Below are 144,179 nucleotides of genomic sequence, written 5' to 3' on the forward strand. Positions count from 1 at the left end.
GAGGAGGAGGAGAAAGAAGAAAAGGAGGAGGAGAAGAAGGAGGAGGAGGAGGAGAAAGAAGAAGATGCAAGCTTCTGGATGTACACACATATATAGAGGAGGTCATAGTTATACATAGTTATATAAGAATTCCATCCATGTCAGACCTTTTCCCACCTCTTTGCCTTTGTTTTTGCACAAACTGTTCCTCCTGCTTGAAATACTCTATCTCATCACCTACACCTCCTGAAATCACTGTCAATCCATCAATAAACAGGTGTTAATAACATACTATGTACCAAGCGCTGTGTCAAGTGTTGAGGATACAAAAACAGTCAAAAGACAGTCTCTGTCCTTAAAGGAACTTACAATATAATGGGGGAGATAATAAGCAAACTAATATGCACAAACAAGCTATATACAGAATAAATAGGAAATGATTACCAGAGGGAAGGCACTGGAATTAAGGGGGGTGGGGCTTCTTGTAGAAAGGGAGATTTTAGATGGGAATTAAAGGAATCCAGGGAGGTCAATAGCCAGAGTGGGGGAGAAAGAGCATTCCAGGCATGGAGGACAGCCAGAGAAAATTCGTGAATCCAGGAGATGGATTGTCTTGTTTGTGGAACAGCCAAGAGTCCAGCTTCCTTCCAGGCTCAGCTTGTGGCAGTTCATATATGAGGCTTAAGCTGACTCTCTCCATGCCCCCAAATTATTAGAGCCATTTCCCCTGAAATGATTTTGTATTTCTGTTGTATTGCTATGTCTGTATATATTTTATTCCTTGCCCCCACCTTCATCTACCACCTCATAGGACTTAAGCTCTTTGAGGACAGGGACTTGTTCTTTTTTTATGTTTTATTCTCAGGAATAAGCAGTGCCTTATGTATAGTATGGGACATAATAAATGCTTATTAAATGAATGAAAATAAATATGACAACAGGTTTTTTGGGCGGATTGGAAGAGAAAGGTCTGGAGGCAGAGAGAAATCTAGGCATAGCCTGGAAAAGGCTGGCTATTCAGGCTCTATCCCAGACAAAGTGAAATTTGCAAATTATCATGTATAAAATGTGACAGCATCAGTGATTCACAAATTTCTAGTCCTTAGCAGTTTATCTATAGCTGAAGTTGACCAGAAAGAACTTTAAACTGCTTTGCTTAGGGAAATATGGACATTTGGCCTAAAGAAAACTCTGGACCAAAGTCTCCAAGAACCATTCCTCTACCACTACACCTGTGAGTCTCAACCTCAGGCTATGGAGAATGGAGATGAGGCTCCACAGTTTCGTATACTAAGCATATATCAGAACCTTGGTATAGCTTGAGAGACATCATGGTATTGGACAAAGGGGATTAGATTACAGTCAGAAAGACAATCATTTGAATTCTGCTTGCAACACTATGACTATGGGCAAGTCACTTAATCCCTCTGTGCCTCAGGCCTCATTTATAAATCAACAAGCATTTATTAATTATGTGCCATGCACTATGCTAAATGTTGGGAATGCAAAGAAATGCAATGATACCTGCAAGTACCTACTTTATTGGAAAGCTCAAATGCGATAATGTATATAAAATGCACTGTAAACCTTAAAAGTGCAATACAAATTTCAGCTGTTATGGATACCGCATCAGTAGATGCAAAATAGAAAATGTTGTAGCATGTATCTCTCCTAGCTTCACCTTGTACTTCAATTCAGTTCATGTATTATTGATGTTATTGAGGGAAACTATACAACTTATCAACTTCAGTTTTTACTTGCCTATAAATACCTGTCTACAAGACTAGTTTGGTGAAGTCCTGGCTTTCCTCCTCCTCCTCTTCCTCTTCTTCCTCCTCCTCTTCATTTCTTCTTCTTCTTCACTATATCTATCTATCTATCTATCTATCTATCTATCTATCTATACCTTTCTGTCTATTCTCTCACTACTTTGGCTCAAATTTAGTCATCTCTCACTTGCACTAATGAAATTTCCTCCTTGCAAGGGGTAGGGGAGGAAGGGAATTCAGAACTCAAAAATTACTTTTTAAAAACACCAAACAAGCATTAAAAATAATTTTTACATGTAAATGAGAAAAAAAGGAAAATTAAAAAATTATTTTAAAAAGTTTCCTCCTTGCTAGACTCTGCCTTCATGGCTATCCCCTGATATCTCTAGTGATATGTTTATTTCTTTAGTCTTACTTTGACTACACTACCTGTTTCCCATAAATATTTTCACTCTCTTTAGAGATTTGTAGTAGTTTTTCATTACCCTATGGATTAGGTCCAATATTCTCACCCTTACCGTTGAAAACCTTCACAGAAGTACCTCAAACTACCTCAGTCTCCTCTTTTTTATTCTCAGCCAGATTTACTTAGTGATCATTCCATTTTCTTTTCTTTTTTTCTTTCTTTTTTTTTTTTTTTTTGACTAGGCAATGGGGTTAAGTTACTTGCCCAGGGTCACACAGCTAGTGAGTGTTATGTGTCTGAGGTCACATTTGAACTCAGGTCCTCCTGACTGGTTCTCTATCCACTGCGCCACCTACCTGCATCGATTATTCCACTTTCAGGCCTGCTTCTCCGTGTCCTACACCAGCCTGAGAAGCTGGCTCTCTTCCATTATTTAAAATGCTCCTTAAATTCAACTTTACCCTAAATAATAACTAAAGAAAGGTAAGGTAACTGCCCCTCATACAACCTGACTTTATCTGACCATGAAACTCTCATGACTATCACCCCCAATGTCTGGCCTACAAATGCACTTACCCTTGGCTTATGTACAACATAAATATTTAATTGAATCTATTTATAAATTTGTTCAGTGCTTATTGTTTAGTTGCTTCTAAGTTCTCAGAATATAATCTGCAACAGTACTGTCTGTCTTCACTTATAAACCATTATAGCAGTGATTTCTAATCCTGGTTTCACAACACTGCAAAATATGAGCATTAATATCATGAAATATCAGTTCAGGACAAGAAAAAAATATGGTATATTATGGCACACAATTAAAATATTGCTTCTAGAAGGTGGGGACAGTGCCTATCTAATCTTTCTCAATTAGATGAGCAGATCAAAAGAGATCTAAATCTAATCTAAGAGATCTAATCTCTGTAGAGATCTAAAACAATGTCAGGGCCAAAGGGAATTTAAGAAATGTTTGGAAAAACTGATTATAAGATAGACTTAAAGGCTTTAGAGTTGGAGGGGACCTTAGAAATAAAATAATTTAACCTTATTTTACAGATAAAGAAACTGAGGCCCAAAGAGGGGAAGGTCATACAGATTATGATGTTGATGATACTCCACATAAGTGAGAAGAGACTCACTGACATATTGAAGTATACTTATGCTGAAGTACTACAGTAAATTTCCAACATGATATCTTGATGAGTTGTGTACCTTTTATCACTGGTGGTGATCATTTCTTTCTCTAAAATGAATGCCATAATGCTGTCATATGTCATGACTTTCCCCCATTTTGGATTCTCATATCTTCATGTGTCTTCAAAACTCTTTGCAAACTATAAATGACTATGTCCTTTACATACTCCAGATTATATTCATAAAATCTCATATTTCTAAGACTTATAGACCATTCAGACATTAATAACCTCTATTAGAAACTGCCACTGGCAGGGAAGTCACTACATTGTTGAGATAGTTTATACCATTTTTGGTATAACAATTAGAAAATTCTTCCGTATTTTGAAAACGATCCCATCACCTTATAATCTACATCACTGCTCCTAGTTCTGCTCTCTGAACCAGATTAAAATATAGTTTCTGTTTTTAATGTGTTAGTGTATTAATAATAAAAAAGAAATTTATAAATATGTGGGGTTTTCTAAGTTAATATGTGGCCCATGGGGATCTTTATGTGTGGTCTGGTGGCCCCTAGTTCTATTTGAGTTTGACATCATTGTTGTTGGCTAGAGTTGTTAAACTATCCACTGCCACTATTCATTTCAGTGTCTAGTTTGTGGTTTTTATAACCTTTGTCATGATAAATTTGCTTCTTAAAACTTTGTAACTTCAAGTGTCTTCCTGCCACAGGAGAATATAAATTAATTCATATTGCTTGCTATAGAAAATATATTAATCTACCCATTTATACATACCAGATCTGCCAGAACATGTGGTCTGCAGGCCTAGCCTCTGCGCATCCATTCACCTCCATGCCACAATTAGGACATTCACAGACACTGATTTGCCACAAAAAGAACTAAGCAGGTTCCAATGAAGTTTCATTTGAATTTTTTTTAAATCAAAAAGTACTCATATGTATTTTGATATTGAGTATTGATGTCACAGCTAGATTAGAGCATCAGGCCTGGAGTCAGAAAGACCTAAGTTCCAATCTGGCCTCAGACACTTCCTAATTGTGTGACCCTGGGCAAGTCACTTAACCTTGTTTGCCTCAGTTTTCTCAAAATGAGCTGGAAAAGGGATGATAAACTGCTCCAGTATCTTTGTCCAGAAAACTCCAAATGGGATTAGACAGGACTGAAACAATAGAACAACACTAGAATTTGAATTGACATTCATAGGTAGAATCCCAAGGGAAAAGTTATAAATATCTCCATCTAAGGGCCTTTGATGACCAGTTGAGAGAATCTTTTGTACAGGAAAAGTCTCATCTCTGACATGTATGTTTCCTTATTCTTCAGGAGCTTCCAGAGTGGGAAATGCTGGAGAAACAAGGAGGTATCTCTTACCTCAGCTTTATATCTCTCTCTCTCCCCCCTCTATCCCCCCACCCCCCACCCCCACCCCAGTTAGAATGTAAGGTCCTTGAGAGATTACTTCATTTTTGTACTTGTAGATAAAAGCTTTGTAACATTCCCCACTCAAATGTAATGGTTGGTCTTAGAAGGAAGTAGATTCAGATTCTCTTTTGCTCTAGGTTTTTAAGCAATGATTAGATGATCCTTGTATCAGGTATATTGTACTAGGGATTTTTATGCAGGTGTATGTTGGACTCGTTGAGCTCTGAAGTCCTTTCCTGCTCTAAGGTCCTGTGATCAACTAAAAGCAGTATATAAAGAATACACCCAAATTTTCACTTACTCTTCACCCGTTTCCTATTCCCTCCCACTGTCTGTTGGCCCACACATTTTACTTACTCTTAATCACATTTTCCAACCATTCACCTCCTCATTCAGGTTTCTCCTACTTATCAACTATCTACCACTTTTCCACCCTCTACCTGCCCATTTTTATCTACCCACTCCTATTATATATCCATTAACTTTCTATAGAACCGGTCTTTCCTTTTCTTCACTTCTTTTTTTAACTCACCACGCAAGTCTTTTGTTGTTTTTTTTCCCATATTACCTGTCTTGAACTTTTATATGTTCCTTTTTACCCCTTCATCTTCTTTCTTCCTTTCTTTTCTCTTCTCCTGCTTTTCTTTTCTATTCCAGCTTATTCTGCTCTTTCTCTTGATTTTTCCTCCAGTCATGGTTCTCTTTTTTGGAAGGAGAGGACTTTCTCTTTCCTTATCTCTTTTCTTCTTGTTTTTTTTTTCTCTCTCTCCTTTAAAATCTCTTTCCTAACATAATTTCCTTTAGTTTCCATGCCTCTGTCTTTGATTTGGGTTTTTTGTTTTTGTCTTTTCTTCTTTTGTTGCCTGAGGACCTATAATCTCCCCCCACCCCCCACCAATCTAGAGCAGGGATTCTAAACATATTTGGTATCAGGGAACTCTTTGACAGTTTGATGAAGTCTATATAACCCTTCTCAAAATAATGTTTTTAAATGCATAAAATAAAATACACAGGATCACAAAGGAAACCAATTATATTGAAATACAGTTATCAAGATACCTTTTTTTTTAAATGGGTCTGATGTTTAAGAGCACCTGTTATAGATGGAAGCTCTTCTCACTCAATAGAGAATATGTAGCATCAACATAGGATGGAGAGCAGAGACTATCAGTGACACAACAGAGAAGAGTAGTGCCTCTCTGTCTATCCATCCATCCATCCTTTGGCACCATTATTTAATAAGTAGGCTCATTAATTGTTCAGTGGTGGGGAAAAGCATGAAAGAGCTAGTGTGGCACAGTGGAAAGAACATTGAATTTAGAATCAGAAAACCTGGGTTCAAGTCCTGGTTCTTCTACTCATGTGACCTTGGTGAGTCACTTAATCTCACTAAATCTCAGTTTCCTCATCAGTAAAATGAAGAGATTGGACCAGATGATCTTTAAGATCTCTCCCAGCATTACATATATGATCTTATGATTAACATTAAACAAATAAAGAAAGAGGTCAGAACTCTTTATAACTTAGAAGGTGCTCTCTGAGAGTTGCCATGACCAAAAAATTATTGAAGCCTACCTGGGGATGAGATTTTCTGAATTTAACTAAGGTTGTCCTCAGATTACAGACATACTGACAACTACTGGGCTGGTACTCTAAGCCCTTTCAGTTTAGCAGGACCTGCCAGAACTTGTGTTCTGCTGCCTAAACTCTGACAATCTAGGGTCACCTCCATGCCACAAAGTGGCTTGTGAGTAGGACTTTCATGGACACTAACTTACCATAAAAAGAGCTAAGTGGGTTCCAATGCAATTTCATTTGAATTTTTTTCCTTCAAAATCAAAAAGTATACATGCATGCATGAATGTGTGTATATTGATGTCACTTACGTTGCAAATGTTTCATTTCTTTCCCAGCCCACTTCAGGGAACTTCTGGGAATTGCCCCAGTCTGGCTAGTGGCAGTCATCCAACTCTCTTAATTGAAACTCAAAATGTGTCCTACAGAGTTCCTCAGTTATCAGCTCCACTGTAAGCAGCTAATGTTATATCCCTGAGGACACCAGAAGTAAGTGTGACTGCTTCCTCTGGCAGAATCAAAGAAGTTTGGCAAAGCTGACAGAAACTGGACCCAAGTCCCTCTCACTGGTTGGGAGTGGGATGGGAGGGAGTCTTTCCATAAGAGGTTACTCTAATAATTAAGTAACAAATTAGACTGACTGACACATATCGCCACTAATTTCTGCTAGGCACAGAGATATAGCTAAGAATTCTGGCACCTGGTACAAAGGGGTAACATTGAGATCTCACTTCTGGGGCAGGGTTAGCTGTACTATTCCATTTCATTGCTCTGCAAGTGGGTTTCCTATGAGACACTTATAGTTGGATGTGGTCATATCAGAACCTGGGAAGTATGGCCCAGGCTCCCAAAGGGCAGTCAATGACCCTCTATCCCATCAAGCCCCAAGAAGCTGGAGAGGCTTTCATGGCAGTTGCCTCTCTCAGCCTGACAATGTGTAGCAAGCGATGGGCCCCAGGCTATGTATTCTGGATGATGTACATCAATTGAACCTGGGAGGGAATTGGAGCTGGGGCATATGTTGAGAAGTTTGAGATGGGTTCTGTTAGTGGCTCAGAGTAGCCATAGGGCTTAGGTAATTGAGGCAACTTCCTTTCCCTGTACTGAAGGTACATCTGACCATTATTCTTTTCCCTCTAAGGTTTCTATGATAACTCTCCTCTGCTGAGTTATTTTGGGCAGATACCTGATACTAAAGTTTTTGAGGCTTTTCTAGAACTTTTTCCTTTTATATTTTGGATGTTGGGAGTTCAGCGGCTCAAAGTAACTGATCTTAAAGAAGTCTGTGCCTTGCCTGGGATTTGTTAGAAGCCAAGGTTGTTGTTATTATTGTTGTTCAGTCATGTCTGACTCTTCCTGACCCCTTTGGTTTGTTTTTTGGTAAAGATACTGGAGTGGTTTGCCATTTCCTTATCCAGTTCATTTTACAGATGAGAAAACTGAGGCAAACAGGATTAAGTGACTTGGCGAGGGTCACACAGCCAGTAAGTGTCTGAGGCCAGATTGGAACTCAGAAAGATGAGTCTTCCTGACTTCACGCCTCGCACTCCATCTATTGCACCACGTAGCTATCTGTAAAAGTGCTTAATATGCTTCTGATAATAGTTTCCACACAGAAAATTGGCCCTCTTTCTGATGATATGTATAGGGATATAAACTTTGGAGCAGGATCTTTAGGGAAATTACCTGCAAAGATCTATAATCCTACTGCAGAAATCTCCAGCATAATATCCTTTTAGAAAGTACTATGTCTGGTATGTGGTCATAATATGGCAGCTATGTGATAGCATATACCTAGGATATATGCTTCTGGGGAGGCTGAGTTGGTGGATCACTTGAGGCAGGGAGTTGTAATTGGCAGCCACTGACTGCTGTTTGGTCTATTCTCATTTTCTGGGAGCCCATTGCCTGGATAAAGTTTTCTGCTTCTCTTCTAGCTATTTACTCTTTTTTCAATTCTTTCCTCAGGAGCTTTAATTTCATTTTTTTTTATCTATTGCTTCTTTGTTTCCAGATACTCTTGTAGTCCTTATAGAAAATAGTTTTTCTTTTTTTCTTTTGTTTGTAGTTGTTACAGATTTACTCCTTTGGGAAGGAGGATATCTAGATATAAAATAATTTTTATACTGGTCAGTATTGTCTTTAATTCACTCATGTCTCCAGCTTTGGTTTCTTAATTCGACTTTGTGCCCGGGCCAGGCTCTGCTCCCTGCTGCCCTTTTAGGTAGAGTGGTTGGCCCTGCTTGATCTTACCCTTAGTTCTTATGCCTCCCTCTGCTTCCTGGGATCTTCAGAGCCCTCTATGAAGTCTCAGGCCAGAGTGCCAGGGACCTCAGAACCCCTGGGCTCTCTTAGAGTCTGAGTGTCACTACATCTCTCTGGACACTGCTGCTTCCTAGGATCTTCTGGCCACTCTGGGCGTTTCTTAACTCCCTTTATCTTTCTCAGGATGGTTCCTCCACTCTCATCAACTCTGAACAAAGACCTTTGTTTGCTACATGTAACTTCATTGAAGGCTGGTCATGCTGGGAGGCTGGGCTTGTTTGCTTGCACTGGCACTAGCTTTACCAGTAGCTCCCTTTCCTATTTCCTGCAAGCTTCTGGCTGACTTTTTATGTGTGTAGTTCTGTGTGGGAGAAGTAATTCACTGTAGTTTCTCATTGTATTTCTTAATTGTTATTAGGTCATGTGCAAATTTCAGATTTTTACTGAAGTAGCGTTTGGGAACTGGGCAGTCTGCTTCTCTTTGGGAAGCCATCTTGTTAAAAAGTACAGAGATTTTATATACATATATATGTATATACATATATGGAGAGAGTATATAAAATAAATTTTTGTTGACAACTTTGGGTTTTTACATCACTGGAATTTCTCCCAGTATTCTTTTCCTTCTCTTTCCCCTTCCCAAAGTATCATTCCATGTAGTAAATTATATTTCTAAATAAAAAAGAAAGAAAATAAATCAGCAGACCAATCTATACATCAAAAAAGTCTGAAAATACATGTAGTATACTGCATCTGGGTCCTCTGTAAAGCAATGGGGTCATATTCTTTATAATTTTTCAACATTCACCTTGAGTTATTTTGTGATTCTTCTTTCCACTTACACTGTTGTATTCATCACATATATTGTTTTCTTGGCTTTGTCTACTTCATTCCACAACAGAGTATGTCAGTCTTTCAATGCTCCTCTGTCTTCATCATTGTCATTCTTTCCTACAACACAGTAATATTCTGTCACATTTATGTACCATGATTTGTCTAGCCATTCTGCAGTTAATGGGCATTTACTTTATTTCTAGTTCTCTGTTACCACAAAGTGTTGTAATAAATACTTTGGTGTTATATGGGGACCTTTTTCTTATCAATGACCTCCCTGAGGTAGAAATCTAGTAGTTGGATCTCTGGGTCAAAAGATATGAATATTTTAGTGACTTTATTTGCATAAGTCTAAATTGTTTCCCAAAAATGGTTATACCAGTTCCCAGATTCACCAGCAATGCATTAATGTGCATATCTTCCTACAACCTATTCCAGGTTTACTATCTTGATCTTTTGTTATCTTTTCCACTTTGCTGGGTATGAGGGGAGACCTCAGAGTTGTTTTGATCCCTATTTCTCTTTTTACTAGTGATTTGGAACATTCTTTTATATGGTTGATAATAGTTTGTGATGCTTCTTTTGAGAACTGTTTGTTCATATCCTTTATTTATCTATTGGAGAGGGATTATGTATTAATCAGACTTGTGTATGTTCAGTGACTAACACATTTTGTGTTTATTTTATAGTTACACTACCATTTTAAGTATATCGTCAAATTCAGTAGAACAACTTGACGGGATTTAGAGCTAGAAAGAATTGTAGAGGTCATTTAATAAGAAAACTGAGACCCAGACATATTAAACAACTTGTTCAAGATAGCATAGAATTGGAATCCAACTCTTTTTGCATCGAAGTCACAAGATCTTTCTTTAAAAATATCAGTAAAGTTTTTTGATGCCTTTTTTTTACATTATCACTTCTACCGAACCCCTTTCCCAATAGAACCTTTCTTTGTAATAAAGAAACTGTATGTTTTATTTGCTTATATCATCAATGTTTGGATTTTTTTTTTTGCTTGAATGTACTTATGTTAAAAAAAGGCATTTTTTTTCTTTAAGGACAGCTATGAAAGGAAAGTGGGAAGGGGGAGAGTAATAATGATGCAAAAAAAAATGAATAAAGAACACCAACGAAGCATTTAAAAAGTACCTAGAAGTGTATAAAATTAAGTTCAGAAGGGAATACAGAAAAGTAGGGAAGGGTTGTTCTACTGATCAAATTGAATAGGTCTAAAAAGTCCCAATTTCTCAATAAGGTCATTCTAAAAGGGGTATGGGGTGGGGATAATTGGCAAACAACCCCAAGAGGTACATACAGGACAAATTGTATACAGTTAGAATGAAGATCTTTTAGCCCAGGGAGGAAAAAAAAAAAGCTTGTAGCTGTGTCTGCAGGAAAGATTGTTCAAGGACAAGCCTCTCCCTTTGCTTTCTGAAAAGAGTCTTGAGTCAGATGACTCCTTTCTGGTAGAAGCAGATCCCTGATACTGAAGTTTTTGGAAGCTTTTCTATCTTTTGATCATTTACTTATTGGGAAATGGTGGACTTAAGTCTTAAGCAGACTTTCTATATCTTCAACACGTAACACAGTGCTCTTAAATATTTGTTGATGGGAGGATTTATATGACCAGATGTAAAGAAAAGATTTCAAGAATTTGAAGTGGAGTATATATACCCAATGACTACAATGATGAACAATTCCCTAAATATACAGCTAACCTCAGGTTAAATGTTATGACCAATATTGGTTCCAGAAGAGAGATGATGAAACACATCTTTCTTCTTTTCTTAGAGATGTGTGCATAACGGGAAGAAGAGGAAACTACTATGGGGGTAAGAAACTGCATATACCATCAAACCCCATTGCCATCTTTGTTGGTTTTGCTTGCCTTCCTTTCTTCTTTAACCCCTCTTCCTTCTCTTTTTTCTTCTTGAAATTCTAAGGGGCTGGATTTGGTATTAAAAACACAGGAAAGAAATAACATTTCAGGTGTAAAATTTAATATATATTTAAGCTACCATTTTAAGCATATCATCCAATTCAGTAGAATGGGACTTTAGAGATCATTTAATTAAGAAAAGTGAGACTCAGGCATATTAAACAACTTTCTCAAAATAATACAGGTTATTGACTAGCTTTTTTTCACTATTCCAACTTCAATTTTTATTTAAGCGCAATAGAAATGGGCTGTCTTTTTTAAAGACAACCTTAGACAACTGTCTGGCTGATTCTGGTATATTCCTGTCCCCAATGGAGGGGACTATGTCAACCTACAGGTTCTTCGTCGTTCAGCGCCATCCAGCCGATTGTCTTGAAGTCCTGCCACTTTGTAATAGAATTCCTGCCAGCAATGCTGGGCCACATCGCCACCTCCTGGACGTTTAAACAAATGACATACTGTCCTGAGCAGATTTGGGGAAGGGAAAAAAAAAAGGTGGTGGAGGGGGTGTGTGTCGGTGGGTGGGGGGTGGGGGGGGGAAGCAGCACTTTTGTGAAGATTCTAAAGACCTAAGCAAAGTTTGGTGCCCAGGGCTTCTTGCCCCAGTGGAAGCTTTTCTCCTGTAACACTTTTGTAGCGATGTAGCCCTCTCCAATCTACTGTTTCAGCAATATTTCTGCCCTGGAAGTCCTTCTGCTCTCAACATCAGCCCCACTCCATGGTACAGGGTAGGGAGTGCTGGATTTTGAGCTCGAGAATCTGTTTTTCAAATTCCTGGGTGACCCAGGGCAAGTCATTTAAGCTCCCTAGGTCTTAGTTTCCAAATAGAGTTGGATTAGGTGACCTGACCTGGAAGGTAATGTTATCGAGCCTTTCTTTATTTAGTGCTTCACATGCTATCTCATTTGATCCTCACAACTGCCATGGCTGGTATGTGCTACTATTATCCTCCATTTTACAGGTAAAGAAACTGAGATTGAGAGGTTAAGTGACTTGTCCATGGTCATACAACCAATGACTAAATGCAATATTTGAACTCGGGTCTTTCAGGCTCCAACTACAGCACTTACTTACCTAGTACCCCACCAGGGCTGCATCCAAAGTATCTTTCTCCTTTAAACTTACAGTCCTTTCAGGTTGTGATATTCAAGTCAAGCCAAGTCTATAAACATTTATTAAAACCACCTACTTTATAAGAGGCTCTGTTGTGAGTCCTGGGGATACAAAGAAAGGTCAAAAACAATTGTGACCTTCCTCAAGAAGGTCACATTCTAAGGGGCGGATATAACTGGCAAACAAGCTTGCTGGAGATATAAGGGATAAAAACACAAGATCTTAATGCCCAAATTATAAAACAAGCTCGTAGCTGTGCCTGCAGGGAAGATTGCTCAAGGGCGAGCCTTCCCCTCTGCGCTCAGAAAAGAGGCCTCCCTCTAGAGTCAGGTGACAGACGACTGGTTTAAAGGCGGAAGAGGGAACGGAGCGGCGGCCCGAGTAGCGCAGGTTTAGTCCTCCCTGAGTGGTGGAAGCACTGCTTTATTTGTTGCCGCTCCTCTCCGGTGGAGGGAACATGGGTCGGGGCCAGAGGCCGGCGGCGCGCCCGGCTCTGCTGCAGCTCCTGCTGCTCCCGCTGCTCCTGCCAGGATGCTCCGCAGAACCCAAGCGCTACGAACCCACCTGGGAGTCGCTGGACGCCCGCGAGCTCCCCGCTTGGTTCGATGAGGCTAAGTTCGGGATCTTCATTCACTGGGGCGTATATACCGTGCCCGGCTTCGGAAGCGAGTGGTTCTGGTGAGCGCGCCTCTGTTTCTTTTTCTTGGTCCTCTTTTGAATTCTGCTTCTCTCTCTCTCTCACTCTCCCTCCCTCCCCCTCTCTTCTTCTCTCTATCTCCCCCTCTCCCTTCTTCTCTCTCCCTCTTTCTCTCCCTCTCTCCCTCCTCTCTCTCTCTTCCTGTCTCTCTCTCCCCCCCTTCCTCTTTCTCCCTCTCTCTCCCTCTCTTTCCCTTTCTCCCCCCTTTCTCTCTCTTCCTCTCTTCTCTCTCCCCGTCACCTGTACACTTTCGCTACCTCTTGGATGCCACCCCTCTGCTGCTCATCCCTTTTACTCCTTTGTGTCCCACCTGTTCTTGCTGTAGTCCTCCTTTCATCCCAGTATACAGATAGTTAATGATGCTGTGATTTTTATTGAATGCTGTATACTAATTTTTATACTTTTTTCTCCCTAAGACTTCAAAAGCATTTTTCGAATATCATCGAATATCATCATTGGTCCTCACACAAACCCTTTGTAGGGAGCAACAGTTAGTATTAAGTGCCTACTATGTGCTAGGCACTGCAAAACTGTGGGGACACTAAAAATTTTTTTAGAGACACAAAACACCAGCCCTTGCTTTGACTAGGAGCTTACATTCTAAGAGGGGAAATAATCTCTGAGATAAGGTACTATGGTGGTGGTGGTGGGGGGTTGGGTTTGAAAGGCCTTATGCAGAAAAGTTGGATTTGATTTGATTCATGAAGGAAGCCAGGAGACTAGAAACGAAGAGACACAGTGTTCCGGGTGGGTGTGGGTGTGGGTGTGGCAGGGGAGGGGGCTTTGAAAGACCTCGTAAAGAAAAGTGGGGTTTGATCTGAGTTTTGAAGGAAGCCAGGAGACAAGAGACAGTGTTTCCAGGCTCAATATATGGGCAATGCCTTGTGTGAGGACCACTAAGTAAGCCAATGTAATCAGATTGTCCAGTAAAGATGTAAGAAGACTGGAAAAGACAGGCGATAAAGGAATTTATATGCCAGAGGATTTTATAGTATTTGATCTAGGGGATAATAGTCAGCCACTGGAATTTATTAAGTAGGGGTGTTATGTGGTTTAATTTGTGCTTTTGGAGGATCACTTTGGCCACGGAATGGAGGATGGCCTGATGGGATATCCTCTTATCCAAATAGGAAATTTGGGACAGATAAATGGAAGAATGGCTAATCTGGGACTTAAGTATTTGTCTCCCATATCAGAGATCGGTTATGGTCTTGGAAATAGATAGAGGCGGTGGTCTATCTACTGCGCCACCTAGCTGCCCCCTTTGGTACTTTTCTTGACAGAAAATTTACTTTTATGGATTTAGGGCTGGAAGAGACCTCAGAGTTAATCTTGTCATAGAATCATAGGACCGAAGTAGGAAGGGACTTTCAAGGCCATCTAGACCCAAACTTTCATTTTATATTTGAGGAAACTCAAGACTAGGTAAGGTATATGGGGGATGAGGGTGTGGGGGGGGTGGTTCTAGGGTCAGATAGATAAAGTGATTTTTCTCGATGTAGCTGCAATGTATGATTGGGTCTTCCTTTTGTGAGACATTTCTTACCGAGTTTTATAGTTACAGAGGTCTCATGATGCTTCTTCCATTTTCCAGTATCTATTTCTTTGCTACTAATCAGAGTGGAGGTGCAAGAAATAAACACTGAGATAAGGATCAATTTATTAAAAATCATTTGGTTTTATTTCTACCAGTTATCACTCCACTTAGTCAAAACTGTAATAAGTGGCATTGCCAAAAAATACCCTTAAGTAAACTTGTCTAAAGACACAAAACACATATCATTCTTAAACTCCTTTATGAAAATGGACAGGGTGGTAGGAGGTATAAGCAAAATGTTGTACTTTATGGGATAAATGGATTTTTCAAGAGAATTGGAAGGTATAAGGAGGGGCAGCATGATTCAGTGAAAAGAGCCTTGAATCTTGAGTTGGAGCACCTGAATTGTAATCTCTGCTCTGTGGGGATTCTTCCACCTTTCCTGAAGTCACTTCTCCTTTCTGGGCCACAGTGCCCTCATCTGTAAAAATGAAAGAGTTGGATTAGATGAACTCTAAGGTTCCTTAAAGCTCTAAATCTATGATTCTATGAGTTATGCTGCATATGAATAGGCAGACCATTCAGAATAAAAAGTTTTTTTTTAAGGGGGGGAAGGGTAAACAAAGAAATCTATTTTATTTGGATATTAGTCTGGATCATTAGAATATTGAAATGATATTTCTTCACTATGTAAAGGATCCATATAAACCCTCTAAGGGCAGGGATTGTTTCATTTTTGTCTTTGTTCCCTTGCACTTAGCAAAGCAACACATAGTAGGCACTTAATAAATGCTTGATTTCGTCTGTGAAGTTATCCCCTTCACCAGAGAGGCTTACAACAACTAGAAGAGGGAAAGGGGTATTTATTAAGGACCCACTGCGTGTCAGGTACTGTGCTAAGTGCTTCACAAATATTATCTCATTTGAACCTCCCACCAACTCTGGGAGGTAGATGCTGTTATTATTACCATTTTACAGATGAGGAAACTGATGCAAAAGATTAATTAAGTACCTTACCCAGGTTCACACAGCTAGTAAGTGTCTGAAGCTAGGTGTGAACTCAGATGTTCCTTATTCTAGGCTCAACTCTCTATTTAATGCACCACCTGGCTGCCTCTTAATATTGCCACAAGGACCGTGGATGGTTTTGACTCTAAAGTTGCTCTAAAAATTCAACTAAATTCAACAAGCATTTATTAAGTACGTTCTGTGGGCCGTGTTCTGGAGACCGGGGGTACAAAAACCAAAACCCAACGTCACTGCTCTTAAGGATCTTATATTCCTCACCTCGTGGCCTCTGTTCTGATGAAGAACCTTTCTGAGGTTATTGGAGCAGGCTATATCTCTGGACAGACACAAAGTCCAAGCCTCTACTCAAAGCCTTTCCAGTTTGGTAGGATTTGCTAGTGTTGGCAGAGCTTTCCACAATTCAGGGTTACCTCCTCAGGATAATCAGCAGGACTTTAGACTGGGAGAGAAAAAGGGAGATGAAAATTAGTAATTTTAATACCATCATTCAATTGTTAACCATGAGTACTAGAGGTTTTCTTTTTCTCACCTTAGGTGGTATTGGAGACAGTTAAAATTACCAGAGTTTGTAGCCTTTATGAAGGCTAACTATCCCCCTGGATTCACATATGAAGAATTTGCAGTGGAATTTAAAGGAACATTTTTTAATGCCAGCACCTGGGCAGATATCTTGGTGTCCTCGGGTGCCAAGTACGTTGTTTTAACTACCAAACATCATGAAGGTGAGTGAAATACTGAAATAAGGCATTTGTTAAGTGTCTATTATGTGCCAGAAACCGTGTTAAGTGTTGGCATACAAAGAAAGGGGCAAAAAAGCTGATAATGCCTAGGGAAGAGTATAAACCACCACCTTAAATTTTTTTTTGTTACTGTAAGCAAAATATTCACAAGAAATACTAATAAATAAATGAAGATGGGAGAAATCTGTCAGTAAAAGCTAAAATTTAAAATATTTACATTTGGATTGAAGAGGTTTCAGCTAAATAAAAACAGTGCCTTTGCTGTGTTTTTTTCTGAATCCATTTGTTTACTCATCAAGGTCTTCAAGGTCTGTTGAATTTATAAAAATCATGCAGATTTTTCCAAATTTCCTTGTATTCCTGATTTGCTGTTTTCATATTATAATGAGATTGGAGTAGGAACAAGGGTAGAGGACTCACCAGATGGGGGTGGAGGTCTCTGAAGAAATAAACCTCCAGTGGCACCTAATTTGTTCCCACTGGTACCAGAGAGTTCAGTGGCCCAGTTCCGTGTCCAATCCCACCTCTGACACCAATTAATGTCAGCTGGACGGAACTGGCCTCTCACCTGTGGGTGGCCAGAGCTGAACAAAACAGGCTAGCCAAAGATAGTCAGGAATCAAACAGAAGTTTAATTTGAAATTGGGAGAAATAGCTTTCAAGCAAGGACACCTGTGCTGAAGCCCCACCCCTTAGGGAGGGGAGATCTCTGTACTTATACCAGTGTCTATGAAGTGAGCTGTAACTGTGACAATGAGGGGGTAACAGCAACAATAAAACAAGTTTGATTCATAAAAGGGCTTTATGACCAGAAACAATTCTGGGATTTTGCTGTGACTGAGAGAGTGAGTGTAAAGGATTGTTGTTATTCGAACTCAGGGCACATCTTGCTTGCTGGGCCTTAGCTCTGGAAAACAGGATGTCTGTCTTGACAATAATGAAATAGTTTACCACTTCTCCAGCTCACTTTACAGATGAGGAAACTGAGGTAAACAGGGTTAAGTGACTTACCCAGGGTCACGTAACTAGTAAGTGTCTGAGGCCAGATTGGAACTAAGGAAGATGAGTCTTCCTGACTGCTACTTTATCTACTTAGCCATCTAACTGCCTTTAATTATTTAGTGTTGTGTAATAGTGGGCAACTAAATGGCTTAGTGGGCCTGATATCGGGAAGACCTGAGTTTGTCACTGCACTGATCACAGTTTTTAAGTCTTTCCAAGTTGTCTGCCCTTACAATGATGTTTTTATATAAATTCACCTCCTGGTTCTATGAATTTCACTCTGCTTCAGTTCATACAAGTCTTTCCATATCTCTAGCAAAATAGTTTTTCATTACACTCTTATGCCATAATTTGTTCAGTTATTCCCCAACTGATGGATAACCTTTTAGTTTCTACTTCTTTGCCTCTACAAGAAGAGCTGCTATTAATACAGGTCCTTTTCCTCTTGGATCTTTTTAGGGTATAGGCCTAGGAGTAGTATTATTGGGTCAAAGGGTAGGTATGGTTTAATAACTTTTGGAAAATAGCTCCAAATTACTTGTGAGACCAGCTGGATCGATTCACAGCTTTACCAGTAGCAGAGGTAGAATGTGTCTGATTTCCTGTAACACCCCCCAAACTTTGTCATTTTCCTTTGTCATCTTTGCTAATCTGATGGATGTGAGGCAGAACCTTAAAGCTGCTTTAATTTGTATTACTCTGATTATCAATGATTTAGAAGATATTTTCATCTCTATTAAAAGATTTCTTCCTTTGAAAACTGTGTCTATATCCTTTGATCATACATCAGTTATTCTTATAAATTTGAATCAGTTCCTTATATATCTTGGAAATGAGATCTTTATCAGAGAAACCTGCTACAATGATTTTTCACACTTAATTTTCCCTGCTAATTTTAACTGTATTGGTTTTGTGTGTTCTTTTCTTTGTCCTTACCACACTAAGTGGGGGCTTTGGGTTTATCAAACACAAGGCTACAAGGTTTGTCTGATTTTATATGCTGTGTCCCTAATCTGTTTCAGTGGTCAACCTCTATTTTTTAACATACCAAATCATTCTGATGATTACTGCTTTGTATTATAGTTTGAGATTTTGTACACTACGAGGCCCCCTAACTTCCCACTCTTTTCATTATTTCCTTTGAGATTCTTAACCTTTAGTTTCTCCATTTGAATTATTCTTTTTTTTTCCTAGTTCTTTAAAGTAATCCTTTGATAGTTTCAGTGGTATTATATTGAATCAAGTAATTTAGGTAGTATTGCCATTTTTATTATATTAGCTTGGCCTCTCTATGAGCAATGAATATTTCTCCAATTACATAGATTTATATTTCTGTAAAGAGTTTTTGGTAGCCTTTTAGACCCACCACTACTAGAGTTGCCCTTTCTCCTTTTGCTTCCTCTTTTCCCTTCCCTTCTCTCTTTTGCTTCCCCACCATTCTCCCTCCGCCAGCAAAGGCACCAGGAGTTGTCTCCTAGCTTCCAACTCCTTTCTCCAGCTAGTTCTAGAACCCATCCCAGCTGCTTAACTGTTCACCTCTGCCAGTTAGTTTGATGAGATGTCACCAATTCTTTTCCTTCTTGTGGAAGAATGATGAGGAGGAGGATCACCAAGCCTTACTGTCCATTCAACCACTGTCTTCTACCGTTCTCCAAGCCTTACCATCTGCCCTATGGATCCCCAGCACTGCCACCTGGCTTGCTGATACAACCTCAGTAACCCTGGGCTTTGCCATCTGACTCACTACCCCTTTAGGACAGCCAGCCTTTTTTATCCTCTCTATTGCTGAACTTTCTTTTGTATGTTGTCTCCCTCAGCTAAAGTGAGGTCTTTGGAAACAGACTGTCTAGCTTTTTCTATTTATTACCCCATCATTTAGCACAGTGGTTGGCACAAAGTAAGTATATAATAAATGCTTTTTCATTCATAGTCCCATCAGTGGGTTAGCTGTGTGCTGGCCAAATTGCTTACCAAAAATTTCTTTAGTCTATATCCCCACCAACAGTTGGATATGTTTCCTTGAAATGTTGCCAACAACAAATTTTATAATTTTTTTTGCTACTTTTGCCAATTCTGTGGGTGCTATCCTAAGGTTGTCTAGATTTTTCATTTCTCTGATTATGTAAAAAACTATGGTTATTTTCTCCAAAAATGGTCAGTTCATGTCATTATAATTGTAGTTATACAATTATAACTATATAACTGTAAGTGTATCATGTCTTTACAATTCTCAATGTCATTTCTTTATCTGACATAGTTACCACAAATGTTTTTCCCAATCTTTTTCTTTTCTTATTTTATCAGTGTTGCTTTTTGTCATGTAAAATCTTTTTCTGTATAAACTCGTGGTATTTGGTATGAAGTATGACTATAAACTGATCTTCACCATGTAGTTATGAGCAATTTCCTTATGAAGAAGAAAATAAAGGAAAGTCATCCATTTTGAAACTATATTTTTTCAATGGAGAAAAGAAATGAGAGACAATTATCATTTCTTTGCAAGTTAGGGAGCCAGTTTCTGCTGTTCATGTTCACACTGAACCTGAAAGTATAATGAATTCAGAAATGTTGTGCCCTCAAAAAAGAGTAGGGAGAAATAATTTCATCTTGTAACAGACATATAATGAAGATATTTTGTAGGCCATCTTTAGGAGTTCAGTAGAAGAATGTGAGTCCTATAAGGGGAAAGGATCATTTCTTTTTTCTCTTTGTAGCCCCAGCTCTATTTTAGGGGCCACAATGAATTTCATTTTCACAAGTTTCTTCTAAAGGATATTCTTTCCATAGAGATTTATTTTTAAGATGTCTTTGACTTGTGAATATTTTGATTTCCTGGTGGTGTCTGGTTACCTCCCCAAACTGTGTTGCACGTTCGCAGTGAGCTGGGTTTTTGTTTTGTTGTTGTTCATTCTTCATTCTTGAAGAGGACCAATAACATCAGAAGGTTTTGATGTTTTGACTTGTGAGTTGGATTTAAGTGAGGCAGGGCTGTGAAAAGTCATCAGCCTTACTCTCTCCTCCAGAGTCCTTGGAGTACAATGGCAAAACATAGGTCAAGACAACTGGTGATGGCCCCTGCTGAGTTTTTAGCATTTGTATCTAGTGGGCTGACAGGTGATAGATAATAGATTCTTTGGGACTCATGCTGTCATGTACAGGGGATGTAGCTGCTGAACTCTCTTAGATGGGTAAACCACAGTGCTTGATGTTATTAAGCTAAAGATCCCCATATGGTAGACATTTTGGACTGCTAAGTTGAGAGACTTTAGGTGGGATTTTATAAATATCAGTACTGCATTGAAACCTACTATAATTCTGTGATCTTCAGAACAAGAAGACATTTAAAAATTTTCCTTGTTACAAATCAAAAGTGAGGCAATCCTAGAGTCTATTTTTACTCATAAAAGTTGAAGAAAATACCGCTTTCCAAGATGCTTGATGTTCCTCTGGCACCAAAAAAGTGTCTTTCCTTTGGATCTTAATGAATATCAACAAATCTGATTCTCTCTTTAGGAGACCCAGGGAAATTTCCAAATCTTCTATATTATTATACAGAAGTTTTGGAGGAGTTTATGTTTTATGTCTCTTTATATAAAAAGACCAGGATTTAGTAGGCTCTTTTCAGGTATGAATTATTCAAAAGGGCTAGCAAAATGGCACACAAAATTGTTTTTTCATTCACTTAGTTTTATAGAAAATTAAAATCAGTAACTTCTACTGCAATGCTCATAACTACAGGGTATTACAAAATTAAATATAATGTCTGCATTTCAAAGTAGAGCATGTGATAATGCAGAATGATTGGGAAATGGTCCTCTGTTTAGTTGAGTTTTGGTTTAACTGAGGTTTACCTCAGTTTGGCTATCTAAATTACCTAAATTTGGCTTGCTAAATTTCAGAAAATTGGAATACAAGACGGTGAACCTTTCAGTGCCTCAGGCAGGACTATGGAGGGGTAGGGAGGGAAGCTGAGTGAAGTGGGATGAGGGCTCCAGCAAGTTGATCAAAATCTTTTGGTTGCTTTTGAATCTGTAAATCATTGATCTCTAAATCAGCTGCTAAGTCTGTGTTCTCCTTTCCTGGCAATAACTTAAACAGCATCATCTTCCCCTTCCAGAAATGATCCCAAGGCCGAGGATATTAAAAATAGTTCTTTATCAGGCAGTAGGGCAGCTATGTGACACAGTGGATAGCGCGCTAGGCCTGAAGTCAGGAATACTTGAGTTCAAATCTGGACTCAGACACTTACTAGCTATGTGATCCTGGGCAACTCACTCTATCTCTTTTTGCCTCAGTTTCTTCATCTGTAAAATGGGAATAATCATAGTGTTTACCTCTGAGGGTTTTTGTGAGGATCAAATGACATATTTGCAAAGTGTTCTGCAACCTTAATGAGTTATATAAGCGCCAGCTATGATGATGAGGATGATAAGTCAAAAAGCCTATATTAAATACCTACTTTGTGCCAGGCACTGTTACGTGTTGGGGACACAAAATGCAGATCCTGCTCTCCAGGACAACATGTAAACAATTGTGTACAAATAAGATCTCTCCAAGATACAGACAGGATACATTAGAGATAATCAGTAGAGGGAAGGCACTAAGATTAAGGAGTACCAGGACTTTATCTGGCACTCAAGCAGGAAGCCAGGAAGTGAGGATAAGGATTAGAAGAATTAGGCTAATGCTTTTTTGAAGGTCTCTGATAGAAGCTTGTCATTTGTTCTTTTGTATACAAATTGAGAGTAAGGGGAAAAAGAATAAAATCTAAATTAAAAAAAAAAACTTGGATTCTGTACAAATAAGAGTTACTATGAACAAGATACACATTTATTTATACCCAGTGAGAGGCAGTATGGTGTAATGGATAGTGAACATCAGGAAGAGTTTAAGTACTTCTGTTTACAGGCTCAGTAACCTTGATAGCTCAGAGCCCCAGGCAGCTTTATAAAGTGGTAAATAACCAAGAATGGCTAATCTGCTTTGGTAGAAGCAATTTCTGTTATCCTTTTGCAGAGGAAATCACAGTGATCCATACAAAAAACAAAGCAACATATACACTGCACAAGCCAGAAGTATTTATAAAGATTTTCTGTTTCCCATTCTGTTTTTCAGGTTTCAGTCTCTGGAAATCTAATAATTCATGGAACTGGAATTCTGTTGATAGGGGGCCAAGAAAGGACATTGTAAAAGAAATGGAAGTAGCCATTAGAAATAGGACCAAGATGCACTTTGGCCTGTACTACTCCCTTTTTGAATGGTTCAACCCCCTTTTCCTTGAGGATCAAGCTAATTCTTTCCAGACAAGATATTATCCACCCTCTAAATGCTGGCCTGATCTCTATGAATTAGTGAACACATACAAACCTGAGATTCTTTGGTCCGATGGTGATGGAGATGCACCAGATACCTACTGGAACAGCACTGGCTTCTTAGCCTGGCTGTATAATGACAGGTATAAAAGTTTATAGGTTTCTATAGTTACTATGAACTCTTATCATTAAATTGGTAATATTTTAAGTTCCTCAATTCCTGTTTTTTTGGTGATGAGTCAGTGTATACAATGTTTCCACATTCTTGTGTCCAAAAATCTTTGTCTTTTTTTGAACCTTTTGTCCATCACCTATCAGGAGGTTAATAACATGCTATGTTATAGCATGTTAATAACATGCTATAGGTCCACTGGAGACATAGTTGGTCACTCATTACATTGATCAGAGTTTTTAAGTCTCTCAGAGTTGTTTTCCTTTATAATATTATTGTCTTTGTATAAATGGTTCTTATGGTATTACTCATTTCAGTCTGCATCAGTTCACACTACCCAGGATTCCTTGAAATTGTCCCATTTGTCATTTCTTATAGCACAATAATATTCTACTGCGTTCTTATAATACAACTTGTTTAGTCATTTCCTAATTGTCTAAGAGGTAGTCTATGGTATATACCATCCCCCCACCTTAGTTCTTTGCTTTTTTTTTCCTCCTTTAGGATCAGAAAGTTTCTTTTGCTTACAGTGTTTTCCTCCCTTTATTGTCCACTGTTTTATCACCATCCTTCCTCCCCAGACCCATCCCTGTTTCCTTGTTCATTCTGGTGTTTCTATACCAAACTCGTGTGTGTGTGTGTGTGTGTGTGTGTGTGTGTGTGTTCAATCTTTTTTCTGTTTGGAGAGGAGTGAGGTTCACCTGAAGCACACTTCCTCCATCCCTTCTTCTATGTTTATTTAGTCTTCTCATGTACTCCACTTATGAGAAATAGTAAGCTCCATTTCCTTCTTCCCCCTTTGTATACTGCCTTTTATCCTCCCTTCTCATTTTCTTTTTCAAAGTGGTAGAACAGAAGAACCATTTTGCCCTTTAGTAGAAAGAACTCTAGATTTGGAGTCAGGAGAGTTCTGGCCTTGACACCTCCACCCCTGCAGCTATGGGCAAGTTATTTAAATCTCTGATTCAGTTTCCTTATTTATCTAGTAAGGACAAAAATAACACTGACCTCACAAGGTTATTTTGAGTGTTAAATGAAGTGATGTATGTAAAGTGCTTTGCAGACCTTAAAGCCGTATACAGATGCCAGGTATTACATGGGAACCTTTCTGTATAGTTTTGGATAGCATTAAGTAACAAAAGCTCCAAATCACTTGCCCAATGTAGATTACAACTGGAAAAAGTGAAGAGGACTGGATAAATCTGACTTACAGTCATGAGTTTCTAAACCAAAATTTCCCATGATTTTTATTGTCAAAACATGAGTTTCTAAGCCAAAATTTCTCATGATTTTTCTTGTTATTAAAATAGACTGTATTTTTCATTTTTAGCCCAGTTCGGGATACAGTTGTAACCAATGATCGCTGGGGCCTTAATAACATCTGCAAGCATGGTGGCTTCTTTACCTGCAATGACCGTTACAACCCTGGATACCTCTTGCCTCACAAGTGGGAAAACTGTTTGACAATAGACAAGGAATCTTGGAGTTACAGGAGGGATGCTAAACTCTCCGACTACCTCACAATTGAAGAAATAGTGGAGGTATGGTAAAATATACACTAACTACTGATATGGTAGTTGTGCAAGGCACTAGACACAGGAATCAGGAGGTCTGGGTTCTGGTCTTGGCTTTTTCACTAAGTGGGTTGTGGGACCATGGCCACATTGCAACCTATTTGAGTCTCAATATATTGGATTAGATGACCACTAAGGATTCTCCAAACTCTACAATTCTAGGCTTAATGTTTTCCTACAGTATAACTCAAAGTGGAAAACTGCTTTGATCCATTAATACAAAGTAACATTTAATTATGAGCATCCATTCATATTTGCTACAGTGGAAGGGCACCTAGCCTGAGAGTCATAAGAAAGATCTAGGTTCAAATCCTGACTTTGCTACTTGCTAGTAATGTGACCTTGGACAAATTATTTAACTGCTTTGAGTCTCAGTTTTCATCATTAAAAAGGGAGATACATTACTTACCTCTATGGTTCATTGTAAGGATTAATGATCTTATGTATGTAAAGCATTGTATAAACCATAAATTGCATATGGATGTGTTATTACATACTTGATGGATTACTACATACGTGTGTGTTATACAAGGAGTTTTAAAAAGGCGCACCAAATATGGAATTATTTTAAAGTAAATAATAATAAATCAACTGAGAATATTTGCAAAGTGCTCAGCACAGTGTCTGGCACATAGTAGGCACTTAAATGCTTGTTCCCTTTCCATCTCTTCTCATAACAACAACAATTAACAGTAATGCTACAATTGTACCCTTTAATCTTTTAGCAACTAATGGAAACAGTTTCATGTGGAGGAAACTTTTTGATGAATATTAGTCCCACAAAAGATGGCGTTATTCCTCCAATATTTGAAGAACGTTTGAGGCAAATAGGAACCTGGATGCAAGTCAATGGGGAATCCATTTATGGAACCAAACCTTGGCGAGCACAGAATGACACGATCACACCAAGAGTCTGGTGAGTGGTTTGATTTTTTTTTTTCCAAATACTAGATCTGGGACTTCCTTTACTGGGCCTTCGCCTGGTGAGGGACTTCCTTTACCAATGCAGATGGACACCTTCTCTGTAACTTATAACTTCAGAGGGTTGCCTAGGGCCCCAAGAAGTTAAATGACTTGCCTACAGTCAGAGGCAGGATTTGAACCCAGTTTTCCTGATTTGTGAGGCCATACTACACTATGGGTTAACTAATATAAAATACTGGGTAGAAAGGACTGCTTGACTGCTTGTGTTTGTGAGGTAAGAGAAAATGGAACACTCTTGATTCTGTATACAGGAGGGTAGAGGCCTTTCTTCAGAACAGATGTGCTTTTAAAATCACACAATAAACAACTAAGTGGGCTATAAGATTATTGCTCTTTATCCTGAAAAAAAAAGTCTTAAATATTCAAAGGAGGAGAGAGTAGGTATAGGTGAGGTCAGGTAGCATCTTCTTGGCCTCAGAAAGCACCTGGCCAATATTGATTTGAAGGACTGCCCGTGTGTAAGTGGGATTAGCTTATTCTTTTTGACCTCACAGGGATGAACAAAGGGAAATGGGTAGAGATAATATAGAGAATAATATAGAGAAAATATATTTTGAGGTAGATTAAAATCAAAGCTAACACTTTTGAGTTAAAAAACACGATTTTCAGAGAATTAAAAACATTACTTGTTTTTACTAAATTAAAAAAAATCACTGGTTTCTTTTTATTGTCTTTTCTTCAAAGTTCCAAATCACTTATGTCTCTGCATTGGGCAGTTGCCAACCTGTAGTTCTACTCATCTTAAAATAGATTACCCAATCTATTTTTTTTACCCAACTGGGTATTATTACCCAATTATTATTACCCAATCTGTATATGAGCCTGCATTAAAAGAGATAAAGAAGCACAATAGTCATATAGAATACAGTGAATTCAGAGTGCCTAAACTCAACTGGAATAACTAGAACATGAGTTGGAGCATGAGTCATTACAGTAGCCTAATGTTTAGCCTCTATTCTTATTTGTTGTGTGACTATATGTAGTTATATAGTTATGTAATATGTAGTTAGCTCTTAATTATCCATACTAAATGGAGAGGAGCCAAATAAAGAGACTATAAAATTAAAGGTAATTTTAAAATCATTTGGAATATTTTTTCCTTATTTGCATTTGAATGTAGGAATATCTGATATTCTGAACATTAATTTTTGGATAAGAATCAAGATTTACCATGGAGACTTGACTCAGGAGAAAGTGGCAAGCTTTCAATGTTCTATATTCAGCTACTCCTTTTCCTGCTACCCACTCAATGCTGCTAAAAAGTCTAAACCTAGACAAAGATACCACTAACTAATCTTTCCAGGGACAATTTTTTTTTAATTTCAAAGAGAAGTAAAAGTACAGATCTACCTTACCTAATAGCTAATTCTACGAAGATACAAATTCAAGAGAAAGCAGTATTACAAGGAATAGTGAATGTCACAGGAACAAGATAATAAATAGGAAGTATAATTCTTGGGACATGAAGATCCTACTGCTGAGTAAAGTAGAGCTCTGAACCTGGGCTAGGCTAGGTTTGTGATGGACTGAGGCTCCAGGAAAGTTCAGAGGAGGGTCTAAGGGTTGGGTGGTTGGAAGTGGGAGGAATACAGGGCAGAGCAAATAGGCTAGCTTAAAGGTGGCTTTATGCAGGGGGGACAAAGGGTCAGAAAGCAGGGACTGTTAGACTGCTATCTGGTGATTGAATTAACTGATGTGACATCACAGTGGAATTTTACATTGTTAAGGTGGGGTTTGGGCTATATTCCATTGACATTAATGTGAAATACTGTATATTGGAATCACTTAACATGGAACGGAGTTATGGCTCCAAGAGAACAGTGTGTCAGTATGGTATATATCTATGAACAGAGGAACAATTATCAGCAAGAGCTTGAGAGTAAGATTTGTGGATAAAATTCAGATAGCTAATTCTTTATTTGTTAAGACTTCAGTAAACTGTCTTTAAAAAATAGTGTTTTGATAAAATATATCTAGACCTAACTCATAACCAGGATGCAGGAATTTTTTTAGCTGCTTAAACTTTTGTTTTAATGGTCTCTTCTTTTCCTGCCTACCCTTTTCTTTTAAAAATAGGTATACATCGAAACCTAAAGAAAATCTGGTCTATGCTATGTTCCTTCAGTGGCCGTCATCAAGGATAGTGGTACTTGACCAGCCCATAGCAACTGTTGGGGCAACAGAAGTAAGAAAGAATTTCATTAATCTTTCTATTTCTGTAAATTTACTATGTGGGATTTCCTGATAAAAAATAAATATATATACAATTCCAATTTTAATTTAATGAACTAAAAGGTAGTCTTATATACAAGAGAAATGCCCAATAACTTTATAGTGATTATATATCAGCATTTATATATAAAAATACTTTTTGCCAGACACTTTATTAAGAGCTAGAGATGGGAAAAAAGGCAGAAACACAGTCCTTGCCCTTAAGGAGCAATTCTAATGGGGAAAGAAAATGTGCAAAAAAATTGTACATACACAATTTATACAATTTAAATGGAAAGTAGTCTCAGAGGGAAGGCACTAGCAGTGAGGGTTCAGGGAAGATGGGAGGAGGAGGACTGGGAAAGGCCTCTTGCAGGAAGAACTGGATCAGAGTCTTGAAGGAAGACTGGGAAGCCAGGAGGCAGAGTTGAGGGGATTGGAACTGGATAACGAGGGCAAAGGCACAGAGTCAGAGAGATGGAGTATAGTCTTCAAGGAAAAGCAAAGGCCATTGTAGCTGGGTTGTTGAATATGTGGAGGGTAGTAAAGTATAAGACTGGAAGGGTTAGAAGAAGCCAGATTGTAAAGGACTTTAAAAGCCAAACAGAAGATTTTATATTTGCTCTTGGAGATAATAGGGAGCCAGTGGCATTTGTTGAGGAGAGGAGTGACGTGATCCGATCTGCTCTTTAAGAAGATCACTTTGGCAGTTCAGGAGTGGGTTGGAAAAGGGAGAGGCTTGAGGTAGGGAGGCAAACCAGAAAGTCATTATAATAGTCTGGAAGTCAAGTAATAAAGGCTTGCACTGGAGTAGCAGCTGTGTGAGTAGTGAAATAAAGATGTATATGAGAAATGTGAAGGTTAAAGCGGTAAGACTTAGCAACAGATTGGCTTTGTTGAGTATGTGCACATAAGGATTGGGTAACTTAAGTGATCATACAAGTAAAATAATTTTTTGAAGCCTTTAAAAATTTGGGTTCAATGGTAGTCATTTCAAAGAAAACTAAAATTTTAAAACAACCATAATCATATGAATATAAAATATCCAGATACTGCTTTGCAATATAATTAACAATTAAGGTTCCTTTAAATTAGATCTTTTACTATATTTTCCAATTTGATGGGTAGGAGGTGACTACTTCAATTAATTTACATTTCTTCTTTTGAAAACTATTAGCTCATATCTTTTGACCACTTATGAGGAGTTGTTCTTGGTCATATATGTGTGTGAAAATTCCCTAGGTATCTTTGATGTAATTTTATCATATGTTAGATAGAAATTTTTTAAGGGACTCTCCATCCTTTATATGTTAGTAGCTGGGGGCTGAAGCTATTGCTCAAATCAATATAGTTGGATAATCATTTAAAGATTATTACTGTTTCCCCTGCCCCACTTAATACTATCATAAAAGGTTGCTCTGTTTGCCCTGTCTGGTTAGTAGTACACATCTCATTTAATGAACTTAGGATGCAACATTAAATTACTAATATGAGTTCACCAAGGGGACCTGGCTCCATTACCAGATACAGAGTGTCTACTTCAGGGTGGATGGGAGAATTATCATTTTCTGTTAATAAATTTGGTGTTTTTTAAAGGAAAAAATAAAAATAATGAAACTGAAAATGGATGAATAAAAGCAATGCACTTCCGGTGATTTTTTTTTTCAACTTAATTGCAGGTGAAATTACTGGGTTATGAACATCCACTTAAATGGACTTCTTTGCCAAATCACGGAATAGTGGTGAAACTTCCAGAGCTAACCGTTGATGAAATGCCATGTAAATGGGGCTGGTCTCTAGAAATGAAAAATGTAAAGTGAATGATGCACACTCATTCTCAAGTTTAAAGTTTGCCTACATTCTGCTCTTTGTGGAAGAGGAAGCTGCTACAAGTGAACGTAAGGCTTGAATCCCTTCACGTTCAGGACAAAAAGCAAAATGGAGAACCAGGAGAAGAGCCAAAGTAAACCAAAGAGTAGAAGTAATTATCTGGTTGATAAGGGTTTGTTTTAACCCTGAATTTCCCAATTAATTGCTTCAGTTTTCTAACATGCTTGGTCATCAGAGACTTGCTAGACTTGTTAGATTTGTGGGGGGGGGGGAGGGAGAGGGGAGGATTTTAAAGGGGATATTTGTTTCCTCAAATGAACTGGCAATTGATATCCTAGAAATCAAATGATTGTAATCATGTACAGGTAATTTGTTTTGCTTTTCACCATTTTTTCTTAGCTTTAATCCTTTGGACAAAGCTCATCTAGGGCTAATTTAAGGCCCAACTTCTGACTCTTCTGTTAGAAACCAAGAAGGCTATTGTTCTGATGTTGTGATCAGAAAAAGTATACTTCATTCTGACACAGGTTCATCATTAACTCAAGAAGAAAATTAAGAACTTACTACTTTTTGTTGCTGACTGGACTAAAGTGAATAGCTAGAGATAAGGCCTCATTTTGAATGTTAGATGTTTTCGATTTGCCTATTATCAATCAAATAAATCAGCTACTGGCTACTTTATAATTTGTCTATCCAGAGTTACTGTAATGAAAGAACATTATTTTGTACCTTTGTTTTGATGGAGTTATTTTTTTCCTAAATAAATTTCTGCTTTAGGCATGATAAAGACATTCTAATATAATATGCTGATATATTTTAGTTTAAGAATAAAAACGTTTTCTGGGTTTTCACAAACAACCGGTAATTATAAGACTATGTCAAAAAAAAAAAAGCACCAAGAATTAGAGTACATTTTGGGATACACTTCATAAATACTAATTTGTTCTCCCTCAAAGTCCTTCTAACAGTATTCTCCTTACAGTAAACACACTGTGAAAAAATCTATAGTACATCATACAAATGCTTTGGCAGGGAAGGGACCAGTGTTGACAGTTGTCCACTCATAAAGTGTTGCTAACTTTTTGTTTGACAGGGAATCTTCTAGGCAAAAACCTATTAGTAAGGGAAGGTACTATATTTATTTTTAGTTCTCTCTTTGTGTGGGAGTGTATAGGACAATAAAGAGCTTAAAATTTTTTTAGATGTTTACAAATGCTTGTCTTTATTGGCCAGACATTGCTTTCAGTAGATAACCCAGAGAAAACAATAGGTAAATATTAATAAAATATTATTAAATATTAACTGTTCAGTCCCTATGAAGACCTTTTAAATACTTGAAAGATAAATGCAAACTGGGAAATCATACTGAAAAACAAAATTTTATTATAATAACTAACTTCACATAGCACCTTCAGAAAAGTACAGGTAGCTTTTATATTATGCTATTGTCCAATTTTTTCCTCAAATTACCCTGAGGTACTTTGTTATCAATTTAGAAAAGACAGCCATGTTAAAGGAAACAGTCAATTAATATTTATTAAACATCTATTATATGCCAGTCACTGTGCTAAGCATTGGCTTAGCACAAAAGAATAAAAGAGTACCTGCTCTCCAGGAGCTCAGAATCTAATGGAGATGATATACAAACAATTATGTACAAACTAACTATATAAAGGATAAATGGGAAACAATCAACAGAGAGAAGGCCCTGGAATTAAGGAGAAGTCTTTTATATTTGATCCTAGACGTGATAGGGAGCCACTGGAGTTTGAGTACATGGTCAGACTTGCACTTCAGGAAGGTCACTCTGACAGCTGAGTGGAGGATGTACTAGAATGCAGAGAGACCAACGAGCAGGTTGCTACAATAGTTCCAAGTATGAGGTTGTGAGAGCCTGCAATAACATGGTAGCAGTATCAGGGGAGAGAAGGGGGATGTTACAAATGAGAGATGTTACAGAAGTAAAATGGACAGGCAACACATTGGATTTGGTGGGGAGAGAGTTAGGAGTTGAGGATGACACCTGAGCTACAGTAGGGCTAAAGCCAACAGGATCTCTACACTAAGTCTGATACTAATGTAGTGAACCCCCAGGATTGCAGGGCCACTGGTCAAGCGGCAAACTAGCATTGATGGGAAAAATGGAGCAGGTAAGTGATTCTGTGCTAATCAGTATACAACCTGGGTGGGATAGGGAGACCCACTCACACAAAATTTTTTTTTAAAAACTGTGTTTTAAAGCTAAGGATAATTAATTTCAAGCATATCCTTTGTAGTCTAGTTGTCTTCTCTATAGATGGCAACTATTTCAGGTGATTTCTGATTCAATTATCAGTCCTATGTTCTTATTGATCAAGACACACTTACTTAGTGTTTCATATTCTCTCCAGATGCTAAATTATGTACAATCTGGTTGTCCTCGATATATATCGAGAAGAAACTCACAAGTCACTATTTTATATATATTTACTTGGCTCTGCTCAAAAATAATTCTGCCTTCACTCTCATAAACCCCTGGAGTTGGGGAGAACTGGGTTTAAATCCCACTTCAGATAAGTCATGTAATCTCTCAGTTCCTCAGTTACCTTCCTGAGACTTGGAATTGCAGAACAGTTGCAAATCTGTGCTGTGTTGATAGAGGTAGCTTTCTCACGGGGAGTGCTCTGTACCAATGAAATCACAGGCCAAGACACACATAGGTATATTTGTCCTGGTCTCTCATAGTCAAGAGAAGGTCACCCTCTTCTTTAATGTTCCCTAGTTATTTTTAATTAACATTTATTTTCTCCAATTATGAAGCATTTATTTTTTTTCCCTAACATCCTGCCCCTCCAAGAAAAATAAAACCCTTGTAATAAACATAGTCAAACAAAACAAATTTCCACATTGACTATGTCCCCAATCACCTCTATCAGGAGATGGATAACATTTTTCATTATCAGGGCATGACCTCCTTTTTCTTAAATTTTATTTTTTTCAACAAACAAAAATCTCTACTTTCCACTTTCCCCCTACCTCCCCAACTGGGGGAAAAAAACCCATAATAAAACCCTTGTAACAAAGGTGTATAGACAAATTCCTGCACCAGCCATGTCAAAAAAAAGTATGTTTCAATTTATACCCTCGGTCCATCACCTCTGTTAGGAGATGGGGAGCATATTTCATCACGAATCCTCTGAAGTTGTGGCTGGTTATGGTACTGAACAGAGTTAAGTCCTCCCAGGTTGTTTGTCTTTACGATGTTGTTATTGTATAAATTGTTTTCTAGGTTCTATTCACTGTGCATCAGTTCATAACATGTCTTCCAGGGTTTCTATGAAAGTGTTCCCTTCATAATTTCTCACAGTTGAATAGTATTCCTTTCCATCACATTCATATACCATAATTTGTTCAGCCATATTTCAATTAATGGGCACCCCCTTAGTTCCCAATGCTTTGCTACCTCTAAAATGTTTCAACTTTTGTACGCGATTCCTTTTTCTTCTTTCTTTGATCTCGATATTCTGACCTACTTAGCTCTCATAGTCTCCCCTAGTTAATTTTAAGATTTTGGAGAAGAGCTTTCTCTTGAAGGCTCCTCACTCAGCTTCTGGACTAGCCTGGGCTCAGAAAATCACAGAATTTCAGAGATAGAAGGTACTTTAGTGTCCATACAGTCCATCCCACACCTGAAAAGAAATCACTTCTACAATGTACTTGAAAAGTGGTTGTATGCTTCCCTACCGTCTACAAACATGTCCATGTCTCGCCATCCTTAAACAACTTTTCACTTGATACGTCTATTCCTGCTAGCTATTGTCCTATTATCTCCTTTTGTGGCTAAACTCCTTGAGAAGGCAGTCTACAAGAGGTACTTTCCTTTTTTAACTCTTTGCAGTCTGGCTTCCAACCTCATCACTCAACTAAAACTGCTCTCTATAAAGTGACTACTGATCTTGACAAATCAAATAGTTGTTTCTCAATTATCATACTTCTTGACTTCTCTGCAGCCTTTGACAGTGTTGAATACCTTTTCTTCTTGATATTCTCTTTTATGTTTTTGTGACACTGTCATCTCCTGGTTTGTCTCCCACCTGTCTGATGGCTTCTTTGTCTCCTTTGCAGGATCTTCACCCACACTGTGCCTGGTAACTGTGGGGATCCCCAAGGCTCCATACTAGACCCTCTTCTGCCTCTATACTATTTTACTTGATGATCTCATCACCTCCCATGATTTCAATTATCATTTCTAGGAAGATAACTCTCAGATCTACCTGTTCAATCCTAACCTCTTTACTGACCTCCAGTCTCGCTTCTCCAACTGTCTTGAATGGGATGTCCTTAAGATATCTTAAAAGTGTCTATTCTGAACTCATGCTTTCCCCTAAAACCCTCCCCTCCTAACTTCCCTACTACCATTGAGGGTCTCATTTCTCCTTTAACTCTGCAACTATCTTGTTGCAGGCCTTTATCACTTCATATTTGGATGATTGCAGCAACTTCCTCATTGGTATCCCTGCCCTGAGTCTCTCATCATCTCCAATCCATCCTCCACTTAGCTGTCAAACGGACCTTCCTACAAGTGCAGGTCTGACAATATCATCTCCTTATTTAATAAACTTGAGGTTCTCTATCACCTCTGTGATCAAGTATAAATTCCCTTTTAAAATATTTAGTAACCTGGTCACTTCCAACCTTTCCAATCTTCTTACATCTTACTCCCCTGCACACCTTCTATGTTATACAGTGACCCTGGCCTCCTTGATGTTCCTCCAATAAGACAACTCCTATCTCCCAACTCTGGTGGTTTTCAATGCTTATCTCCCATGCCTTGAATACTCTCCCTCTTCATTTCAATCTTCTAACTTCTCTGACACCTTAAGGTCTCAGCTAAAGTCCCACCTTTTGAAAGAAGGCCTTCTTGTTCCTCCTTAATCCCAGTGCTTTTTCTGAGTCTACATCCAATTTACCCTATTTATAGCTTGTTTGCATGTTGTCTCTTCCATTAGACTGTGGGCTCCTTGAGAGCAGAGACTGTTTTTGCCCTTCCTTTGTATCCCACAGTGCCTGATACATAGTAGGTGCTTAATAAATGCTCAATGAAGGGCAGCGAGGTGGCGCAGTGGATAAAGCCCTGGAGTCAGGAGGACCCGAGTTCAAATCCAGCCACACACATTTGACACTTACTAGGTGTGTGGCCCTGGGCAAATCACTTAACCCTGACTGCCTCACCAAAAAGCAATCAATCAATAAATGCTCAATGACTGAATTTTCTTGAAGACCTCCACTGAGATTTCTCACTATTTCCCAAGATAGCACATTCAACTTCTAGATACCTTTAAGTGTTTGGAAGTTTTTTTTCCAACAAAAAGTCTAGATTCATTTATCTGTTTTGTGTTTCACCTGCTGCCCTCCAGACACTTGCAGATAGTGATTATGCCTCCCACCTTGAGTCTTCTACAAGCTAAACATGTCCCCATGTATTTCACCCAGTTCTCACTTGGCATGAACTTAAGTCTCTTCACTGTTCTGCATCCCCTCTTCTGGATACTCTTCAGCTTACCAATGTCCTTTCTAAAAGGGTGGTACTCAAAACTGGAAGGAAGGAAACAAGAAGTTATTAAGTACTTACTACGTGACAGACAAAAGTAAAACAGTCTCTGTCCTCAAGAAGCTTACATTTTATTAGAGGTGGGTAGGAATGATGTGTACACAGGTAAACAAAATATATAAAAATTTTATCCAAAGTAATTTTGTGGAAAAGCATTGGCAATTGGGTGGATAAGGGTAGGTCTCATGTAGGAGACAGCACTCGAGCTAAGCTTTGGAAAGATGGATTCTATGAGAAAGAGACGGGGAAATGGATTACAAGATGGGGTGACACTGGGTGCAGTAACAGAAAGAGAACATATATATGGGGAATAGTGATGATTTTTACCCAAGTCATTTGTAAGAATTTTAAATAGCACAAGGCCAAGTACTGACTTCTGGGACACTCCACTGTGCTAAAGTGCCTTGAAATGATTTATGACTATTCTAGGTCCAGCTCTTCAACCACTTCAAAAGTGAATTTCTACCTATTGCTGGTCACCTGCACTTAAGAGAACTGAAGGACATACTAATGACAACTCACAATTATAAATCACTTCAAGGTTTACAGACCTCTTTCACCAGCACAATCCAGTGAGATAAGTAGTCCAAATGATAGCACCTCTTTTTAATGGAGAAGGAAACTAAAGCTTAGAAAGGTTAAGTTTCATAGTTATGATCACACTGCTGGTAAGCTTTGGAGGCAGGATATGAACCTAACTCTCCTACTTTCAAGTCCATAGCTCCTTTCATGAGTTTGTCATTAACCAGAATAAGAATAGCTAATGCTATTAAGAGATTTCAGTTTGCATCATGTCATATAAAAAATAGCTCATTTATTTCAACTCTATCTCTAAATAAAGAATAGAACTGTAGACAGGTATGCACAATTCATTATTTGAAAAGTCTGTTCCCTGAGCAATAGCTAATAATAGCGAGCATTTATACAAGGTGTTCCAAAAATGTTGGTCAAGTTTTAAGCTATTAAAGCTTATTAATTTAATGGCTATTTAAATTATTAAAGCTTAAAACCACACTAAGACTTTTGGAAGATGCTGTATAACATTTAAAAGTTTGTAAAGCATTATACATGTTATCTCATTTATCCTCTCAACAAACTTGTGAGATAAGTTCTATTATCACCTCCATTTTATAGATGAGGAAACAGGACAAGACAAGTTAAGTGATTTTGCCCAAGAGCTTGCATAGTTATTGAGTATCTGAAGTGGTATTTGAACTCAGGTCTTTCTGATTCAAAATCCAGTAATCTGTCCTATTTTGTCACCTAGTTAGGAACAGGTATTAATCAATTTGCCAGTCAAAAGGAAGCTAAATTGAGCTTAAAAAAACCTAGCCCCCACAAACAATTTTGTTCTAGTATGAATAATATGAATAAACAGATTAGGAATGGAAAAGATTAACTCAAAACAAATCACATTTTACATTAAAATACTTTATTGCAATACAGACATTCACTGGATTCAAAAATCAATACAAAGTAAATTAATAAGAATATTTACAAACAAGTTCACAACAATTGTGTAATAACAAGAGCTGTTAGTAAACAGCATCAATACAACTTTAACCTCTAATTCAATATAATTTTCTAAGGCTTGATAGACACAGAATACCTAACATTTTGGTCAGGCATATCTGATAAATAGCTAAAATTCACTGATTTTCATATAAAGGAGAGAAGTCCTCTGCCAGTGCATTTTTTGAGGATAAGTAGTTGACCTTTTTTGAATGGTAACTTGGGAAAAAAGGCTGACCCATTCCTTTTTATTATAGCCTGCACAACTTTTTTTTTTAATTAAATAGCAAAATTTCTAGACTCCACTATTACCCAAGCCCATCACTTATTTCCCAAACAGATATTCCTTGGTATTAACATTAAAGTATACTGTATTTCACATATTATAAAAATAACTAAACTAGTTGTTTAGTAGATTTGATACTAATAGCCATGGTATACTCAACTCTTAATAAGAGCAATTTTAAAAGGATATTAATGCTGAAAGGATACAAATATGCTATTTCCACTGTGTGTACATTAAGCACACAGAAATGTCAACAACTGGTGCAGTTGGATGATTTTTTTTCAAATGAACACTTTTAACAGGCCAAATATTCTATTATATTATGAAATAATATTTTGATTAACAATTTTAATGGGAATTGCAGTAACAAATCATTGCACCATAAATACTTGATCTGTATGCAGTGTGTGTATGTGTTTTCCACTCAAGTGGACTTCATTGGGATTTATCTTGAGGAAGAGAATTACTTCTCCAGTTGCTGAGGGGTACTAAAAGCTTCATACACATTAGCAGCAAAGTCTTTCACTTGTTCCATCATCAATAGGTCCTAATAGAGATGACAACGCAGGGTTAAAATCTTACTCAATTTATATAAAGCACCAACAATTCTTAATGAAAACAAACCCAAAAAATTTAAATGAACTTTCAGTAAACTGATTTTAAAGTGACATCATGGGGTTTTGAGCTGTCTGTAAAATTTGACTTCTTAAAATATTTGAAATGATTTGAGAGCAATTTTTTAAAAAATTTAATTGCTGACACAAAGAAATGCCAGTTCTCCCTTATTTTAATGTATCTGCAATTTTTATATTGGTTTTTCCTTGTCCCTTTTTGCATCATAATAGGATAAAATACATTACTATCTTGTGATTTTTCCCTATCTCTTTGATCTTAGATTAGCTGCTATAATTCATAAGGCTTAATTTTTTAGTAAATGAGTAAAGTTTTCTGAGTTAAAAACCTCACAAAAAATTATCCCATATTAACAAAGATTATAAGTTATAATACTAAAGCCCTGATTTTATTTCCAGTAATTTATAATAACCCTTTTCAGAAATGATTTGGTATACTAACTGATAGAAATCATAGCTGAAAAAAATATATAGTATATATTAACACTCTAGAAATTACTGGGTTACTTTGGATCTGGATTTCTTAAGCTTTTTTTTTTTTGATTTGGTCATAGACTCCTTTTCAGAATGTATTTAAGTGCATAAAATAATATACATAGGTCATAAAGGAAACCAACTATATTGAAATACTATTAACAAAAAGCTAAAAAGAAAATCCATTAAGTTTTAGATCTAAGGTTGAGAAGCCTGCTTTAGAGGAATTTAATCTAGGCAGTTAGGATTTCCCTTAAAAATGAACACTAATATTAATTTTGTTAGATCATGGGTGCTATAAGTAAAGCCCTCTGAAAACAGTAAAAGTTACATATAAATGTAAATTATTATTGATCTCTCCCAATGCTAATATGAATTCCATTGACCATTATGGTACACCTAATCCAATTTGTATTCCAACGGGCATGTCCTACAGAAACACCATGAGACTCACTCCCAAATTTCACAAATTAGCCAGAATAATATGTACTGACTCAAAAGCAGCAGCCTACCCCTCAACTGTGTTTTATAGCTTTCAAAAACATATTATACTATAAGAAATACAATTTAGATACATGAATTCAGTAGTAACATCCCCAACTTACTGTACACTCTTATTTCACGGTGCCAAGAAAATGTGCTTCTTACCTGAACAAAGTGACTAGGGGTCTCACTGCAAACCGAATGGATCTGTCCATTTATTATTGGAATTATCTTAGCTAATGGTAGGCTGACGCTGGAGAGACTGTGGAAAACCACAAGGAGAATTATTTGGTGCGGTCGTCTTCCAAGACAGGAAAAAACAGAGTACAATGTTCTCATCAAAAACACTGTGCTAGGTGCTGGGGATATAAAAAAGTTATGATAGGTCCATTACCTTCAAGAAATTCCAAATGTCACTGGAGAAAAGACATGGACATAAAAGAATGAACAATGACACAAGGCAGCATACACTAAGTTTCCAATGATGAGTCAATAGACAATAGTTATTAAGAGCCTGCTCTGGGCAGGTGCTGAGGACATAAGGACAAAGAATGGCACAAACTCTGAGTGCAAAGGAGTTTATATGCTAATGGGAGTGATAAGTGCATACAAAAATACACTGTGCAGTTTTAATATAACCTACAACAAATACGGACCAAGTAATTAAATACAAAGTTGTTTGGGAAGCAGGGCACCAGCAGTTGGGGCCATCAGGAAAGGCTTCATGAGAAAGATGGTGCCTGAGCTTCATCTTAACAGAGAGAGGTGAAGGGAGTTCATTTTAGGCATAAGATACAGCTAGTGCGAAGGCCAGGAGACAGGAGAGAGAGGGTCATGTGAGAGGAATAGAGAGAAGGTTGGTTTGGCCAGATTCCAGAGTGCAAAAGGAAGACGAAATGTTCATTGAAACTGCAACAAGTCAAGAAAGGCTCTGTAGTGGAGGTCTTGAGCTATGTATTCAAAGGAGAATGTGATTTAAATAAGCAGAAAGGAAGAAGGAAGACTTTTCAAGGAAAGAGATGGGCTTGAGTCAAGAATATTTGCATATGGCATTGAACAGTTTGGCTGAAACAAAATATGGGTCTGAATAGGGGAGTAGTATCTGATAAATGGAAGAGGGAGTTGGTAGGAGGTTTCAGTACACATAAATATGCCTTGACGATCAGTTCATAGAATATATAATATACTTTATATATAGTTCATTTCTTATCTGAATTTTCATAAATATGGTCAATTTACATTTACGCAACAAACTCCCATAATGAAAAGGTGTCATTATGTTGGATTTTGGATTTTCTGAAATTATAAATAGCAGCAGAATTTTATTCTTATATTAATTTAAAAAACTTTTCTAATGCTACTTCTGATAATGATATGTATACGATATTTCTCTGATAGTATTTATTCCTCTCTAAATCAATATTTATTTAGTGTCCATTATGGTACAGGTTGTTATTCTAGGCATTGTGGAGAACATAGAAGTGTAAGACATAGTTCTTTACCTTAAAGAAGAATATAACAATGGCAAAAAACAAAATAATCTTTCTGGCAAGAAAAGATTACAATTAGATGATCTGTAGGCAAATGAATGATATAGTTAAGCTCATTTAATATGTATTTGTTGTGCCTATGATGTGTAAGGTATTGTATTGTGTGAGACCTCCAGAATATAAAGATGTAAAACAACACAATCCTTGCCCTCAATGACTTTACAATCTAATGGAGACATAAGTTATGCACGTATAGTAAGTACGAGGCAAAATATGATAAGGGCAAAGAATAGATCTATGCAAAATGCCTTAAGAAATTTTCAGGAAAGAACATTGGGTTGGGAGTGTGAGGACCTGAGTCTGAATCCCAGCTCTGCTTACTCACTACTTTTATGCACCTGGAGTTATGCGTCTTTATTTAACCTCTCTGTACTTCAACTTCCTCATTTACCAAATGAGGGGGGTGGACTAGATGATAGTTATAAAACTTATAATCCAGAATCCTGTGATCTAAGATCTTGACCTTAAGACAATCATTAACTTGTCAAAATGGGTTTATAATCTCACTACCTCCTTTACCTTCCTATTGTCTTGTAAGATCAAAGAACTTTTAAGTTGGAAGGAATCTTATAAATCTTCCAGCTCAGCCTCTTACCCAACTCAGAAATCCTAATGGTTACAAATTATGTTATGAATCTGGTTACAAGGAAAATACCTACAGTCAATGGTTTGCTATTTAGATACTAGAGTAAAATCATATTAATTAGAACTCCACTAAGTGGGAAATTGTGATTTGACAGGCCAATCTTGGTGTTTAGTTTTATGTTAAATAAAGAAAAGGTTCGTTAAGTAAAGTATGCAAATAAAATTTTGGGGGAAATAGTTAAAGTACTTAAGTTGTTTTGAAATAGCTTTAGCAGTATTTCAAAAGCAATATTTTTACGACAAAATAATTACCAGGTTAATTACAGAATCACTCAACAGCAGAGTAGGAAGGGACTTGAGTGGCAATCATGTGGTCATTCATTAAAATATCTCTATAAGGAACTCTACTAGTCCACCTTTTATTAACCTAGTTACAGTTACATATGCACTTTTTTTTAAAAACAAAAACAAAACAGCTTTTCTTTTAAAATCTCCAATAATTCAGAAAGCTTTTCTTACATTTAATTGTTAACTGGTGAGATTTTTTAAAAAAGACTATTCTTTAAGTTATACAAACACTAAATCAATGGTATTTACAGTAGTTTTTATAGCATAGTACACAATAAAAAGAATAAGTACACTATTATAGATTTAAAATGCTGGTGTTGAGAATTTTAGAAAGAAATTCTAAATTTCTTTTAGTTAATGTTCATTAGTGTCTAATGTGTACAAAATTCTATCTAAGGCAATATGTGGTTAGTAGAGAGCAAATTACTTGTTTTTGATTAATTTAAAAGCTAAAAAAAGAAAGAAAAACTATTACTTATCCTGGATAGTATAGATATAAAATATTTTTAGGATACCTTTAGCATTAGAGGGAGAATTCAAACCCAAGTCCTTTGGCTTCAGAGTCAGTGCTCTTTCCACTAACCCATACTGCTTCCCATAGAGATCACTGGAAGGTAGCTTATAAAAGATAGCTTTACTTCCTAACTACCTATTATATTACAGAAAAGCTTCTTTGGGGGAAATACTAATATTATCTTTAATCTATATAGAATCTTCTGCAAAGGAACTCTAGTCTTTGGCTTAGCAGATTTCATTTCAACTGAAGGAATACTTTAATTTTATATACTAAGGTATTTAGTATGTCTTTAAAGTACCTTAAGATGGAATAAAACTTTTCGATAATAATTTTTTTAGTGTTCAAAGCACTTACCTTATTGTGATTATTCAACACTTTTTTTTCATAATGATCTTACCTATTTATAGAGTCACTGTGATTCAGATCTTGTTCAGTAGGTCTAAAAAACTCAGCCATATTGTCCAGAAGTCGACTAAAACCTCTGTTTAAGCAGGTGTTCAAAACAGTACTAAAGTCGGGACTGCGTAAGATTAAAAAAAAAGGTTAATATTTATTTACATTATATAGAAGGAATTTTTAAAAACTTTCTCAAATATGATCATAATCAACAGCTAGCAGTATCAATTTCAAATTTATAATGACTTCTGTTAAACCCCTGCGTATTAGTACCCATAGAAATCACTGTTATTTTAATAAATGTAATTTGATTAAATTGTTTTTTATGCATCAGGCACAGAAAAAAGACTTACACATCTTTCCTTATATTATTCACTGATTTATAGAATTTAGTTTGACATCACAGTATCAGTGTTGTTTACCTCAGGAAATTCTCCTGGTCTATTAGATTCATTGTTAGATTATGGGTGAATAAAGATGTTTATATTACACAGACTACAACTAATAATAGTACTCAAGTTTGAAGAAAAACTAATAAAATAGGATATCATGAATGGTAAAAGATGCCTACTTACACTGCTTTTATTTTTGGTGTCTCTACTTAAAAGAGGGAGATAATATGGTGAAACTAGAAAGGCTTCAAAAAGTAGAGCAATTAAAGAAATAATAACTAAGACCTAGGGACAATGGTTAAGGATGGGTTTATCCAGTCTAGAGGATAAGTGGTAGTTAACTGTTTCTGTCAGTGACATTACCGTTCAACTAATCTCTCATGTTTGGAAGCTCAGTGTTATATTTGACTATTCTTTCTCTAACCTCTCTTTCATATCCAATCAGTTACCAAGTCATTTAATCTACCTCTGCTTTCATAATCTCTCTAAACTATAGCCTTCTTTATATACTCCAACTTCCACCCTAATAAAGGTCCCTATTACTACTCATCTGGACAGCCACCCAAAAGATCATCCTGCCTTCACTTGCTCATCTATCCAGTCTGTCCTTCATATCACAACAAAACCCAACTTTTTTACACAAAGATTTAGTAATTTTTTTTCTGCTCTGAATTCTCCAGTGTCTCTTTATTGCCAACTGAATAAAGTTCATACTCTTTCACCACCCAAAATTCAAAGCTTCTGTCTTATAATCCCCCTTTACTCCATGTACTCTTTTCTGTAACTAAACTATTTTCCATGTGTGCCCTATACTTTCTCACCTCCATACTTCTGTGTGCATTGTTTCTCTTGTCTAGGATGATATGAGATCTTTCTCTACTGCCAATAAGGTGGTGAAGTATTGGAAGAACTGAACCAGATAACCTATATGGCATAGTGGATGCTTGACTAAGTGTCTAGAAGACTTAGGTTTGGATTCTACTTCAGATACTCACTAGCTATATAACCTTGAGCAAATTATTTAAGCTTCTTCAATTTTAGTTTCTTTCTATGTACAAATAGGGATAACAGTACCTACTGCACTTATCTCATGAAGTTTCTAGGCAGAAAAAATGAGCTATTAGATAAAATGAGCTATTAGATAAAATGAGCTATTAGTCAGACATGCAACTGCACAGGCTGCATATGGCCCACAACACTCCTGAAAGAAGCCTAAACTAGATTAAGATGTAATTGGGAAATATTTAACAAGACAAATAAATATACAACAGAATATAGGTAATGTTGATATGTGGTTTTCTAAGTCACCATGAGGCCCCCAGGCATCCTTACATGTGGTTTAGTGGCCCTGTTTCCATTTGAGTTTGACACTGCTGCCCTAAGGCACTATATATAGATGTCACTAAGTATAATAATTATTACTTTGATAAATATGGAAATATTTCTGATAAATGAAACCAGGAGATAAAAGGAAGTTGTGATTATGTGGGGGGAGAGCTCATAGGTTGCCAGACTACTCAGAATCCTCATATTTATCTATTATGAATGTTTTTCTTACAGAAGAGTCAGAAGATGCTGGATACGACATATTGCTGCTACTGCATAAACTGTTCTCTTGGTTCTACTCACTTCATTCTGCATCAGTTCATATTGTCTTCCCAGATTTTTTTAAAATCATCTCCTTTCACAATTTCTTACACACATAGTTTTGAATCATAACCATATACCATAATTTGTTCAGTCATTCCTCAATTGATGTGAATTCTCTCAGTTTCCAATTCTTTGCTACCACAAAAAGAGTTGCCATAAATATTTTTGTACATACAGATCCTTTTCCTCCTTCGACCTCTCTGGGATATAGACCTAGTAGTGATATTTCTGGTTCAAAAGGTATGCATAGTTCAATAGCTTTTTAAGCATAATTCTGAATGGTTGGACCAGTTCACAACTTCACAAACAGTGCTTAGAGAACCTGTTTCCCACCATCCCTCTAACATCTGTCATTTTCCGTCTTTTTGCCAACCTACCCAATCCGATGAGTATGAGGTAGAACCTCAGAGTTGATTTAATATGCATTTCTCTAATTATTAGTGATTTAGAACATTGGCTATTGATAGCTTGATTTCATCTTCTGAAAACTGCCTAGGCATAACCTTTGACCATCTATCAACTGGGGAATAGCTCTCTTCTTAAAAATTTCAATTAGGTCCCTATAGATCTTAGAAATGAGACATTTGTCAGAGAAACTTGCTGCAAATCATTTTTTCCAACTTCCTGCTTCTCTTCTAATTTTAGCTGCATTGGTTTGGTCTGAGCAAACCTTTTTTTAATTTCATGTAATCCAAACTTTCCATTTTACTGCTGTATACTACTCTATCTCTTATTTGGTCATGAACTCGTCTCCAGAGATCTCACTGGTAACTTTTTCCATGTTCCTCTAATTTGCTTACAATGTTACCTTTATGTCCAAGACGTGTACTCATTTGGAGCTTATCTTGGTGTAAGATGTTGATTTACAACTAGTTTCTGCCAGGCTGTTTTACAGTTTTCTCAATAATTTTTTGTCAAATACTAAGTTCTTGGGCCAATAAGCTGGGATACTTAGATTTATCAAATATTAGGGTATGGTAATGACTTGTTTCTGCATAGTGTGAACCTAATCTTTTCCACTGACCAATCTGTCATTTCTTATCTAGTACCAAGTTATTTTTGACAGTTACAGTTTTGTTGTATACTTTGAAATTAGGTACTAATAGGCCACCTTTTTACCCTTCCAAAAAACTGATTTCCCTGATATTCTTGACATTTTATTCCTTCAGATAAATTTTGTTTCTATTTTTGCTAGTTCTATAAAGTAGTCCTTGGTAGTTTGGCATGGCACTGAATAAATAAAATAATTTAGGCAGTATTGTCATTTCTATTATATTGGCTCACTCACCCACAAATAATATACTTCCAATTATATATATCTGCCTTTATGTAGAGTGTTTTGTAATTATGTTCATAAAGTTTCTATGTGTGTCTTGGCAGGTACACCTCCAAGTATTTTATATTGTCTATAGTTATATTTTAAATAGAACTTCTCTATCTCCTCCTGCTAGATTTTATTGGTAATATACAGAAATGTGGAAGATTTCTGCAGATTTCATTTATATCCCGCAACTTTGCTGAAGTTGTTGTTTCAGTTAGTTATTTAGTTGACTCTCTAGGTCATATCATCTATATCATATCAGCTATAAAAAGTGCTAGTTTTGCTTCCTCTTTCTTATGCTTAGTCCTTTTATTTCTTTTTCTTATTGCTACAGCTAGCATTTCTAGTACATTATTGAATAGTAAATGGTAATGGACATCGTTGCTTCACTCCTGATCATACTGTAAAAGTTTCTAGATTGTTCCCATTATAGATAATGCTGTCTATTGATTTTAAATACTACTTATTTTAAGGAAAACTCCATTTATTCCTATGCTTTCTTATGTTTTTAACAAGAATGAGTGTTTTATTTTGTCAAAAGCTTTTTATTTTTTGCCTCATTGAAATAATTATGATTGTTGTGGGTTTGTTATTAATATGGGCAATTATGATTACAGTTTTCCTAATATTGAACTAGCCTCACATTCTTAGTATAAATCTAGCCTATTATAGTATATAAACTCTGAGACATACTGCTATAATCTCTTTGGTAGTATTTTATTTAAAATTGTTGCAACAATGTTCATTAGGGAAATTGGTCTAAAGCAGGGGTGGGGACTTGTGTGTGTGCATGTGTGTGGTTTGTCGTCTGTTCTAGAAGATCATGACATCAAGGAGATGATGACATGACTTGCAATGCAGCCTTGAGGCCACATGTGGCCTTCTAGATCCTTGGGTGTGGCCTTTTAACTGAGTCCAAGTTGTACAGAACAAATCCTCTTATTCAGGGGTTTTGTTCTGTGAAGTTTGGATTCAGTCAAAGGGCTGCACTTCATTTAAATTTTTTTTTTTTTTGCTAGGCAATGGAGTTAAGTGACTTGCCCAGGGTCACACAGCTAGTAAGTGTCAAGTATCTGAGGCTGGATTTGAACTCAGGTCCTCCTAACTCCAGGACCAGTGCTCTATCCACTGTGCTACCAAGCTGCCCCAAAGGGCTGCACTTGAGGACCTAGAGGGCCACAAGTTCCCCATCCCGGTCTAAAATTTTCTTTCTCCATTTTGATTCCCTGGTTTAGGTATCAAGACAATATTTATATTATAGAATTTGGTAGGACTTTAGTTATTTTTAAAACAGTTTAAATAGTATTATAACTAACTGTTCTTTAACTTTCATTTTAAATGTTCATCATCAATGTGTTGAAAGAGGACAAGCTTATAACTCTGGGTGACTTTAATGAAAAAGTAGGTAGGGACTACCAGATATGGCAGGGAGTCCTTGGGAGGAATGGAGATGAAAACAGCAACAGCAGCGGTCACTTAGTACTGAAGACCTGTGTATCTTATGACCTTCTCATCAAACACTGTCTTCTGTTTACCTAAACACAATGAAACTTTGTGAATGCACCCTTGCAGCAAACACTGGCATTTAATAGGCCATGTCACTGTAAGGAGAACAGACAGGCAGGATTTAATAGCGACAAAGGTGATGTGTGCTAGAGTGCAGGACTGATTACAGACTTATCCTCTCAAGCTAAATATCCGCATTCAACAAAAGCTGTGGCCCCCAAGACAAGATTGCCCCAAGGCCCCTACCATGTGACTTAATGTCAACAGCTTAGAGTGCCTGCTACCTTGGAGGGAAAGCTAAGCCATCAATGATTGGCAACAATGGAACAGAAAAGGAGTGGGCAACTTTCAGAGCTTTGATGTACAGCACCGCATGTACTCATCTGGGCCAGAACACTCACAAACATTAAGGCTGTTTGATGAAAATGATAGGGAAATTCGATAGCTGCTAAATAAAAAATGAAAACTCCACAGGGTTTACCAGCAGGATAGTTCATCTGTCTCTAAGAAAGTAGAATTTAACTCCATCAAAAGTCAAGTTGCAAATGAAGCTCAGAGAGATGCAGGATTCTTGGTTCAATAAAAAGGCAGATGAAATTCAGTTTTACACTCATAGTAACAATCCAAAATGCTTTTATGATGCCCTGAAGGGTATTTATGGACCAAAGACCTATGGTACATCTCAACTACTCATTGCTGATGGAGCCACATTGACTAGTGATAAGGATAAGATCCTGGAGAGATAGGCTAAACAGTTCTATAGTGTTCTGGACAGATTGTTATCTATCAATGCAGAGGCCACTAGACTGTTTAGTTAAGTTGAAATCAATAACTCTCTAGACAAATTTCCAACTGAAGAAGAGATTTTGAATACCATGAGGCTTGTCTCTGTGGCAAAGTGCCTGGTGCTGATTCTATTCCAGCTGAGATTTACAAGGTGGGGGTCCACTGCTAATACAAAAGCTGACTGAAATCTTCCTGGTTACATGGCAAGAGGAGGTTATCTTCCAGGAGATAAAGGATGCCTCCATTGTCCATCTCTATAAAGGTAAAGGAAATATATTGTCTTGTGAAAATCACAAGGGGGTCTCTTGGTCACTGCTGGCAAGACTCTTGCCAGAATCTTCCTTTATAGGAGGACTTCACCTGGATCCTTCACCTGGAAGATGGTGTCAGCATGGCTTCAAAAAGAGTTGAGGAATGGAGATGCTTGACAATTCCACAAGAAATGTCAGGGGCACACATGTACAAAAATATTTATAACAAGAAAATTGAAGGATGCCCATCAATTGGGGAATGGCTGAACAAGTTGTGGTATATGAATGAAAGGGAATACTTATTGTGCTATAAGAAATGATGAGCAGGTGGCCTTCAGAAAAACCTGGAAAGACTTATATGAGCTGATGCTGAGTGAAATGAGTAGAACCAGGAGAACATTGTACACAGTAACAGCCACAGTGTATGATGACTAACTTTGATAGACTTAGCTCTTCTCAGCAATGCAAAGACCTTAGACAACTCCAAAACACTCATGATGGAAAATGCTATCCACATCCAGAGAAAGAAATAAGGAGTCTGAATGCATATGAAAGCATACTATTTGCTCTCCTTTTCTTTTGTTGTTTTGTTTTATTGTTTCATTCTCATGGTTCCTCCATCAGTTCTAATTCTTTTTTACATCATGACTAAAGGGAAAATATGTTTAATATGAATGTATATGTAGAGCCTATAACAGATTGTATGCTGTGTTGGGGAGGGGGGAGAAAAGGGAGGGGGAGAAAATTTAAAACAAACTCTTATGGAAGTGAATGTTGAAAACTAAAAATAAATAAATTATTTAAAAAAAAAAGAATTAAAGGTATGGGACACATAATAAACCTAGTCCATAAATAAATGAGAGGCAAGAACAGGAGGTGACATTTGGAGATTGTATCTCCTTCCTTCTTAGCTGTAAAATAATAAATCTGCATCCATTATTTAAAAAAAAAAGAAATGTCAGGGGCAGAACAGAGGTTTGTTTTTCTTTCTTCTTTTTTTTTACATTTAATTTTAATTTTATTTTTTCTCAATTACATGTAAACACAAATTTTTAACATTTGTCTTTTTAAATTTTGAGTTTCAATTTTTCTCCTTCCCTCCTTGAGAAGGCAATTTGATATTGATATACATGTGCAGGGTAACATATACTATCTCCCCATGTAATAATGTAAATAGTTTAACCTTGTTTAGTTCCTTATGATTCCTCATTCATGCTTACCTTTTTTTATACTTCTCTTGTGTGGTGTTTGAATGTCATAATTTTTTCTCAGCTCTGGTCTTGTCATCAAGAAGGTTTCAAAGTCTGTTATTTCATTAAAGATCCAGTTTTCCCCCAATGGGATTATACTCAGTTTTTCTGGGTTGTTTATTCTTGGTTGTAAGCCTAAATCCTTTGCCTTTTGGAATATCATATTCCAAGCTCTCAGATCCTTCATAGTGGTGGCTACTAAATCTTATGTGATTTTGACTGTGGTTCTTGGTACTTAAATTCTTTCTGGCTGCTTGTAGTATTTTCTCCTTAACCTAGGAGCTCCGAATTTCGGCTATAATATTACTGAGTTTTCATTTTGGGGTGGTGACCAGTGGATTCTTTTAATTTCTACCTTGCCCTCTGGTTCTAAGATATCTGGACAGTTTTCTTTTATGATTTCCAAAAATATAATATCTATACTTTTTCATTCATTTCTTTCAGTTAGTCCAGTGTTTCTTAAATTATCTCTTCTTAATCTATTTTCCAGGTCAGTTGTTTTCCCTATGAGATAGTTCACATTTCCCCCATATTTTTTGGACTTTTGACTTTGTTTTGTTGGTTCTTCATATCTCATGGACTCATTAGCTTCAGTTTGGCCAATTCTGATTTTCAAGGAGACAGGAGGGTTTTGTACCTCTTCTGCCAAGCTGTTAATTTTCTTTTCATATCTTTCTTCCATAGCTCTCATTTCTTTTCCCATTTTTTCCTCTACCACTCTCATTTGGTTCTTAAAAATTGGGTCTTTTAAAAATAATTTTTGCACTTAAACAAAAACTCTTTAACTCTTCTAGGAATTTTTGTTGGAGTCTAATCTGCATTTTTTTTTTCTATGAGACTTTGCTTGCATAAATTTTCAAGTCATTATCTTCTTCTATGTTTGTGTATTAAGGTTCCCTGTTACCACAGTAACTTTATAGCTAGGTTCTTTTTTTTTTGGCTCATCCTTCCAGCCTACTTCTTGATTTTGGACTTTATGTTAGTGCTAAGCTCTGCATACTTCTGTGGGGAGCGGGGACATGTCTGGCTGAGCTTCTGTCCTTTAACTTCTGCTGCTTTCATGGCTCAGTCTGGAAGCCTATAAGTTTTGAGTGTTCCCAAACTGGTGACATAGGGAGAGGTTTGTTCACTGCCCTCCTGACCTAAGTTCTGTAGGTTCCTGACACACATTTGAGTCTGCTGGCTTCAGGGTGGTTGGGTTTCAGTAGATTGTTGCTGGACTCAGTCACTGTTAGCCCCCTGGTAGGTCCGGCAGGTTCAGAGTGACTGAACTGTTGGCTCCCCTTTGGCCTGGTACTCCTAACTGGTTATTCTACTATATAGGCTTATGTGCTGGGATAAAGATTAGTCACCAATATAAAGTCACTAGTCACCAAGATAAGGACTGAGTCACCAATCTGCTTCTGGGCTCAGAGCCACACAGTTATATTTCTAGAGCCAGTTCCCTTCCCAGTAGACAGTTGGGACCCAAGCTCATTTGCAAGTGTTCCCTTCTGCCCTTGATCTACGAACCTGAACTGGGTAATGAGCCACTGAATTCAGGGATCTCAAAACTTTCTGCCTAGTGTTTCCTGCCTTGGTGCTGACTTGATCGTTTTTCTGCATCTAGGCACTGGAATGCTTCTTGCTGTTGCTGTAGTGCTCCTGGCTAGCCTGTCATTCCAGTTTCTGCAGACCTCCCTCTTTGTCTTCTTAAGCTGCCCTGAGATGGAAAAATGACTCACTGTGACTTTTTACTAGCTTTTCCAATCAGAATTTGACCAATGTATTTTCTAGGTCATCATGGAGGAGCTGTATTGGGGGAGCTAGGCAAAAATGCTTACTTCAATAACTTAACTCTGCTTCCCTCTCCAGGTATCTCTTCATTTTAGATGTTTAACGTATCTACATTCCTATTTTCAAAGACGACCTTTGTGAGTGTGAATTACCAGGTACAATCTGCCAAGATGCACTACTGCCAAAACTAAAGATCTCAAGTTCACCAGACTCTGAGATTATGCATAAGAAAAGGAAAACAACCCCCCAAAAAATGTCCTTGAGACATATCATCTGGTAACCACAAGATGTAAAAGACATAGAAGAAGAGCACAAGCATGTTGGGTGGATACTCTGTGGAGACTATGCAAATGGACAAGAATCTCACAGGACAAGAAGATGGGTTGTGATTTGCACTGATGGAAAAAAAGCCCGAAATGTCCACTGAAATATCAAAGTTACTAGAGAATACAAATAGGTTTAAATGATAAATGATTTAGGTGGAAGAAAAATTTTCAGATACTAAGAATAATTAAGTATAAAACAAATTGGTTAATTATGTCATAGCATCTCTATGCCTGAAAACATTTAAGAATACATCTATCTCCAATGTTTAAGTGATATTATGTCTGGAGTTAGTAGACAGAGTAGTTATATATTTTTATAATTCTGGGATTCTATGATTCAATCTTGGAAATCAAGTTGAAAATCCAATTTTAATTTATGCCATTTTTGGAACATTAAAATACACAAAAAATTCAAATACGTATTTTTTAATATGCAGGCTACACATACCTTTCCAACATATCTCTTGTTTCATTAAGTAGTTTAATGGTAGTAATATCTCCTGCTGTGAGACCACAAGCCTAAAAAATAAACAGGCCATATTTTAGGTTTTAAGAAGTTAGTACAGTTATAATGGAAGCTAATCAAATTTAAGAATTCAGAATTTTTCAAACCATCAAAACAATGCTTAATGTTTAAAGAAAAACATCATTTACACACACACACTCTTGTTTAATGTATGTATATTTATAAATCATACCTAAAGGGTACACAAGTATAGCTTTAAATCTGGCTCACACCTTACAGATCTCCAATTTATTCCTTATACAAAATGGTTATACAAAGAGACTTCATGACCCTCTAATTACGAAAGTATCTTCATGTAGCCTAGCAGCTTAGCTTAATCAACATGATGCACTAGACCTTTTCAGTAGGTAATTTTGTCATCACCTACATTTTTGAACATAATAATCTATGAGACAGATGTATAGTGATAAAATCCAGAATTTGACCATCACATGGATGGATTAATCACCCTGGCAGACCTTTCTACACAATATAAACTTTGCAGCCACATTTTTTTTTCTTTTTATTAATCCTTAAAAGGGCAGCAAGAAGTAGAGGATAGAAAAGTAGGCTCAAAACAAGGAAAATCTGAGTTCAAGTTGTGCCTCTGACACATAATGGCAGTGTGATCCTGGTCAAGTCAATTAACTTCTCAGAGCTCTAGGCAACTCTCTAATATTCTAAGTCAAAAAGAAAGAGCTGATCTGAATTGATAGGAGGTGTTTTCTCACTTAGGAGTTACCTAAACCAAGGAAATCACAGTTAAAGGTCCTATCCCTACTCATCTTGCAAAACATAGACTCTGCAGTACAGGAATATAACAACAAATTATCAGGTAAACCTATGAGTGCAGGAATCAAAGTCTGACAACCTCACAACATTTACACTAGGAAATTTACACAAGAATAGGCTGAATGGGTGGTAAGATTTTCCCTATTACTCAGGAATTAAATCTGGTGCCTTACCAGTTGGAAGTATACTTTACTTTATATCCACCCATGTGTTCCACCAGTCCTTGAGGAAAGTTTTAGGGAGAGGTATGCTTTATGGGTACATGACTGGGAATGAATGGTTGAAGCAGCAGGGCCCCTCCTAGGGCTATTTGAATCATTAGTTTCATCTAGAGGAAGGACTTAAAAGCCTCCAGAATAAAAAGACCAAGTTTTGGGGAAGTAATCTCAGTTTAGGCAAAATATAAATTCCATGACTTCTTGCATTTCTGGCTTTCAAGCCTTGGCCATGGACTCAGACTGGCATAGGTTTCTTATTCATCTCAGACCAGATATCAGCACATCTTTACTCTTATGATTTTGCTTAGTCTGAGAACTACGCTTGATTTCTTCTCATCTCATGGCTCATGAAGCCTATCCTTCACTCCCCCTGGGATTTTCCTAATTAATACTGGCCTTGCCAAGAGCAGAGTCTAGCAATATCCCTTAAGAATATACCACTAGGTAGCTGCATATTGTTCCAGTTTTATGCTCAAACAACTTTTTTGATTATATAATTTGGTCTCCTAAGTGGATTTACTCAACTGGAGGGAGTGCTTCTGAAAATAATAGTAACAGTCAACATTTATATGGTATTTACTATGCACTAGGCACTGTACTAATTGCTTTGCAATTATTATCTCATTTGATCATCACAACAACCCTGAAAGGTAGATAGTTATTATTCCAATTTTCCAGTTGAGGAAACTGAGTTAGACAGAGGTTAAGTGACTTGCCCAGGTTCATACAGCTAGTAAGTGTCTAAGGCCAGATTTGAATTCAGATTTTCCTGACTCTAGGCTCAGTGCTCTCTCCACTGTATCATTTAGCTGCCCTTGACAGTCTATGTACTCAGGAAGCTTATAATCTAATGGAGGAACTTACAATTTAATGGATATTACCTCATTTGATCCTTACAACAGCTCTACAAGGTAGGTAGTTATTACTATCCCTATTTTACAATTGAAAAATTGAGGCAGAGAGAAGCTAAGCCTCAGTCATACAGCTAGTGTCCGAAGCTAGATATGAACTCAGGTTTTCCTGACATTAGGCTAAGTGCTCTAGCCACTTCACTACCTAGTTGCCTAACTAATATTGGTTAGCATGTCAGTATCACCTGCACTTTACTAATGAATTAGACTTCTGAGTGGGCTTGCTCATCAGGATGGCCTTGTGCAGACAGCTGGTATCAGTTCTTGTGCCAAGCACATCATTAATATTTTGATTAATGAAGTATTTTCTTAAGAATTTGGTTAGCATGAATTTTTTTCCCCAGAGCCTGATCATCTCTTGTAAGTCCACAAATGTGGATTATTCTATGAAGCTCTGCCATTCTCCATGCCATAGGATTATAGATCTAGAACTAGAAGTGACTGTCTAATACATATCTCTCATACCACAGTTAAGAAACATAAGCCCTGAGAATTAAATCATTTAACATGAATATTGAGCAGCAGAGGCAGGATCTGAACTCAAGTCCTGAACCTCTATGTTCACTGTTCTTTCCCACTGTATCATGCTGCCATCCTTTATTCTCTACCTTTAACTGAAAGATTTATTTCATTTTCTATTTTATCACAACATAATTTTTGTATTCCATTCAAAATATTTACAAAAGTTTGGCAACCAGGGGAAAAATGTTTTAAGACTAACTGTACTAGTGACACACTCCCAAAGTGAATATAAAGATGATGTCTTTAAAGCATCTACCCTTAGACTGATCTTTTATGCATATTTTCCCACCAAAAAAAAACACTAAGAAAGGCAATATATGATACCATCAATTAATAATCAGCTAGATTGCTAGGTGTTGCAGTGGATAGAGTGTTGAATTCAAATTAGGCAGCCCTGAATTCAAATTCCTGCCTCAGATACTTATCTTAGCTGTGTTAACCTGGGCAAGTCACAATCCCTCTCAGCCTCAGTTTTCTTATCTATAAAATGTAGCTAATAATGGTACCTATCTCACAGGATTGTTGCAAGGATTGAGATAATACATATAGCACTTTGTACAACTTTAAAGTGTAAAGTTTAAAGTGACTTGTCCAGGGTCACACAGCTAGGAAGTATCTGAGGCTGAATTTGAATTCAGATTTTTCTTACTCCAGACCCAGCACTCTATCCACTGTGCTACCACCTGCCTCTGTAGTTTCCCATAGTATAATAAATAATACATAAAAACAAGAGCTACATTATTTGAAATAAAGAAACCCTAGCGGCTTTTCCAATAAGATCAAGATAAAATAAGGATTCCCGTCACTACTCTTATTCAGTATAGTTCGAGAAATGCTAGCTATTGCAAAAAGACAAGATAAAGAAATTGAGGCAATAAGCATCGGCAAAGAAGAGAACAAAATTACTATGATTTGCACATGAATGACTTACAGCATACTATAAATTCAGCTAAAGAGGAACTGAAACAATGAACCATTCATTAAAGTAATATAAAATATAAATATGATATATATGTTATAATATAAAATAAACCCACAGAAATGATCAGCTTTTCTATATATCATTAAGAAAACGATTTTGTTGTTGAGTCATTCAGTTGTGTATGATTCTACATGACCTCATGGACTTTTGTCCATGGGGTTTTCTTGGCAAAGATACTGGAGTAGTTTGCCATTTCCTTCTCCAAACAACAACTGCTGATAGAAAAAGAAATTCCATAAAAATAATTTTAAAATATACAAAATACCTGAGAGTCAGTTTACCAAAATATACTCAGGACTCACATACACAGAGCTATAAAATATTCCTTAGAGAAATAAGGGAAGATATAAATAATTGAAGAGATTAGGTTAAGTCATGGTGTTCATGGTTAGGCCATGCCAATATAATAAAAATGCTACTTAAGTTAATTTAAAGATTTAATATCACAGTAATCAAATTACCAAAGGTACTACACAAAATTAAAAAAAAATTTCTGGAGGAATAAACATTTGAGAATTTCAAGAGAAATTATGGATAAAAAGATAGAAATGAAGAAGGCCTGGCAGTACCAGATCTCAAACTGCATTATAAAATAATAATTATCAAAATTATTTGATATTGGCTGACAAATAGAAAAGATGGAACAGATTAGGTAGAAATATTCCAGAAGTAAATGACCACAGTAGTATTATGTTCAATAAACCCAAAGATACAAACTACTAGGGCAGGAGTGGGGAACCTAAGGCCTCGAGGCCACATGTGGCCCTCTAGGTCCTCAAGTGTGGCCCTTTGACTGAATCCAAACTTCACGGAACTATTAAGGAGATTTGTTTTGTGAAGTCTGGATTCAGTCAAAGGGCCACACTTGAGGACCTAGAGGGCCACATGAGGCCTCAGGGTAAGGGCAAAAAAAAACAAGGGTAAAGTTGTCCACCAGAAATTAGGTTTAATTCAACTTATTATGCCATATAGAACAATAAACTCCAAACTGCTGTATGACTTAGATATACAAGGTCATTATCATAAGAGAAGGAAAGGCGTTATCTTCCATATTTTCCATAACTATGTCCCAAAGGAGACATATATATGTCTCATATATATGTCCCAAAGAAAAATATATAGAGAAATGATCATAGGTGATAAAAGTGGATAACTTCAATCATATAACATTCAAAAGTTTTTACACAAACAAAATCAAATCAGAATTAGAAGGAAAACAGTAAATTGGGGAAAAAAAATCTTAGTAGCAAACTTCTTTGCTAAAAGTATGGTATCCAAGATATATAGGGAATTGATGCAAATATATGAAAATAAAAGCCTTCTCCAATTGATAAATGGTCAAAAGATATGAAGGGATAGTTTCCAAATAAACTAACACAAACTATCAATAGCCATATGAAAAGTGCTCCAAATTCCTAATAACAAAAATCCATATTTAAACAACTTTGAGGCTTCACTTCACTCCTATTTGATTAGCAAAAATGATGAAGACAAACATGGAAGTTTCTGGAGGGGATGTGGGAAGATGGGTACATTAATTCAATGGTCCAACCTTTCTGAATAACAATTTTTAATTACATCCTAAAAGTCACTAAATATTCCCCCAAAACAATTTGTAACTATATTCTAAAAGTCACTAAATATGTCCCACATTGTACTTAAATATTTATACCAGTACTTTTTTTGTTGTAACAAATAACCTGAAACAAACTGGATGCTCATCAACCGAAGAAACACTAAAAACAAATGGCATATTAATATAATGGAATATTATTGCACCATATGAAATTACAAGCAAGATGAATTCAGAGAAAGTTGGAAACACTTGCATGAACTGACACAGACTGAAATGAACAGAACCAGGAGAATAATTTATATGATGCCCACAACAATGTAAAGATAAAACTCTGAATCAATCATGACTTGAGAAAACTGGAGAAAGATGCACTAGAAATGCAGTATGAGACATACGTTTTTAGACATAGCCAACGTGTCGAATTATCTTCCTTGAGAAAGGAAGGCTTCTGTTTTGGTGGGTAGGAGAGTCAGTGGGTAGTGATACAAATAGAAAAAACAAACAAAGAAAACATCAACAAAATATTTAATAAGAACACAGAAGACAAAAGAAAAATCTATAGGGGGACATAAATGGCCAATTTTAGTACTAGATTAAATTTAACATACTCTTAAAAGTAAAAATAGTATGTGCATAAGAGCATCTTACAGTCTCATGAACAATCTTATTCATCTTTATATACTGAAATGTTCATGTTTAATGATTTTGTTAAAAATTAAATATAAAACAAAAAAATAAGAGTAGAGACATAAATAAACTGACATGAATATACAGAAACCTTTTAAAGACTCATGGTTATCTAATAAATACCTAAGATGGGGTATGTGCATAAAATAGGATGGCATAGACTCTATATTTGTAAAGACACATTTAAAGAGATAGATAAAATAATGCATTATTAGTTTGACATTCATTTTTTCACAAAAAGATAATATGAATCAACTGATATTTATTAACCAATTTGACATCTCACTTTTCTTAAATGAGAATACAAAATTATTTCAATGTTAACAGCCAGTACAACTATAACCTCTACTTAAATTCTTTAAGGATTAGTATTTTCATGTTTTCCCTCCATTGATGCATATTACAAGTCTTCTACACCTTAAGTTACTAAAGCTGAGAAAAAAACTTCATCACCCTGTAGCCAACCTATTAATGAACCTCTCCAAATGTAGCTAGGAATGGCGTCTGGATAACAAGAATACAGTCTGTTGTTGGGTTCATACTGAAAACATTTCCAGCTTGATAGTCAGAATTTGTGTGCCTCTGGTATAGCTTTTGAAAACCCAAGGTTACTTACATCCCATAATGAGGCATTAAAATAGCATTTTAGTGAAAGACAACTACAGTAGTTATCGATCTACAATACTTTTAACAGTCTGCTTTCTTTCCCTTCAGAGTTTTGGTTTCCAAATTATTGAAATTTTATAGTATCATCTTTAAATGATTTTAAAAAACCTATTAAGACATTTAAGAGATTAAAAAAAGTTCGGTCAACATTTTATTTGGAAAAATAGGGTAAAAATCAGTATAGTTAAAAGGGCAATGAAACAAGCACCTGAATTGCTAACGGAGTTTCTTCATCTGGCATCATATACTGACATAGTAAAGATTTGGATCCAGTCTTATCAGTCCATGAAGAAGATGTATGCTGTTCAGTTATTTTTCTGATTTCTTTTAGTTTCTGCTCCAACTCCAAAAGGGACAAAGAATGTTTAAGGGAAACACTGGGAATAAAAAAAAAAAGGTTAAGTGGGGTAAAGCATACTAAATACTATACATTAACAAACTTTGCTTCTTGGTATTTGCTAGCTGAAAAAAAAAAAAACCCAACAACAACACAACACTTTAACAGACAGGATCCTAGCAGTCTGGCCCAGAATAGAGCAGAGATTTAGTAAAGCAATGCTGTTGGGGATTTCACAAGAGAAGTTCTATGGTAATTGATATTGCAGACATGTGAAATATTTCTGTCTGTTTGGATTATACAAAAGCTCTAGTGACACATTACCCTAAAAATAAAAAAAAAAAGTTTTGAATATACCAAAATGTTTCCCTCAATGAGTAAGGGCTTATAAGGAAGAGGAAGGATTCTCCTAAGTACTATAGGTAACAGTCGTCCAAATTACCATTTATCAAGTTGACTCTCTCATCAAAGTGATTTTAATTATTTTTTTAAATCTATCAGTGTTCTAGGAATATAAAGGATAAAAAGTGCAAATTCACTAAGCTAGTCTTACCTTCCCAAAATTTTCTGTACAGCTTGTTTAACAACAGTAATCAACTCGGTCAGACCTATGGATAAATAACAAAAACAAAAACAAAAATCATTTCTTCATTACTGCAAATAAAGTGAAATTAGTCAGTTCTCAGATAAGCTTCTTAGCATCTTACCATCTCCTAGGAGGTGCTGAATACTTGACAAGTATTGCTGCTGGACTTCAGGGGGAGCAAGAAGCGTCTATAGAAGTAAAAAATCAAGTTGAGTCAAAGTGATCCACAAGTATCCTTGCTTTCTTATTAAATTGTATTATATTTAGTAACATTTTTATACAATTTTTCTGGTCTACATGTTATAGACCCAATCCCCCAAATGGGCAAAGGGCAGTGTCATGTAACATATAATGAAACTGGAAATATAAATTTTAAAGATCATAACCTTGTACCTAAATTCATCATCTCCTGAAATACAGTCACACGGGCATGCTACCAGAATATTTTTTATGTAGTACATTAACTTACAGAGCTTTTTGAAAGAAAAGGGAGACAGGTGTCTAATTAGTGTGATAAACTTACGGTGCCATTTTTGCCAACTGCTGCATTATCCAAATATATGTATCCACCAATAATATTTAGTTGGACCCGCAGAAGGACAACAAGCATGCAAGTGCTATATACAGCAACAATACTTCTTGTGAAACCTTCAAGGGAAAAGGAAATAATTTTGGGGTTGTTAAAACTAAAATATACACATATACAACAAAACTGCTTTATCCCAGGATTTTATTCATTCACATGGTTTATTACCTTTAAAAATATACATAATATTGCCTTGCAATTATAAGAAGTACAGAAATTTGCCAGTCTAAAACTTTTCTTAACTATATAATAAAGAGATATACAGTAGTAAAATTAGGAAAGAAAAATATACGCTTTTTGTTTCTCATTTGATATAAGTGATATTCACTAGATCAAGTGGTTATTTTTTCAAAGTTACCTACTATTTAAAGAGATCCAGCTTCTTAATTAAAATAATAAACCCAAAGAGTTTTACAGTATCAGCTTAGAAACCCAAGCTAGGAAGGACTGGAAGAGTCCCTGAGAGCTGCATACTACAGCATACCAAAAACAAACAAAGAAACAAACAAAGAAACAAAAATAAACGAACCAGAAAGACTGTATTTGATTGGCTCATCAAACTACATTATAGTTTGGTATCATTTGATATGTATGAAGGGAAAGGGGTAAAAAAAAACATAGCTGCTTAAAAGAAAAAGATTTCTTAAGTATAGCAATTTAATTAATATAGTTATAGGGTTTATAATTTGTAATTTGGAAAAACAGCTCACTATTAATATCATATAAGAGCTAATTATGAAGTTACTTCTTTTCTGCTGCCCATCTTTTGGTTATTCTATTATGCATAACCACCTTCATCAGAGAGGGTATAGGGCTTGTTGAAACTAAAATCTGTCATATTTTGAAACTTTTGATTAGTTCTGTAAGAAGTTTAATGAAGGGGGCAGAAACTAATAACTATGAAATGCAGTAAGGACAGCAGGAAAACAGTAAAACTTAGGTTTAAGTTCTCTTTATGCCATTTACTAGCTGTGTGACTTATGGATAAGTTCGACCTGTCAGAAACTCAGTTTTCTCAAAATGAGAGTCACAGAATTTACACTAAAAAGTTTTATACAGATAAGAGCTATTAACATAACCTGTTATTTAGTAAGTGCTGTATTGAATATAGTTAGTTTACAGTCTAAAAACAGGAGGGGAAGAAAAGGTGAATTATTCTTTTTGTGTCAAAAGAATTTTTAAAATACACAGCACCAACTCAAATCAGATGGCAATACTCTCAATCCCTCCCCTACTCCCTCAAAAAGTTATGATATAACTCTAAGGATTTTTCATTTTTAGGTTTTGGTTATTAACCTTTTTAGAACTGTAGAAAGCAATGAAAAAAAAATCTTACTTTGGAAAGGAACTGGAAACAGAATGATAGCAGTTATTTAGCTATAACCTCTGGACCTGTGATTTCACTGGTAGAGAGAACTTCCAGATGAGGAAACTTCCTCTACCATTAGATCCATTATCTCCTCCGCAACTTTGTAGAGATTCAGAGTTTCAGAGATTTGCCTAGATCACTGAGAGGTTAGGTAACTTGCTCAGGGTCACACACCAGGACATGTCAGAGAATAGAACATACTGAGAGACAGGCTGGTACAGTGGATAGAGAGTCATCTTTGGAGCCAGGAAGACCTGGTTCATGTCCCATCTTTGATCAGTTATTTATATACATTTTAATTAAATGTATGATAGTTATTTCTGAGAATCTGTAATGCAGCTACATGGTTTCCAGGTATAGAGATAGAGCCTGGGTCGGTAATTTCACTGATACAGGGAATTCCCTGGAGAAGGAACTTCTCTCTACCAATGCAGGTCAGTATGTTCTCTACAACTTAGTCTTCGAAAGTTGATCGAAGTACTCAGATATAAAATGAGTTGCCCAAGGTGAAACAGACAGTATATGTCAGAGGCAGAACATGAACCCAGGTCTTCTGGTTCCAAGGCCAGCTATCCATTACACTATGCTGCCTTTCTCTTCTAATACCATTCAGAAATTTTCAAGCTAAAACAAAACAATTAAAAAAAGTTTTAGCATGGATGTTTATGTTGTAAAGTATACTTGAGTAAAACCACTATCTAACTTGAATAAAATGGAATTTTTATTCCCTTTAATTGTGATAGCAGAGGTATAAGGAACCCAGACACCTATTGGGGCTACTTTATGTGTTCTAGGACCATATTATATAAGAATCAACCACAAAATAAAGCACCAAAACTGACAGTAAGAATATCAACAACAAACTCTCATATTTTAGAATTATAAATATTTCAGTTACATTTTAACATACATACACAAAATATGCAAGCTTACTTATTATCTTCAGATCCTCCCATATTTCTAACTTGTTTGAAGGCCTAAGGGGGGAAAACATTGTAATACTTAAATTCAGAAAATGAGAAATTAATCTGTAGTATCTAAAAGAAAAGGTATTGTTATAAAACATGCAAATAAAATCAACATACAAATTATTAAGAAACAGACTATCTTCATCATGCAGATACTATGACATGATGTGTTCATTATGTGCATTAACAACATAAGAGCACTACAACACAGCATGTTTCTGAAATGAGTCTTTCAAATAGATGGAAAAGAGGACCTAAATCATATCATTTTGATTTTCTTGCTATAAAGAAAACCAGAAGAAGGAAATGCAGTTAAATGAAAGGATGGGTCACATTTTGTCTTGAAGAGGCAAAGAAAAGAATGGGTGGAATTGGTTTTATTGTGTATCCAGAGGCAAAAAGAAACATTACTTCACGGGATATTTGGTCATCTTGTAGTAGATTTGCAAAAAAGACCATCACGAAAATAATTGCAGCCAATGCCCTAATTTCAGCTGTTAAGGATAAAGAGATAAAGAAACTATACTATACAGGATTTGATAAAACCTACCATTTTAAATCAACATTCACGCTGATGATTTTAATGCAAAGGTGAAGATGAGGATAACATGGGGAAAAAAAAATGAGACCAGAAACTAACAGATTAAGCAGAAGCCTCACACTATTACATCACAAACTTTTTCTTCAAGAAAGGAATTTGTAGGATTTGGACATGATGAGCACTAATTATATTACCAAAAAATGAAATAGATTATATTTTAACAAATGTGAAAAGACATTATTGATGAGAAGTTATCATAAAACCATAGATGTACAGAGTTAGTAGAAGAGACCTGGGAGGTCATCTAGTACAAGCTTCTCATTTTATAGATGAGGAAATGAGTCCCTGAGACATTAAGAGATGCTCAAGGTCCCACACATAGTAAGTGGAGTTATGGAATCTGAATCCAAGTCCTCTGACTCCAAATCTACTGATTTTTCCACTGCCTCTTATCCCTAAAAAGTTGCTTATATAAAGCTTGTTAAAAAAAAAAAGAAAAAGAATAATGAGAAAAATAGGGGGTAATTTTATCCTGAGTTTTTAACAAGTAATTAGCAATGTAAAATGGGAAAGATAATACATATGACATCAACACTGATTATAATAACTACACGTAAATTTAACCTCTGTAAATCTATTGCACCTAACAAGAAGAGCAAAAGAGCCAAGAATTTGGCACTGTGATAAGGATGGAGTGCTTTACCTAGTAGATTTGCATTCTAGTCTCAGATTTCTACCAATTATACTTGTGAGGTGTGATTCTCTAAGCCTCAGTTTCTCCATCTTTGATAAGGCAGTGCTAGTCATAGCATTGCCTACCTCACAAGGCTACTGTGAAGATCAAGTGAGCTAGTCTATGTAACAGCTTTTTACTCATTGTTTTAGAAAAAAAATATTCTTTAGTTGTTTCACTTGTCCGCTCTTCACAAAAACATTTATTAAGCACTAACTGTGCGTAGGGAACCGAACTAGAGGAGGTATGAAGTTCAGCTAAGACATGACCTCACGGAGCTCACAGTTTGGTAGGAGGGAAAGACATACACATTGCTAATTACAGGAAAAAGAATTAGACTGGTGATCCTACTAGTATGGAGAGCTTTGGAATGAGCAAACTCCCTCTCTCAATGAATTTTGGCACCTTTTCTGCAACTTAATAGTGTTAGGAAGTTGCTGGGGCACTAAAATTTAAGTGACTTGTTCAGGGTAACATAAGCAACATGCATCAGAGGCAGGCCTTGAATGTGGGTCTTTTTGGCTCCAAGGACAGCTCTTAATACACTAAGCCTCACTGCCTCTCATAGATAACTGTAATACATAATGATATATAAGTGCATTGGGAAGGTGCAAAACAAGCTGCTATATGAAATCTAGATGTTTTCATGGATTGTAAGCTCAATACGAGCAAATAATGGAATAAGGCAACCAGAGAAACCAATCTAATCTTAGGTTGCATTGAGAAGAAGAATGTCCAGGCCAGAGGCTAGATATCTGGTTGTCTTGTCTGCATCTCAAATTCAGTATGTCCAAAATGGAACTAATTACCTTTCCCTCTAAAATGACCTGTTGCTCTAAACTCACCTACTACTGAGAGCACTTCCACCTTTCAAGTCATGTTCAAGGCACTCTCCCTTATCCTCAATATGCAAACAGTTCTCATTGCTTTCAGTTTCTCCTCTTTTCAATAAATTTTCCATAAAGACACCAAAATAATCTTCTGAGGGCAAAGGTCTAATTAAGCCACTCTCCTATACAAAAACCATTAGTAAAGATCATCGTAAATCTATTGCCCTAACAAGAAGACCAAAAGAGCCAAGAAATTGGCACTGTGATAAAAAAGGAGTGCTTTACTTAGTAGACTTGCATTCTAGTCTCAGATTTCTACCATTTATACTTATTGGTTCCTATTGCCTCTAGGATAAAATACGAAAATCTTAGTCTAGATTATAAGGCACTCCATACCCTCTTTCCAATATACCATTCCAGTCTTAATCATTTTAGTCCTTTTATGCACTCTGTGTTCTAGTCAAAGTGGACAATTAGCTGTTCACCATATTTCATATGCCATATGCCACATTTACATAAGTCTCCAATTTCTGAAATGCACTCTGTTCTCTTCTCTGGCCTTTTGGAATTCTTATTTTCCTTTAGGTTCAGTTCTTTCTTATCTGTACCTTTTTCTAATTCCCCTAGGTGAAAGATTTTTTTCTTTCTTTCTAAATATTCCTAGAGCATTTTGCCTAGATTTCTTCTTTCACTTTACTACTCCCAACTTTGTATTATGCTTATCTGCATATGTCTTATTAGTCCCGATAGGAGGTAGGCTCTTTGAGGGCAGGGGTTTGTATCTCCAGCACCTATAACAATACTTGGCACTTAAATGTCCAGCAACAAGCATTTAATAAACTCCTCCTATGTGTCAGGAACTTTACTAAGTACTGGAGTACAAAGAAAGGCAAGAGATAGAATCTGTTCTCCAGGAGCTTACAATCTAATGGGGTTTAGAGTCTAAATATTTGCTGTACTTAATCAGTTGTATTATTTTGAGCTGACATTTCTTTGATATTGGTGAAATTTTACTTTAAATTGAGTTGTGATATGTCTCAGATTTTTACCCTTTCCCAAAAGTAAAATTCTTCACACTTGATAGCAGACAAACCATAGTATACTAAATAGTTGTCAAATAATAATCACAAAACATACTTGATCTCGGATGCTCTTTCTTCAACCACAAGAAACCGATATTTTTATATATCTAATTACATTAGCTATAAACAGAAATGAGAATTTAGAAATTCCTAGAAATTTAGAAACTCCTAGAAATCTTTCCATAAAAAATTTTTTCAAATGACAATTATCAGAAAAATGCTAGTATCACTAAAGTACATCTCTTAGACTACTTTATTTCATGTTTTGACCTGGCAACAAACTCCAACTGTATCCATTTCACATGAAAACATGCTATATTGCACATACTTGTCACCTCTTAAAGCATTTTCAGATTGGGAAACTTCCTAGAAACAAATGAATGAATAAAACATTTACCAAGTGCTTCACCTAAGTGCTGGAGATGCAAAGAGAAAAATAAGACAGTCCTGGCTTTCAATGAGCTAGCATTCTAATGGACAAGACAACATATAGAAGGTTTGAGCTATAAGTCAGAGAAAAAAGTCCCATGGTCCTTAGGATACAGTGGCAAAGCAGATGGTAATGCCTTTTCTTTAATGCCATTTCCACTGATAGGATCACATAATTTTTGACTGTTGAACCATTTGATAATTCCAAGGGCTTCAGTAGCAAGAATTTTATTTCCAGGGTCTTCAGTAGTTGTGACTGTAGGACCTATAGGAACAGTTGCCAGGTTGCATCTCCACAGAGGGCTGCTTCTTAAGATGATGGTTGAGAATACTGGGCTAGAAGTACTGGGCTCTTGGGCTCAGGGTCATGGCCTGTCTCCACGGGGGTCTGAGGGAAGATGGTGGTGGTGGTGGTGGTGGTTTGACCACCTGGTCAAACTTGGCCTGGCACATGCTGCCTCTTCTCTCTCCCTCGGGGGCCCCTGCTGCTTCAGCTAGGCTGGTTAGCCTGCTCTGTGGGTGGTAGATGATTGGCTTAATTATACACATGACTACCTATTACCACAGAATACTGACAGCTCAACATTGTAGTATCATAGGATCATAAATTTGGAGCTGAAAGGATTAGAAAGGTGATCTAGGCCATAATTTTACAAAGGAGGAAAATGAAACCAAAAGAGGTTACATGGCAGAGCTAGGATTTGAACCTCAGTATACTGACTTCAAATCCATTGTTCCTTCCATTGTACCATACAAACTGTTTTTGTCTGTAATGGAAAGCCCAAAGACAACTTCTGTTTTTTCCTCCCAATTTAAAAAAAATATTTATTTTTTTAAACATTGTTTTCTTTTTAAATTTTGAGTTCCAAATTCTCTCCCTCCCTTCCACTCCTTCCCCCACCCTCTGAGAAAGCAAGCAATATATCAATTATACATGTGAAATAATGCAAAACATATCCATAGCAGCCATATTGCAAAAAATACCAGAAAAATGGTATTTCAATTTGCACCCAGAATTTATCAGTTCTCTCTGGAGGTAGAACATTTTTTCATCATTGCACTGATCAGTATAGCTGTCTTTCACAGTTGACCACCATTAGAACATTGCTGTTACTGTGCACAATGATTTTCCAATTTTTCTCCTCCCTTTGCATCAGGTCATATAGCTCCCACAGACAATGTTTACTGCTTTATTAAAAACTCTTTAAAAAAAAAACAAAACAAAACCAAAAAACCTTTTTCAGCTGCCTCACATTTGTCTTTGTGTTGATATTCCATTTACCCAAATGTAGTTAATGGATTCTTTCCATTTCCATGACTCTATGGTTACAGGACAGACATTATTTTTACCTCTGATCACTGTATAACGCTCCCATTTATGTGCCATCAAAAAAGTATACTCCTATGAATCTGTAATCTTATGGATATGAGTGGTTCCTCCAATGTTTCAGATAGCAGCATTCTAGGACACTCTTGTTCATATTCTTCCAGAAGGTCATTCAGGGTACCCGCCCAATATGAGGGAGGGGAAGAGCTTTCTTGTTTTCTCCTGATAGTAGAAGAATCTCAACATAGCAAATGGGTTATCTACTGTTTATCCACTGACCTCATAATGTGACTAGTCCATATTCTTCCGTGAATGTTTATTTCTTTGATGATATCCTTTAGTCTGATTCTTCTACATAGTTACTTTATGGTGATGCCTGCTCACAGCTACAATTTGCCTCTTCATTGCCCTCATAGTGATATTCATTTTTAATTCTTTGGAGACTGTAGGGTACCATGACTACAGGCCATACAACAGCAGTGGTAGAATACTAGCTTATATAGTGTGAGCTTTCTCAACATACTCACTCCTACTCTAAACTTCCTTAATGTGTTTCTACTCAAGATACATTGCTTATTTTTCTGCACTAGAAGTCTCTTTCTCCCATAGAAAAGTTTGCATGTGAGATAATTTAATCAATGAATTTGGCCCTAAAGATGTCTTCAGACAAAATATTTTCATGACCTTGCTGAACTGCTGAACCAAATGTTTGATTTCCTCAGATTTTCCCCTCTTAGGTCAGTTCAATGTAACTAAAAATAGAAGGCACTAAGGAGCCATAGGGGAAAAAAAGATCAGGCAAATATATGATTAAAATATTCAGATGAAATAAGAAACATAGCTTACATTTACATGGCACTTTGTAATTTATAACTATATGTGTGCATATATATAAATATGTATGTTATGTGCATATATAATTACAATTAATTCTTACCACAATCCTGTAAGGCATGCCTATTTTACAGATAGGTAAACAAATTGAGTGATACAACTAAGTGGCAAAGCTGGGACTAAAACCTTTGCCTTTTGGCTTTAAGTTCCGTGCTCTTTCCAGAAGAATGATTTAGATAGTAGACTGGCAGCTAAAGAATTTGGGGTTTAGAGCAATTAAGTTTAATGTTAAGATAGAGAGATTAGGAACAGATAATGAACAGGAGGACAGGCTGAGAATGGTGCTCAAGACTGTAGGATAATGCTGTGGAATGTCAATGACAAGTGTGTCTAAGTATTTGAAGATAATTTGTAGGAAATAACAAGCAAATAAAATGACTACAAGACCATTTAAATTACATTAATTAAAATAACCTTTGTGAAACTATTTTCTAATCCCAACTAAAAATTTAATTATTCTCATAAGTTTTCCCATATTAATGTATAAAGTTCTTAAGAAAACTTCATAATCCTAAATTTAAAGTATTCCTGTGTATTGGAAAGATGTTTATTTACATGAATCCATAAATTTGAGATTATGTGGATTTATTTATTAAATACATTTTTCTTGTACTTACCTGTTCTTCAGAAGAGCTGTGAGGTTCTCAGAATTTAATTGCTGCATTAAGGCATCTCGCAGAGTGGGAAGCATTGATAGCACTGTGATTCAAACAAAAATGTCAGTTAAAACACTAGAAATTATTTGAATATCTTAAGTCAACAATATGAATAGTCTCAAGCTATTCTGTAATACAACACATTTGGTAGGTATATGTTGGCAAAGAGAATGAAGGATGTAAATTCAAATTAGTGTTTCTTTTTACTCATAGTTTCTGCTTCATATTTCCATACCAATTTATGGGGAAAGGGTTTATTAAAAGACAAGAAGAAATGAACAGTTATTCATTTTTGTTAAAAGAACACTAGACTAATCAGGAGAACCAGAGTCTTAGTTTTGTTTCTATCACTGCTTCTGTGACTTTGGGTGTGACCTATCGTACATCTCTGTGTTACTTAACTCACAGGAATGCTGTAAAGATAAATGAGATTCTAAGTGAGAAAGTGCTTTGGAAATAATGCAGTAGGTGCTATGCAACATAAAGATTACTATTTCACTCACTGATACTAACAGTAACCTAAGAAACTGCAAATAAACATACAAATGGAAATAAAAATTAATTTCTGATACTAGAGTATATAATTTAAAATGACAAAATGAGGAAAAAGATGAATACAAAACAAAGTTATTAAGCATAAACCATTAATTCTACAGTGTAAAAATGGAAAATAAATATGTATTTAATTTCTTTGACTAAGTATTTCTCTATTGTCTTTTAGACAATATCAATTCTTCATAGACTATAGTGTTTCCATTAATCATAGCTATACAGCATCACTGGTAAAACTACTGATGTTAAGAAGATGGAAGCTTGGGATCACTGTCAGGTTCCACTACTAAGACTAAAGGGACATTAGAAACAGAAGGTCCAGTCAATGCTGAGAGCAAAATGCCCTTAGATTTAGCTCATTTAAAAAGAGACCATCTAAAAGAGCATAGTGGGGTAGTAGGCTGGGGCAGCCCACCAACCTCCTCACCCTGCGTTAATCCTTGGCATCTCCAAAGTTGTAGGAGTTGGATAGTGTGTCTACATTGAGGAACCTTACCAATTCCTTTTGTTTCTTTTTTTAAAAGAGTATTTTATTTTTTTCCAACTACATATAAAGACAATTTTTGACATTCATTTTTTAATAAAATTTTGAGTTTCAAATTTTTCTACCTCTCCACTCTCCCCTTCCTAAGATGGCAAACAACTTGATATAGGTTATATTTGTGCAATCATGTACAAAGGTTCCCATACTTACTTGGCCTACCACCCCCTTTAAAAAAAAATTACTCACCATCCCCCTGGGGTTAGGTTAGGTTAACTCTTATTTTTTTTTTTCAATGCTTCCCAATTACACTCGAGGTTACTACCACCCTCCTGGATCATTCTACTGCCCCCAGGGGGTGGTATCGCCCACTTTAGGAACCTATGTAACATATTTCCATATTAGTCATGTTGTGAAAGAAGAAAGAGACTAAAAGGAAAAAAACCACGAAAGAAAAAAAAAAGTGAAAACAGTATGCTTCAATCTGCATTTAGACTCCATACATTCTTTTTCTGGATGTGGAGAGAATTTTCCATCATGAGTCCTTTGGAATCATTTGCTGAGAAGAGCTAAGACAATCACAGTTGATCATCGCACAATGTTGCTGTTACTGTGTACGATGCTCCCCTGGCTCTGCTCACTTCACTTTGCATCAGTTCGTGTAAGTCGTTCTAGGTTTTTTTAAAAGTTCACTAACCACCTCTTGAATATTAAGCTCTAGAATATTCCCTCCCTAGCCAGTCTGACACACCTGTCAAAATATATAATAAGGTTAAGTCCTGAATGTTTTTTTTTTTTTTTTGCTTTATGGTGAGGCGATCAGGGTTAAGTGACTTGCCCAGGGTCACACAGCTAGTAAGTGTTAAGTGTCTGAGGCTGGATTTGAACTCAGGTCCTCCTGACTCCAAGGCCAGAGCTCTATTCACTGCACCACGTAGCTGCCCAAAGAGCAATTATTTTTTCTTTTTTCTTTTTAAGGCAATTGAGGTTAAATGACTTGCCCAGGGTAACACTGCTAGTGTCAAGTGTTTGGTCTGAGGCCGGATTTGAACTCAAGTCCTCCTGACTTCAGGGCTGGTGCTCTATCCACTGTACCACCTAGCTGCCCCCTGAATGATCTTTTTTAAAAAGATATTTGAAATGTTTTGTCATGATCTAAATGAAAAAAAAAATTGGGAATGAAAGTAACAAACAAGATTCACCACTTGGTAGGGGATAAGGAGGGGGGAGAGGATAAGGGGGAGATCTCTAGAGGGAAGAGTGAGGGAATAGGATAAAGGGGGGTATAGAAGGGTGTTTAGATTTATGGGAATGGGAGGACGGGGAAGGGATCCTTGGGGGGGGATAGGCTAAATAATAGGAGGGCAAGGTAGTGGGTAGAAGTAGAGGAGTCAGGAGGGATAGGAAATAAGAGACACACAAACGTAAAAACAAACATCAGGAGTAGAGTTTGTTAGGGAAAGTATATACACATATGTGTATATATATATACACATATGTGTATATATATATACACATACATATATACATACATATAAAGACATATGTATATATGTATGTGTATATACATATATATATATATAAAAATATATCCGCACCTAATTATAGCCTTCTATACAAAGTAAAGAACAAAGTAAAAAGTGCACAGCAGAGAACAAAAGAAAACTTACAAGGAAACAAAGAAAAGATGGACAGCTCTCATCACAAGCTGTAGTATTTATCGTATAGGCTTTCTTGAAATGAAAATTTATTGCTACATATTTTGAATTCTCTCATGTTCTGCTGTGCACATGACATTTTTTTTTCTTACTTTACATTTAAGTTTCAATATTTAAGTTTATGATATGTTTCTTTTTCTTTTCTCTATTCTGTATTTGAGTTCTGGTCTAAAATTTTAAAAAAAAAAAGATTCACCACTTAATATTGTGATGAGATTGTAGCACTCTTAGCTCAAGGGGAAGTAACTGTGGTCCAAAACAGCTAAATATGCAGGTCCAAAACATGAATTACATATTTTTTAAAAAAAAAATCACATTCACTCCAAAGCCCATTCATCTCCTTCAGTATCCCAAAGATTAAGCATATGTTTTGCTCAGCTATAAAATAAAGTCACAAACACACTACACCCCTGACATCACAAGACAGTTGACTATAAAATTAGACCACTGATGCTGGACTTTAGATTATAGGTCATCATCTTCATCAGGGAGAGCAGCTGTCTGAGCAATCTTGTTCATACTGTGTTGCCAGTGCTAGGTCCACAACAACTTCTGAAGGTTGTTTTTGACCAATCATGAACTGAGCCCCCTGATTTTACCCTCTCCTCTCTCCATTTGAGAGAGATTTTTCTGTATTATCTTACCTATGATATTGACTTATTAATGAGTTTTAACTTCTCCCCCTGAAAAATTAATTTATTTCCTCTGTCTACTCTACTCTCTTCTTGATTTTTTGTTATATCGTTCACTTTACAATTCTTTTGCTTATTGTTTCTTTCTTTGTCTTTACAATGTTACTCATACTAAGAATTTTTTTTTAAAGAAAAAATAGAATATTCACCCCTCCACCCCCATACACAGACACAACCCATTTCCTTGTCTAATCCTAGATATAATAATAAACACTTTTTTTCCTTTTTTACGTTTGGTGTCAGGTTTGCAAGATATACTATTTAGGGATACCATCCAATGTCCTTCATGCTTCAGAACATCATATTTCAATTTTCCATTTGATTTCATATAGTGTCAGAATAATACTGTGGTTATTCTTTTTCACTTGTAATTTAAATTCTTTTTCCTTGCTAACTCCAAGACTCATTTTTTGATGATATAGTTCTTGATTACAATGTTTGTTGATAATTTAAACTTTGGAGTCCCTTTCTGTTGGTTTTCTTTGGATCCTCTCAATCTGAATTTTTTCATCTGTTTCCAATTTTTCTCCACATTTTTTTGTATGATTTCTTGGAGTATGGTATTCAGGCATTCATTTTTTTTTTCTGAAAAGTCTATAATCTTAAATCACCTCTTTGCATTTATTCAAATTTGGTATTCTTTTGCACTCTTTTATATGTTTTACTGATCTTTTAAAAAACTTAATGCATTATTTTTTTTTCCTTTTACCTCTGTACTTTTGTGGTTCAGTTATATTTGTTTTCTTCCCAATTTACTCTTCTAATTTCTGTCCTTATTCCTCTCGCTACTCTTCTGAGCCATCCTGGAGGTTCTTAAGAATTGCTTGATTCTTATATTGGGGGACCTTGAAAAATTTGTTTTGGCTAATTTCATTTCAATATGGAGATTTTGAACCATTTTCCTTTGTCATAGTGATATGCTTATTCACTGGGATGGAGTTTTTCTTCGAATATCTTCTCATCACTTTTTGTCTGTCATTTGCTGTTTTTCAGTCCTATCTGACTCTTCATGACCCCATTTGGGGTTTTCTTGGCAAAGATACTACAGTGATTTGCCATTTCCTTGTCCATCTCATTTTATAGATGAGGAAACTGAGGCAAATAGGTTTAAGTGATTTGCCCAGGGTCAGAAAGCTAATAAGTGTTTGAAACCAGACTTGATACTTAGGAAGAGGAGTCTTTCTGATTCCACGCCTGGCACTCTATCCACTGTCCCACCTAGCTGCCCTAGTCTGTCATAATTATTTTTTTTCCCTATGGTATCTGCAGAAAATGTCCATGCTAACAGTTATGCCCTTTCAGAAAACCTAGTATTGACAGACCTTCCTGCCTTCTGTGTGTGGGGGTAGTTTCAACCCTTGGACTAATTACACGAGATCTGTTTCCAGTGAGGGTAGCCAGATAGGACAGGGCTTCAGGGAGATTCCAATCCCTTTATCTTTCTGCATTCCAAAATCCTTTCTATCATTGGCTTTCTTCAGTCCTTAGACTAACCCCACCAGGGGATAGTTGTAAAGGGGTTGGGGGAAGCACTCAGGAAAGAGGTGCTCCAAGAGCCTTCGCTGTTGGATCTCTTCTCATCCTTCTCTCACTCCTTCTACTGGCTACCTGTTTCTATATATTTCATGTCTTCTCCTTCTATTTTCTTATTCCTTTCTATATAGTTCCCCCTTCCTTTTTTCTTTTTTCTCAGGGTTGTACTGATTCACATGTCTCAACTCCTCTTTTAGTAATGATGTATTCCTTCAGCAATCATACTGCTTTACTGTATATGGCACTATTCAGTATGGCAGTTTCCCTGTTAATCTTTCATGACTGCAAATTTTTCTTATCTTATTTGAAATCATACTTACAACTCTTCCTTTTCTTTGGAATCACCTAAGGCATAATACATTCTGTTAAATTTCATTTTCACTATGAACATGTCTTTATAAACGTCCTCATATACAGTAAGTTGAGCAGTGTTTTCTTATCTATTTTATTGGTGTTCCTATATGACTGATAAAAGATGATAATAATCAATGTTAGAGGGATTGTAGAAAAATAGGTGAAACTAGTGCATTGCTGGGGGAGCCAAGAATGAGTAAAACATTTTGGAAAGCAATTTGGAATTATGCAAATAAGGTAACTAAAATGTCTGTACCCTTTAACTCAGATTCCATCACTAGACTTATACTTCAAGGAGGTCACGATAAGAAGAAAGTCCTCATATATACCATATATATTTGCTACCACATAAGTCCTGATACACACTTATACACACATATATTGCGATAGCAAATAACTAGAAACTAAGTAGACAGTGTACACTGGGAATGACAAAACAAATTGTAGTATATGAATGTAATGAAATATTTTATTTTGCTGTAACAACAAATAAAATGAATATGGATACATGGAAGGACTTACATGACTGATGGAGTTTTGTAAGCAAAAAAACAACATATATAATAACTATGACAATGTTACTGGAAAAAACCACCACCTTAAAACAACTGAAAGTAAATGTTTCAAAATTACAAAGAAATAAATATGGCTCCAAAAAAGATATATGAGACAATATCTTCATATCACTTCTTCGCAGAGATGGGAAGTTGACTAGTATCATGTGTTTTGATGTAGATTTTTTTTTGTTTGTATTGATCAGTTTTGCTTATTTTTTCTTTCCTTTTTTCTTTAAAAATATTTATTACATGGGATGGCTTTCTACGAGGGGGAAGGTAAGAGGTAAAGGGGAGAAATTTTGATGATGTAAAGAGACATCACTCAAAATTTATTTGTAAAAAAAAGGAAAGTAAATGCTGCAAAATGATAAAGAACAAGCATGACCCCAAAGAAATGATATGAGAAGATACCTCTCCTAACACATCTGCAGAGGTGGAGGGAAGGCCAGCTAGTGTGGAACACTGCATATATTTTCAGATTTTATTTTTGATGTATTGATCAGTTTTGCCGACTTTTGCTCTTCTTTTTCTTTTATAAAAATTCTATTATATGGGACAGTTCTCTAGGAGATATAGGAATACAGGGAAAAATTACAATGAAATTAAAAATAAAGAGGAAAAGTTATTGTGGAGGACAGTACTAAGGCCTCTCATTAAATTTCAGAAATTAAGGATTAATATTTCAAAAGTGTCCAAGGTCTCCCTTTAATCACTGACTACATTAGGTTTTGTGAGTCTCTGACTACCAACAAGTCACAACTACCAAGCAGATCTTTCCAAAGTTTTACCCACATTACCAATGTTCCTTTTGGAAAATAATTAAAAAATGTTATTTAAAATTACACTTTCACTGCTACAGAATTTCTTCTTCTTTTGCTTCATGATTACCCTAAAAAGTGAGTGGGAAATTGCTTAAGTCTGAAAAGTCATTGGCTAGAAGGGGAAACTTGGCCAATTCTCTCTCCAAATAGTTGCTTATAATAAAGGTATCTCTGACAGACTTTAGCTAATCACAAAGCTATGACTGTTTACCCTTTGCAAATAGATTAACAGAATCTATCTTAAGTAGTTAAGATGCAGACTGAGCTTAACGATTCAATTTCTAGTCAATGAAGCAAATAAATGCAAGAGCACACATCTGTAAAATAAGGATATTACACTGAGTGGCTTCTGAGGTACCCTCTAGCTATGATCTTATTTATTATTTCCTCATAGTAAGACAATTCTGACAGAATTTGTTCTTCATAAAACTGGGCTTACAACAGCCCATTATAAGGGTCCCTTTAGAGCGTTTATAAATTGATAACATTTTGTGATAATATCTTTCTAGTACTGACAGTCCCATATTGTGAACAGGTTATGTTCTTAAAGTTCATGTTACAGTCAGTTCTTTGGACTTCAACATGAACATTTCCCTAAATATGATGTTATGTAGCAGGTGTCAAAAAAGGCAATTTAACCCACATTTGAAGTACAGTACTGTACACAACTCTCCAACTTAACAGAACCTAACCACTGTGTGGAAAATGTTTTCAAAACTCCATCTTGTGATACAAAGAACCTTTGCCATCAGATTTTTTTTTTGTCTGCCAGAAGAGGAAGGACTTCACTTTGCTCATAGGTATTAAGAATGGGAACTTTCCCAGCTTCTGTTTTACATGGTGTTTGCTTGTGCTAGCTCTCAAAATCTTAGGAAAAAAACTGGTATGTTAAGAGGAAGAGAGACAGAAACTTGTAGAAGTTGGTAGACTGGAATTTTGAGTCTGGAAATGGGTCAAGGAGGAAAAAGGGAAGGAATGAGGCAAAGAACCCCTTGAGGACAAGGAAAATCAGGTTGGGGGGGGGGGCATGGCCTCCTGTCAATATCTGAGTCCCAAAACAAATACTCAGGGAGACATCTTAATCCTGTTTCTGAGTCATCCTATTTCTTCTCTTCCATTCTCACTTCTACCACCTGTTGCTTCCAACTGGGGTTTCTCTCCTTTCACATCTAAATCATGAATATTTCAGTTTCTCCTTAATTCTATGCCCCAGAAGCAAAAACAAGAGAGCAGCCTAGGCAGTGGTATTAAGAAATAGGACAACGGGCAGCTAGATGGCGCAGTGGATAGAGCACCGGCCCTGGAGTCAGGAGGACCTGAGTTCAAATTCGGCCTCAGACACATAACACTTAGTAGTTGTGTGACCCTGGGCAAGTCACTTAACCCTATTACCTAGCCCCCCCCAAAAAAATGGACAAAGGTTCATAGGGACACCTCTGGGAAGAAACTCATCTTATTGAAATTTTGTATCTTCCACATAGCCTAAGATAGTATTGTATAAACAGATGCTTAATAAATGTTTAATTGAATCCATTTATCTCTCAACCATTCATCTTTTTATTAGGTTTATCTGTCCTGGACTTAGATGAGGTGGAAAATAGGAGAGCTCTCTGATGAAGTAGGGGGAGGAAATTCCCGAGTGGTAACAGCAGGGGGAAGACTAGCTTCTGTAATCATCAGATCAACTGCTGGAGGCATTGATTATGATTAAGGAAGTCATATTCACCCACATTTCTCTAGTCATAGGTATTAAACTTATCAAACACATGTTGGGTTTCTATTCCAGGGAAGGTACTTTGCTAAACTAAAAGGTCTACAATTTTTCAAATAACAAAAAAGTTACATATTCTTACAACATTGAGCATTTATATCTTGATATTGTTTATTTTTATATTAAAATCCTGTTATCATCAAACAATATGTAGCTCTAGCATATTTTAAGGGTCCTTTGGACAGCGAGGAGGTCAAATCAGCCAATACTTAAAAGAAATTGATTCAGGCTATACACTAGGAGGTGAAAAACTGAAGCTGAAGCTTAAAGACTTTGGCTACATAACAAGAAGGCGCAACTTACTGGAAAAGATCCCGACATTGGGAAAGACTGAAGGCAAAAGGAAAAGAGGACAGCTAAGGCTGAGAGAGATAGTTGGAAACAACAAATATGAACTTGGACAGATTTTAAAAGATAACAAAGATAGAAGGGCCTGGTGTGCTATGGTCCATGGGATTACAAAGAGTCAGACACAACTTAACGGCTGAACAACAAAAAAGCATATCTTACTGAAACACTGATCTCTGAAATTACTTTAATACTTCAAAAGAACCATGATTTCATCAGTGTCAGTACACTCTCCACTAATGCAGATTACAACTCTTTTACGCCTTAGCAGAGGATCTCTATGAGATTGCCATGACCAAAAGAACTAATCAATTGATATACAATCTAATGGTCAGGAACCTCTCCCTGCTAGGCTAGTCATTTTAAATCAAAAGACATTAATATTAAGCATTAAGTGAAAGGTACAGAGTGCTAAGTATCTTTAGGGACAAGGATAAGGACTAGACCTGGGATTTCACTGGTTTAGGAAACTCTCTCCCCCAGTGTAGGTCCAGCACTTTATCAAAAATTATGTTCTTAGAGAAAAGTCTAAAACTGACAGTCCTGCCCTAACCAGATTAAAATGAAATTGGTAAATATTTAAATAAATAAAAATACAACAAAAATAATGTTAATTTATGGTTTCCTAAATCAATATGCGACCTGCAGGGACCCATTTCTATTTGAGTTTGACTTCCCAAGAGCATAGAGATTAGGTGACTTGCTCAGGGTTATACAGCCAGTTTGTGTGGTTTTGGCTTCTGTGCTACTGCTTTATTCACTACAACAACAACAACAAAACAAGAAACAAAACAAAAAAACAATCTTCAGCCTCAAAGTTTGTTTTACACACACACACACACACACACACACACAAGGTGGATATGTACATGTTTTATATATGTGTGTATTTACACACAGTTATACACATGTACACACATATAAATAATTCTATACATACAGAAATATTATTTTGTCTTACCTGTCATATTGCAAGTTCTCTGGTTACTTTCAAAATGATATTGTCGTCTTGCTTGGGCTATATATTCAGCAGCCTCCCTCTCTTGTATTTCTCTGATCTTCTTTTGTCCATATTTCCCAAGGATATATACTCCTAAAAGTTCAAAAAAGTTAAAAAAAAAAATGAACTAATTATGCTATTAGAATGTTTCTCACAATGCTAAAAAAAAAAAAAAAGGACCAAAACCTCTATTTATCCATCTATGAATCTCTATCTGTGAAAGATCAAAGATGAAATTAAATATTCTTTTTTTTGGGGGGGGGGAGATGGCAATCAGTGTTAAGTGACTTGCCCAGGGTCACATAGCTAGTAATTTTTTTATACAAAAGACAAAACCATTGTCTTGAGTTTTACTGAATTAAATAATACAAAGAACATAAAATAAGTTTATTTGCCAATAATAAGATCAATAAAATTTTAAATAAAGTACATATTATATACCTACAAAGATGAAAAAGTAACACTAATTGACCTTAAGGAGCTTACTTTCCTTGTTGGAAGGGAAAGCAATACAAAAAGAGATCAGGACTCAGTACCAGGTGGCACTAGTGCTGAGCACAGAAAGGAAGTTGTTGATCCTAAGAAACAGAAGAGTTCATTCCAGGAAGGAAGGGGTACAGCATTGGCAAAACTGTGAGACAGAATGTCATATACAAGGAATAAATAAGCCAGTTAGGTTAGATGCCATAGTTTGTGAAAGAGAGCAATGTGTGTAGCAATTTGCATTACAAGTTGGGAAAGTAGGCAGGAACCAGGTTGAGAAGAGTTTTAAATACTACACAGAGCAAATCTTAATTTGACCCTAGAGGCACCTGAAACTCTTTGAGTAAGGAAATGCTTTGGCAACTGTGGGAAGGATGGATTGGAGAGGAATGGGACTTGAGGCAGGAAAACCAATTAGAAAGCTATTACAATAGTTAAGGCTAAAGGTGTTATGGGCTTAAGCTGCAGTGCTAACCATGTGAATAGAGAGAAAGAAAAGATGAGAGATAAATTATGAAGGTAGCATCAACAAAACTTGAAGACTGAATGGATGTGAGGGAAAGGAAGAGTAGAGGATGACTCTGGGTTTGTGAACCCAAGTGAATAGAAGGATAGTGGCACCTTGAACAGAAATAAAGAAGTTAAGAACAGGGTAGAGTTTTGGAGAAAAGATAATGAGTTGTTAACGGACAGCTGATGTGGAATTAGTATTCAGGAGAAACTAGGGTTACATAAAAAATTTGGGAATCATCTGCACAGAATTTATAATTGAACCAAGAGAAGTTAATAAGATCTTAGATTACTGTATATATAAAGAGAGGAACAGAGGGCACACGACAGAGTCCTAGAAGTATATTTATAATTAGGAGGCATCAAATGGGTGACATTCTAGCAAAGGAGATTGAGTAGTAGTTTGAGAGTTAGGAGGAGAAGCAAGAGTGAGGAATGTCAGGAAAAAGTAGATAGGATAGCATTTAGGAGAAGAGAGTGGTCAACAGTTTCAAATGCTGCAGAGAGGTCAATGATGGGCACTGATAGAAGATCATCAGACTTGATAAGAAATCAATGATAACTTTGACAAGGTTTAATTTGACTGATGATGCTGGAAGCTAGGATTACAATGGGTTGGAAAAGTTACTGAGAGGAGAAGTAGAGGCAATCAGTGCAGATGACTTCTTTTTTTTCCCTCAGGAATTTGGCTATGAAAACAGATATTCAGGAGAATAATTTGAGAAGATAGTAGGGACAATTCAGAGTTTTTAAGCATGGAAAAGAATCTGGGCAGGAAGGAAGGAGCCAGTAGATAATGGAGAAATATAAGGGTTGGGAGGATTATTGTGGAATTTGCTAAAGGAAAGGGAAGGGATGGGAGCAAGAATAAAACTAGATGGGATGGTCTTGGCAAGGAGGAAGGCCCGCCTCCTCAGCAGAGACTGGAATAAAGAAAAAAAGGATGGGTTCTGAGATGAAGAATAGGGAAGAAGAGTTCCTGAATGGTTTGTTTTTTCCTCACTTTAGATTTTCTGTAAAAGTTTGAGTACTATAAATACAGAAGCTACATACAAAATGACCTAGCAATTTCTGGAGGCAGAATCATAAATTAAATTCACGTACTATATTTTCTCATAGTGGTCAATAAGCAAATAGGACGCACTGTAACCAGTGGCCCATTCTTCTGTAACATTTACTTATTTTAGTCTTATTAGAAGCCAGCCACATTTTCCATTCAAACATCTGCCATGCAGACTCAACCAACAGATATGATAGTTTCCACAGTTTTAGCAATTTCTCTCTCCATATTTTTGAATCAAAGCCTTGGGCCTGACATCTAAATCAATGTATCTTTACCCTTAATTGAGAGGCTTGGTGTATTTTAGGTAAATGTTTATTGTGATCCTCCACTGTTTTTCTTTCCTTGACTAACTACCATTTTGAAAGAAAAAAAAAGTTTGTTTTCTTAATGTCTGTAAAGATCTTAAAATCAATTTCTCTTCCTGTTTTAAATATTTCTCTTGAATTCTGTATCTACAATGTATAGCATAAAACTCTTTGCATCTTTTTTATCTAAGTTGCTCCTTGAACTATGATCACCCAGAAAAAAGCCCAAGAAATAATGTCCTCTACAGCTTTCTTTCAGTCTTCCCTTTTCAACTTGAGAGAGAGCATTCGTATTCCTTCATGGACCAATATAAGATTTCAATTTCCTTATAAATCAATAAGAACTCAATAAAATGCTATATTTATACTTTTGCCATCATTAAGAAATTCTTGGTTTTCACAGAGTAAACGTAATCTGTAAGTCAAAAGAAACCCGGGTTTTAAATCTCACCTCTGACATTTATTAGCTATGAGACAACTGAAAAATCACCTGATTGCTCTGAGCCTCAACTTCCTCAACTTTAAAACAAAGATAAAAATATATATAGTACCAAGCACAGAAATTGTTTTGTAAGCTTTAAAGTGCTATATAAACATAGGCTATTAGTTATTAATAATAATAGAATTATATAAAGTTTTAAGGTTTGCAAAGCACTTTAATATCTCATTTTATCTTCACAACAACCCTTGAGAGATGTAGGCACTCTTATTCCCACTTTTACAGATGAGAAAACTAAGAAATTCAGGAGTTAAAGTGACTTGCCTGGAGTCACACAGCTAGTAAGCATCTGAGGACTAATTTGAATTTTGGTCTTCCTGACTCCAGGACCAATGCTTTATTCACTAAGCCATGTAGCGACTTTCTTCTTTCTTCCTTCTTCCACTTCTTCTTCCTTTCAAAGGCACAGCTCTAATTTTCAGTAAGTTTCGCCTTATATTTAGCTAAAAAATGTGTCTCAGTAACTTCTACCCATTGTTCCTAGCTCTGTCTTCTGAGACCAAGCAAAGACAGTTTATTTCCTCTTCCCAAATGATAATCCTCCAAAGATCTGAAGACCTTTATCAAATTCTCACTAACGCTTTTTCCAGGCTAAACATTCAATGTAATAAAATAATGGAATATTGAGTGCCAGTTTAAATAAAAACATCTAAATGTATAAAGATTTAAAACCTCAAAACAGTCAAAAACAAAAAACCTACTCACAGCCTCAAATAGAACCATACTTCCATCAACAATAATAAGGATTTGCTTTCAAGCTTTTAGGATTAAAACACAAAATTAGCCACAAATCGGAATTACTGATGACTAGAATGTGTTGTTATTTATCTATGGCTTGTTTTGCATGGAAAACCATAATCAAAAGATAGATGGATCAAGTTCTTTGGGAAATTCTTGTCCTTGATTTATAAGTAGTTTTGTATCTAGTGCATGTATTTAGTGATAAGAATATTAAAACCTCATGCTTCTACTTATGTACAGGCATACCAACATTTTCCCTCCCTGGCCTCCTGTAAATTTTAGTCATTATGGCTACAGAATAATAGGAAGGGCCCCTAAGAATTTCTTTTATCTGCCCTCATGATTCCAGTGCAAGCTCCAAATAGAATGGGGCTGGATATCTTAAGCTTAAAGAAGATTGAGGAACCTCTCAGTTGTCCATCTAGGTCATACTTCAGAATGTAGTCCTTACTACATAGAATTAAATAATAAAAGGACTAAATGATCAATTAAAAAAAAGTACTCGGACCCCTCAGCATATCTAGCTGTGTGTTCAAACACTACAATATAGTTTACAAAAGAGAGAGAGAGAGAGAGAGAGAGAGAGAGAGAGAGAGAGAGATGGGGGGAAGGAAAGAGAGGGAGTGGAAGGTAGAGAGAAGGGGAGTGAGAGTGGGGGAGTGGAGTGAGGGGGGAGAGGAGAGGGGGAGAGGGAAAAGGGAGAATGAGAAAGAGGGGGAGATGGAAGAGAGGGAGGACATAGAGAGGGAAAGAGAAAGACAGACTTTGGGCAATCTCTTATGTCTTTTGAAACTCCAGGTAAAGAAGAAATCAATGCAAAGTTCTGGGTGTTGCAACTGGATTGCGTGCAATAGGTCACTTCAGTAGTAAATGGGATCCAGAGGCAATTTGCCTAATCAAGGTATGTGACAGGTAAAAAAAAAAAAAAAAAAAAAAAGAAAGACCCAGCTGGCTAAGTAATACTACCTTTGGCAAGTCACTTCACTTCTCTGGGTCTCAGGTTCCTCGTCTGTCAAATGAGGGTGTTGGATATCTTAGGGCCCTTCGAGCTCTTTAACTCTCTGAAGTGGTAGAAGAGAAAACCATTCCCTGGATATCCCGCGTCCTCCTCACCCCCACCTCCTTCAGCCAGGGAGAGAAAGGATGCGCAAGCAAAGAAGCTGGAAGAGCCGAAGGGCAGGGCACAGGCGGCCAGAGCGCGGGTCCCTCCGCCCCCAGCCGTCCCCCCAGCGCCTGCACCCACCTCCGAGGACTGTGCCCAGGAACAGGCACTTCTTCTTGTGACGTTTCAGAAAATTCCACACGGACTTGAGCATCTTCCGGTCCCGGAGGTGGGAGACAGGGGGTGCCGGGGGCTGAGGACCCGCGAGCCCCGGGGGGGTCGGGGACCTGGAAGAAGGAGCGGGGGGAAGGGGAACGGTTTCTCGGGTGAATGCGGCTGGACGCTCTGCTCCCAGGGACAAGGTACCTTGTCGCCCTCGCCCCTTCCCCGGGTCCTCCTGGGGAAATCACTGCCGCCAGTCTCCGGCTCGACTGTCACCGGAGAGGGAAGGGGGCGTGGAGACCCGACTGAGCCGTCCTAGCCGCCGTCCTGACCGCGGCCGCTGATGCGGCTGCTTCGGGCCGGAAAGCCGCGTCCGTCCCGAATTCGGTCCCCGGTGTGCCCACCATCAAGCAGCTCCCCCGGAAACAGCAGCTGCGGGCCTCTGACGTTCCGCCGCCAGCTCTCTCCTGCCTGGCTGCGCTTTCTCCTGGGCCTCCGGCTGCCAGAGCGGGATGGAGAAGACTACTACAGCAGCGCTCGCAGCCCGAGGTGTGTCAGTGTCAGCGGAGGAGAGAGAGGCGTGGATGGAGAGGGCGATGCACATGGTGAGGGGCTGGGGGAGGGCGCGCCGGGGTGACGCTGCCCTTGAGAGTAGGGGGGCCGGGCCACGAGGTCTCGTTTATAGAGCGGGACCTTCCCGCCGCGTGGGGCGGAGCATCTTCGACAATGGGAAAAAGAGCTTTCTACCCCACCCCCACCCTCCCCCGCACTTTAACCTAGTTAGAATCTGGCCTGCGCGTGGAGGTGGCGCCCGGTGCCAACACCTGGTGCAGAGCCGCAGCCTTTGGACTGCCAAGTTCATTCACAAGGCTGTCCTCAAGGGAGGGGGATTAAGGGGGGAAGGGAGAAACTGTACTCCTGCATGGTCTAGAGTCCCACAGCCAGCTTCTGGTATAGGTGGGCCGAGAACCCACATTTTTCTCGTTCCCCCCCTCCACCAAAAATAATTTCCTGTTTTGAGGGCCCTTTTGAGCATAAGTTATCCAGCAGGAGGAAAGTGGAACAGTGGTGTAATATTCTTTAGTAACAATTTTTCTTTGTATCAGCACCTCTTTTCTTTATGTTTTCATCCTTTCTTTATCTCCTTTAATGCCTCCCCAGCCCATTAGGGTTGCTGACCAAGGAGGATTTCTTTTGTATGGTAAGGTACAAAAGTATAGGAGTTGGGGAAATCTGGATTCCACCTACTAGCATTTTGAACCTGGGTCACTTATCCTCTTTAAGCTTCAGTTTCTTAAAAATATTCTCAAATACAAATTCTCAAATTCTCAAATACAAATAATAGCATCTACCTCAAAGGGTTATTGGAGGATCAAATGAGATTATATACATACATACATACATACATATATATACACATTTATTAAGTATATAAGACATTTATTAAGTACTGTACCCAGTTTATAGGATTCTAGATCTATAGCTATAAAGGAACTACCATCCTCCTAGTTATCCAGGTCCATAACCCCCTGTCGTCCCCATCCCTTCACTGTCACTCCAAGTTGCCAAATCTTGTCATTTACCACATTTTCACATCTCCCCTATAATATTCTCTTTCTTCCTCTCACAAGCCACTACCATAGTTTAATCCCTCATCACCTCTTCCTGGGCTTGTTACATGCAATAGCTTTCTGTTTGGACTTCCTGCCTCAGGTCACACTTTTACTCCCATTCATTCTATATACAACTCGCCAAAGTGATTTTCCCATAGTTCAGGTCTGACCATGTCACCCCCTATTCAACAAACTCAAGTGGCTCCCTATTACCTTTAGGATAAAATATAAACCTATTCATTTGTCATTTAAAAGTCTTTACAATCTGGATCTTTCCTACCTTTCCATTTTTTTCACAATTTACTTCCATCTATGAACTCTGATTCCCTCCATGAACCAGGCATATGAACCTATTTACTCTTCCTATTACAGGAAAATCCTTGAACTGACTGTCCCCTCATGTTTGAAATTTGCTATCTCCTCACCTCTGCCTTATAGTTCCTCTGGTTTTCCCCTAGACTTGGTTCAATGGCCCTCTTCTGCAAAAGGCCTTTTCCAGTCTCCTCAGCTGCTGCTATATCCTTGAAGGTTGCCATCTATCTACTCTAAATGTATCTTCTATGTACCTTATTATCTACATGCTGGGTTAGATAGAGAGCTAGTCTCAGACTCAGGAAGACATGGATTCAAATCCTGCCACTGACCTATTATGTTGGAAGGGATGTGGATATTGAAGCGGAAGTGGAAAAATGTCAACACTAATGCACTGTTGGTGGAGCTGTGAAGTGATCCAGCCATTCTGGAGAACAATTTGGGAACTGTGCCCAAAGGGGTATAAAACTGTGCATATCCTTTGACCCAGCAATAATACTACTAGTTCTATACCCCAAAGAGATGTCCACCCCTCCCCCCAAGAAAAGGAAAAGGACATATATGTACAAAAATATTTATAGTAACTCTTTTTGTGGTGGCAAAGAATTGGAAATTGAAGGGATGCTCATCAATTGGAGGATGGCTGAACAAGTTGTGGTATGTGAGTGTACTATAAGAAGTAACGAGCAGGCTGATTTCAGAAAAAACCTGGGAAGACTTATGTGAACTGATACACAGTGAAATGAGCAGAACACTAATACAGTATTGTGTGATGATCAACTGTGAATGACTTAGCTATTCTCAGCAATACAGTGATCCAATATAATAATGAAGGACTTATGATGAAAAATGCTATCTGCCTCCAGAGAAAGAACTGATGGAATCTGAATGCAGATCCAAGCATACTTTTTTTTTTTACTTTATTTTTCTTGGGATTGTTTTTTTGTTTTGTTTTGTTTTTGCTCTTTGTTTTCTTTTGAAACATGGATAATATGGAAATATGTTTTGGATGACTGCACACGGTATAATCCATATCAAACCCATTGCCTTCTCAAAAATTTTAAAAAGAATGTTAAAAATTGGGTTTTTAAAAATTTTTTTAAATTTTTAGGAAATTAGGGTTAAGTGACTTGACCAGGGTCATACAGCTGGTAAGTGTCAAGTATGTGGTCTGAGGCCAGATTTGAACTCAGGTCCTCCTGACTTCAGGGCCGGTGCTCTATGTGCTGAAAAATTGTTATTACATGTAATTGGACACAAAAATAAAAATTTAAATTCTGACTCTGACTGATGCTAACCAAGTCACTACTAAAGACTGTTTCTCAATAGGAGTTTCCTGTATAAGTGAAATCATACATCCAGTTTCTATCCTGTATCCCCAACTAGAATATGTTCTCCTTCTGACCAAGGACTATTTTTTAATTTCTTTGAATTTCCATCACTTAGCACAGTGGCTGGCAAAGTGTTTAATCAGTGATTACTGGAAAGAACTCAAAGTCCATCTAGGACAATGCCTTCATTCTACAGATGTGAAAACTGAAATCTAGGGAGGTCAACTGACTCTCCTAAGGTCATTCATTTAGTAAGTATCAGAGGTAGGATTTGAACCCAGATCCTCTGCTTCCAGAACCAGTGTTCTTTTTATTATACTAGACTGTTGTCCTTGTTTTATTGTAGTTTTTGTGTTCTTTGGTTTTCTAGTCATTTCTGTGTCCTGATTCTTAGTTTTAAAGAGCAGATTTTTTTCCTTAATAGTATTTTATTTTTTTTTCCAATTACGTGTAAAGATAGTTTACAACATTCATTTTTGTAAAATTTTGAGTTCCAAATTTTTCTCCATCTCTCTCTTCCCCAAGGAGAGAGCAAGCAATCTGATATAGGTTATACATGTACAATCATGTTAAACATATTTCCACATTAGTGATATTGTGAAAGAAGAGTCAGGACAAAGGGGAAAAGCCACGAGAAAGAAAAAACAAAAAACAATGAAAATTATATGCGTAGATCTGCATTCAGAATCCATAGTTATTTCCCTGGATGTGGCTAGCATTTTCCATCACGAGTCTTTTGGATCATTTGGTTCATTTGTCTTGGATCATTGTATTGCTGAAAAGAGCTAAGTCTATCAGAGTTAATCATAACACAATATTGCTGTTGCTATGTATAATGTTCTCCTGATTCTGCTCACTTTACTCCGCCATCAGTTCATGTAAGTCTTTCTAGGTTTTTCTGAAATCCACCTGCTCATCATTTCTTATAGCACAATAGTATTCCATTACATTCAATACCAAAACTTGTTCAGCTATTCCCCAATTGATGGGTATCCCCTCGATTTCCAGTTCTTTGCCAACACAAAAAAGCTGCTATAAATGTTTTTGTATATGTGGGTCCTTTTCCCTTTTTTATGATTTCTTTGGGATACAGACTTAGTAGTGGTTTTGCTGGATCAAAGGGTATGCATAGTTTGGTTGACCTATGGGTGTAGTTCCAAGTTGCTCTCTAGACTGGTTGGATTATTTTACAACTCCATCAACAATGCATTAGTGTTCCAATTTTCCACCTCTTCACCAACATTTATCATTTTCTTTTTCTGTCATATTAGCCAATTTGATAGGCATGAGGTGGTACCTCAGAGTTATTTTAATTTGCATTTCTCTAATCTTTAGAAAAGCTTTAGAGCATTTTTTCATATGATTATTGATAGCTTTAATTTCTTCATATGAAAATTGTCTGTTCATATCCGTTGGCCACTTATCAATTGGGGAATGACTTACATTCTTATAAATTTGGCTCACTTCCCTATATATAGGCCTTTATCAGAAACAGCAGTTATTAATTGACAAATTTCATATGATAGCTTGTCTAAATGTGTTATAATTTTAAATTGTATAGTAGAAAGAGATCTGAACCTCAAAATGAAAGTCCTGGGTTCAAGGACCAACTCCTTCATTTTCTAGTGTGGTAATCATTGTGCAAATCACTTAGTCTATGTATGAGCTTTGATTTCCTCATTTGTAAATTGGAGTAAGATCTGCATTATCCAATATACAAGTATATAAAGAAAGGTCTTTGTAACCTTTAAAGCATTATATGCTTGAAAGGTATTCATTCCTCTTCCTTTCCTCCTTTTCTTCCTCTACAATCCCAAAGTAATGCCATCAATGTTGGCTGTCTTCAGTTCACATTGAATGATTTCACTAACATCTTTCTTAATTGTATCTTAAAACACATTAATCTTCTCTTCACTAGCTTCTAATTTCCCTACTCATATCCTTTTGGCTGTAGTGTGTATTGTACCAGTTGCTTTCACTATATCTAACAACTTTGACCTCTTTCTAGTTCCCTCTGCCCACTCTCTATTCCAAACAAAACTTTTTTTTTAATGTCCCCTTTTGAGGTTATCCCTCTGTTCCTTCTAGTGCCCACAACAAATAATCCCTTACACACAATTCAAAATTCACTTTCTCCATAGAGAAACTTCATCTAAATGCAGTTATCTTCATCACAATGCTTTCCTTGATACATAATTAACTCCTCAGTAAATACTAATTACGTATCTTTGTGAATGAGTTTACTTGTATATATGATTGTAACATTTGTTGATCAACTTTACCTCATCTTTTGTTTCATATAGACTTCAGAGGCAGAAACAAAGCTTTAATGTCTATAATTCCTTGGAGTTATTTTTACAGTATCATATGCTCAGTAACTAACATATATTAGTAGTAACAATCTTTTAAAAGTAAATCATTGTTACAGTATCTTACAGACCAGGTTATATCAATTTCTTTCTCATGTCACTACTATTAGAGTAGAAATGGAGGAGAAACCTAACTAGCAATTGAAGTCTTCTCAGGAAACTCTAGGAATAGAATTTAAGTTTATTTTCACCTCCAATGTTACCTTGGTTGCAAAGAATTAGAAGCCTTATCTGTTTCTGTGTTTTGTATTCTGCATGAACAGGAAAAGGTTAGTCTTTTTTTTTTTTCTCTTCAAGCATCTTTTTGCCCAAAGATTTTGGAATTCATCAAAACAGAAAAATTTACAAGTCCTTACTTTGAAATCAGACAGTATTTGAGTATGCACTGTAGCTAGATCAAGCAGTATTAAGTGTTTTAAATAATCAGTGTTAATACTGTCTGGATTATAAATTCCTGGCCCTCAATTTTATCCACCATTGTACCAAGAGGTTGTGTCTTACTTACCTATTGCTTTTTTTGAAGGTTCAAATATATTTCCTTTTGACTTAGGTCAGGAAGTTTGTGATAAATTGTCTGTTTTCCTAAACTTCAATGAAAAGAAATATCAGAATATAGAGAATTAGCTGATAATAAATTATAAACTTATATATTTTCTGAGAACTATTAAGTATGATTTTAGCTGCTTAGATATGGCCAGATCTGGAGCCAACAGATTAATTGAATCTGCTTGAGAAACATGAAGGTGAAATTCCAGTCCTGATAAATCACCAGTATTTTTTTTTTACCAGAAATTTACCTGAAAATGATCATGTGCCTGCAGTAAACAAGCTGTTATTCATTTGGAATGGACAAAGATCTAAAAAAGAGGGAGAGAGCAAAAGAAGGATTTAAGTATATGAGTAACCTAAGCCTAGATAATATGTAAATGTAAGCCTATTATGCAGACCTCTTGTTTGTTTTTTCATCCATGCCATAATTCTCCCAAGTTATTCAAGCTTCAAGATTTGAAGTTGGTTCTAATTCCTTCCTTACTTTTGCCTCCGTTTATAATGTCCTTTTCTTTTAGTTCCACAGTTGCCTTAGTATATGTCCTTATTAACTTATGCCCTAAACCTGGACTATTTATTTCAGTCTTTCCCTTTCCACTCCAGCCTGCTCACTATCCCCAGATTGATTCCTAAGAGACCACTTTTGTCATGTCAGACATAGAAACTACAGACATAGAAACAGAATTAGATGGACCTCAGAAGTTACAGCATCATAGGGTTTTAGGTTATTTAAGGTTAGAATTTTTTTAATTCAGTTTCATCATTTTATAAAAGGGTCTGACTCAGAGTCATACAACTCATAAAAAGCTGAACTGGGATTTGAACTCACTTTGGTTCTAAATCTACTTTTCACTATACTATGACCACTTACTGCCATATATATGACTACTGCCTACAACATCCCCAACAAATGATCTCCAGTAATTGGGTACTTTATGCACTACTGTTGAGCAAAACAACAACAACAACAACAACAACAACAACAAAAACCTTCATTCTTGTAACTTCTCTCTGTTGGTCCTAGTTCTCCCCATCATATCCAAGCAGAAAAGTCTAATCCCTTGTCCATGTAACCACTCTTCCCATATCTGAAGCTAGCTCTTAAGCCCTCACTATTATCACTGAATCTAGTTTCTTCCAGATTTAACATTACCCTTTCCTTCAATTGATACTTTGAATGGTAGAGTTTTAAGTGTCTTCATCATCCTGGATGCCCACTTCTCACTTTACTCTGGCTTGATGATATTGTTGATTTCTTCTTAAATGTGGTACATTGTACTTAATGAATATTCAATACTTGGTAAATAATAGGCATTCAACAAATGTTTATTAAATTGAATTAAGAGGCAGTGTGGTATAGAGGAAAGAGTGTGAGACCTGGAGTGAGAGGGCCTAGGTTCAAATCCTAGCTTTGACATTCCCCACAACAAAGGTAGTAAGACCAGGAGCACCATTATGAGAAGTATAATAATATCACTTGAAGGCATCAGTGCCACTTCACTGTCAGAGTTATGAGTTGCCTCTCCATGCATATTTCTTGTCCACATATATTCCCTATGTGTGTGCCACTCTATGCATGTACTCTGTCCACATGTATTCTCTATGTGTGTGGCTCTCCATGTGTGTTCACTGTATATGTCCACTCTTCTCATTGATATTGTATGTATTTGTGGAAGAGTACATCTTGTGTTTATAGGGCAGATGTTTTGCTACTACTTTTCCTACACTGCCATTTCTTTAAATGCCTTTTCTTTGGGCACATTTTGTGTTCTTACTATTAAGTGTGAATACATCAGCAGGGGATAAGCTATAGTTTTAGGAGATGTTGGCTCACCAAATACTTTGAACCTGGGGTAGATTGCTCTGCAAGTTGGGGAGGGGTGCCCTGGTTGCTATAATTATTTCCCAGTATTCTCTTATATAAACTCTGTTCCAAAGAGACTGACGTACTGTTCACCATCCCTTCAACATGTCTCATGCTTTCCCAATTCTTTACTTTTACTTCTCCAAATAGAATTCAAACTTTTCTGCCTTTCTAAATCCTACCAGTTCTTCCAATATATTATGAATTCTTCATTGAGCCCTCCAACAGTGATCAGTGTCTTTAAACAAAATTTTAAACCAACACATTTAGCATACATATATGCATATGTACATATGTATATTTATATACATAAGCACATAATTTAAAAAATCAACAACTATGTATTGAATTCCTACTAGATTAAATACCATGGGAACAAAAAGAAGTATATTCTTTTTATAAAGAGAGGGTGGAGATCTGGACCAGTGATTTTATTGGTGGAGGAAAACTACCAATGTAGATTAGCAGCTGTTCTCCAATTTATACTCTTACAGAATTGTCTGCCATTGTGAGAGTCAGTCAGCAAATAGTTATTAAGTGCCTACTATATTCTGACACCCTATAGTATGCTGGTTAAGTGAGAGGTTAAGTCACAGACTGAAGCCAGTATGCATCAGACATGTCCTTCTGATTTCAATTACACCATCCTGCTTCTTAATCTCTGTTCTTAAAGATATTATAATTTAGTTGGGGAGACTAGATGTGCACAAAAAATAATAATACAAGATAGGATTTGTGGTATATGACTTAGAGGCAATAGGCATTTTAATGCTTCATAACAGAAAGAGTTCTGCTGATGTGTTCAAGGAAGGATTCACAATACCTGTGAACTTGAAGGATTAGGAGGATTCGGAGATGAAGAGAGACATGTTGGTGCCATGTGAAGAGGTAAATAATGGGAGTATATGAGACATGGTAAGAGGACAGTGATTAGTAAAGTGATCTTGAAGCATAATACTTAGTGTAAGAGAATAGTGAGAGATAATGTGGGAAACTAGAGTGATGGGACTTTGGCTGCCAGTGAGAGGTGAGTGCAATAGAACATGACTAAAGGCAGTAAAAAGAGAGAGGTACCAAGGACAAAGGTAGAGTGGGAGAAAAACCAAAATGCAATGGCAGCAGGCTTTCCTGTCCCTTTTTATGTCCACTCCCTGCCCAGATAGTTGAGTTTAACTGGAGTCAAGGCTCTAGTTTGTTAGTGTTGAGCTGAAATACAACAGGCTCTCTGTAAGCCACATATTGATTAACTTAGAAAACCACAAATTCATACTTCTGTGTTTTACTGTATTTTTCTTTGTTTTGTTAAACATTTTCCAATTACATTTTAATCTGGTTCCAGTTGTAATTGGGAGTGCTGCAGATTGGCTCACTGGCAGTCACTTTAACACCTCAAATAATTTAAGTAGGTGAGAAAGCTGAAGTAGAAAGCCCTAAATGCTCATTTTAAGAATTTGGATTTGTTTCAGTAAGCAATAGTGAGCTGTCATAGATGTTCTACAGCAGTGGGTTCAAACACAAATAGAAACTGTATCCTTGTGGCCACATATTGACTTAGAGAACCATATGTTAATACTGTATTCTATTGTATTTTTATTTATCTTATTAAATATTTCCCAATTACATTTTAATCTGGTTCAGGCCTAACTGTGGAATGTTGTGGGTGGCATGCTGCCTGAGGACTGAGTGTTTGACACCTCTCTTCCCCTATTGTGTTTGTAACTTGTCTCTCATTCCCCATGCATAACTTGGCTACCTAGGATTATCCTTGAAGATGTTTTTTGGTTTCCTTCTTTGCACAAGTTATAACATGCTGCCCATTTATATTCACTGTGCATGTTTTTGTTGCCCTTCTGCCTACTTGTAATTTTGATTCTTCTAAGATTTTGATGTTCCAAGATTTGCAGCCATATGGCATTACCAGAACCTTATTGGTATTAAGAAAGGTCGGGTTTTGTGGCACTGAACAAGTCAGGATTATTAAAAAGGATGATCCAGTTTCCCACATGAAATCCACTTCAGTTCGTTTCAATCAAAATCTTTATTAAATGACTATTATGTGCCAGGTACTATGCTTGCTGTTAGGGATATGAATACAAAAGGGAGTTGGTCCCCTCCGGGAATCTTATTCTACTCACTTTGCCTGTCTAGGACATAGATATAAATTAACAGGCTGACTCAAAAGCTCTAAGTCTTAGTATGGGAAATAGGAATTGTTTCTACCACCATATTTTAATAACGTGAATGGTTCAGCCAATCTCTTGTACCTTTTATACTTTCATTAAAATGAGAGTCATGATGTGAAATGCTGACTGAACCTAGGTACCTGCTGAGAAGGCAAAATGTATGAAATTCAAACATTGCATACCTTCTGTTATACCTTTTTAAAAATTGTATTTATTTATTTTTAATTTGTGGAATAAAATAAAAATTTCCATAACATAGTATAATAAAAAAAAATAAGATCATGGCAGGCACTATTGACTGTTAGATAAGGTCTTCTGCTTTCTTTACAAAAAATGGTTAGATTCAACCAAAGAAGAATCTTGTTATAACATTGGAAAGAATTACTGAAAAAAAAATTTGGAAGTGGATATGAACAGTTTCAGGCCGCTAGGTGGCACAGTAGATAGAGTCTGGTTCTGGAGTCAGGAAGACCTGAGTTCAAATTGAGCCTCAGATACTTACTAGCTGTGTGACCCTGGTTGTGATTGTGTGGTTTATCCTTCATTCTCGAAGAGGACCCTGATATCAGGAAGATGATGCCATGACTTGCAAAGTAATTGGATTTAAGTGAGGGAGGGCTGTGCAGAGTCACTAGCCTCACTTTGTCCTCTGGACTCCAGTGGTCACATGTAGATCAGGACAACTGGAGATGGCCCACAATGCATTTTAAGACCTTGCCATTTTAAGCTAAGGTCTTTCCAAGTTCTCACTTTGACTGTGCCCATTCAGTGATTAAGGCTAACTAAGAAGTAAACCAAGGGATGGCCCTTTTAATTGCCCCCCCCCAAAAAAAAAATCAAACTGGAAAGGGAAGACCTTCATGGTTTCTGGCCAAAAGAGAAACGATTACTATATACATTCACTCTGAGCCATCAGGGCTAAAGTAATAATTTTCAAATGGTACTTGGGTAGGGACTTATTGGTGACCAATCCATAAAAACCAGAATGAATTAGGTTTAAGGCATGGTCTTTAAGAAACAAATCTCTTGGGGCAACTAGGTGATGCAATGGTTAGAGCACTGGCCCTGAAGTCAGGAGGACCTGAGTTCAAATGTGACCTCAGACCAAACACTTGACACTTACTAGCTATGTGACTCTAGGCAAGTCACTTAACCCCAATTGCCTGAAGAAGAAAAAAAAAAAGAAAAAGAAAGAAAAAAGAAAAAAAAAGAAATCTCAACCCTGTTTGCCTCAGTTTCCTCATCTGTAAAATGAGCTAGAGAAGGAAATAGCAAACCACGCCAGTATCTTTGCCAAGAAAACCTCAAGTGGGGTCATGAAGAGTCAGACACAACTAAAACAACTGAACAATAACAAGAACATTTCAGGATCATTATTATTATTTAATCTGTTAGCAAAGCTAATATAGGCTTAAGAGTTCATCAGATCCAACTTTCTCATTTTATGGACAAAGAGCCTGAGACCATTAGAGGTTAAGCAAGTGTCATGTAGGTGGCAAGTAGCAGAACCAAAATTAGAACCCTGGAATTCGGTCCGACCTCATCAGTGCCTCCTGGCTTCCTTCAAGATTTGGCCCAAATTTCACCTTCTGCAGGAGGCTTTTTCCTCTGCTCCCCCCACCCATCCCAATCACCATTAGTGCTTTTCTTCTGAGATTACTTTCTGGTTACTCTATCTCTTGTATGTGTGTGCATGCTGTTTGCATTTTGTTTCTTCCATTAGAATGTGAACTTCTTTAGTATAGGGACAATATTTGCCTTTTGTCTTTATATATTTAGAGCTTAGCACAGTACCTGGAATGAAGTAAACACAATAAATGGTTGTTGACTTTGACTTCAAATGTCATACTATTTCTAATATACCATATATACTGCTTCTCTGATATACTTTATCTTCCATACTTAAAGGATCTGTAATTTTGTTCATATGAGTGCTCTTTCCACTGATACAGATTGAATAACTTAGTAGATAGTTTTCTATAATTGTTGTGAACAAAAGATATATCCTCCTGGCAGAGCCAGCCTTATGGTGAGCTTTTCATCTTACCTAGACTGATGTTTGGACAATACCAGATCTATCCTTGTAGAATTTCCAGCTTGGTAGGACCTGCCAGAACTTGTACTCCAATGGCATAACCTTTGAGAACTCAGGATCATCTCAACACCATGGTAAGGCATAGATCCACAATCTTCCTCCAAACGTATTTGCTTATGCTCTTTTTTAGTGTCTTTTTTATAAAGTGAGTGGAACATGGTAATGGTCCCAGATATTCTCCATGGACTTTAGGCTTTTTACCCTAATGTACATATCTCTGCCCAGGTAAAATATTTAGTCACCTAAGCTGGGAAAAATCACTGAGGATTGGGCATCTAAATTATCACAGGCTTCTTGGTTCTTTCATACATCCAACATATTTTCCTTAAAGTTTCAACAGTAGTCTATAGCATCACAAAAATAATATAATTGATGCACTGTACAAATATGATGAGAGATAAGATAGGACATAGAAAGATAGAAGAGTAGGAGAAAAGTAGAATAACAGTAAGGAAGTAGGAAAAAAAATACATATCCCCAACTGCCCAAAGCTATAGGTGTATAAAGTGGTAGTATTCCACAATATGTACCTCTGCAATGTGATCCTGGCAGTTTTTCGTTAGAACAAGCCTGAACTCAGAATGGTATTATATGGGTTTGACTTCAACTGTGTTCCCATTCCCCATCCCCCTTCCTGCCCCCCCCATACACCTTTGCTCTAAATTTCCTGCCTTTCCTTTTGATCATGTTTGAAATGGCCCACACAGTTGCATTTAAATCTTAGGAGATTGTTTTACTAAATAATCCTAGTCGTATTGTTTCATTTCATATGTTCATTTCTACTTGCTCTCTCATTGGCACCCTTGACCTCTTTTTTTTTTCCTGCTCATTACTTCTTACCTTCCAGTCTATCTGTTCCCTCTTCCTTTGTCTCTTAAACTAGATCCACTCCAAATCTGAGCTCTTAGTTATAGGTCTAATTATTAAAGTTACTATGTTTATTAGGGTGGAAATCCTAATCAAGTCTCAGCATGTGAGTACTTGAGTTGTGGAACAGACAGCAGTCTTCTCTGATAAAAGGGTTGTTATATAAGAGGGAAACTAGTTAGAAGTCATAACATGTACCTACAACTCAGCTCTTTCATTCTCTTGCTTGCATCTGGTCACATGTATTCCTAGGCTAATTTTGCATACTACTGTGAAGTATTAAGATCATTTCCTGTTGTCCTCAACATTCCCCTCTTCTTTAGATTGTTCCATTTATCTACTAGCCTATAGTGAATACATATACACACACTCACACACACACACACACACACACACACACACACATATGCATATGAATTCAACATTCCTTTATAATCTTTAGTACTTTCCTGGTTTTCTTCCCATTCCTAGGCATTTCCATCTGTCTGCCCTTCTGGTGTTCTTTAGTTTTTGTCTTCTTCTATGGCTGCTATTTCACAATTTTACTTTTAACTATCCTTCTTTACCTCTATGCAGTTTTTGCCCTGTTTAAATGCCTCTCCTCTAGATTCTTCTTCCCATGGCTTTTAGGGCGCTGCTGTTTCCTAGTTGTCCTCCTACCTATTTCACTGCACTTTCTCATTCTCCTTTGCAGAATCATCACCCATCTCCTGTCTCCTAATTCTGGGTTTCTCAGAAGTATTGGGCTTTCCTTTCTTCTTTCTATATATCCTCTGTCTCATGATTTCATAAACTCCCTTGAGTTCAATTATCATCTCTGTGCAGATGACTCTCAAATCTATATATCTAGCCCAAATCTTCCTCTTTAGCCACAGCCCACATTGCCAACTATACTAGCTAGCTTTGCCCTATTTTCCCATAGACATTTCAAACTCAACACATTCAAAACAAAACTCATTTCCTCTCCTATTTTTGTTGAAGGCATCATCACCGATTCAATTTCAACAAGTGTTCACTGGTTCCCTATTGAAATGCTAGGTGCTGGAATAAAAAAACCAAACCTGATCTTAAGGAGCTTACATTCTACTGTAAGGAAATAACATATATACAGATAAATACAAATTTTACATAAAATAAATATAAAATAATTTTTGAGTGGGAGAGGGACTAACAATTGAAGAAATTGGGAAAGGCCAAGAATCTTTATTGCTTCTAAGGTAAAATACAACCTTTCTACCTTGACATCCCCTTTCTATTCTGTATTCACTTTTCCCTAAACTTGGCATTCTATTTTCTTCCACAGCTTTACACAGGTTATCTCCCATGCCTTGAATGTACTTCCATCTCACCTTTATATCTTAGCATGTCTGGTCTCCTTAATTTACTTAAAATAATCCTTCATTGTATTTATGTTCCATAATTTGTTCGGCCATTCCCCTGTTTATGGGTGCTCTTAGAGTTTCCAATTCTTTGCCACAACAAAAAGAGCTGCTATAAATGTTTTTGTCCATAGTACCCTTTTCCTCTTTAGTCACTTGGGGGTATAAGTGCTATAGAGGTACAGCTGAGGTAAAGAGTAGTACATACAATTTAGTGACTTTTGGAGTATACAATCTATTTTTCCAGAATGGCAATACCACTTCATAGCTCTACCAACAGTGGATTATAATGTGTTTTCCCATGGCATATTCTCTCCACAATGTGTCATTTTCCTTTTTTATGTATTTGCATAAATTCTTTCTTTGACTATTATTATAGAACTAAGACAAGATGTATACTACAGACAGTCCTGCCAACTATAGGTTCCTTCCTTTGTATATAGCCTCTGCCACCTCTGGGGCACAGGCTGAAAAAAGGAAGTTTTGCTTATTACCATTAGCTGCATCTCCTTTCAGACCTATTTGCCAAAAGAAGGGTAAGTGTATGATGACCACAGTTACATGGAAGCAGGGTGTGGGGAGAGCATCAAGCATATTAATATTTCATTCCAGTATGGCACTTTTTTTTAATAGTGGAAGCCCTATTGTAAGGATGATTCTAAACATGTTGAAACTTAGTTGCTGTCTCATCTTGTTTTTGAAAGGCTTCTTGTGATTTGGATGGACAAAAGCATTTAAAGCGGTTTGATACTTATAACTAGCATTTATATAGTAATTTAAAGTTTGCAAAGCACTTTACAAATACTATCTTATTTGATCCTCACAATAATTCTAGGAGGCAGGTTCTATTATTATCCCCATTTTACAAATGAAGACACCAAGGCTGCCAAAGGTTAAGTGACAACCAGGGTCACATGCTAGCAAGTGTTTGAGACAGGATTTAAACTCAGATCCTCCTGATTAGAGGTCCAGTGCTCTATTTGCTGTACCACCTAGCTGCCATATAAACACACAAAAAAGAGGATTCAGTGTTTTAGAAGCAGAATGGATCCTGGCTGATGAATTTTTCAGGATAGGTACCGAACACTGCTGATAGAAGTATATTTTGGAAAGATGGATATAGTGCTGTTTCATAAAAAACTCTTGCAGCCTTATATGTTTCATAAATGTATTTTATTTTAGAACTACTCTCTCAGCCTCAGTTTCCTGTAAAATGGGAATGATAATAATTCTCATCTCATAGGATTGTTGTGAAGATCAAATGAGTTATAATATGTAAAGTACTTTGAAAACTTTAAAGTGCAAGGTAAATCCTAGTTATTATTATTGCTTCATATTTGAATATTTCATCACAAATTTTCTTCTTCTTATTTTTTACAGGCTAAAGAAGCCCTAGAAAATGGAGAAGTTCCTGTTGGGTGCCTCATGGTCTATAACAATGAAGTTCTGGCAAAGGGGAGGAATGAAGTTAATCAAACTAAAAATGTATGTTGCCTAAAATAAAATAAATAATATATATAAATATATAAATAAAATAAAATAAAATCTTAAGCAGAGATGATGATAGTAAAGGGAATGAAGGAACATCTGGTAATTGTGGGAGAAGGTGGGAGTATATGTAATCAATTTATTAAAAGAAAAATCTCCACATATAGGTTCTTATGCTTTAGTGACATTTTTATTTTGACAGACCTTTTTTTTTTTTTAATGCTAAGTCCCCATTAACCTGAATAGTAAATCCTGTGAAGTGGTCCCATATATTAAAATTTGCATTATTCAAAACTATAATTATATAAAAATATGGTAATGGTTCCAGCCCACTGGAAATATGCAGTACAAAATCCCACTTTATGGGATTCCCATCTGACTTATTTATATCATTTACATATGAATGGCACCCCATCTGGGTCAGAACAGGAGCCAGTCTTCTGTACCTATTTACTGCTGTAAATTCTATCCTGCTTAGCACCCTCAGCCTCTAATCCTGATTCCTCCATCTCCGTGTTCAGCTCTCTGGTAACATCTGCAATGGCACAATTATTAGTGGCAGTAGGGAAAGGGTGAGAAGAGGGAAGGAAAACCCCCATAATCTGTAACTGAACCTGCTTCTTAACAGGGTGTTTCACCTTTCTTGCTTTCTTTGTGCATAGTAGAGTGTGACCCATCTCACAATGTCTATGCTACCCCACTGTACCTGAAGCAAGCACTTTTCTTAGGTAATATCTACAGCCTCACTTTGTCTCCAAAATGTTTCTAGTTCACTTTGTTATTAATATTATTAAAAATCAGAAAATCTCTCATCTCTGTGATGTAATAGGTGATAACAGTGGAAAGGGAGCTGTCTCCATGCTTTATCCCAGCAGGAGACTTATAGTCTCCCATAGTTTCCTTGCCTCTGATCTCTTGGAGCTCTTGTCCCTGCATTTTACCACTCTCTCACCCCCAGCTTTGTCACAGTCAGTGTCAGGTAATTTGGGGCAATTTTGAAGGAAGTTTGTGTTCTCACAGTGAGGCATCTCAAGGCATATTGTCCCAGGCATCATAAGTGGGAATTCTGAATGCTATTTTCAATCATAGTTGTATCTGAAGCAGAGGGACACCAATGCTCAGGCCTTTTCTTCAGGAATAATTGAAAGTCCTTTATTTTATTAAAAGTCTATTCACCCTCCCCACATATGATTATACTTTTTCTGGATAAATTGTTCTTGATTGTAAGCCTATTTCCTTTGCCTTCTGTAATGTAATACCCTTAAGTTTTCCACTCCCTTGTAGGGATGGCTGCTGATCCTGACTGTGGTGCCTTGGTACTTGAATTCTTTCTTTCTGGCTGCTTGCAGTATTTTTTCTTTGATCTGGAAGCTCTCGATTTTGGCTGTGTTATTTCTTGGAGTTTCTTTTAGGTGACCCTTTTTTTTTTTTTTTGGTAATGGCTTTTAGGAAATCCAATTAATCTTAAATTTTTTTCTCCTCTTTCTGTTTTTTAGGTCAGTTGTTTTTCCTATGGTTATATTTTCTTTTATTTTTTCAGTCTTTTGATTTTGTTTTAATATTTCTTGTTGTCCCAAGGAGTTATTGACTTCAGTTTGGTTCATTCTGATTTTCAGGAAGTTTGTTGCTTGGCCAAGGTTTTATACCTCTTGTACTAATCTATTATTTCCCTTTCCATTTCTTTCTTTGATAACTCTCATCCCCCCCCCCCATTTTTTTCCTATAGTGCTCTCACTTTATTTATAAAAAAAAAAACATTTTAAACTCTTTATTACAATTCTTGCTTCATATCTTCTAGGAATCCTGGTTGAATTTGTGCCCAAACTGTGTTTTTAAGGCTTTACTTGCAGATGTTTGGGGGTCACTTTCTTCTTCTAGGTTTTATCTTGAGCATCTCTGTTACCATGATAGTTTTTGATGGTAGGTTTTTTTTTTTATTTGCTCAGTCTTCCAGCCTGCCTTTTGACTTGGGACTTGGTATTAATGCCAGGCTCTGGGTGCTTCTGGAGGGGAGGTCTGGACTGATCTTGTTGCTGCTTTCTTGGTAGTGTGCATTGTTATTCCAGGTTCTCAGGTACAGTTCATGCTGAGGACCTACAAACTTTCAGTGCTCCAAAATGATCTGATCCAAGGCAAAATCTGATCACTGTCCCTCTGGTCTGAGGTCTGCAAATTCCTGACTTAGGTGTGAGTCTGAGCAACAGTACACTACTGCTGGACTCAGTCCCTATCAGCCTATCCTGGTTATTTTTCTGCAGGCTTCAGACTAGGCTTAGCTCCTGGGATTTAAGCCACACTGCTCCTGCTTGCTTTTGAATTTGTTCCTTGCTTGGTGCACAGGGTAGGGCTCCTATTCCTGTTCCTATGCTCCTTCTTTATGACTGCTCCTTCTCCCAGCACACCACTCCTAGGTGTAGGTTCCTTTCTCAGTTTTCCCTGTATCTATGACCTAAAACTGAGTTGTGAGCAACAAAACTGCCAGTTGGCGTATGTTTCTACTCTCAGCATGGGTCTGATACCTCCTCTTGCCCTGGTGCACACCCTTTCTCTGAGTTGGAACATTCTACACTCTGACCTGTTCCTGGCTAGACCCTGTCCCCAGGGTCCACAAACCTCTCTGTCAGCTTTCCTATTCTGACTTGGGCTAGGAAAGTGACTCACTGTGATTTTTAAAATTGGATTCCCTATTATGATTTGGTCTGGTGCATTTTTCTAGATATGTTTAAAGAAGATTGTTTTTTGGTGGGGAGGGGAGAACTGGGAGGGAGCTCAATTATACTTCTTCAGGTAACACCAGAGCTGCTGGCCATCATTTGTCTGTAGCTTCATATTCAGTATCATTTGCACTCCTGGACATCATAGTCTGCAGGCAGCTGCCCAGTTAAATAACAGAACAAAACAAAACAAACCACTTGAATTTGGACAGCTGACAAGTCAGTCACCCAAACAAGCTCTTTCATAGATTGTAAACTTTGCAGTCACTAAACCTCAACCAGATTTGTTAGTATTAATTCACCAGCAGCGGGCTGAGGGTACCTGTATTAGGTCTAGTTATCTGCCTTCCAAATCAACACAGCACCAAAGGGAAGAGTGACTCTCAGATAGGCTCCTGCTCCTCTGCTCATGTCTGTATGGCCCACATTTATCATAACAACTCACTGGTAGGCCACAGGGACTTTTTCTAGACTTTACACACAGCTGCCTGAGACTTTTGATGGCCATCATCATCATACTGATAGCAGCTAGCATTTATTTAGCACTTGAAAGTTTGCAAAGCGCTGTACGTGTTACTTCATTTGATCTTCACAACTACACGGTGAGGCGAGTGAATTACAAATGAATAAATTGAGGCTGATAGAGGTTAAATGACTTACACAAGATCACATGGCCACCAGGTATCTAAAGGCAGCATTTGAATTCAGGTCTTCCTGACTCCAAGTCCCACAGTATACCCACTGTGAGCCATCTAGCTACCCAGTTGCAATATGGTGCTGCCTTAGGTGTCCAGTGACACAAAATAAATATTTGGGATCCCGGTGGAGTTAGCCAACAGGTTGTTTCTTATGACCTCTACCTACCAGCTCTCTTCTCTTCCTATTATATTTTGCCATGACTCTGCTTCTGATCCAGGGGTATGATGCCATTTTAGTTGTGGTAGAAATCCTTACTTCTTTATGTTGGATTCCAACTGTGACAAAGCTTGCTTACATATTCCTATGGGAAAATTTCTCACTGTGAGGTCTTCTTTCTCACATCATCTCTGATCAAGGTCCCCAGTTTATTTTCCATTTCTGGACTATACTAGTCATGAACTTTCAGATAAAGACACCTTTTTATACATATCACTCTCAGTACAATGAGCAGATAGACTATATAAACTAAACCCTCTAGCAATACCTTTGGTGCTATACCTTCTGTCTGGTACCATCTTGATTACTGCTCTCTGTAGAATTCCTCATGCTCTATTCATCTAGCTAAAATATGTCTTTGTATGTGAACTAAGATTTCTACCCTTAGTTTTTTCTTCCCTTAATTTATACATAAAGCAGTCCTCTGAGACTTTATTTTGCAGAACAGATGGCAATCTATACTGGTTGAGGCAGTCATCAGTAGTTCCGTATATCAATGAAATCATAAGTCTGGTCCCCTAAAAGTCCATATACCAGAATTCTCACATTCAGTAATTATCAGGGAAAGTTAGAATCTGACCAGGGTGACTTGTATTGCATTCTATAAATAAGCAAAGTGTTGTAAGACAAGGCATAGACCACTATTACATCCCACATTTCATTACCACTATTATGACGCCCCTGAGAATAGGGTACCATGCCTGTTTGTCTTTTTGAAATATCTACATTAGCAGAATTTTCTGAAAAAATGGAAAAAAGGTCAGAAGCTCTCTTCTTCATCACTTATCCCAAGAGATGTCTCATGACCTACCAACGTGGATTCCTATCTTTACCCCTGTGTCCCACTCACCACTGATCTGATAGGCTCACTTTGAATAGACTATATGTTCTGAGTCTTCATTTTTACCACTCCTAATTTTGGATAGATAAAAAGAATACCTTATTCAGGGTACTACAGAGTCTAAGATCTGAAATGAACCTCAGAAACCAGCTATTCCAACTTATACCTGACCAAAAATCCCTTTTAAAACATCTCCAACAAATGGTCATTCTGTCCGGGTTTGATGAACTCCAATGAGGATTCCAGTATCTCCTGATGGAGCCCATTCATTTCACTTCTGGATAGTTCTAATTTTTAGGAATTTTTCCTTCTGTGGAGCAAAAATCTTTCTCCAACTTTTGCTCTTTGCTACTAGATCTTCTCTCTGCCTAGAATGCACTTCCTTATCACCTATAAGGCGTGCCTTCCTTCATAACAGCTCAAAACTCACTTTCTACAAGAGGCCTTTCATGGGTACTCTCCCATACCCCCCCAACCAGTACTGTCCCTCTGAGATTACTTCCCATTTACACTGTATTCAACTTCTATGTACATGGTTATTGCATGTTGTCTCCGCCATTAGAATATGAACTCCTTGAAAGCTGGAACCAAGTGTTTGCCTTTCTTTGTAATCACTTCGTTTAACAAAACATAAGTGCTTAATAAAAGTTTGTTGGCTGGTTGACCACCTGTTTGGCAAGCAAAGCAGGTCTCTTTTCCCCTCCACATGGCAATTCATCAGATGTTTGAAGACAGCTTTCATGTCCCATATAAACCATTTCTTCTCCAGACTAAATGTCCCCTCCTCCCCCAGTTTCTACAGCAGATCCTCCTATGGCATGTTGCTTAGACCTCTAACCATTCTAACTGCCTTCTTTTGAACACATTTCAGTGTAAAATGTAGTGCCAGGAACTGAAAACAATACCCTAGATGTGGCCTAACTTCTCTGTTTGGGAAGCCATGCCTCTTGGGGCACCCTAGAATTGCATTAACTTTTTTGGCTATGATATCACACTGATTTTTCATTTTGAGTTTGCATGTCACTAAAACTCCCAGATCATTTCCACATGAACTGTTTTTTTGAAGTAGATTTTTTTAAACCCAAATATAAAACTTGTTCTTTATCCATATTACAACTTATTCAGTTTGGCCCATTTTTTTTACCCTATAAAGATCTTTTTGGATCTTAATTTTGTCATTTATTGTGTTTAGTGTCCCAACAAGCTTTGTGTCATTTGCAAATTGCTTGATATATGCCTTCATTTAAATCTTTGATAGAACAGTGCAGGGGATGTTGGCTGTCCATTAAATTCCTCCTTCCAAGTTGACATAGACTCACTAATCTTTGAGTCCAACAAGTTTTCATTCCTCCTAACTGTAATATCATCTAATACACATCTATCTTTTCTACACGCAGAGAGACTTTGACAGATAGTTTGCTGAAACTTAAGTATATGGCATCGGAAGCACTCCCCTGATTTAGTTTCCCTGTCAAAAATTTTTTATCCGTCTTTGCCTCAGATTCTTCATCTGCAAATGAAGGAAATTAGAATAAATTATCACTGAGATGCTTTCCAATTATAAATTCTATTATTCTGCAATTGTAAAATAATTTTTTTTCTCATTACATGATATAAAATGCTGCTGGCAAATACTCTAAATAATTGTTTTGTATAATATCTATAATTCACATTATATCATGCTCTCAGGATATTTATTGTACTAAATGTTTGCTTTCATTTAGAAAATTTGTATTGTATATAAAGTCTTATCCTAAAGATAGGTTAAATAATGATACTCTATTAAATTAAATATAGATTTGCCTAGAGCGAGGAATCATGAAAATCTAAGAACACATTTGAAACTGGGGCATAAGCTTATGAAAATTTCAGAGCTCCCCTGAAATATTCAGAACCATTATTTTCAAATCCTTTCTTTTGAACTGTGTCTTTTGTGTGTGTTTAATAGATTTTTTCCCCTTGAGTTCTTGTCTAAAAGAAAGGTCTAAATCAAGTGAAATTTTATGGAATTGTAGATTTTCTTTTTTTGATAGGTTATGATTATATATATGGGGAATGAATTTGTTATCAGCTGGTTTGGAAGACTTGGATACCTTTGTTAATGATTTTGACAAAGGCAAGGAATTATGGTCATAGAGTATGGGAATATACAATAGGAAATGATTTTAATGGGTTGTTTTTGTTAATGAATATAAATAAGTAAAATAACAATAACTTTTAGTGAGTGGAAACATCAAAATATTTTTTCTATTCTCAGGCTACAAGACATGCAGAAATGGTAGCAATTGATCAGGTCCTAGAGTGGTGTCATCGTTTTGGTAGAAATCCAACAGAAGTATTTGAACACACCGTGTTATATGTCACTGTGGAGCCATGTATAATGTGTGCTGCTGCCCTTCGCCTGATGAGTATCCTTTGACTTTGCTAGATTATGCTCTTGTCCCTTTCATGTGACCACAAAAGCATCTGGATGTTTGCCCCTTCACTACATACAAAAATTCAAAATTAGTCATGAAATACTCTAATTACAAAAGGTCATTTCTTTTTTTAAAAAAAATGGGGGGTGGTTCTTATAAATAAAATTTGATTATTTGCTTATAATATAAGTCAATTAACTATTTAAAGAAACTAGAAGAAAAATAACTTTACAGTTAGCCTATGGGGAGCCAGTACCATCTAATGGTAAATCATAAATTGAAAGTAAAGCACCGATGACATTATAATTTAAGTCAATATGAGAACATAAGATTGTAAAATAACATGTCACAAACTTATTTATTGCATATTCTTATTCAATGAACTTTCCAAAAAGTAGTGAGCATGAAAGCTGATTAGAAAGAAACTAACAACCTTTTAATTTAAAAGGTTTTAATTCAAAATTTCTTAGTTTTATAGATTTTTGTGTATCCATTTTGCATACACACATAATTGCAGAATTTTATTTTAATTACCTGCACAGGTGTGTGAGAAAGACATATAGTTCCCAATTTATAAATAACAAACCTTTGTCAAGTTAGAATTACAAAATTTCACAGGTAGAAGGAACCTTAAATATCATCTATTTTAAAGAGAATGCAACAGAAATACAGGTGTTTTGAATGTTTTTCCAAGGGTCATCAAAGCTTCTAGGAAGTAAAGCTATGACTAGAATCCAGGTTTCTTTGAGGGAATGATTTAATTACATAGTAAATTGATTTAATATATTATAAATTATCCTGGTTAGAACTTGAATCCATGTTCTTTGACTTCAAATCCTGTATTTGAACAACTAGTTATCTTCATTTTTCATGCCAACTATTATTATAAACACTTTGAGGGAAAGAAATATGTCATTACTGTCTGTGTCTCTAGCCTTTGGTCTGTGACTTGAACATTCACAGACTCTACAAGTTGGAAGAAACCTTGGAGACCATTTAGTCTAGCACATAACTAAATGGTATTCCCCTCTACAAAATGCCTGATGGAGTATAGTCCAGCCTTCATTTAATGATCTTGACTGAGGGTGAACCCAGTACCTCCTGAGAACCTACTACCTCCATTTTATTTTTGGATAGCTCTGTTATGAAAATATTCTTTAAATCAAGCCTAAATGTCTCTCTTCAACTTTTATACATAGTGCCTAGTTCTGTGTTCAGATATCAAACAACAAGTCTACTCCTTTTTTCCCCATGATAACTCTTAAAATGGTCATTTAACCAATTCAACCCACCTATTTCTAACCTACATTTCTATATTTCCTGCCAACAAAATAGCATGACTGACTTTGAAAAATGTCTCGTTGATGACTATGGAATTCTCCTGATCTACCATTCCAGTAACTATTAAAAGAAAGAAATAAAGTTAGTATAATGTGACCTATTTTTTTTTTATGAAGCTGTGCTGTCTCTTGGCAATCACTTTCTTTTCTACATGAACAAAAGCCATGCCATTAATGATGTGTTCTAGAAATTTGTCAGGAATTGGTCACCTTCTTGGACTCTTCCCTCTCTCATTTTTTTTTTTAAATCAGGTCAATATTTGCCTTTCTACAGTCCTATGGTATCTGTCCTGTTCACAAAATCTTTTTAAGATGAATGAGTGTGGTTTAACAATCATGTCTACTAGATCTTTTAAGCATTTGGGGGTGTAGTTAATCCAGGTCTAGTGACTTATACCCTTCTCACTTATCTTGCATGACAGAGACAAACAAAATGTTGTCTATTATCATTGTCCCATTCTCCTAGATCAGTGGACCAATGTCTTAATTGCTCTTGTTCTTGACATAGGAAAAAAAAAGCCTTTCATAGCTAATTCAGTGTTGTAGCACTCCTGGCACTACCCTTATAGACTGTGCCACTCTTTTGTGTTCGTTCTCCTTTACTGGACCTTGCTTTCATCTTCTATATTGTCTTTATGCTTGAATTCCTTATTCACCCACATTGGCTACATTAGATTTTGCCTACTCTTCTACTTTGTTGCAATTTCTTCTGTTTGAGCCTTCAGAATTTCATTCTTGAGAGATTCTGATTGTTCTTGGGCACACTTTCCCTGTAGAATTTTAGACCATGAGACTCTACCTCACCTTTCTTTGAACTCTTTGAAATCTGTTCTCACAAAATATAGGATACATATTAGACTACACATGACTTCTCTTCCATTATCTAAACTCTAAGGTGGATTGCTTCTTATTCTCTCAAAGTTCACATCATTTCTACTTCAGCAATTATTTTTTTCTGTGATTGCTAGCATGAGACCCAGAATAACAATGTTCTTCATTGCTTTCTCTTTTTGAAGAGTAAAATAAGCCTAGAATTTATTAGCTGGCCTGCTTTTGGTAGAGAAATAGTTCCAGCAGATTTCCAGATAATTGAAGTCCACCATCACTACTAATTCATCACTCCGTGCCAGACTTATGATCTGTTTGGTAACCTCCTCATCTATTTTACTTCTTTGGGTGGTCTATGATATACTCTCATAATAATATTGCTTCCTTGGGGCAGCTAGGTGATACAGTGGATAGAGCACCGGCCCTGAAGTCAGGAGGACCTGAGTTCAAATCTGGCCTCAGACCAAACACTTGACATTTACTAGCTGTGTGACCCTGGGCAAGTCACTTAACCTCAATTGCCTTAAAAAAATATTGCTTTCTATTTTTCCCTTGTTGATCTTAATCCAAATGTTTTCTGTCATATCCCCCCATTTCTGGTTCCTGGATTTCTTCACAGGAGCATATTTTCTGAACTTAAAATGTTACTCTGTTCCCCTTCCCCCTTTATCTATTTTCTTTTTTCTGATTGAGGTGTACCCTTATATAGCTAATATCCAGACATGGGTCTTATACCTCTAAGTCTCAGTGATCTTTCTGAGTTCAAATATACCTCCTTACTACAGGATCTCTAGTCTACTTTTTAAAAAATTACCCATGCTTCCTGCGTTTATGTGTAACTGTTGGAAGCCATGGGTTTTTATTACTGACTCCCTTCTTGAATTTTGACTCCTTTGAATTACTGGACACCTCTACTGCTATTTTTCTTCCTATGCTGTAGCTGCTATTCTCTAGGCAGTTTTCTTTCTCATCCCTTTTAATTTTTTTTTCGCATTTAATAGTATTTCATTTTTTTCCAATTACATGTAAAGATAGTTTTCAACATTCATTTTTGTAAGATTTTGAGTTCCAAATTTTTCTCCCTCTTCCCTTCTCTTTCCCTTCCTCTCCCCTAAACAGCAAGCAATCTGATGTAGGTTATACATGTACATTCATGTTAAGCATATTTCTACATTAGTCATGTTGTGAAGGAAGAATCAAACAAAAGGGAAGAAACCACGAGAAAGAAAAAACAAAAACCAAAGTGCAAATATGTTTCAATCTGCATTGAGACTCCATAATTCTTTCTCTGGATGTGGATAGCATTTTCCATCTCCCATTTAAATTTAAAGCCCTCTTGATTTGATTTGCAAGACTCAAGGCAAATATCTATGTTGTTACACCAGTAGTGCATGCTATTTCAGAGCAAGAGGTGATCATTCCTCTTTTTTAATGTGTGGTACAGAATTTTAGGTCCCATTCTCAGAAACCATCTTTTTAGCCAGCTGTTTACTTTGCAAAGTTACTTTTCTCTTCTGAAGTCTCTTATCTTCAAATGATAGTAGTAATGAAAACTTCACCAATTCTTCTATGGTCTTTGGTTTATTGCCCAGGACTTTATAATCCTTAGCCATGTTTCTGAGGTTTCTTCTCATGGGATCATTTGACCCCACATGAATTATCAGAAATTGTTATTGACCATCAGATTTCATTAATCTGGAGATATTCACCATCACATCCTGGATTTATGTGGAAAGACAGCAGACATCAATGTTATTAATAACATTATGACAGATAAATGCCTCAGTACCTCTCAGCAGGGAATCACTAACCATCACTTGTTCCTCTGACTCTTATTAGGTGACCCCTTTCCAGATGTCACCTGTAAGTCCGTGTCCTAATTACCTAGAGTACAAAAAGCTTCCTCTATGACAGGAGCTTCCAGGTGTTCAATGTTCTGTGTTGATGGGCACATTACAGTACAGTAAGCAGTAAGGTGATGGGTATATGTGAGAGGCTGGAGGAAGTAAGATAAAGTTTGGAATAGTTCTGTATGAAATAAGATAGGAAATTAATTAGGGAGCAATACAAGGACTGCCTTGGGCAGTGAAGGCCCAGGTGAAGTCAGATAACACAAAATTTTAATGTGCTTAGATGTGCTATTTCAAGACATTTTAAAACTGTTCAGATCTCTTAGAACCAGAAGGCATAATGGAAATAGAAAGAGTTTACCAGTCACCTCCTAAAAGATCCTCAAAATGAAAACTCTGAGGAACATTATAACCAAAATCCAGAACTCCCAGGTCAAAGGAAAAATACTGCCAGCAATCAGAAAGAAAGAATTCAAGTATCATAGAGCCACAGTCAGGATCACACACAGTTTAACAACTACTACTACTATGAAGAAGCAGAGGGTTTGGAATTGAAAAATGGCAAAACATATAGGCTTATAGACAAGAATAACTGACTCAGCAAAACTAAGTATAATCATGGTGGGGGGAAAGGGGAATGTAGGAGAGAGAAAGGAACTTTAATGAAATAGAGGACTTCCAAGCTTTCTTGATGAAAAGACTAGAGTTGCATAGAACCTCTGAAGTTCAAACATAGGAGTCAAGAGGTAAACACAATCACAAAAGGATAAACTGCTTCTATTCTAATGTGGGGAGATAGTATAGGTGATCCCTCTGAACCTTATCATAACGAGTCATAAAATGAGTCCAGTTAGAAGGCCTATAAGTGAAAGGAAGGAGAGAGGAAGAGAATACTCTGGGAGGGAAGGGAAAGGAAGGTTAGGGAAAATTATCTCACATAATTGGGTTGTGCAAGTAGAAGTCTATACAAACATGGAGAAAGAGATAGGGGAAATGGATGATTCTTGAATTTAATTCTCATATGAACTGGTCAAAGGAGAAAAGAACACAGATATAGGTAGGTATGGAAATACATTTCATTTAACAGGAAAATAGGAGAGAATGGGGAAAAGGAAGAAGGGAGAATTAAAGGAAGGGTAGATTAAAAGGACTGGTGCTAAACAAAACAAATTCTAAACAACTGTGTAAATATATTTATAACATTTGGAGGTGGCAAAAAATTGGAATCTGAAGGACTGTTCTTCAGTTGGAGAATGGCTGAACAAGTTACAAATGTGATGGAATGCTGTTGTGCCATAAGAAATGATGAAAGGAATAGTTTCAGACAAACCTGGAAAGATTTGTATGAGCTGTTGCATACTGAAGTAAACAGATCCAGGAGAACAATTTATATAATGGCAGCAATATTGTAAAGATTTTGAAAGACTTAGGAACTCTGATTAGCCTAGTGACCAACTGTGATTCCAGAGGACTAATGTTCAAACATGTTACCTGCCTCCTAATAGAGATGAAAGATTCAGTGTACAGAATGAGACATCTGCACACATTTCTGCACCTGTCAAAGGAAATGAAATGATTTGAGGGACCCAGAAGAGAAACGTAGGCTTCTTGATTCCTTTAGTACTTAGTTTAAACCATGTTAATTTGTACTTGTTTGTATTTTACTAAGTGTTTTTAAGTCCTTTATCATTTGTGTGTGCTCTATCTATGAGGTGCTTATGTGCAGTATGCCTCCTGTCTCCAAATTATTGATATTCTGCTCACCGCTTATGGGTATTACATGGGTACAATAATGCCTAAGCAGTCCCACTGAACTACCATTTCTTCCATGAAGCTTTCCTTGATCCCCTTTGTTGGTAAAAACGAAAACAAAAAAACTTTCCCCTACAGAACTCATAATGTATTGTTTTACATCTCTCTAATGCATTTATCATAAGTTATAGTTATCTGTGAGTCTTTTCTTCCTGTTGGACTGTATGCTCTGTGAGGGTAGAGTCTTTTCTAAACTTTATCTCTATCCCAGAGTCCTACAGAGTTCCCTGCATATAGGTGCTTAGTAAATATTGGATTTAATTCACTTTAGATTGAATTGACTTACTGGAGGTAGAGACATACTTTGGCTTCATTCTGTTTAAGACCTTAATTCCTTCACACAAATCCCACTTGTTGTATACGGCTGCCAGAATGAACGATTTGGAGGTTGCGGCTCTGTTCTGGATATTGCCTCCGCAGACTTACCAAATACTGGGACACCCTTCAAGGTAAAACAAAAAAAGGATGGTTCTCTTTCTCTTATTTGAAGTGTTACTTTTCTTTTTGTTTGGTGGTTGTAAATAGTTACACTCCTTCTGTTCAGTAGATTCTAAACAGTCATGAACTGACAGGAAAAGAACTTCATGACTTTATCTGATCCAGCTCTTACCCTTGCCTCTGGGCAGAACTACAGCAAAGCCATTTCTGATAAGCAGCTGTACAACTTATTCTTTACAGTGAAGGAGATTTTACAACCTTCCTGGGTAATCCAACACAATTTCTATCCCTTGTGTTTGTCAGAGTCCTTCATTTTTGTAAAGGCCAATGTTTACAGCATTCATATGTTAGTAAGTATTGTCAAGTCTTATAGTTATATGTGTAGTTCTTAACACATCAAATTCATATGACTTAATCTACATTAATGATAATTTGCAGCACATGTAGTATATCTTTGTTCAAGTTAAACCATGTCTGTCCTATTTCTAAATACCAATGATATTTCACAGAAATCAATCACTATTAGGTTTCATGTTTCTTGGTCCTTTTCTAATTGAAGTTTCCTCCTGGCTAAACCATACCAGTTTCTTTAACTTTAAATTTTACTCCACTGTTCCAATTTTTAGTTGTTTGACCCATCTTCATGAATAATTAAGAAACAAAACAAAATTAGTAACAAACCTCCTTCACACTTTCCTAATTCTTACTAACCCTTCCTACATTAATCTGATGACAGTGAAGATTAGGGGCTTAATGCAGTGGAATAAAAATTCTATAGATAAAAATTTAAATTTTAATTGAAATTCTTATCTGTTAAACTACATTTCCTTTAGAACTTGTGAGCCCATGCTAATTTCCATGACTTCATTGACAAGATTGTTTTCATCCCCATGTTTTATAAAATATGTTTAGACCTGGTTATGTTATTTTTAATAAAGGCCTAACTTATGATGGGCATTATGGTAGGTTTACTTCAAAATTCTCCAAAGTTGTACTTCTTAAAAAATATATAGTTGTGATATGAAGGATTAAACCTTGGATAAATCCTGGAGAGGAAAAGTTCTGAGATAAAAAAGTTGAATGTAGGACCCTATCACAAGATAGATTACTTTTCTAAGCTGAAGCTAGCAATCAATTGGAGGGGGGCAATAGGCTTTCTTAACAATTTATGATTTTGCATATTAGAATAGATGATTATTTGTGTAAGTCCTTCTGAAGATAAATTGTTGTAGAATGGAGAGCAAATCATGCAACTTTATCTAAACTTCATTTAAAACATTCCTAAAGGTTTGGGTTTTTTTCCATTTTTTTTCCTGTTACTTCTATTTATTGCTCTCTTTAAGAATTTCTATTATAAAATTTCCTAATAGAATTCTGTATAATTGGTTTATTGTCTCTCTCATTTATGAGAGGTCAGGTGTAGTGTTCAAAGTTCCCGAAAAGAAAAAGGAAGAGTTCTTAGGTGTTAAATATGGGTAGAACCTCTCTTGAACGTGTATATATACCTGTATATGTATGCGCACAATATGCTTGCGTTGTATTTGTATTTTTTTAGGTTGCCTGAAAAAGAGAGTTCAGTTGTAGCATATGTTTATGGCCATATTGGCTTAAAAAACAAGATTTGGAGTTTGAATATTTAAAAGATGGTTTCTGAGGTGTCCAGAAAGTCTGACAACACACTCTTACCCCCAGCCTCTGCATAGTAAGAGAACAACAAGGCACCTGGGGAATTTGGCTTTGCTCCTCATTTTCTGGATTTTTAGGCATATTCCTGGCCCATAACTGTGTTATAGGTCCCAGAATAAAGAGAATGTGAGAAATAACCTGTCAAATTTAAAATTCATTTCATGTAAGTGACTTGTTGATCCACCCTTTGAAAAAGGATGTGATTAATATTAATATTAATATCATAGAACTGGCACAATTGCCATCATTAATATTGCTTTGTGCAGAATGCATGTTTTACAACTTAATAGGGCCATCCTGCAACTATAATGGCTACATGAAGGAAGAACTTTTACAATTTAGACATAGAAATCATTCATAACATGAACATACAATGCTTTATTCCCTTAAGACCAAGAGGACATTCATAGTCCACCCCCCTGGGTATAGAAGGACAAGAGACTCTCACCAGCTCCCCCCTTTATTTTCCTTTGCTATTGTCATATAGGAGGAAAGTGTGCATAAATTTCCTTGTATTCAAGAAATACCATATGTTGTAAAACTTGAGTTTGTCCCTGACTTCACCTTCAAAGCAGACATTTCTTTGAGGATGACATGGCCTTGGGTATAGTACTTTACTGTGTGGTAATGGCCATGTTTTGAAAGAGAAAGTTTCCTACTTTTCCCCCCAATCTCTCCTGAATAACGGTGCTTCGAATATAAAACTTGTCTTATCAACTTCTGCTCTCTTATTTATATGTGTGTTCATGTATGTGCATAAGCACAAGAAATGACCTAGGGGAAATGGGAGAAGGAAAGGAGGGGCAGTGCCCATTATTTCTTCCAGGTTTAGCTTAACTAGAAAGGAATGTTGATTAAGTTCTATGTACCATTCAGCTTTAATTTGGGAAGGAAAGAATAAAAGAGTAGTATAATGTGGGAAAAAAAAAAACACGTAAGAAAGAAGGAACAAAACTGAGTTCCTCCTTCCTACCTTTTTTTTTTTTTAAATGGTGGCACAATTATTCTCCATGTCACCCAGGTCAAAAAATCTTAGGATCATTCTTGCCTCTTTCTCTTCAATCATAGGATCATAGATCCCCTCTATCCAATTATTTACTGAGGCCTGCTAGTTTTTTCCTCCGTAATGTCTCTCACCTATAACCTCTATTCCTACAGCTTTCACTTTAGTTCAGGTCCTAATTAGCTCCCACTTGGATTACTTACTGGTTTCCCTAACACCAAGTTTTCACCCCTTCAGTCCATGTTGTATAATGCTGCCAGGATGGTTTTCCTTAAATACATTTTCATCATGTCACTTTCCTGCTCAGAAAAACTGCAGTGGCTCCTTATTGCCCTCCACTTTTACATTTGGAGCCATCATTGCTCATTACGGTGGGAGTGCAGATCCACTGAGTAACAGAGTGAATAATCCCACACTTGCCATTTCCATCCCTTTCTGAATAGCCCAGCTCAACCCATTAAGCCCTCTTTGGCTTTCCATATCAAATTCAAACTCCTATCTGGCATTCAATACTCTCTTTACCCTGCTATTTTATTCCCTGTTGCTTTTCAGCACACTCCCTGGTCTCCTCACTGCCCTCCCCCACCAAAAATAAAGCAAAAAAACAAAACGAAACAAAACCCCAACCGTTTTTCTCTCTTTGACTTTGCTAATGTTGTTCTGCTCATCTGAAATAGCTTCCCATACCTTTTCAAATCATATCCATCCTTTGAGGCCCACCTCAAGTGTCATCTCTTGTATAAAGCTTTTCTCAACTACTCCAGCCAGCATTTACTTTCCCAGACTATGAGTTCTTTTTGCACTTATAACTCTTCTGCTGAGTGCCATACAATATGGGACTTAATTATTCATTGATTATTTCATATGTGTTAGTGTCTTCCCAGCTAAATTGTCTGGACATGTAGTAGGTAATACATAGTTGTTAATTGATTGACATATTAAATTGAGGCAACCTTGATACCATTTTGGAAAAAAAGGAAAAAGTAAAGAAGAGATTTATGTCATCATTTACACTTCCAGTGACCCCCAGAGTTCATTTTACAGATGAGAAGCTGAGGGTTAAGTGATTTGCCCAAGGTCACACAGCTAGTAAGTGTCTGAGGCCAGATTTAAACTCAGGAAGATGAGTCTTCCTGACTCTGGGCCTGGCACTCTATCCACTGTGCCACCTAGCTTCCTTAAGTGTATTGTTATATTTGAAATGACTTGCAGAATTCTTTGGTACATACATTTTCTGGTCTCCAATGAAAGATATTTGCATAATCTTGCTTTCTCGCTTTTCTCATTTCAACAGTGCATTCCTGGATATCAAGCTGAGGAAGCAGTAGAGATGTTAAAAATCTTCTACAAACAAGAAAATCCAAATGGTCAGTTTTCCTGTAATGTACCAAGCATGCATTGAAGCAAGTCAGCGTAAGAAATTCTGACATCGGTCTACTTATTAATTCCTCCTTTTCTTCTCTAACATTTTTATAGCACCGAAATCCAAAGTCCGGAAAAAGGAAGGTCATAAGTGTTGAACTTCCTCTGATAGAAGACCAATCCTTAATAGTGATCTTGACAAGATTCTTGGAATGGGAGCATTTAACATGACTGAATTACGTATCTATGGTCCATCCATACCAGCCAACCCAATGTTTCTCACATACAATTCCCTGTTAATCGCAGTGGCTGTCCTCCATTCCTGGAATGATCCTTCCTTACCTCTACCTCTCAGAATACTTGGTTTCTTCAAGATTCAGTTCAAGTAGTATCTTCTGCAGGAGGCCCTTCCTGGTTCTCCCAGCTCGAAGTGCCTTAACATCTTAACAAAGGTTACCTTGTACTTACGTTGTATGCGTCTTATTTATAAATATATATGTACATGTTGTACGTTAGAATGTAAGCTTCTGGGACAGGGTACTGTTTTGTTTTTCTTTTATATCTCTAGCATTTAGCATAGGGCCTGGCCAGAGTAGTTAGTCAATAAATAATGATTTATTTTAATTTGTTAAAATGGCCTCCGGTAATATACTATTTCTAGTTTCCATGCCAGAAGATTATGAGAGAAAGAGCAAAAGAAGGTTTTTCCAAACAAGAAGAAGAAAATTATGTAGTTGATTTGAAGGGATTTGGCCTAATGAAATTCAAAGGTTAAGTTTTGAGAGGAGAAACTTGAAAAAAGTTGAGAAAAATGGAGAATGTAAAGAACAGTCTCCAGGCTCACTTACTGATCCAGATTATCCTTCAGGTTGTAAGAGAAACAGAATCAAAGATAATTAAGAAGAATGTAAAAAGATTAAGGAATAGAAACTGAAATAGATTTAAGAAGAATAAGGAAAAGATAGTTGGCAACACAAAGCAAGGTGAGTAACAAAAGATTAGTGAAAATATTAGTGGGTTGAATAAATTAATAGAGTATTGGAGGGGGCAAATTGGTGAAACTGACATGAGATTGGGACAAGACTAAAGGGAAGGTAGAGGTGGTCATGGCTATAGAGTTGCTGAAACAAAGGAAAGGATATTAAATAAAGTTGTCTGTAAAAAGTTTTAACCAGGTGTTTATGGTTGAGGTGTAAATACTAATAAGCATTTTTAAGAAACAAGGCTGAAAATCTCAACAATTAAGGAGAGTAGGGGAAATTGTGTAGTAACTTGCATTGAGTGTGAAATGTTTCTTTTTATGTCACAAGTGAATGTCTATTATTTGTGTTCCAAGTGAGGCTGATCTCCCTTCTAAAGGGTAATGTAAAGGGACTTAAAGAACACCTCTTTACACTCCGGGTTCTTAGGGAGAATGAAGGATTCCTAAAAGAAACAGAAATAAGGTTTCAATGGTGAAGAAAGGGATTCCTTCTCGGCATGATAAAGAACAGAAAGTGTTACACAGAGGAGAAGGGAGATAGAAAAAGGACATCTGTACAATGAGAGCTTAATACATATTTGATGCTCTTTCTGAAGGGGAAGAAGCTTCTTGTTCTTTCCAAGAGTAATAAAGTAGAGCCACAAAGATATCGGGTATGAGAAAATCTGATAAGTGGCAGAGGAAAAAGAGAAAAGTAGTGGTATCTGGTGATTTCCCTGCCCATGGTATAGGGTCATCTATTTGTTGACCTGATAACGATGATACTAAGATCTGTTATCTTCCTTGGGCACATATCCAAGATATAACAGAAATCTTCCCAAACTTAACAAAATGGATAACAGCTATTCTCTTCTGGTCATTCGTATGGACACTTCCATATAGAATCTAAAAAGTATTGCCAAGGAAAGTTTTCAGCAAGAAACTAAAGGCTGTGGGGCTTCAGGGGTGCAGAATAGAAGATTTAATCTGGGAAGTGAACAGCTGGCTAAAAAAAGTTGTATATGAGAATAGGATTTGGTTTATGGATGATGGCTTTCAATGTGGTGTTGATAGATTTCTAATGAGAGGTAGAGTACACCTATCAAAGACTGGTAGAATGTATTTACCAGTTGTTTTGAAAATCTAATCAAAAGTGCTTTAAACTAATAATGATGGGGAAAGGATACGGCAACTTATGCAGTATCCCCTTATTTAGATACTATAGAGTGAAGCCACAAAAGGGGAAAAGAGTAGTAACTGAAACACCAGTATTCACAGGACACAAAAGCCAAGAAAGGAGCCATTAATAAAGCCCATGGCCTCAAATGTCTATGCACATATGCTTAAAGTATAGGCAACAAACAAGAAAAACTAGAGATCCTAATACAAAGGAGATGTACCGATTTAAAGTAAATATGATAGGTTAAAGGGGATGGGGGCAGAAAAGGGTTGCTTTGTATATAAGAACTTGTGAGGAAATCTAGGAACCACAGGAATGAGGCATAACATTATTTGAGTGAAAGTCAAAGAAGGGAGGGAAGTGATTTTTGTCATTAAAGTATACTACAGACCATTTGGACAGAAAGAGGAAATAAATAAAGACTTTGGGAAACAGATCACAAGCTTAGCATGAAGGCATACTATAGTAGTGATGGGGGAATTTAAATTATTCAGACATTTGCTGGAGCACTGTGCCAAAAGCAAAGTAGTTAATAACTTCATGAATTTTCTTGTTGATAATTTCATCCTTCAAAAGGTGAAATATCCAACATGGGTAAGTTCTGTTCTGTATCTGATTCTCATAGGGAAGAACTGGTTGCTGGAGTGAGAATTATGGGAACCTGGGGGATAAGTTACCACTCTTATCATAGAATTTGTGATACAGGAAATCTAGGCACTCTATATTCTGGAAAAACAGGTTCCAGAGGGTTCAGAGGAAGGACAGGGAGAACTTTATGGACTAAAATGCTTTAAGGGAAATTATCCCAGGGAGATTCAAAAAAACAAACAAACATGAAATTCTGAAGAAAAAAAAGGAAACATCCCAGTGAAGAGGAAAAATGAGGTTTGAGTTGATCAATATGGATGTACAGGGAACTGATAATTAGATTTAAAAAAGAAATGTTCCAAAAATGGAAGCATGACTGCATAACAGAGATGAATATAAGTAAGAGTATATATGCTATTAAAAGTATCAGGAATGCTATAGGAAGCAAAAAGGATTTTTTTTAGCTATGTTGGTGAAAAAAATAGGGTCAAAGACAGAATAGAAATCTTGCGTGGAATGAATGAGACAATGATAATTGTCAATAGGGAGAAGGCATGACTGCTTAACTCTTATTTTGTTTCTGTTTTCTCTGCAAAGAAAATTACCTTTATACTGGAAATCACAGAACAAAAATTACTTAGAGAGTTGATACCCAAGATAAATAATGAAACAGTTAAGAGAACACTTAATTGCCCTTCATGAATTCAAGTCACCTGGTGCAGATGAACTACAGTCCCAAGTCCTGAAGGAACTGGCAGATGTGATTACTGACTCACTCTTGGTGATATTTGAAAGTTTATGAAAAATGGGTACCACAAGACAGAAGAAGGGCAAATGTCCAGACTATCAAAAGAATAAAGAGAACAAAGTTTAGAACTTTAGGCCTACGAGTTTGACTTCAAATACTGGAGAAATTCTATAATATATTTTTTTTAAAAAATGATTGCCAAACATCTAGAAAAGGAAGTGGTGATTATAGAGAGCCAGTAGGGCTTCATCAACAACAACTTATGCCAGAGTGACCCAATTTTCTTTTTTGACAGGTTTCTGAAATCAGTAGATAAGAAGAATGGTGTGGATGTAGTTTACCTATATTATCAAAGCTTTTGATAAAGTATTTCATATGATTCTTGTGGAGAAGATATAGATTAAGTAGTAATACATTGAGATGGATTCATAACTGGTTGGATGAGTGGACTCCAAGAGTAATTGTTAAGAGTTCACTGTCAGCGTTGCAGGAGGTCTCCAATGTAGTACCCCAGGTATTTGTGTTTGACTCTGATATTTAACATTTTTATCAATCACTTGGATAAAGGAATGGAAGGTATGCTTATCAAATGTATAGATGATACAAAGCTGAAAGGGATAGCCAATACAGTGGATGATAGATTCAGGATCTAAAATGATGTTTATCAGTTAGGGTGCTGGACTGAATTAAAAAAGATAAAATTTAATAGGAAGAAATGTAAAGTTTTCTGCTTAGGTAGAAAAAAAATCAACTTCACAAGTATAAGGTGAGTGAGGCAAGGTTAGAGCAGTTATTTGGAAAAGAATCCAGAGGTTATTGGATTGCAAGCTCAATATGAGTCAGTAGTGTGATATGGCAGCCAGAAATGCTAATAAGGTCTTGGGCTGCATTAAGAGAGGACATAGCTTCCAGTACCACTGAAGAATTTTTGTGCCTCTTTTTCCATTTGGCCAATTCTGCTTTTTAAGGCATTCTTCTCCTTATTGGCTTTTTGTACCACTTTTACCATTTGACCTAGTCTGTTTTTTAAGGTGTTATTTTCTTCAGTGTTTTATGTGTCTCCTATACAAAGCTGTTGACTCGTTTTTCTTTTTTTAATTTTTTTATTATTTTAGACTTGAATACTAAAACTTAGATACATAATAAGAAAAGAAGAAACATTACAAACTTAAATATTAAAACAAATATAAAATAAGGGAAAAATATTGAGAGCTTGGAATTTTCTTATCTACTCTGCCATCTTCCCACAATCCTCTGTGTTGACTTATTTTTCATGATTTTCTTGCATCACTCTCATTTCTCTTCCCAATTTTTCCTCTACCTCTCTTACTTGATTTTCAAAATCCTTTTTGAGCTCTTCCATGGCCTGAGACCAAGTCATATTTTTCTTGGAAGCTTTGGATATAGGAGCTTTGACTTTGTTATCTTCTGAGTATGTGTCTTGATCATCTTTGTCACCATAGTCACTTTCTATGGTCAACATTTTTTTCTATTTGCTCATTTTCCTAGCCTATTACTTGACTTTTAACTCTTTGTTAAAGTAGGGCTGTGCTTCCAGAGTGGAGGGCACAGTGCCCCAAGCTTCAGGTGTTTTTGTGCAGCTGTTTGCTGAGATACTTCCAGGGATCTGTAAGTTTTCAGTTCTTCCAAAGTGGTAGGATCTAAGGACAGGTGTTTACTACTCTCCTGTCCTATGCTTTTGTTTCTGAGTGACCCTAAGCACTCTTTTCTGCCTTGGAACTGTGAAGAGGGTCCCTTCTCCACTGTGGCCCCAAGCTCTGGTGTGTTAATGCTCCTCCTTGTCCTGGGACTGCCACCCAGGACTGCGACCTGAATCCAAGTACGGGCAATGCAACAGAGTCTAGCAAAGAGACCCCTGTGATCTCCTTCTGACCAGTTGTTCGACCCCCTAACCAGCTGTGGGCTGAGAGCTCTGGAAGCAGCTGCTACTGCCACTGATTCAGTTGCCTTAAAGCCTGCTCCTGGTTTGCTGGAGCCCAGTCTGCACTAGTGATAGCCTGTGCTGGACAGTGTTCCTCTCTCAACCTGGTGCAACAGACCTTTCCTGCTGACTTTCTAAGTTCTCTTGGGCTGGAAAATTGTTTCACTCTGTCTTTTTGAGGGTTCTGCTGCTCTAGAATTTGTTTAGAATCATTATTTAAAGGTATTTGGAGGAGTTTGGGGAAGAGCTCAGGAAGAGTCCCTGCCTTTACTCCACCATCTTGGCTCCACTTCTGAAATCTACATTTCTAAAAGAACCCATTTTACTGAAGAAAGAAAATCAGTGAAAATCAGGGGAAGCAGCTGCAATGGAGAGCCCCTAACTCGCTGGAAATTGTTAAACAGCTGGTCATTGAGCCTGATTAGCCACTTTTCTGAATGTTGCTGAATTGTAATCATTGGATACATTTGTTCAGAATCTTTGTTCAATATAATGGCATTCTGTTTAATACTTGGATAATTTGTACCTCTTTGCACTTAAAAAAAAACCTACTAAACAAGACTCAGTGATGTGGTAGAACCTGTTCTGTTTATGTCTGTGATAATCTTAAGTTTTGTAACAATCGGTGAATAGACAGAAGAATATTTTCTCATTACTATAAGACACATTACTGTTTTTTAGATGCCCATTTTAACACAGCTACTACCTTGCAGGTCAACTATCCATTGTACATAGAAAAATCAGGCTTTAATCATTATTCACTAAAATATAAACAAAATAGAATTATTTTGTAACAAAACTAAGGAAAAGAAGGCTTGTGGGTAAATAGGATACGACAGTTGTATTCAAGTATTTGAAAGGCTGTCATTTGGAGGAGGGATTGGATTTGCTTTGTTTTGGCCCTAGAGGGTAATGGGCGGAAATGGCAAAGAGGCAAATTTGGGCTTGATGTCAGGAAAAACATCCTACCAGTTAATGCTGCTGTTCCAAAGGGTAAAGAGCTGGTGGTAAGTTCACCCTCCTTGAAGATCTTCAGGTAGAATCTGAACTGGCTGATCACTTGGTGAGTATGTGGGGATGCATTTTGTTTATGGGCTGAACTAGATGATTGCTGAGATTTCTTCGAACTCTTAAATTTGGTGATTCTATGATATGCTGTGTCAAATGAACCAATGAACACTTTTCCAAAACCTGATATTTTGTAAACACCCTTTCCCCAAGTTAAAATAATATTGCAAATGGAGACAAATTAAGGTCTAGAGTTTCAGAAATTAGCAACTAGTGACTGCTTAACCGCCAAAAACAATACTCTAAAAATTGCTGGATTGTGCTGACAAATCAGAGTATGTACCGTAAGACACAATTACCTGATATGTGTATAGAATGTTATGTGCCACAATTGTGGGTGAATGCTCATGAGCCTATTATATCAGCATTTTATCCTTAATTGTTTGCAGCCACAAGGATTTCTGACTGCATTAGACCCTGGACCTTCTGAATAGCATTTTGGGTGGAATACATGCTGTGATTACATGGTTTTTAGAAGAGATTTCTGCCTCCTGAAAGCATTTATGAAGGATGTATGCAGTTTTACAAGAGATTAGATATGTCATTTCAAACTGGAGTATACTCTAGAATAAAGGCTTTAGAATATCTGCTTCAAAGAAAGACCAAAACAAGTGTTACTAAAAATAAAAACCACTTTTGTGGCACAATTCTTCAGTGATTTCTAATATATATGATTCTTCCATCTGAAATTCATGTTACGACTAAAGGCAGGCTTAGCTTCATTGTCCCAATAATCATTCTTACGACAGACAAATTAGGGTATTAAAACAAGCCACCCATGAAAACAGGTTCAGTGTATGTACTATTTGGGCTTATTAGTTGATGTTTTGAGGTAAGTAGTCACAGGGAGGATTTAGGTATTAGTGCAGAGACAACCATTTCATAAATTTCATTTTAGAATTTTTTCTTTAGGTCATTCAGACCTAAAGGAAACTAATAGCTCTTACATTTCCTCCATAACCATATAGTACAGTAGCAGTAGCGGCAACAAGCAACTGCAAAGACTTACAGCCCCCAAGGTTACTCATTGGTGTTTGGTCCTGCATTCTTGCCTGACAGTGCTATGCTGTGCTACACAGCCTAGTCCAGAAGAGGGCCTTCATGTTCCACCAATAAAGCAGAGCTCCAGGTCGAAAGTGAATCCTCAATTGTGTTACTTCTTGGAAATTCATTTCCTTAATGCAAAGGTGTTTGCCTTTGTGGATTTTACAGTTTTAAGAAATATCTGAGTTGTTTGGTTTTAATTGCATAATGATAAAAGTATTTTTATACTGCTGAGAATAGTAACTAATCATAATTACTGGGCTTCATAATTGCTTGAGGTTTACTCTTTTCACTTTTTATTTTTTGCTATATTTGACAAGTTTCATGGGGAAGAGCATGTTTAATTTTAAATATTCAATAATACTGCATATGCAGCTTCTGCTTAATATTACCTATTTTTAAAAGTGAGAATCTTTTAAAATTTTAGTTCTTTGAATAGTTCGCTTCTTGTCTTCATACATCAAATAGTGTTAGAGTTAGGAAAGACCTTAGGTATCCCCCAGTGCAGAGGTGGGGAACCTGCAGCCTTGAGGCCACATGTGGCCCTCTAGGTCCTCAAGTGTGGCCCTCTGACTGAATGCAAACACTTTAGGACCTAGAGGGCCACATGTGGTCTCGAGGCCGCAGGTTCCCCATCTCTGACCTAGTTCATTCCCACTCATTCTACAGATGAGGAAACTAAAGCCCAGAAAAGGAAGTGATTTGCCTAAGTTCTCAATGAAGTGATTTATGTAAGTTCTTTAGTGAATATCATTCATTGCTAGCCTTATCAATTTTCTCTCCTGTGAGTAGGAAACTTCACTGATTATCCTCATTGTCCCAATAATAATTTTTAGGGCAGATAGATGAAATGTTTCCTTAATAGTCAGCAAGCTATCTGTGGTAATAGATTTGACATACATCTTCATATATAGTATTTGGGCTTATTGATTGAAGTTTTGTAGGGAGAATATCTAGGATGCATGAAGCCAAAAAAGGATTTAGGTGTTAGTCCAAAAATAATCATTTCTTAAACTATCCCCTCAAAAATGCACCCCCAAAACTGTCAACAACTGCATGATGGAAAAAAAGTATTACATATCTTTTCTCGGTAAAATTTGACCTACCTTCACTGTATTTTTGAGAAATGGAAAAATGATTCCTGATTTCTAGTGCACTTGAACATATTGTTTTTAGTTAGTCTTTTTTCTTCTCTATAATGACTGAGATGTTAAAATTCTGCCCTAAAAAGTCTTGGCACAGAATATTTCATTTTGGGAAGCATCAAAATTGCCCTCTATCTTTTGTTTAAGGAGGGCGATGTTTTTCAAAATAGGTATTCAGAACTTCCCAAGGTGTCACAAGAGAATTCCAGGAGGGTCAGAGAAGTCAGGCTGCAGAGCTCAGACCTCTCTGTTTATGGCAGTGAACTGTGGAATATCTGAATAATGGGGCAATTCAGTCTTCTGTAATTCCTGATCATTCTCATTTTCTCAGATTTTGAGATATTCCTTCTTCAGACCTTCCAAAAGACTTTTGTGCTTTTCCTATGAACTTATCTTGTTCTCTTTTTGTATCCTAGTTATTTATATTGTGTTATAGTCTCCCTACTAGATTGTAAGTTCCATGAGGGAAGTGACCATATCTAATTGATATTTATGTCATGTCTGCTAGCACCTAGCATGGTGCTCTACACTTAATAGATGTTTAATAAATGTTTGTTGAATTAAATTTGTTTCATACTGCTTAATTGTATTCAATTCAACAAATATTAAGTGCTTATTATATGTGAAGCAGCTAGGTGGCTCAGTGGATAGAGCACTGGGTCTAGAGTCAGAAAGACCTGAGTTCAAATTTGGCTTCAGACACTTACTAGCTGTGTGACCCTGGACAAGTCATTTAACCTCTGCTTGCCTTAATCCGTTAGAAAAGGAAATGGCAAACTATTCCCATATCTTTGCTAAGAAAACTTCATGGGCAGCATTGACATGCTATGGTCCATGGAATCACAAAAAGTCAGACACAGCTGAACAACTGAAGAACAACAATGTGCAAGGCTCTTGCTAGTCTCTGGAAATTCAAAGACAAAAAACCCAAACAATCCAACTCAAGGAATAGAGTGTTGCACCAGGAATCAGAAAGAGCAGAGATCAAATTTAGCCTCTGACACTTATGAGCTGTCTGACCCTGGGCAAGTTACTGCCTCAGTTTTCTCATCTATAAAATAAGGATAATAATAATAGTGCCTACTTCCATGGATATTGTGAGGATAAAATGAGATATTTGTGAAATGCTTTGCAAACCTTAAAGCACTATGAAAAGGATTGTTGTTGTTATCATTTAGTTCTTCCATTCTACTGGGGAGACACTAAGGTGTTGTTGCTACTTGATAGCTGTAGTACCTGTATGACCAACTGAAAGTTTGATTTGTTTTAGATGTGTGACATAGGGTATTGGGGGAGAGGTTACAGTTAAGAGTTCAAAGACTGTCATTTCACAGAGGACAATATGGTCAAAAGAAAAAAAAAAGAAAAAAGAAAAAGTTGACCTAAAGTTGAAATCTATGCACAAGAGGTTCAAATATTTTCTAGTTCTTCATAGTGCTGTGTACTAAGTATGACTTGTAATGTTTTGGCAAGCTTCAATCACTGATAAAAGATCATATTAGAATATCTCTGCATTTTCTTGCTATTTGGAACAAAAATCTCTTCCTGTGTTGTATTTGGAGTACGTTGGTGAAGGAATTGGTAGCCAGGAACTCCAGTGTAGGCAGTAACTGTTAAAATTTTTAAGAGAAAATGTGTTTGACACTGATAGAAAGGAGGGGAGGACAATTAGTGATAAAGCCCTGGAAACAGCTGTTGATTTTAATTTAATATTTTCCCTCTCTGACTGCCAAAATGGAGTTCTGTCATTAACGGACATTTAAAATTGGGATATTTTCATTGAAATTAACAAAAGGATTCTTTAGCTTAAAAGACAGCCACAGAAACAATTTGGTCTCTCTCCCTCCTGTGCCCCTCTTTTTATCAAAGCCAAGAATTATATTAATTTTAATTGCCATTTTATAGACAGACCTTTGGAAAACTAGGCCTGAGCTGTTTCTGGTATGGCAGATGGCCTATAGTGATCGAATAGGATGTAAAACTCAAGTTAGGTAGTCATTTGGCAATAAAATACAAGTTCTCTTGGGTTTCCATAGAGATATTGAAAGTTAAAATGCTTCCAATGCTTTTGCTTTCTTTTAAATTAAGCATTATCCAGAAAAATAGAAAAAGCTAAGGGAAAAGAAGAGACTTGCAAAATCTATCCTTATAACTCTGAGATAAAACTGTGAGCTTATGTTTAGCCCTGCCCCTCTCAGTTGTACCTACTTCTGCTAGCCTTGAATGGCCTGGGGAAAGGAGCAAGTTACTTGCTTTCCTGCCTTTTTGGCAGAGGAGCTAGAGGTTGACTTCATCTTTAACAAAACCACCAACTGTTCTTTTACATTTAAAGTTGTTAATTGTGTGTGGTGGGGAAGAGGGAGTGATGGGAGCAAGGGGTGGGGGTGTGGGGGGTAGGTGGTAATACTTATGGGCCAGAGTGGCACAATTTCTACCTTTGAGTATTGTTGAAATTTTTTTTGTCTTTTTTTTTTCTTTGTTCAGTTGTTTCAGTGTCTAACTCTTCATGATACCATTTGGGGTTTTCTTGACAAAGATATTGGGGTGGTTTGCCTTTTCCTTCTCCAGCTCATTTTACAGATGAGAAAAGTGAGGCAAACTGGATTAAGTGACTTGCTTCATGGTCACATAGTAAGTGTCTGAGGCCAGATTTGAACTCAGGTCTTCCAGGCTCCAGCCTTGTGCTCTATCCACTGGGCCACCTAGCTGCCTTGTTGAAATTAGAAAGGGTTTAGTTTCTCATTTTAGGCTATGGTGCTATAAAACTAAGCTAGTATGTGACTACCCTTACTGATTTGTCAAAATTGAGTAAGGGAGGCAACAGTCCAAAAAGAGCAAGAACTTAGGAGTCAGAAGGACCTTGTTTTAGACTAATCGCTGCCGCTGGCTATCCATGTGACCTCAGACAAATGACTTCATTTCTCTATAACATAAATTCCTCATTTGTAGCATAGGAATATTAGATTATGACCTCTGTAGGGTGCTGGACTTCTTGTCAAGAAGACCTGAGTTCTAATTTTGCCTTAGACACTTAATAGCCATGTGACCACAGGCACAGTCACTTAACCTCACTAAGCCTCAATTTTCTCATCTGTAAATGGGAATGATCATAGTAGCTATTTCACAGGGTTGTTGGAAGGAGTAAATGAAATAATACTAAACAACAAATAAAAGTAAATGATAGCTTATATTCACATAGCCCTTTAAGGTTTCTAGTGTATTTTACACACATCATCTCATGTAATTCTTACAACAATACTATGAGGTAGGTGCTGCTATCCTCACTTTACAAGTGAGGAAAATTGAAGGTCAAGCAACTTGTCCAGAATCACATAGTTAATAAGCACATAAAACAGGATTTGAACCCTGATCTTCCTAATGTTAAATCTAGCATCCTGTTCACTATATCACACTGCCCCTGTGATTTTTAATTGTCAAATTATGTTGGTTCACTGAGCATTGTGGTAAACTGCCCCAGTGCCATGATTTTTATATTTTTTTTTTTGAATAGCAAAAGGATGGAAAGCACTAAAATAGTAATTTTTTTACTTCAAATGTTTATTTTGCCAAATACAAAAATTGAGGGGGTGGAAGGAAGAAGCCACTTCTAAATAAGAACAATGCTTCTGTCTTTGTTTGGAAATATGATTTTAAAATCCATATCTGATTTTAAATTTTGCTTATGACCATCTTACTGAAATATAATCAAGCATTTAAACCAGTTAGTGAGCTGGCTTTGGAGTCAGAAGAGCTAGGTTTCCATCCAAGCTCTGCCAATACTCTCTCTAAGATTAACTTGCTTTACCTCTTTGGCCCTCAGTTTCTTCATCTATAAAATGAGAGGTTGAACTAGATGACCCCTAGGCTTTTTTCCAACTCTAAATCTATGATCTATAATGATGTAATTATATCTACACACCTCCCCCCAACCCCCACCTACTCCCCGCAGCTATTATTGCTCTCTTTTCTAAACCAGAAATTATTACTGGTTAAGAAAACCATCCCCATTACTCAACAGATTTGCTAATTCTTGGGTTCTGAAATGACATACACAGAATGCACAGATTAAAAGCACTCAACAAGTATTTATTGTTCACCTCCTTTGTGCCAGCACTGAGTTGGGGAGATTTGTCTAAATATACATATAGCAATTAGCTAATAAAAAAAGTGTGTAATTAATTGCTAAATTGTGTGAGGTAGACCATAAATGTTATAGGATTCAGCTTTAGGAAATATCATCTTCCTCCATATTTCTTACAGCACTTTACATAGGCCCCTTTTATGCCCTTGTAAATCTCTTTCTTGTATTACACCTATTTGTGGGTATAGCTTATCCTCAGAATCTTGGCTGTGCCATTTCCTTGCTGGGTGACCTTAGACAAATTACTTAACAGAAGAAGGTTACAATTTGCCTTACAATGTTGTTGTAAGGCTCAAAAGCTATAATATATAAAGCCCTTTGAATACCACAAGGCACTATATAAGTGTAGTACGGAATCATCACAGGAGCCCCCTGACCTTTTGGACTGGGGCATCTCCCATGGAGGGTCAGGGCAGATGTGCTTTGGCTCTGTGGGGAGGGACTCATGCTCTGACCACTCTGTAAAAGGACATAACCAGCAGCTCTGGTTGGTCCTTACATGACTGTGACTAGGAGCTGTGCCAAAGAGCATTGATGATGGAGCCAAGTAGAATCACCCACTTTGTGGGCTTTAAGGAGGTAGGAGACATGTCTTCTGGCCTCTTTCCAGGCATCCTCTTTGTTGGGATAAAACTAATGCCAGTTCTCCTGGAGTTCAAGTTTCTAAGTACAATTTTCTGTGAATTACCTAGTACATGTATAGATTATTTTTATAAAAATCCTTCCTCTGGACCTCAGTTTCCCCTGTAAAACAGAGGGGGGCAGGTAGGTAAACTAGAAAACCTCCAAGGTCCCTTTCAACTCTAAATCTATGTTCCTATTAATGTTTTTTTTGTTGTTGTTGTTTTTAATCCACATAGACAATCCACATTGCCTTACACATAGCAGACACTTATTTAAAAAAAAAGTTTTCTGATTTTTAAACAATAGGAGATTTCATGCAGGGAATAGAATTTAAGTTGCCTCCTGAGTAATGAGCAGAATTTTCATAGACAAGGAAGGAGAAAGGGCATTTCAGGAAGGAGGAGTAGGATGAGTAAAGTCTTGGAAATGGGAATAAAGGTGACAGATGTTTCTGTCTTAGAGTGCAGGTAAAGGGAGGGCAAGAGGAATGTTGAGGATATTGTAGAGGGTGATTCTTACTGTGGTATGAAAAGGAAGGAAGGAAATAAGCACTTCATATACTCTTTGCCTGGCACTGTGATAGACACTGGCAATTCGAAGCAAAACGATAGACAGTCCTTACTCTCAAAGAGCTTACATTCTGATGGGGAAAAAACACACAAAAGGGAGCTGTAGATGAGGGTTCCAATGTCTCCAAGACAGGAATCTCCAACCTTTTTTAGAGAATGATCTACATTTCCCAAAAGTTTTATGATTCTTTTATGTTTATGTTTGGGGATTAGAGGATAGAGTTGCTGCCCCTTTGCTAAAAGGGGCATGCCTAGTCACTAAATAGGTGGGCTAAACTGCAGTTGAAAGGAATTAGAATGTCTGCCCATAAGCTCTGAGGCAGAGAAAGCCCCAGGGTTGTGGAAAATCACATGGTAGGAATATTGGAAGGTCCAAGGAGCAGCAGCAGCAGCAAGTAAAGACCAATGAGCAGCAGAAGTGATCAGACAGGACAGCATAGGCCCAGGGGCTTTGAGGTTTCTAACACTCTCTCTCGGGACACCAGTCACAACTACTGGTGACATTTCTGCCTCGTTAGAAGTGCTCATAAACTGTTACCTGGCAACAGTTGACCATAACTTTGGTCTATTTGAATGAATGAATAAAAGAACATTTATTAAATGCTTATTAGGCACTATTTGAGGAGCTAGAGATACAAATATGAAAATGAGACAGCCCCTGTCCTCAAGGAACTTAGATTCTAATGGAGGAAGTGATATAGGGAGGACAGTGGTGGCCAGGGAAGTGAGTTTTGGTCTGTTGAATCATGGAGATTTTGAGTAGGTCTATGGAGTGGTCAATTACCATGACCTTTTTACTATATTGATTTGATTATTGTTTCCTAGGGGTGGAAAGATTGGGGGCTGAGGGACAGGGCATGATTCATAAAGTAGCAGAGCAGATGGCCATTTGCCCTAATTGGCTCTGGTTTCCTGGTGGATGTGTGAATAGGATACGAAACATGGAGTTGAGTAGAGGTGAGGTGAATTCATACTCAGTCACTCATCAGGACAACTCAGCCCTGGGGTTTCAAAAATAAGTGGATTAAAGCCTCTAGGGAGGAGAGGCACTGTCTCTGTAGGTTATATACAGAAGAAATGGTAGGGCATTTGGCAAGATATCCAGAGAGGCCCTAGTTAACTAGTTAACTTGTGGTATGTGAATTATTGAAGTTCTTACTTCAAGATTAGTCTGTAGGGAGACTAGCATTATGAAGCCTGGAAGAAGAAGCTGGAGGAGTTCTAGGCAAACTGGTGTATTCCCTCCACACTTCTGATTTGTTGCCTCCTCATTGTCCTCATTCAGTGGGACTCTTTTCCATGTCCTCTCTGCCATAAATGTGTTCCATGTTTTCTTTGTCATAGATATGACATAAGGAGGGGGCCTATCCAACATAATGGAAACTTTCCACTAGGTCCCTTACCATTACATGGATAATAATCGAGCCTGTGGTTGTCTGTCAATTTTCCTTCACTCTCCCTGCATGAAGGGCCTGACTTCTTTTTTGGTCACACATTTCATTGATAATATGTTTAATGTTGATCTTCTTGCACTTTTCTTCTTTGTCAGTTTAATGCTACCTATTCATCCCCAACATGTGTATCTCCATTGTATTTTGAGTTATCTACATTTTTAATTCTTTGGAGATTGTGGTATTTCATGGTTCACAACCATGGGGTATCACTGAAGGAATATTGGTGTTTGTGAGAGGGATCTTTGGAATAGTCATGTCTTCAGAAATCTAGCTACTGGAAATTTCTGCCAAAATGGCTGCCTGAACTGGAGGCAGAGTACCCAACTGCCACATACCTACTCCAGAAAAGCCTTGAAGTTTGCACAAGATCAACTAATAATCGGGAAATCCAGTGAGAAACTATAGTAAGTGACTTCTTCCATTCCAAAACTGCATTAAAGTCAGCTAAATGCTCATGAGCATTGGCAAAGTTAGTGCCAATACATATGTTGAGAAATGGGATGCATGTAGCCTGCAAAATTCTGCCCCTGAAGGCAGCAAGACTGGAGAGATCTCATGAGAAAGCCCCAGGGTTGTGGAAAATCACATGGTAGGAATATTGGAAGGTCCAAGTCGTAGCAGCAGCAGGTAAAGACCAATGAGCAGCAGAAGTGATCAGATAGGACAGCATAGGCCCAGGGGCTCTGAGGTTTCTAACATTCTCTCTTGGGACACCAGTCAGGGCCCTGAAGATTCAGCACTCTGAGCTTCAAAGATCTAGGGGGGCTAACCCTGGGAGGTGGAAGTCAGCCCAAGAAGCCAGAGGACGTAGGATGAGACCAAGGAGAGTCAATTACCTCACCCAAAAATGTAGCAGGGGGACAGAACATGGCCCTGGCATATAGCACCAATTCAGGAATGGTAGAGAGATGAGTAAGTCAAAGAGAACATGAATCAGTATTAAAAATTATTGCAAATTGAGAGATCACTAGAGGAGAGAATAACTTTTTTTTTTTTTTTGGCTAGGCAGTAGGGTTAAGTGACTTGCCCAGGGTCACACAGCTAGCAAGTGTTATGTGTATGAGGCCAGATATGAACTCAGGTCCTCCTGAATCCAGGGCCGGTACTCCATCCACTGCACCACCTAGCTGCCCCTGAGAATAACTCTTGTAGCAATTGCAAGTGATACTCAAAGAAAAAAATGGGTAATAACTACATTGATATTTAGGAGAAATTAAGCAAGAGATTAAAAAAAAGAAACAAAACCTCTAGAGGAAAGGAGGACATAACTTAGAAGAGAACTTAGAAAAAGTAACTTAAAAGAGAAAATGGGAACTCTTATCCAAGAAATCAATTCCCTAAAATCTAGAATGGACCAAACAGAAATCAGCCATTCCATGATAACAGCAAGAAATATCAGAGCAAAATTTTAGAAATTGAAAAAATAGAAGAAAATGTAAGCTATCTGATATCAGAAACAACTGACTTGGGCAACAGATTAAGAAGAGATAATTTAAGAATCACTACATGCCCTGAAAACCAAAATCAATATAAAACAAAAATCTGGATACTATGTTTCAATAAATAATAAACAAAAACTACCCAGATTTATTAGAACTGGGGCGGGGAGGTGGAGGTGGGTTAAGACAAGTCAATTTAGAAAGACTCCCGATTAGCTCCTGAAATAAACCCCAAAAAGAAAATTCTCAGGAATGTCATAGCCAAAATCTGGAGTTCCCACATTAAAAACAAAAACAAAACGACAAATATCCGATAAGAAACAGGGCAAGTACCAAGCAACTACAATTAGAATCATAGACAACCTGACAGCTTCTACATTAATGAGAGATTTTAGAATTTAACATTCCAAAAGTCAAAAGATAATAGCTTACCACTAAGAATTACTTACCCTGCAAAGATGAATATATTCCTTCAGGGACAAAAAATGGATCTTAAATGAAATAGAGGTTGTTGTGGGGGTGGTGGTTGTTCGTCCTTCAATTGTGTCTGACTCCTTGTGACTCCATGAACCACAGCATTCCAGACCCTCCACTATCTCTTGAAGTCTGCTTAAGTTCACATTCATAGGTTCCATGATACTATCCATCTCATCTTCTGCCTTTCCCCTTTCCAAAAATGGAATAAAGGACTTAAGCATTTCTGATTAAAAAAAAAAAAAGGCCAGAGATGAGTAGGGACTTTGCAACATAAACCCTGTAGTCCAGACAAACCAAGAAAGATAAATTTATTTGAGTAATTGAAAGGAGCTGTATTATGAAGTACCACTTACAGTCTAATAAGGAGAATGGGCATTAAAAGAACCTCACTCATAAAATAGACAAAGAGTAGTTGAACACATAGTTTGGTGTAGAAATACCACAGCAAGGAAACAAGCATGGATAGGGAAGTGAGGGAGGGAAAGTCACAGGCAAAACTAACTTCTTGATCACGAAGGATGCATTTAAAGGGGAAGAACTGGCAAAAAAAAAAAAAAGCAAAGAACCAAAATCTAAGAAGATACCTTATATTTCCTCTTAGACAATTGGGGTTTGGCAGAATAAATTCTGGGTTTTGAATGTAATGGAATATTATTGCATTGTAAGAAATGATGATAGAGACAACTTGAGAGAATCTCTGGTAGTTGACACCAAGTAAAGTGGGCAGAACCAGGAGGGCATTTTATACAAGGACACTAACATTGTAAAGGAAAACAGCTTTGAAAGACTCAAGAATTCCGATCAATGTAATGGTTAATCAATCACATCTTTAGAGGACCTAATGATGAAGCATGTTACCCTTAAATTGACAGAGAGGTGATTGACATGAGAGACAGAGACATACATTTTTGGACAAAGACAATGTCTACGTTTATTTTGTTGGATTATGCTTATTTATTACAAGGGTTTTTTTTTCTTTCTTTCATTTCTTAATTGGGGGTTATTTAGAGGGTGATTAAAGGAGTTAGCAATAGTGAATAGAAGAAAAAGGGCCATTATAAAAAAATTAAATACATAGAAGAAAAACTAAGAAAGTTCAGAGAAAATGACGGACAAGCAGGATAATTTTGAAAATAACATGTAGAATTTATTATATACTTCGGCTCAAGGGCATGATAGATGGGTTAAAGAAGTCCAAAATGAGTACAGTGGGGTGGGAAATGAGGATACGTCTGTCCCTTCCACTTTTTATAAATTGAGGAATATATGGCTCTGCCCTCCAATCAGAGGGGCAGAGGATACTGATGAGGTGGGAGTAACATCACCAGGTCAATCAATGATATAGGAGAGATATTGATTGTAACTGATTATTGATATTGGGAAAACAGAGCAGAAAAAGGGCTTTGGTCAATAGCCCTGGAAAAGCTGCATCACCCCTTAGGGTTAGCCCTAGAACCCTGGGAGAGAGATGTAGCCAGGTAAGCTCTGGAGATTCAATCTACTAGTCTAACTCATGTAGATTAGGGAAGTAAATTCAATTTCAGTATAAGTACATCACTTGATATTTATAATCAGATATTCATTCAATAAAATTTTCTTTGTTATATGTTTTGAGAAATCACATATGATTTGAATATATGCATAGAGGTAACTTATTAGGGGAGAACCTTTAAGGTAGCATTTTGCACTCCTGAGTCAAATGCTTCCTTATAGTAAAGAAAAAATAAACACAGTGGCATCTTTTTTAATCTATGCCTTTCAGTAAATTATGTGACTGTAAAGATGTCTCCTGCAAAATATTGTTTATGAAAGCTTGCCTATTCCCTTTTCATATCTTTATCAAGTATTCCTTTAATTTATGTATAGATTATTCTTAGAAAAACTTTTGTGGAGAAGGAAGACAAGCATATATATATACATATAGGTCAGTAGTTATTGATGGTTTTTTTTTATTTGTCTTTCTTCAGTAGGGATAATATACTTGATTTTTTCCAAGTGCAGAATATAACTTGGCTTTCTTCCAAGCCTGGAGCATTTTGCATGCTGTTGCATATATGGAGGGAGACTCCTGATTGGTACAGAGAATGCTAAGTCCATGAATTAGGGGCATAGTGAACTGATTCCAGGGATTCTTCAGTAGAGACACATGGACAGAGATACTTTAGGTAGGAGGGAAAGAAATGCTTTGGAATGGGAAATATGGATGGGAAGCTTGCCTAATCATGTTCATGCTTGAAATTTTAGAGACTGCTAGAATGAACTTCTGAATGAGATTGTTCTTTCTCTCCTGGTTTGAACTCAGAGCTTATCTCTGTCCCACCTGAAAAGCTCATTTATTCTTGTGTATTCTTTGGTATATTCAATATATTTGCATAACTTCTGTTTTCTGTTTGTCTGGATAAATGGATCTACTCATTGTTCTCTACATGTGACAGTCTTTTGTGCAGGCAGCATCTGGTGGGAAGAAGCTTAAGCTGATGGATACAAGTTAAGGGCTATATTCTACCTTAAGAGCAAAGAGAGAAGCAACTTTCCTTCTGAATCTAGATTCATACCTCTAGAAAGTGATATTTAAGGTGATATTTCTCTAGAACTCTGAAGGAGAAAGCACCCAGCCTTGGCAGCACTCCTGGGACCTACCTAAATGCCAGCAGCACAGGCTCAGACCTTAGCTCTCTTCCTCTCTGAAGAAGTGAGCTAAACCTCAAATTGTGTCTCTCCATGCTATCCATGAGCTACATCTATATCAATAGACAACTCATGTGACCACATACATAATTTTTTAAATGGGCATCTATGTCCTTCAGAAGCATCTGATTTTCTCTTTTTTTTTCCCAGATATTTTCTGAATTGATCTCTTAAAAACTTTAAGTGTGTCATTTCCAGTACACAGCTACTCTGTATATACTTGGTTTTTATCCCAGCTATTCTTCTATTATTTTCTGTTCCTTCCTTCTTCCTTCCTTCCTTCCTTTGTTCCTTTGTTCCTTCCTTCCTTCCTTCCTTCCTTCCTTCCTTCCTTCCTTTCTTTCTTTCTTTCTTTCTTTCTTTCTTTCTTTCTTTCTTTCTTTCTTTCTTTCTCTTTCTTTCTCTTTCCTCCTTCCTTCCTTCTTCTTTTTCTCTCTCTCTTCCTTTCTCTCTTTCTGCTATTTTACTAGCATATCAAGAACTGGGATGTTGTAGTCTTAATGTGTGGTGACACAACTATCATTGATGGAAATTATAGTAATCTTGATAAGACTTGTCCATTTTATATGTGTTTGCTGTCCTTTAAGTTCCACCTTTATATGTTTTCAGGATGATCTGGCTTATTTGGGTCTTTCATCAAACATTTTATAAACTTGTTTTTCCTTTTAACACTGCTTGCTATTTTATGAAGCCATGCTGCTCATAATTTTTCACCATTCCCTTCCATCAGATTTTATAAATGAGTTTATATTCTAAACCAACTAAAGCAACAATTGCTATTGTTGATTGCTGTGTCTTTCCACTTGACAAAAAGATAAAATGTTTGCTGGCTGTGACAATTTCAAGGTGCTTTTGAGGTATGTGGCAATTGTGAGTAAAAGGAGTTCTTAGCTCCTGTGCAAGCATGTAAGGTGTAATATAAATATTGGGTATGGGACAGCCTTTATTATATCCCACAGAAAATGCATAAGAGTCAAAGGGCTCACAGGATATAGCAAACACATAAAGCATTAAAATTGCTCATTAGCTTCCCTTGGAGTTTCTGCCTTGTGCTTCTACAGGAAATCTATCAGTGCCCAGTACCACAGTTGTTACCATCTGTTGATCTGGTAAAGTACACTCAGGATCTTTCATCTCTGTGTGTTTATGTCACAAATCATGATAAATTGCTCCTGGGGAAGGGGATTATGAATGTCCACAGCTTCTCTTCCTCCCCCAGATCACAAGTCTACTCTGCTGCACTACATTATGAAATTCCAAATGTAGTAACAAAGAGGGGTGACTCTTCTGATCAGAGTCCTTCCCTTCGACTTTCAGTCAGCCAAATGTCCTGAGTTCCCTGTGTACCACCAGCAAAGTACCAGTGGGAATGTCCACATTCCATGGGGAAGGGATACTTAGATGTCTTCAAACAAAAGGTATTTATTTCACCAGGTTGATTAGGGGACTCATCAAACTGATCAGAGATATCCTCAATCAATACCCCTTACATGTTTACTACCAGTATGACCTTGCAGAAATCATTTAACTTCTCTGGGCCTTGGTTCTCTCATCTGGAAAAAGAAGGGGTTAGACATGATCATCTCTAACATACTTTCTAGTTCTAAATACTATGACCTTATGAAAATATTTTCCTCCAGTATTTTCTGATGCCCATAGAAGACATTGCTTCCTTTGGGTCCAAGGTAACCTGCCTGTGTTATTGGTGGTTCAGCCACAGAGCAAAGGAACTCTTTAGAAGCATTTGTTGGTTAGACTAGTCCCCTGCCTACTTTAGGGAAAACCTGATTTCATGTAGGATTGAGCGTGAAACGCTACTGAGGGAAAAAAACATAGAGAACAGAGATATAAAATCCAATTTAAGGTAATACCTCAGACTTGAGTTGATGGCTCCTTGATTGTCCATTGTTTAGCTTCAACAGAAACAATTTATTAAAGGCCCAACATGTACCAAAGCACTGTAGTAGGCTCTAGGAGAGATGCAAAACTTATCTGACATTGTCCCTCCCCTCATGGGTCTTACAGTTGGGAGTAGGGGTTCTTGTCTCCTTTTTTGTGTGCTCTTAACTACTTTTGAATGTATACCTTTGTCAGTCTAGGGAAGCTTACAGATCTCTTCTCACGATATTTTCAAATCCATAAAATATATAAGATTATAAAGGAAATACATTATATTGGAATATAGTTATCAAAATGTTAAAAGTACCAAGTTCATGAATCCAGAGTTAACAAGGTTGCCTTCTTAATCTTCCTTATTCATAAATTGGTCATGTTGGTCATCCAATCAGAACAATTCAATGCTTTACTACTGCCTATTGAAAAAAATTTCAAACTTTTTAACTGGTTCCATCCTCCATATGTTCTGTGTTCCTGATCTAGAAGAAGACGCATAATTAACTATTATAAAATGATGTGTGATAAGTGATGAAGGATACTTGATCTAAGGCCCACATGGTACGGGCAGGGGTTTGTTAATGCCTGGAGGAATGGGAGAAGATTTCAGCGAGGTTATAGTATTTGAGCTAGAATTTAAAGGAATAATAGAATATTTACAGGTAAAGATATGATTAGGGATAGAGGAGTGGGGATGGCATTCCAGGCATAGGCAATAGGATCAAAGGCATAAATACAGGACAAGTTAAGACATGCAGACGGTGAATAGTTCAGTTTGACTGGAACCTAGCCCCTATGGAAGATGGAGCCAGTTAAGGAGTTTGGACTTCATTCAGTAGGCAGTAGTAAAGCACTGAATTGTTCTCAACAAAAGAATAACTGACCAGTTTGTGCATAACGAAGATTAAGCAGGGAACAATGCAAAGAATAGATTAGAGGGGAGGAGACCAGAGGTAAAAACACCTGTTGGGAGACTACTGCAGAAGTCCAAACAGGTGCAAATAAGGGTGGCAGCAATAGACATAGAGAAGAAGTCACTGGTGAGAGAGTGTGACCTGGGAGTAGGGAGGCAGGGAGTGGGGAGAGTGAACCTGTGATTTCATTTTAATAAGGAAATTTTGGTTGCAGACTCCTTCTACCAAGACTGATTGGCAACATCCACCTTGTAAATTCTTAGGAATTTACCAGGGACACTAAGAAGTTAAGTAACTTGTTCATGGGCACAGATACAATATGCGTCAGAGACAGAACTTGAACCCAGATCTTCTTAGTCTTCTCTTTACTATGCTGGATGCCTCACCTAGAGATTGTAGAGGTAGGCATGACAGAATCTGGCAAATGATTAAATGCAAAAAACAAGGGAGAGGGAAAAAATCAAGATAACACCAAAATTTCCCACATCGATGACTGAGTTAACAGTAGTATAAAAATAGCAGAGTTGGAATGAAGAGCATTTTAAGGGAAAAGTTAATAAGTTGAGTTTTGCATATGTTGAATCTGAGCTGCTAAGAGGGCCTAAAGTTGGTTTTATCCTGTAGACAGTTTGAAATTTGGGTCTGATGCTCAGGGGAAAGGTCAGAGATATAAATCTAGAACCCATCTGCATATAGATGATAATGAAACCATGGTGTAGTAGAGAGCATGGGACTTAGAATCAGGAAGATGTGGGTTTGAATCCTGCTTCAGACACTTACTAGCTGTGTGACCCTACAAAAGTTGCTTCTCTTGACCTCAGTTTCCTCATCTGTAAATGAGAGAGTCAGACTTGATGACCTCCAAGGTCTCTTCCAACTTTAAATTAATGGTATTATAAAACTGTGGGGGTAAATGACATATGGGAGAAACTGTAATGAAGCGGCTGGGTAAGGAAGTCCAGAGAATGGCAATGGCAAAGGGAGAGGAAGAGAAGCCGACAAAGGGAGAGGAAGAGAAGCCAGCAAAAGGAGACAAAGCGGGGGAGATGCGGTGTCTCAAGAGAGTGGGGTGTGTATTCAGAGGGAGGAGGTCAGCAACAGTGTCAAAAAGCTGAAGAGATGAAGGAGGCCTCGGAATGGAAAAAGGCTTTGAGATTAGATGATTAAGCTAGTGGTGACCTTCCAAAAAACATTTTCACTGGAGTGATGGGGACAGAAGCTAAATTGCAAAGGAATGAAAAAGTGAGGGTATTTGGTCTAGACGACTTTTGAAAAGTTAAGTTTGGTGAAATAGGATGATAGTTTGATAGGATAGAAGAGTGCAATTAAGGCTACTTTGTTGTTGTTATTCTTGTTGAGTCATCAGTCATGTGTAATACTTCATGCCCCCAATTGGGGTTTGCTTGGCAAAGATACTGGAGTCGTTTGCCATTTCTTTCTCCAGCTCATTTTACAGTTGAGGAAACTGAGGCAAACATGGTTAAGTAATTTGCCCAGGGTCACACAGCTAGTAAGTATTTGAGGCCAGATATGAACTCAGGAAGTTGAGTCTTTCTGACTCCAGGCCTGACACTCTATCTCCATGCCACTTAGCTGCCCCAAGTCTACTTTAGAACTGAGAAAAACTTAAAACATATTAGTGGGAAGATGGACAGATGAGGAGAAGGGGAAGATATTCCAGAAAGATGGGGATGGTTGAAGGAACACCGGTCTGGTTAAATTGGAGGGATGGGATTCAAGGGCTTAGTCAAGGGAAGAGACTAAGCATTTATATAGTGCCCACTACATACTAGGCACTGAGCTCAGTGCTTTACAAATGTGTCATTTGAGAATCACAACAAACCTATGAGGTAGATGCTATTATTATCCCCATTCTGTAGATAGGTGAACTGAGACAAACAGGTCAAGTGACTTGTACAAGTTTACACAGCAATTAAGTGTCTAAGGCTGGATTTGAACTCAGATCTTCCTGACTCCATGTCCCGAACTTTATCCACTCTGCCACATAGCAGCCTCAAAGAGAAGCCCACCTCTTTTCTTGTGAGAGAAAGAGAAGGGAATTGAAAATGACATTGAGAAGTTTTGAATGAGGATATAATTTCCTTGGGGCAGTATTTGGTAGCAACTCTGTTTAGTTTTAGGTGTTATTTAATGAAGGCAACTAGGTGACACAGTGAATAGAAGGCTAGGCCTGGAGGAAAGAGGACCTGAGTTCAAATCCTGCCTCAGACACTTAGTAGCTGTGTGACCCTGGGAAAGTTATTTAACCCTTTGTGCCTCAGTTCCTCATCTGTAAAAATGAGCTGGAGAAGGAAATGGCAAACTACTCCAGTATCTTTGCCAAGAAAACCCCAAATAGGGTCACAGAGAGTCAGACATGACTGAAATAAATGAACAACAAACAACAACAATTTCCTTGTTGTTCCTTGATTGATTTCCTTGATTGATCCCAGTGAAATGGGAGGCCACTATTATATAAGTACTACTACTGTACGTGTGCTATCTACTACTGTAGTGCAGCAAGTGAAACTATTGTTGGATGCTTGAGGAGAGTGGAAAAGTTTGAAACGTTTGTTGTGGGCAATTGGATAGGGAATCACTTTGAGCTGAACAGGAGGATTGCCAAGTAGCAGGCAGGGCCCAGCTGAGGTTACATACTATAAGTTACAGTGAAATCAACTCTCTTTCATGACTTCCAACAATTCTCAGCAGCCATTGGAGAAATTGGTTAGTGAGGCTTACCTAGGGTTGAAGATGAGCAGACTGGGAATCGCAGAAGGGTTAGTGACTGGAGGGATTTTAGGATGGTGGCTAATATAATGCGTGTGTCGGAGGTTCTCTCCTGGCATGAAGGGCCAGATTCAATCCCACATCTTTCTGTCTCCAGGTCCAGCTCAGTTTCCATCATACTATGTGGTCCTTTCTAAAGAGACTTGAAACCATCCTTACCTCACCTGTCATTAATCTTTTGGAAAGCTGAATAAACCTGATTTCCTGACAAGAACAAAGCTACACACTGCCTAGAGCTCCCCTAAAATATTTAGTGAATTTAATTATTTAAGCCAAAGAGAGTGAGTGAAGTATTCTGCTGACTGAAGGGCATAATAGGGAGTGTGAATCAAGAGGCCACTGATGTTACCAAAAGCAATTTGGTCACAGTGGAAAGAGCCCTGACTCTGACGGCAGAGAACCTTGGTTCTAGTCCAGTTTGAGACTCTTACTACAGGGCTTTGGGCAAAGCATTTATCCTCCCTGGGTTTCCTCTTCCATAAAGTGAAGGAACCATACTAATTGGCTCATGAGTGCCTTTACTGCTCTAGAGGTATACCTTTTTTCCTATTTGTGCCCAATAGGGAAAATGTCCTTTGAGAACTCCTGAGTCCCAAATCTTTTATTCCAAACTAAAATTTGGATATACAGAAGGAAAAGTTCTCTTTGCTTCTAACCTAGCTCAGGCTGCCAGGGGGTGTCAAGTGTTGTGTTTTTTTTTTCCCTGCAACAATTCTGTAGTGCATATAAAAATAAGTCAATGAAGTCAGTGCGATTTCCACATCACAAACATCATGATCATGATTGGCATTTCCTTGGCAATCTCACCAAAGAAACAGAAACCATATTACCCCTTTGACCTGGAAAATAATCTCATTGGGTTTAGTAACAAGGCCCTTTGGTGGAATGCCAGTGGAAGCTTGGCACTACTGCTATCCTCAGGGGATCTCCTCTAAGGTTAGACGAGGTACATCAGCCTGCATAATTTTCCATTTTTGTGAACACAGTATTAGCCACCTTTACAAATTCTATCCATCCTTCAGGGTCCAGTTCTATTCCTATCTCCTCCATGAGGCACAGCATGTAGCACACAGTAGGTATTTAATAAATGCCTGTTGATTATCTTCAAGGTGATGTAGTGTGGCATAATGAAAAAAGTACCAGATTTAGGGTCAGGGAACCTGTGGTTGAAGCTTCATTCAATTGCCTTTTAGTAGCTTAATGACTTTGAGTCAGGAGTAGAACCTCAGTTTCCTTATTCTATAATGATTTGTAATCTATAATGATATTTGTCCTACCTACCTCATGGGGTTGCTGTGAAGAAAATATTTGTTGAATGAACGTTAAATTCCAGCAGTTCTCATAACTCCCTTATCTGAATTCCTATCGTACTTAGAGTCAGAACCTCATGGTCAAGCACTTTTTTCATATATGATAATACTGTCAGTATAAATGGAATGTGAATTTCTTGAGGGCAAGGAATTCATCTTAAAATTATTTTTTCTTTCACAAGGCTGGGCACATTGTCTAGTTTTATGATTTCATCCATATGGGGTACCCTGTAGTGAAAAAACTCCCTTTACCAATTCTAATCAGAGCTGTTCTTGAATTTGTAATCCTTTTCGAGCATTGCTGGAGACATGAAGAATTCAAGTAACTTGCTTGGGGTCACACAGCCAATATATGTCAGAGGTAACATTTAAACTTAGTCTTCCTGACTCTGGGGCCTGCCTTCTATCCATTAGGCAACGAGTGTGGAGAGATTTGGAAGAGGAACTTCTTCCAGCTCTGGCTAGACATATGTTGTTTAGTTGTTTTAATCACGTCTGACTCTTTGTGACCCCATTTAGAGTTTTCTTGGTAAAGATACTAGAGTGGTTTTGCCATTTCCTTCTTCAGCTCATTTTACAGATGAAGAAACTGAGGCAAACAAGATTAAGTGGTTTGCTCAGGGTCGCACAGCTAGTAAGTGTCTGAGGGCAGATTTGAACTCAAGAAGATGAGTCTTCCTAACTCCAGACCTGGTGCACTATCCACTGTGCCTCCTAGCTCCCCTATATATGCTATGCTTATGGGAGGTGCTTAATAAATACTTGTTTATTGACTAAAATCATAATTGTTAGTAATTTATAGGTAGAAAATGAGGTGGGAAAATAACTCATGAAAAGAGGAAAGTTCTAGAACAAGTAGGCTGCTTCCCTATAGAGGC

At 37.1% G+C, this 144,179-nt stretch overlaps 3 protein-coding genes across 5 annotated transcripts; 2 read left to right on the forward strand and 1 right to left on the reverse strand.

The window, feature by feature from the left end:
• The first annotated feature begins 12,801 nt into the window (after nucleotides 1-12,801).
• FUCA2 (alpha-L-fucosidase 2) lies at nucleotides 12,802-30,278 on the forward strand. Its single transcript, XM_027850612.1, has 7 exons — nucleotides 12,802-13,140; nucleotides 16,260-16,447; nucleotides 22,583-22,922; nucleotides 24,282-24,492; nucleotides 25,251-25,441; nucleotides 27,586-27,694; nucleotides 29,400-30,278. Exons 1-7 carry the CDS (start codon nucleotides 12,920-12,922, stop codon nucleotides 29,538-29,540), a joined length of 1,401 nt encoding a protein of 466 aa, XP_027706413.1. The 5' UTR covers nucleotides 12,802-12,919; the 3' UTR covers nucleotides 29,541-30,278.
• A 6,320-nt stretch (nucleotides 30,279-36,598) lies between these two features.
• PEX3 (peroxisomal biogenesis factor 3) lies at nucleotides 36,599-83,387 on the reverse strand. Of its 3 annotated transcripts, none has more exons than XM_027850747.1 (12): nucleotides 83,275-83,387; nucleotides 78,167-78,298; nucleotides 68,340-68,421; nucleotides 61,852-61,895; nucleotides 59,487-59,611; nucleotides 59,085-59,151; nucleotides 58,931-58,985; nucleotides 58,249-58,417; nucleotides 51,630-51,700; nucleotides 41,925-42,047; nucleotides 38,693-38,789; nucleotides 36,599-37,485 (listed from the first exon to the last, which is right to left on the reverse strand). In XM_027850747.1, the coding sequence occupies exons 2-12, from the start codon at nucleotides 78,171-78,173 to the stop codon at nucleotides 37,402-37,404; spliced, it is 924 nt and encodes a 307-aa protein (XP_027706548.1). In that variant the 5' UTR covers nucleotides 78,174-78,298; nucleotides 83,275-83,387; the 3' UTR covers nucleotides 36,599-37,401. The 3 variants fall into 3 exon arrangements, with proteins under 3 accessions (XP_027706548.1, XP_027706547.1, XP_027706549.1); XM_027850746.1 differs by having other exon boundaries at nucleotides 83,050-83,387; XM_027850748.1 differs by lacking the exon at nucleotides 83,275-83,387 and adding an exon at nucleotides 82,773-82,895.
• Nucleotides 83,388-83,410: 23 nt separating this feature from the next.
• ADAT2 (adenosine deaminase tRNA specific 2) lies at nucleotides 83,411-116,863 on the forward strand. The gene is given in 7 exon segments (XM_027850749.1): nucleotides 83,411-83,547; nucleotides 83,549-83,675; nucleotides 99,013-99,117; nucleotides 105,848-105,998; nucleotides 112,180-112,286; nucleotides 116,259-116,331; nucleotides 116,441-116,863. Coding segments are annotated over 7 exon segments (741 nt in total). The 5' UTR covers nucleotides 83,411-83,413; the 3' UTR covers nucleotides 116,485-116,863.
• The last annotated feature ends 27,316 nt before the right edge of the window (nucleotides 116,864-144,179 follow it).

The sequence above is a fragment of the Vombatus ursinus genome, unplaced genomic scaffold (genome assembly GCF_900497805.2).
Source record: "Vombatus ursinus unplaced genomic scaffold, bare-nosed wombat genome assembly UNPS02009132.1, whole genome shotgun sequence".
NCBI lineage: Eukaryota > Metazoa > Chordata > Mammalia > Diprotodontia > Vombatidae > Vombatus > Vombatus ursinus.

Excerpts from the sequence above, each read along its gene's own strand:
- FUCA2 (XM_027850612.1), top strand. The coding sequence starts at position 12,920 with ATGGGTCGGGGCCAGAGGCCGGCGGCGCGCCCGGCTCTGCTGCAGCTC. Across the intron at positions 13,141-16,259 it reads TTCGGAAGCGAGTGGTTCTG|GTGGTATTGGAGACAGTTAA; the intron begins GTGAGCGCGCCT and ends TTCTCACCTTAG. Across the intron at positions 24,493-25,250 it reads CAATTGAAGAAATAGTGGAG|CAACTAATGGAAACAGTTTC; the intron begins GTATGGTAAAAT and ends TTAATCTTTTAG.
- PEX3 (XM_027850746.1), bottom strand. The coding sequence starts at position 83,122 with ATGCTCAAGTCCGTGTGGAATTTTCTGAAACGTCACAAGAAGAAGTGC. Across the intron at positions 59,152-59,486 it reads CAGTTGGCAAAAATGGCACC|ACGCTTCTTGCTCCCCCTGA; the intron begins GTAAGTTTATCA and ends TTACTTCTATAG. Across the intron at positions 38,790-41,924 it reads CACAGTGACTCTATAAATAG|TCTCTCCAGCGTCAGCCTAC; the intron begins GTAAGATCATTA and ends GGTTTTCCACAG.